This window comes from Choloepus didactylus, chromosome 2 (genome assembly GCF_015220235.1).
Source record: "Choloepus didactylus isolate mChoDid1 chromosome 2, mChoDid1.pri, whole genome shotgun sequence".
Classification (NCBI taxonomy): domain Eukaryota; kingdom Metazoa; phylum Chordata; class Mammalia; order Pilosa; family Megalonychidae; genus Choloepus; species Choloepus didactylus.
The window spans coordinates 118,211,637-118,355,815 of record NC_051308.1 but is presented as its reverse complement, the minus strand read 5'-3'; the positions used below and the strand labels follow the sequence as shown (position 1 = coordinate 118,355,815).

Sequence of the window (144,179 nt, the reverse complement as noted above, 5' to 3'; positions counted from 1 at the left end):
CAGCAATGCACAGTTTCCAGACTGATTTTAGTGGCCGCTGGGTATAGGTACAACCTTGAGCAAAATCATGACATAAACAAAGCTAGTCTATAACCACTTCCCCCTTCAGGTGAAGAAGAAAGAACTTAGATATATTAGAATATATTAGTAACATACAGTATTAACATCTCAATATAGGCAAAACCTCTTTCATTTTTTAAAAGAAGACCCAAGAGGAAAACAATTGAAAGAAATAAGTCTGTGATTTCTGGATTCATTTGGCCTTCTTGGGTCCTTCGATAACAGTGGTAATAATAACAATAATCCACCTACCATTGACTGAGGCACCCAGTATGTTCCAGGTAGTGTGTAACATACTTTTCTATATAATTTTATGCTCCATGTAAATTAGGTCTTATTTTCTCCATAACAAGATGAAGACACTGGAACTCAGTGTGGGTAACAACTTGCCCAAGTTCACACCATTTGCAAATACCTGAGCCAGGGTTTGGCCTGTCTGCTCAAAAGATTAGGTGCTTGTACCCTTACATACACCACCACTTACTCCTGCTCCTGGACTGAGGGCCTCATCTAAACAAACATCCAGAAATTGTGGACATGGCAGACACTCCACACAGGTCCAAAGATGCAGAAGGCAAAGAAGTACCTGGCCTGAAGTACTGAGCATCCTGCTGTCCCACCCAACTGGACATGCCCTCCTGCCCCTCCACCATCCTGCTCTATCTGCTAGGCCATTTATCTCTTTCTAGTCATAGACCCTGGAGGCCATGAAGGAAGCATACAGTTTGAGCAGCACCTGGCCCAACCCTGGAATGGAGCCTGATGCTAGTGACATTCATCAACTGGTTAATTTCAGAAAGGCATCCATTTGCACCAGCTGCTTAAAAGAGCTCTCAGCTCTCAGGAGATGATCAGCCAATCACAAGGCAAAGCAGGGAGTTTTTCTGGATACCGTATTCAACTGGGTGTCTGCTGCTTGGTTGGTTGTATAATTTCAGCAGAGCTCAGGAGAGTGGAGGGTGGAGTTAAAAACGAATGATCTTATTTCCTTTAAATTACGTTTCTTGTATTTATGGCTCACATTTTGTCCTTAATGCACATGTGCCCTATTAACCTATTTTGATGATGGTGATCATGATGAAAATGACTGCTGTTGCTGTTTATGTGATGAGAGATGCCTGGCTGCTTCTGACAGATCCTCTCCAGGTGGCTGCATCTTGTGTGTATGTTTAGGGGGAGGGAGAGGGAAGGTCACCAGAGGTTGAGGGTCTGCTCCTGAACTCTGTCAGTTCAGGTTCAAGCCTCAAGTGAGAAATACTTTTTAGAAGTGATTGATAAAGCCAAATGCAAACACATCCAAGCAGAGAAGGAGAGAACCCTCTCCAGTTCCCCAGAACTGGTGTTGAGGAATGGGGCACTTCCTCCCAGTTGTCAGATCCCCTCAGGAAACCAAATGCTTGGTGATCTCAGATTTGGAATAAAGGGCATAGGATGTTCTCAAAGAACCATTCCACCCAACTGGGGCAGTGCAGAGGGCCAGCCTCCCCTCCATAGATAATACGAATTAAGGCTTCTCAGTGTGCCAGGCACAGAACAGGAATCACCTTCCTTAGCTCTTGCAAAAGCCTTATAAAGATGATACCAGTTATTATCCCCATTTTCCTGGTGGTAAAGCAGTTTAAAGACGTCAGCTCACTCATTCAAACCCAGGTATATCTAACCACAAAGCACAAGCTCCAACCACCCCCTTTTTCCTGTCTCTCTAGGTTTAGGGCTACTGCAAGGAGCTGGTATTATTTGTTCAAACTCAGACCACCTTCTCTCCTCTACAATACTAGAGACTTTGCTCATTTTTGCTCACATGTTCCTTTTTATGGTCTCTATGTAAGCCACAAGTCTGGCTGCATTTGACATTTTATATTTTTGTTTTAAACTCTATGGTCAATTAGAGATAAGAATTAAGATGGTCAGGCCAGGAAAAAAAAAAGATGTATAAAAATTACAGTAGGAAAAAATTGGAGGTAATGGGAGAAAGAGGGGAAGGGGAGGGAAGAACAGGAATGTACAAATGCTACATTCTTTGTTCATTCAAGAACAAATAAGTTTTGAACACCCACTGTGTGGCAGCTATTAAGTGCTTAAAGCTGAAAATAAAAAGATGAATAGGACTAGGCCATCCAGGTAAGTGTCCCACAAATTAATAGGGGCAGGAATGGGAAACAGAATCCAATGTTCAGGGTGTTTAGGAAACCAAACAACAACAACAAAAAGCATACTCAACCTGGCCAAAGTTCCCAGGTAGAAAGGGGGACTGGGAAAGCGTCACCATGTTTTTTTTGGTATACATCATATCTTCCATTAGCTCATTAACAGCAACATAAGATCAATTGAACAAGGTTTATTTGCTAAGTTCATGTTAGGACAAAAGAATTCTTAATAATATGACAAGTATTTAGAAATACTGGCTTATGAACAAATAATGACATGCTGCTGGGGAATTTAAAAATAATAATCAACTGACATTTATTAATTCAGGTATGAATCTAAACTTTTTACATGTATTAATTCACTTAGTCCTCACTAGAACCCTGAGAGGTAAATATTAATACTATTCCCATATACAGACTAATAAATTGAGTCTCAGAGAGATACAAATGGCCAAATAGTACATAATAAATCTATTGTGATTCTGATACTAAGGAATGTATCTGATACAAGGAATGGTCGGAAGAGAATAAGTTTTAATTATACAGACAAGACTCTGTTATGTATTAGTTCTATAAACTTGGGTTGGTTCAGCCTCTGTGATCCTTAGTCTCTTCACTGGTAAAATGAGTAAGTTGGTAGATGATTTCTGAGAAACTTTCCAGTTCAAATTCTGAAAATCCTTCTTAACTTTTTCTTCCATGGGAATAACATAAGGAAGGGGGAGAGTTGAGAAAAGGTGGAAAGCAGACAAAAAACCACCAGTGCCCTGGAAGATGCCACAAGAACTCCAACAGTATTAGTATGACAGAACCAGCATCCCAGAGGGGACTGTGGAATATTTATTGAACAAAACGAATGTGTGAAGAAATAAGCACTAGAGGAAAAATGAAATCCTCACTCACAGATGGCTCTAGTATCGGACTGCTTCAAGTTCAAATCCAGGCTCTGCCACTTGGGCAAGTCACTCAACCTCTCTGAGTCTTGTGTCTGTAGTTTGGGGATAACATAAGAACTTTCCTCATGGGTTTGGTGAAAGAAAAGTGAGAGAATACATGAGAAGCCCTTGTATATAGCAAGTAGTCCAAAAATTGAGCTATTGTGATTAATCCTAAAATTAATGTGAATGAAACAGACAGGTAGAAAACATTAGTAGTACTCAATCTTGTCATCTTATCCAGTCTGATTTTTCCTTGACAGAAGTTGTAGCAGAGGCCCAAGGATGATATAAACAGTTGGATGGTAAGATCCCTGACAAACACTAAAAGAACTGAAACTAGATGTTATGGAGAAGAGAAGGTCGAGGAATGAATCATTACAAATGATTCATATATATATGATTACGTGCATGGTGGGGGCTCCTTAAAAAACGCCAACGAACTGTTATTCTCCATCTCTACTGAGGTCAGATCCAGAGGAAACCAGCTTGCTTAGATATGGGAGGATGAATTTTCTGATAAGGGACTAGTTCTAAAGGGGGAGTAGGGGTGCCTGTTTTCTACTTTTGAGGGCTTTATAACGTAAATAAGATAAATTATTATCTTTCTTCCAGCGCTGAATGGACTTGCCCAAAGGCTGATGGGTGACTGGAAGATGATTCATTCCAAGTCTCAGGCTTAGCATTTTAAACATTCTTGTGGTTGCTTTGGTTTTGTTTTTTTCAGGTTCAGCTACCGCTTGCTGAGCATCTACTGTGTTCCAAGAACCCCACAAGTCCCCACACTTTGTCCATATTCTAAGCCTCTTCTCCATGCCAAGACTTCCTGCATATAAATGCAGAATATTGTGCCTGCAGTTCCCTTTCAACCTGGATTCATGTGTGTTCCCTCGGGGCTTATTTCCAACACAGGAACACATATTCAAGTCAGCCATAACCATGATGAGCTTCCCCTGCGCGTGAGTCTAAGGATGGGCTGGCTGGTGGAGGCGGTGGGAGCCTCCGCGGGGTCTGGGTCTCCACACTCGCACCTAGCAACGCGGGTCCCAGAAATCATTAGCGCCATGCCTTGATTCCTCTCCATTCTCGGTACTGAGTAATGGGGGGTACATTAAAGAGAGGAATCGTATAAATAGACCACTTTAACAAGTGATCATATTCACACGTAGGAACCACAATACCAAATCGGAACAGGGAAACGTGGCGCGCTAATGAGACCGGAAAGCTGTTTTAGTTCTGGGCTCCGCTCAGTTTTGTTTTGAAAGGGCGAAGCGACTCAGTTGCAGGAATGTCCTGGGGGAGAAAATTCTCCCAGGACTGACTATTATCAAGCTGTCATGGAGGAGGTGGGAAAAGGCTGCCACAGACAGTCTGATTCGTAAACTGATCGCAGAAGGAGCCAATGCTGGGTCTGATCAGGGCTCATCCTCTTACTGCTGCTTGATTTTTTGAAAAAGAAATGCCCAGGATTACACCACCTCTGTGTAAACTCCTGAACCAGACAGTCCCAGTCAGGGCTGGAGGTTGGGCGGGGAGAGCAAGTGTAACCTGACGCTGCCACCTGCTGGCTGACGCGAGGGCTGGCGGTAGGGAAGGGGGCGGTGTTCAGGCATCTGGTGGAGGCTTTGCTTCCTCCCCCTCCCTTCCCCATTCTCCCACAGAATTGCTTTTTTTCTCTGGCAGAACTCTGATTCTCAGTGCCAAGGTTCTCCATGCATAAAATAGGGATGATAACATTTGCTATCCACTTTTCCAGCCTCTAGTGAAGCTTGATATTCTTCTATTTATAAAGCATCTTGAACTTCTTCAGCAAAAAATGACATCTAGAAGCACCACGAACTGTTATTGGCAATTGATGTTTATTGAATATCGACTGTGGACAAATGATGTACAATATCTTGTGTATGCGATCTCGATCAGACCTTACAAGAGCCTGGTAAAATCAGTGTTGCGATCCCCACCTTTCTGGTGAAGAAAAGAAAATCCAGAAAAGATGAGTAACCTTGTATAAATTTACACTGGTGAAAAGGGTCTGTAGATGAACCAGAATCTCCTTCCAAAGTGTTTCTACTGTGAAGCTCAGGCTTTCTCATGCACTTTGGATTGGGATCTCCTTGGGGTTTCCATTCATTTATCCAGTGAGTACCATCTATGTATCAGGTATCCTTTCTTCATTCTTGTGTGTGTGTGTGTGTGTGTGTGTGTGTGTGTGTGTGTTTACCCCTCTCTGTATCTCTGTCTCTGTGTGTCTGTTTCTCTGTCTTTTGTCTCTTTGCCTCCATCTGATATATACACACACAAACACACGCTCATACACTCTCATACCCACAAACACTCTTCCTGAGTCAGAGGGAGAACAGCATGGTCACCCTTCAGCCCATTATGGGGCAGCCAGTTCTGGGCCCTGTTCCACAAGAGCTTGTTTCCCTCCACTCCTCTTCCCATCCCTGCTTCTCATCACACGATTCCTGGGGACCTCGGTACCTGCCATAGCTAAGGACACTAGTTCATCTATATGAAACTGGCCGTTTGGGAAGGGACCTACCTCCACTGGGTGGGCCTTCCTTGGCAAGGTCTGAAGAAGTTTGTGCATTCATTGTATACTACAGTTTATTTGACAGTAAATCACATATTGCTCTGTGATAGCTCTCCTATTGTCTGTAACAACTGTTTAGTACTTAAATCTTTCACACGTTTGTGTCGTGTGCCTGGAAGCAGGAATCATGTCTTGCATCTTGTTTGATCTACAGTCCCCACATGCTTGACACATGCTAGGCATTTAATAAATATTTGTTGGATTTATATCTAATTTCCTCTCCTTCCTGGGAATGGGTCTGCCTAATTACCACTCTTGATATATTCTGTCCCTTGCTGGATACCCTTCCCTTTCCTCTCCCCCATCCTTTCTTATTTTTTCATTCCTTTCCCTCCTCAGTTAACTTAGCAGAAGTCATGGAGTTATGCTTACTTGCTAAATTGCCTTCGTCACTTCCTACAGATGGAAAGCAAAGCAAATTTAAAGCCTGACAATCTGAGTGTGGATCACTATATAATGACAGAGTTCTCTGGCTTTATGACTTTGACTAAGACACCAGACACTTCTAAGCATCTGTTTCTCCCACAATTATTGTTTCCAGGTCTTTCCCCTTTCAGACTATACTACTGAAATATATCTTGCAAAGGTCATCAGTGTCCTACCTGAAGCTAAATCCAATAGACCCTTTCCGGTCTTTTAATTCTGACCCCTCAGCACATTTGTCCTTGTTGACTAGTCTTTCCTTGGCTTAGCTCTTCCCTCAGCTTTCATGACATCATCTTCATCTGAAATGTTCTTCTTTTTGTTATCACTCCTATTCTTCTTACTAAAATAGTTTTTAAAAATGACATTAATTGATGCTTTCTGTATGCCAGGGTTTGTGTTAAACTTTCTAGATACTTTTCTATAATGTAGGTACTATTATTGCTCCTATTTTAGAGATGAGGAGACCAACATTTGCCTCAACACATATGGTCTGAGTTGTCTGATTCCAAAGCACTTCTCTCAACAAAAAGGGTATACTTCTCAATCTCCTTGTCAGATCCTCTTCTTCTACTGTTCCCTTTACTTTTGGAGTTCTTGGGGTTCTACCCTCAGCCTGTTTCTCTTCTCTTTGTCTACTCTCCGTGGGTAATCTCACTGTTTCTTTGTCTTTAATAACCAGTACAATCACATGTCCGTCCACCAATTGCCCAAGTCAGAAAAATCTGGATCACCTCTTTCACCTGTAATTCATCCTCCTTAACCCACATCCAAGGCCCTTCAAGACTTGGCTCCTGCTTCTCTTTCCAGTCTCATTTCTTCTGATTCATCCCCTGACATTATTCATCTAGCTGTGATCACTACATTTCAATTCCTAGAATGAACCAAACTCACTTTCTTTCTCTGTCTTTCTTGTATCTCTGGTCTTCTATAAATTGTACCTCTGACTGTAACATTCCTCCATCCCTTGCCCCTCACCTAGCTCAACCTTACTTATTTTTCAGGTCTTATTTTAAACATTACTTCTTTGGAAGATGCTTTTCTGGACAAGCTTAGGTTCTTCTGCTGGCCGTGCCCAGGCATCCTTACTCCCCCAAAGCATGATTTATCATACTTCATTTTAATTATTTTTCAACTGTTGATGTAGTTCTTGTTTGTTGTGGTATTCCAAACATCCAGCGCAGTGCCTTCTGCATAAAAGCCTCTCCAAATATGTTGAATAATTGAATGAATTGCAAAATAGACTTTATTATAACCACTGCTCTGTTATATTGGGTAATTGTAGAAGCTGCTTGAGATAATATATGATTCTACTTTGTAAGCTATGACATTATAGAATTACTTTCACAATAAATGATTACACATGGCTGACCTCCTCTACTTTTCCAGATTCCTCTTCCTTTTTTTGAACACAACATCTCCTCAAGAGCCTAGAGATCGTGATGTACCAAAGTCTATCAGGTGACTCCAGCTGATACTTGTCCCATGCTTTCTCACTTTGAGATTCCTTTCTGATCCAGGAACTGCTCAGCCTGCCTTCTGTATCATCTGTCAGTTCCATCCCCAACTTGGCTCAATCAATCAGTAGCCACTGACAAAACCTTATACTCACCCCTCCATACCTTCCCTCCATACCTACACCTTAGCTCTGCTCCAGTTCAGTTCAGTTCTTTAGGCTGATTCTCCCTTCCCACTCTACCATCAAACTCCCAGTGACTGCCTTTGCTCTAAGGATCTGCATCTCTGTTCCCAACTATGCTGACAGTTCTTGATTTCATTGAATTCAGAAACTTTGGGACAGGGATATCCTGACCTATCATCCTCCTGGTCAAAGAGAAGTAGATTTGAAGGTAGAATAGGCTAGCAAAGAAGAGAATGTTGGTAGATTTTTAAAGCAAACCCTCAATCAATGAATTACTGGGTGAAAGTAGGGGTTGGGTAGGTGGAGAAGGTGCTAGAAATTGAAACGGATATGAGTAAAAGGAGTGTTTGGGTTTGCTAAAGCTTCCACAATGCAGTATACCAGAAATGGGTTGACTTTTACAATGGGGATTTATTAGTTTACAAATTTACAATTCTAAGGCCATGAAAATATCCCAATTAAGGCATCAACAGGATGATACATGGACTCTAAAGAAAGGCCACTGGCATCTGGGGTGCTTCTGTCACATGGGAAGGTACGTGGTGATCTCTGCTGGTCCTTCTTTCTTGGGTTCTGGTTTCAATGGCTCTCTCAGCCCCTCCTGGGCTTTTTCCTCTCAGCTCTCTCTGGGTGTTTCTCTCTAAACTCTCTGAGCTTTTTCTGTCTTTTATCCTCATAAAGGACTCCAGTAAGGATTAAGACCCACCTTGGATTGGGTGAGTCACATCTCAAGTGAAACAACCTTAATCAAAAGATTCTACCCACAATAGGTCTGCACCCACAGGAATGGATCAAAAGAACATGGTCATTTCTGGGATACATAACAGCTTCAAACCACACAGGGAGAAAGAAACAAGGAGTCTTCCTCTCTTCCCTCAGTGGCCCATCTCTTCAAAGCTTGGGTCAGGGTAACATCCCTGGCCAGCTCCAAGCAGAAGTGGGGTGTCCCATTCTTATCCAGTGTAACCCAACACAGGACACACTTTTCATCTCTTATGATTTAACTTGGAAATAGGGTTGCTTTATTCAGAACCATCACTGAACTTAGAAGCCAAATTCAGTGATAATCTCAACAGATTTTTTTTTTTTTACTATCACCAGGGATATGTTGTGGAAATGGGATATGTATCAGTTAATGGGCTCAAGTTATAAAAACAACAATAGCAAAAATCCTACTGGATTATTCATATAGGAGAGGGTATAGAAATGTCCTCCTCTCCATTTCAATGTCAACTCCTTAGACTAACACCTTTATGACATGAAAACTTCCCTGGATGTTTATTAACCTGATGTTACCTGTATAAACATATTAGGGGAAAGCACTAAATGTGATCTGCCCTGGACCATCTTTGCTAGGAAAGGATATGTTCTTGATACCACAAAAGATGGTTTACCTGAAAGTCTAAACACTGGAAGCATCCAGACATTGCTCACGTGAAAATTCCTTTTTTTTTCCTAAGGGATACGTTCATTTGAAATTAACATATCTGAACTCCAGAGCAAGTGCTGTTTGGATGCTCCTGTGAACACTCCTCCCTTGTATTCACCTGGACACGGGCACCCTCCCTCAGCTCCCTTTGTGTCTCTCTTCCTCCACTCTGCTCTCACTCCTCTCCAGCTCCGATGTGCAGAGCTTCTTTCCATCCACACACCTCCCATCAGAGGCAGCATCGCTTATGAAATGTTCAATGTGCTAAGCTTACCTGCACCTTCCTCTGATTTTACTGTGCAGTTTGGGGAAGTGACAGAACTGTCATGATGTGTATGTTTAAGTCTCTGAGTTTTAAATTCAACAGAGAAGAAAAGGAGGGGGCTCATGAAGATGAGAAGGGTGGTAGATATACTTTATAATTTTTCAAGATAGTAGTCCTAGAGCCTTATTTTATATATATATATATATATATATATATATATATATATATCCCCCTGAAAAATTCCTGCATAACAACTAGATAGAATGATGAGCAGTGACACGTTGGAAGGCAGCCAGTCTAACAGTATTAGAGAGATAATATAATTTTAGAACTGGAAGGGACCTCAGACCTGATTTAGGCCAGTGCTCTCGTGTAAAGATAAGGGCAGTGAGGCCCAGAGAGGTGTCTTGACTTGCTCAAGGTCACATAGGGAGTTCAGTCTAGAACCAGCCCTCTGGGTCCCCTAGGCCAGTCTCCAGATTCATGCATAGGGCTTAAGTAGCAACAAAACAGTCTGTGCAGAGAGATGGAGGGAAGCAATGGTAAAAGAAGGATACAGATTGCTGGAGGAAAAGCAGCCAGGGAGGGGTTGCAGAGGAAGATGCTTTGGAAGCACAATTTCAAAGTGGTCAAGCTTGAGACATCCGGGGTATGAGAGGCACCAGATGGACCTGGGATGGGTGGCAGTCAAGCACTGGGGTATTTATTAGGAGTCAAGGCAACAAGAAGAAGCTGAGTCAAAGAGGCTGATTTGCAAACAGTCAAGGGCTCTCCACATAGTAGTTACAGCTGCAGATTCAAGGACAGTGTTTAGATTTATGGAGTGTGGATAGGACTTTTGGTCAGCATCAGTCACCTCAGCCAGGCCTAAAAATCAAAGCCAAATCTGGATGAGTCGTATTATCAACCGTGATAATGGGAGGATGAGTGGTGGCTGTGATTGCCTGTACTGCAGTCAACCTTTAGAATGGCTAGAAATTTTGATCTTGCCAGCCCTTGGCCTAGATAGCAATGTCCAAGAGACACACTGACCACTGAACAGCAGCAGCTTCAAAGACAAAAGGCCACGGTGCACAGCCCTGTGATCAAGGAGCCCAGTTTGTCATGGGTCAGAGCCCAGGTTAACACAGACCTTCAGAATGAAAACTCCCCAAGATTATTTGCCTTTCTGGGGCAGCGGGGTGGGGGAGCAGTGAGGAGAGCAAAGAGCTGGAGAATGGAGAGAGAGGAATTATCTGTTTTCATCTCATGGATTCAGAAGCTATCAGTGAGGCAATCGCTAAATATTTGTTCTACTGATACTAAAATGGCAGACTTCTAAACAGTTTTATTACTAGTAGATTCAGAAGATTTTGTCACAGATCTTGAGTGAGTAGCTTAACTTTGCTATGTGTCAAGCTAAATCAACACAATGAAAAAACATCTGGATGAAAATGAAGCACCTCTGTCAGTTGTCTGGGTGTTTTGTCTACCTGACGTCAAACAGCTGGATTCTTGTAAACATTTGCATGACGTGCTGAATTTTTCATTCAGATCACAAAATCATAGACTCTCCAGCTTGGCAGGAATTTAAAGGTCATCGAATCCCTGATATTTGGCATATCCTCAAATGACCTGTTTTGTATTATCATGCAAATCAAACACTAAGATACGGGTATGTGTTATGCCTAATTATACACATTGTATCTTATTGAAACACATGTTTATTTTAAGACTTTGTTCTCCTTGGCTGTTTCTTTGAATTGTAAATGAATCATTTACAGGGTAAACTAGATTATTATATGTATGAAAATACAATGAAATCCTGTAATTAGCCCAGACTTGATTTAAAAAGAAGAGCTGCAGGTGTGTAAATGGGCATGAACTTTGGTGCTTCCCTCGGCACAGAGCCAAGAAGCCGTGTGAGCTACCCCCTTGCTCATAGGCTACCTGTTTGGTCTTATAGGTACAGTGGTTTGCGGAGAACTGTTCTTCAGTTCTTCTTCACTTCCTTACTTGTGACTGACGGTTAATGAGTTCAAGCCAGGTGTCTGTTCCCAAACTGAGACTGAAGCAAAGTAAGGGCAAAGGACTGTGAAATTCATTAACTCTACAGAGATCTGTTCCAGCATCTGAATATTTCTCATCCAGATGGCCAAGGCTTCATCCCACCCCAACCTCATTGATATCCAGAGACTTCCATTGCAAATATTCACCAAAACACAGCTCCATAGAGAAGATGAGCTAAGGAAGCTTTCTTTCCCAAAGATTCAGCTTCTGGTCTAAAGTATATGCTTCATTTTCCTGACAGTCTGCACAGAGCATTTCATTTTTTACAAGTTGCCCTTTGAGCTATTGTCTCATTTATACTGGTGGGCCCCAAAGAAATGGGTACAGCCAAATTAAGATATAGGAGTAAACAGGAAATATTCTCCAAAACTAAATAATATGTGAGCTGAGTTAAAATGATAGTCTGGGAAGGGAAAAAAGTTAGAAGATCCAGGAAAAGGAAGAAACAGTGAAATGAGATACTGAGTCAATGAGGCAGGGAGATCTAGGAAGACTGTTCTGGATGGCAGGAGTTGTAGATAAGAAGGTTCTTATATTTGCAGTGATGAAAGCTTATAATGGAATGGAGGGGAGGCAGCAGTAAATCAATCAGTCACCCAGCTGGCAGTGTTTGCTGGGTGCCCAGTGTGCACAGAGCATCCTTGGTTCTAATAACTGTGAGGTGTTAGTGAAGCTGTAAAAGAGCTTCCAAGATGAGCTTCAAAACTAGTGGAGGAAACCACCACAGAAAAGCAATACCTCTGTGAACTTAAGAGAAAACAGAATCATATCTGAGTAATGAAGACAGGTATAACCTAAGCAGACAGCAATACAACAACATGCACAAAAATAACTCAAGCAATATAGACAGTATAGTTTTAATATATATGCATGTCAGAGTTAACATTATGGAGTGCTTACTATGCAGCAGACATTGTATTAAGCACACACGTTATGTCTTATATATGGGAGATGTGGGCAAGCCTACATTAAGCCTACATTAAGTCATATGCCTGTTCATTCTGGTGTGGAATGAAATAAATGAAAGGATATGGGGAAGAGGTATAAGAACAGAGTCTAGCATTTTAGGATTTTATATACCTAGTTGTGACTATTCGTGAGCAACCCTTAAAGTATAGGATGTGGATTAATTTGTAATTTTTTCAGATCTGAGATTGATTCCTAGTGGGCAATGACTCTCTCTTAGCTTTTGGGAGAAAATTGTTCTCTGTCCACTGTCTACATTTCGTTACAACTTCATCATTGAGTTTGTCCTTATTCTTTTGAAATTTTGCTTTACTGCCTTTTATAGGGGAGAGTAAAAACTGTTGTTTTAACTGGAGTTTCAAGACTTGCAAAGGTCTAAAGAAGTATACTTCGCATAGACAAAGGGTGTCCTGATTTTAGAAAGACATCAGAGTACCCCACTGGGTGTGGGTAAATTCCCCAGTGTCTCTCTTCATTCTAGTTCTAGGTTTAGGATAGTAGTGGAGTCACAAGAGTCTGTGGCAGTTATATTAGAGCAGCTGCTGTGACAGTGTTACCCTTCTTAACTTTCCTGGGGAGTAATAAATAGGTATTAATTAGAGTTTTGGAATGGAGAATTGTAAAATGTATTTTGGATGGGCCAATCTTTTCTCCAAGTCCTCTTCAGAGGAAAACTGGCCTCCCCTCCCCATTTCCTCCTGTGCTGAGGGAAGAGACCTTAGTCTCTTCCTTGGATGAGGATGGCCATATTCTCTACCACAAGAGCTCTGTTCTCTGCCGTCTGATGGTATGTACAATCAACACCATAAAGGCAGCCAATCTGAATCTTGGTGAGTAACCCCAGTAGTCAGAAAGCTCTGCAGCAACAGAAGGGATGATTAAATAGAACAATATTCTTAGGAATTTGGATGGGGAAAACCAAAAAAGAATCAATCGGTATCATTAGGAGTATCAAGAAGATGAACATGGAAAAGCCACTTGAGAGAATAGCCCAGTCACGCTTGTGAACAGTAGACAGATGAAGCACCGCTTCCTAGGAAGGTCTTCCAGGCCCCATGCGGTATTTCACTCACTGTGAGACCACTGTTGCCAGATGCTTCCAGGACTCCTTTCTCTCCTATTGCCTCAGCAAGTCCCCACTGACTGAGGTGGTCTAGAGGACTGTTGATTCCTGGGAAGAACAAAGCAAAACCTCATACTGTCAGAGCCGGTGGGGATCGCAGAGATCATCTAGTACAGTGCTACTCAAACTGTGGTCCAAAGACCAGTAGACTCTGTCACTGGTTCTAGTCTGCAGGAACGAGTACAGAAGCTGAAAATAAGCATTTGGAAGCTTTTTAATAAGAACTTGACCTTGCCCCAATTTCCCATGTTATGTCTACTGAATCTAACCATAAAAATTTGGGTTGCATTTTGTAAGTACTTGTGTGTGTGTGTATGTGTGTTACCATCCATTTGTCTAATAATTTATTTTTATTGTGTTTTATGAAAGTATAGGTATGCAATAGATAGGTGAAATTGTAAGAAATTTTAAAATTGTTTCTTCAAACAGTTTATGAAGAACTGATCTAGTTCACTCTTTTCAAACTGTGAATCCTTGATCCATTAGCAGTGGTGACCCTTCAATGAGTGATAAAATTAATTTAAAGTTGGACACAATTAAAAAAAAGAGTAGGAAAGAAACAGGATGCATTACATGTAGTAAGGATAAGTGCTGTTTGTGAAATGTTTATTAAAATATATGCATATGCATGTATATTACATATGTATGTATTATATTTTTGTATGTATACACAACAGAGAAAGGAATCCGGGATCCCCATGTTATGTTTGTGAAAGGTGCCTCTACTTTTCTGGCAGATGTAGGGAAAATTTTGTTGGAAAAAATCATTGGAAAACTATATGTTGTTCATAGTACAACCTCTGCATTATCTGCTTTTGATTCTAAGGGAGTTATTTTATAACTGATAGTGTTGCAAAATAATTCTTGTCTATAGATATGCAGATTCTGTCCCTTTTGGTAGAGCTTCAACTGATTTCTTATCATGTACCTACTACTTAAAACCCTTCATTGTTTTCCCCTTACCCTAAGATACAGTACAAACTTGTTAGTAGCTCACAATGCTCTTCATAGTCTGCTCTCTTTTCTTGCCACTCTCACCCTTAACTTCAGTCATTTGCAATTTGGGGTACCTACCTTACTATATCTCCCATTCATATCTCTACACCTCTTTTTTTTCACTTTTTTTTTAAATTAAATTCAGTTTTATTGAAATATATTCACATACCATACATCATCCATTGTGTACAATCAACTGCTCACAGTGCCATCACATAGTTGTGCATTCATCACCCCAATCCATTTTTGAACATTTTCCTTACACCAGAAAGAATCAAAATCAGAATAAAAAATAAAAGTAAAAAAGAACACCCTTATCATCCCCCCATCCCACCTTATTTTTCATTTAGTTTTTGTCCCCATTTTTCTATTCATCCATCCATACACTAGATAAAGGGAGTGTGAGCCACAAGATTTTCACAATCACACTGTCACCCCTTGTAATCAACATTGTTACACAATCATCTTCAGGAGTCCAGACTACTGCATTGGGGTTTGATAATTTCAGGTATTTGCTTCTAGCTATTCCAATACATTAAAACCTAAGAGGTGTTATCTATATAAGTGCATAAGAATGTCCACCAGAGTGACCTCTTGACTCCATTTGAAATCTCTCAGCCACTGAAACTTTATTTCATTTCATTTTGCATCCCCCTTTTGGTCAAGAAGATATTCTCAATCCCATGATGCCGGGTCCAGATTCATCCCCGGGAGTCATATCCAGCATTGCCAGGGAGATTTACACGCCTGGAAATCAGGTCCCACAAAGGGGGGAAGGCGGTGAGTTCACCTGATGAGGTGGCTTAAAGAGAGAGAGAGAGAGGGCCACACCTAAGCAACAAAGGGGTACTCAGGGGGAGACTCTTAGGCACAATTATATGCAAGTTTAGCCTCTCCTTTGCAGTAATGAGCTTCATAAGGGCAAGTCCCATGATAGAGGGCTCAGCACATCAAACTGCCAGTCTTCAATGTTTGTGACAACATCAGCATCAGTCCAGGTGAGGAAGTCCAACACTTCCACATTTTCCCCCAGTTCCTCAGGGGGGCCCTGCAAATATATTTTCATTCTCTGCCCAAATTACTTTGGGATGTCTACACCTCCTTTTACCTCTGCCTGGCAAATTCTTTCCTCTACTTCTCTGTCTGCCAGCAGCTTGTCACACCAGTTCTCAGCTCCAAAATTTCCAACTTTAAGAAGCTCTATGTGACCACCCCTGCTCCCAGTACATGTGCTTTCTGAAGATATCACTGTTACTCTACATTGTGTGTACTCTCTATCCTCCACTAGAACAATCTCCCAGAGAGTGAAGACTGCTTCTGTTTCATTCAGTGCTGCACTTTGTATTGCTGGGTTTCCTAGAAGCAGAGTCTGAGACGAGGATTTATGCAAGCATTTTATTGAGAATATACTCTCAAGTGAAAAGTACAGGAGTGAGGGAAGCAGAATAGGGCAGGGGAGAATGCAAAGCTGTGGACTTAGCTGATGTCCAGCCTTTACCTGAATCCCAGGGGGCGCTCTGGAGCTTGAATGACCTCAGAGAGCTGTCCCACCTTGAGGCAAGAGGGTTGAGCTTTTACCCTCCTAGCCAAAAATCTGCCATTAGCTGCAGGCTGTCCCCAAAGTGTGTATGTGTGTGTAGGAGGGGGAGGGTGGTGACCGCCCAGGCATCACTCGGTGTAGTGCCTCCTACCTGCAGGTCTCTAGAGAAGGGTGCAGTTCTGAGTCCTTAGCTGGGAGATAGGTGCACCACCAGGTAACAGAAATCTGTGTCTGACTCCAGCAAACTCTACTGCACACCTCAGCAGCTAGAACATATCCTGCCACTCACACTCAATAAATATGGAAGGAATAAATAGCATAGCTTTTTCATTCATCTTTCCATTTCTCATTTATTCCTGGCTTAATGATTTTTCTAGTGGATTAAATCCCCTAATCTCCCCAATCTTGATTTAAAAAACAAATTTTTTTTCCATCCTTCCCTGAACGCTAATCACTTTACAGTGTCACCAAACTTGGGTAGCTTGAGTTTCTCAGCTCATGTATTTTGTTAAGTCCTAAACAAACCTCCGCATGACTCTTAATATTTCTCCTAACTAATGATGATTAGTTGTTAAAGGACTAACTGGGTCCCAGTCAGAATGTAGACATCTTTTCAAATCAAGTGGGATTTATGAATAGGTTTCTTTCATACCAACAATTACAGGCAAATTTGATTTTTAAATGGTTCAGAACAATTTGCTCTAGCTTATCTACATATATTGTATTTGGGGGTCTGCCAAGTTCAGATCTGTAAATGAGTTATCCGGGCTTAGGAGCCCTTGCCTAGCACTGAGCCACGTGAATGGGCATTCAGGTGTTCTAATATCAGCACTTTCCTCCCTTGCTGGAAAGCTAGAGAGAACTCAGTGGGTTGGGGTCCTAACTTTATTCCGAAAGGAAATTTTCCCTCTGGGAGAAATTCAGCCCAACAGGACTTAGCCAAGAGTGGGAGCCTTAACGGTAGAGACTGGGTCCTAGTCATCTTTACTTAAAAGCTAATAATTCTTCACATGTAACTGCTTAAATGTGCTTTCATATATAGTATCTCATTTGATCCTCATAGAAATTCTGGGAGAAAATAGCTGTTATTCCCCTTTTACCCATAAGGAAACTGAGATATGTGGAGGTCAAGTGGCTCACCTCATCTGAGGTCACATCACTAATAAATGACAGAGCCACCATTCAAACCCAGGACTTCTGACGTCAAATATGATGGTCTTTTCAGAGCACCCTGCTGTGCAACACAAGGCCTGGCATGCCATATGCCTTCATTAGCTGTTTGTTGAGTTGAATTACCTATGGCTTCTATTATTCATGTCCGGTGCTTCCTTTCTTTAATATAGATAACAAGGAGTGGATGATGGGCTGGTCTGTGTCAGCTAAAGCACTGGGCCAATGAGGTGAAGGTCACTGGTTCAATTCCTGAAAGACTAGTTACTTCTGTCTCAAAATAGCAAAGAGAGCAGCCTTCTTAGTTCCAGTGATACAGACCACTCCCCTAATCAGGCATTTTTGCATATGAGTGCCATGGTCAACAAAGGGAATGAGCAAAAGAGTTAGGATAGAACAGAGAAAATCCATCTCTAATTCTAGGAGGAATGAGGAAGAAAATCTTATTACTTTGTTTTTGCCTAAAAGGAGAGAAAGAAAATCACTAGATTTGCCCACAGAAGGCTCTGGGTCAGTATTTGTTGAACTGAATATAGTGACTGGAGTGGATCTAGTCTAGAAAGGCTTCATGGAAGAAGGAGTGTGCCAGGTAGAAGTGAGAGCAAAGGCACAGGAAGAAACCATCTGGGAAGTCCAGTCCAGCACATGTCAGGCCTTCAAACAGAAGGTCAGAGAGTACATATTCTGCTAGACATAACTTAAAGACTGTTATGGTTTGCTAATGCTGCCATTTTGCAAAACACCAGAAATGGATTGGCTTTTATAAAGGGAGTTTATTAGATTATACAGTTATAGTCTTAAGGCCATAAAGTGTCCAAGGTAAAGGCATCAACAATTGGGTACCTTCACTGGAGAAAGGCCATTGGCATCCGGAAAACCTCTGTTAGCTGGGAAGGCACGTGGCTGACATCTGCTTCTCCTAGGTTGTGTTTCAGCTCCTCTCTCAGCTCCTCTGCGTTCTTCGAAGTGCCCCTCGTGGCTGCAGCAGCAAGCTCCTTCTGTCTGAGCTCTTATATAGTGCTCTAGTAAACTAATCAAGGCCCACACTGAATGAGCAGGGCCACACTTCCATGGAAATTATCTAATCAGAGTTATCACCTATAGTTGGGTGGGGCACATCTCTACAGAAACAACCTAATCCAAAGTTTCCAACCTAATCAACACTAATATGTGTGCCCCCACAGGATTGGATTAAAAGATCATGGCTTTTTCTAGGGGACATAATACATCCAAACTGGTACAAAGACTTTGAGGAGTAGGAAAGTTTCATAGTTCCAGTGGCTATATTTAAAATCTGCAAACCCAATCAAAACTTTTCACCCAAGTTCCCCCTCTTCTATCCCCTCCACTTAGCCTATGGTGCCAACAAAGAAGCAAACACTTGAAAACTGCAGAGCTCTTATTGCTAAAATTTTTATACTGTTTACTTCAAGAAATACTGATCGGCAGGCCTGTTTTTGTGGCCATCACTCTACTAGGCCCTAGGGGTAGAGTATATGAGGTCTCTGCCCTTAAGAAGTGTGTCATCTGAGAAGTGAAACAATTGTAGTATATAATACAAATCAAATGACAATAAAGGGCTGCTTACTAAACATAACAAGATAAAAAGTTGGCTATGGCCATATTCCTTTGCTAAAACCTCATAGGAAAGTATTGAACTGGGTTTTGAAGGATTGGTGGGATCTGAATCTGAAGGCAGAGGAGCATGGAAAGAATATTTATCTTCTGAATCTAGTGCCCCACCTCACATCCCACCCTATTATTTTAGCCATTGCAGCAGCATCCAGCTGTGAGCAAGCAAAACCTGACAGCACTGTAGCTCGGCTGCACAAACACCACTTGCTTTCTGTTGTATATTCCTCTGCCATCCCTGTCTGCAGGAACCTAAACATGAAAGCCTGGAAGAGTGTGGAAGTGAACACCCAAAGGGCAACACTTGATTAACAGGGCATGAAAGCTCATGGATTAATATTCCCCTTTTCCACCCTTTGGGCTGAGAAGTCTAAAAATGCATTCTACATGGCTCTTGAAAGGGATTGAGCTCCAGTTGCACAAGGTGGTGATCAGATAGAGTAATACGGATTGGCTTCTCCTTCCCTGTTTCATTCTTCACACATCTCAAAGTATCCCAATCCTATCTCTTAGCATCATTCCCCAGAACCAACCACCTGCATACAAGCCCTTGTTTGGGAAGGAAACTGGACTGAAGTTAAGAACTGAACTTGTTGCTTTTCCCTATATCCCTGGGAGAAAGTAAACCCATTTGGCATTAGAAGGGGTATGGATTCCACCACACCTCCCAAAGCTCTGGTTGGCTTCCTCTTTTTGATCAGCCCTGTGGGGACTTCACTTGGAGCTACAGGGTCTTCAGAGTACATTTTGAGGCTTGAGTGAGGGAGAGCCCCACACCTGTGTGGTACAGAGCACTTTACTGAGGGCATAGCAGGCAAGCCCTGCCTTTCCTACTCTCAGACATCTGTCAAAGCTGAAAGGGGTGGGATGGTGGGGAGGGGGAAAGCCAAGCCTCCGTCTGCCTGGAACATTCTTTCTGGGACTCCCAGTCATACCTTCCTGGTTAAGTCCCCAGGAGGAAAGGTTTGCATCTTCTCAGGACTGCTAGCCCATCCCAGGTTGGCGCTTGCTCAGGCTGCAGACAGCCAGGCCCCTGGGTCCCTCATCCCCAATATGTCCTCGAAGGTATGGTACTCAGAAGGGCTATCAGGCCCTCCTGATAGGTATCTGCCAGGAGGAGATAGGCCTGGCTCTTTCTGAATGGAGACCATGTTGAGTTTTGTGCCTTACAAGTGAGGTGTGGTAAGAAGAACTTGGACAGGATCTAAAGCAACAAAAGAGATATGAGTTTGAGAAGCAGATTTAGGCTGAATACTGAGAGGAGCGGGGAGATTGAACTTAGTGAAAGGGAAAGATGTGCAGGAATGCCAATCGCCCCTTTGACTGGGGCAGGCAGTCAAATCAGAGGAGTGCTAAATCATGTGAGATTAGATTAGACCAAACTTTCTCCTAGTAAAGGCTGTGGAGGCCTTGATTTTGGTGGGAAGATGGGGGTAGGAAGATTGTCGGGAAGAGTGGCGGGGGGCACACTACTAAATAGATTTCTCTGGTGATATTAGAAAGAGTTAAAGTAATTTAAGGATCTATAAAGGGATGCCCGATTCAGTGGTGGCAGTGGACTTGTTCTCCTCAGCCATCTCTCGGGCCCTGAGTATCCCCAACAGAGCTAAATTCTACCCTTGAGCACTTGAAAGTGTGGGGAGGTGACAGGAAAAACGAAGGGGAAAGGAGAGAGAACAGTGGGAAAGGAGGGTGAAAGAATGACACCAGTGTTTGCTGTGGGTACACTTCATTGTTACCTCCAGCAACACTTAAAAGGTTTTCCTGGCTTTTCAAGGGAATCTGTTCAGGAAAACAGTAGGGCATAGGGTTAAGAATATTAGACTTGGAGTAAGACCAAAGGGTCTTACAGGCTGCACGACCCTCACTGACAAGTACTTATCTTCTCCAACCTCAGTTTCCTCATCTAGAATATTAGCTCCATGAGGACAGAGACATTGTCTGCCTTATTCACTTCCATATCCCTAGAGCCTCATAGGGCACATGGGAATACATATTTGCTGAATGAATAAATGAATCTATATAATGAATATAGCATTAGTACTATGGCAGAGGTAACAAAACAGAGATAAAGAACATGGATGCAGAGCCAGACTCGCAGAGCCAGAGTCCCAGGATTTGAATCCGGACTCAGTCACTTCTACCACTTCCCCTACTGTAAACTTGGCAGATTACTGAATCTCTCTATGCTTCTCTGTATCTCACTGTCCTCATCTGTAAAATTGAGATAGTAGTAGTACACCTGCCTCTAAAGGTTGTAGTGAGGTTTAAAACAATGTAACATATGTGAAATAATACGTATTAAGCAGTGTCTGGCTACTTTATTAGCTATTGTGATTGTTGTGAGGATTAATTGACTAAAGCCAGAAAAATGGTCAGCAGTTCTTGTTTTACTCTATATGCTTCTAAATTATTCAACTCTCTTATGATGAACTGTAGTCAGGTGTGTTATTCAATACCTTTTAAATACAAAAAAATATTTTGAGCAGTTAACTCATTACCTGCCACATTGCAAATCCCCACTAAATGTTATCCATTATGGCTGCTATCGCTGTGGTTATAAGAAAGCCATTCTCTCTCACCAGCTCTGCAGACGGTGAGGCAAAAGGCTTGGCCTTAGAATAGGAGCAGGCAATGGCAGGGGTTAACTGAGAAAGAATCCCCAGTAAAACCACTATTGGCACTGAATAGGATGAGTAGTGGGAGCTGAGCTGGCTGTAACGTTTAGCCGCAGGCTGGAGAAACAGAGTTGAACAAGAGCAGAACAGGAGAAAAACAGCAACGTGAAGAAGCACATAACACTGGGTGGAACTGGTTGTAATACATCAGACCAATTTCTTCTTCTGTGCAGTTTGTTACTCCCATTCCTAGTCAGAGGAGCTAGTTCAATTCATCAAGAAGTAGTTATGAAACTTCTACCCTTTTCAGCACTGTGATCAGGCTTGTGAGAAAAGGAAAAGAGGTATGAGGCAACCCTTCCTCCTGGACTTACGATATTTTGCGGAGATAATACATTAGATAATAAGCCACGGCTTATATGACTATAACCCAAAGTGGATAAAACAGGTGACTAAGTTAATACAAGGGAGGCCTCAGACCACTGGTTTTCACTTGTATACATTCATATACTGACTCATTACTTAATAGACACCGAGCACCCACTGTGCTGGGGGTCATGAAGGATAGGGAGCTCAGGAAGCTGTGTCCCTGCCCTCAAGGAGCCTGTATTTAATAAGGAACAGGTGATAAGCTGTATGAGACTAGCCCTAATGCAAGGCAGAACATGATCATGCTTTAAGAGGTCAGAGAAATCGTTTGGTGTTAGCATCCTCAGAGTTGCCTAGCTGACTAGTCTGGTGAGGCTTTATGAGGATGGTGGACTTGATTTGGACCATGAAGTATTGGTGTAATCTAAACAGAGAGGAGGGAATAGAAGTAGGGATAAATGCGGCTTGTCCATGTGAAGTTTATTGATTCATCAATGCCTTGAACAGACTTTTTGTGGAAGTATATTCTATGTGCCTAAAAGATGAAAAAGACATCATTCCTTCCCTCAAAGAGTTGTATTCTAATGGGAGAGGCAGACATATAAAGAAAAATTGATATTACAGTGTGATAAGTATAACCATAGAGATATGTATAAAGTAGCACGCAAAGTGGTTAAAATGGGAAATTTTATGTTGTCTATGTTACCAAAATAAAAATTTAAAAAAGAAATACAACCATAACACCAAAAACCAAACAAACCACAAACATGGCGCCTTTGAGGAATTCAGTATGTGAATTCAGGATGACGAGAGTGCAGGGTAAGTATGGGAGAGCGTAGGAGATGAGATTAGCAGCATAGACTGACATCATATTAAGACAAACTCTTTATGCTAAGGAATTTGGACTTTATCCCAAGAGCACTGGAAAGCTAATAAATATATATTTCATCAAAAAGTAGCATGGAGAAAAGTGTCATGACCTTGGATACAGAGGTGAGGGGTCAGTGGGTGACAAAAGAGTAAAGGGCACTGCAGATATAGGGGACAGCATTTGCAAAGGCTTTTTAGAAGCACATTGGAGCACAGTGTATAAGGGCAGACGAAGAGTGATGGAAATAAGGCGGTAGATGGTTCAACCAGGTCATAGTTGACATTCTATAAAATTTGTTTTTTCAGAGGATTGGGTATTGAGTGAGGGGTTTCACAGGAAGTGACTCTCCATATTTGCATTTTGGGAAGATAATGATAACAGGGTCTTACGTTGTTTACATTATTTAGGACCACCTGTGGCTTATAAACATTGAATCCTCACAACAACCTTTATTATCCCCACGGAGGTGAAAAATCTGCCCAAGGTATAGGATTTCTGTCTCCAGGGCTACACCCTTAACTCCTACACTCTGCTACCTTTCTGAATCCTGTGTGTCCACTGGGGATGGGGATGGGCAGGTGGGGCAAGAGACAGAAGCTGTAGTCAGGATAAGAGACAAATGAGGCCAGAACAAAAGCAATGGCAGAGGGAATGGAGAGAAAGAGACAGAATTCAGAAATATTTAGGAAGTTTAGGAAGTAGGCTCTCCTGGACTTTGTGATTAATTAGATGTGGGGAGAAAAAAAGGGGGCTAGAATGACTCCCAGGTTTCTGCTTGTATACCTGAGTTTCTTATGGGCCCATTCACTTGTGAGAGAGACTGTGGAAGATAAAGGACGTGAGTATGGAGACAATGAGTTGAGACAGCTGCAGGACACCAGGTGGAGCGCCTGGTGGGCTGTGGGACAGATAGACACAGCTGGAGCTCAGGAGCCAAGTCTGGGCTGGAGGGAGACCCTGGGAAATCTGACCAAAATGCAGAGTTTCTACCAAAGGTATAAGATTGGCAATGATAGTTAGGGCTGACCAGATTGTAGAGAGCTTAGATGATAGGATAACATATGAACTTGGATTTGAAGACAATAGAGAGTCACTAGGCCCTTTGATTAGGGAAGTGTCCTGGTCAATAATGGCTCTTTAAATGTCAAGCCTCGAACTGAAATATCCAAGTACTAAATCTGAACTCTTTTGTGAGCCCCTGTTCCACTCCGTGGTGGAAATAACATCTCAGTGAAGAATCAGCCAGCACCCCTATCCCTAGGGTGGAGACCAAGCACTCTGGGGTTTAGCAGGCATTGGGCAGGGGAACTGATCCTCGGCCTTCATCGACTGTCCATGCTGGCATGCCCGAGACATCTTCATTCCTGTGAGTCTGCAGTCTTGGTCCAGGCGGTTCCCAGCTGTGCATGCTCTTTGTCAGGACAGCAAGGTCTGGCTTCCTCAGGAGGTGGTAAAAGGCTAAAGCCCCAGTGTTTACAAAGCACATTTATTTGTCTTGTCCCTCGTACCAACTGGTGACTCGATGAAGGAGAAAAAAAAAATGTTGGGATACGAAGTGGAGCTCTTGAAACATTATATCATCATATAATGAAAATCATGTTTTGGGAAAATGAGCCCACAGCATTGAACAGGGTCTAATGGAGCTAGAAGCGGACAGAGGAACAGAGAGGCCACAGCAGTAACGGCAGCAAGGCATAGGACTACATGATTTATATTGTGCTTTTACCTCTCACTTCATCCTCTTATTATTATCCCCACTTTACAGATAAAGCAACGAGAGAAGTCAATTAGATAAAAATCACACAGCTAGAAAACAGAAGAGCTCAGGCTCAGAAACTTGTTCTTCTGATGAAAACATTTAAGGATAAAAAGAATTCCTTTTTCTTGTGCATTTATTACCCACTGCCCGTCCCACAGTACCAAGTTGTCTCTCCAGGAACCAGGCGCTCTAAACTTGAGTCTAAAGGTGTGTTCGAAGGCTCTGTCTTCAGAGATCCCACTGGGAAACAAGCCTGCACCGCCTTAAAGGATTCCTCTGGGCTTTGGAGGGACTTCCCACAGAGCTGCTTCCAATCACACCATGTTGAATCCTTGTGTGACTGATCTGTGGAGAAACAGTATAAAGCCGGCTGCGGAAACCATCCTCTGATTCATGCTGAATGAAATCCTGGTATACCCTGTCAGAATTCAGGAGGCAGGTGTAGCTCCCCTGATGTTTTGAATGGGAACTTGTTCAAGTCATGTAGCCTCTCTAGGAACAGTTTTTCAAAGGAGTGGTTTATAATTTCTCATCTCCAGCAGTAGTGAGGGGTTGGATTTGGGAGGAGAAAGGAGGAAGCACTGATGGAAAAGGCAGGGAAAGAGACACCCTCCTGGATTCAGAGTAGCGAAGATCAAAGGAGAGGGGTGAGGTACATCTCTGGTGACAAGAGGCTGGAAGTAGTTGGCTGGGAGAGAACGCCTGGAAAGATAAAATAGGGAAAGGAATTAGATTTGGGAGGTGGAGCCCTCTCTCTATAGAGAACCAGAAGAGGTTTCTTTTTCCCTAGATGATACCTAGTATTCAAAGCTTCCTGGCCCCCACCATCATCCTCTTCAGTGACCCTCCACCTCAGCCAGGCTACTGCTCCTGGTTCTCCATCCTTCCCCTCCTTCTGCCCCCACCCCCACCCATGACCCTCGACCTCCACCCCTTCTATAGTGTATGCATTCTAAAGTCTAGACATTCCTTCATTCCATTCACTCTTTCTGGATTACCCTCCACCCTTTGCCCTACCTCATTGATCAGAATCAAATTTGAATGCCAAGAGATGGGAAAGTTTATGTTGCATATGTTTCCACAATTAAAAGAGAAAGAATGAAAGAGCAAACAACTAAAGAGACGATGACAATTATATGCAACATGTGATCCCGGATGGTATCTAATCATGGAGGAGAAAAAGCTCAAAGAGACATTATTGGGACATGTGAAAAAATTAGAATATAGACTGTAAACTGTCAATGTTAAATTTCTTTAACTTGATAACAGCACTTTAAAGGTGGATACATAAGTGAATATCCTTTGTTCTTAGGAAACGTATGTGGCAATATTATGGGTTCAAGGAACATGAAGCAAGAACCTACTTTCAAATGTCCAGAAAATAAATAGATTAGGTAGATAGGTTTGTAGGTAGGTAGGTAGGTAGATAGATAGATGGATAGATAGATAGATAGATAGATAGATAGACAGAATAATATGGCAAACTTGGCAAAATGTGAAAATTGATGGATCTGGGTACCTAGAGAGGGTGTATGTTGGAGTTCTCTGTATGGGTTTCGTATTATTTGCAACTTTCCTGTAAGTTGGAAATTATTACAAAATAAAAAGTTTAAAGGAAAAAAATTTAATGCCAATGTCCTGAACCCAGGATCACCTGGAGGACTTTTTAAAACACTGGGCCCTCCTGAGTTTCTAATTTAATAGGTCTGGAGTGGGGCTTGAGAATTTACATTTCTAGCAAGTAATGTGTGGCCAATACTTACGGTCCTGGGACCACTGGCCTATGCAATTCATTTATCCTTACTGATGTCTCTATTGAGTGTGCATGTCTTGACTCCCAGATGAAGCTGTGAACAACTCAAAGGCAGTGATGTGGTAGATACTTGACTATATCCCCCATATTATCTTCCTGGCATAGTCAGAGCAGGTCCCCAAATTCAATATAACTTATTAATTAGTGTGGAGGGTTAGTACTGATTTTTGGTAAAATTATGAATTAGGCAGTTTTCCTACAAGAACCTCCCACTTTCTTCTCCTCCATTCCTCAACCAATTTCTATGCCACTTACTGGCTTCCTCAAAACAACCCTATGAAGTATGTACTGAGACACCATTTTGTCCCAATTATACTCTCCCTCTCTGAAGGCTGCGTCTTCATATCCCAAATGTTCAAAGGAAACCTTTGCAGGCTGAAGTACAGGGCATAGGACAGCAACCTTTTTCTGCCTTGTCCAGGCTGACCCAGTCACCCAATAAACATATACCTTTCCTAAATACCCAGGGACCTCCCTGCTGATCCTTAAAATTAATAGACAATTCTTACAAGATGTTGGCCAAGAAGAGAAGTGAGGTGGCGGCAGTAGCTGGAGAGGGGTGTGAGACCCAGGAGGCTTTTTATTTTGCTGTTGTTTAAGTGAGAGAGACTTCAGAGTGTTTAAATGCTGATGGAGGGAAGTCAGTGGAGGGAGAGGGATAATGATATAAGAAAGAGAGAGAATAGTGGATAGAGGGAGGTCTCTGAGGAGGGTGGGTGGGATCCAGAGCACAGGGAGAAGGATTAACTCAGGAGCAGGAGGGACATCTCTCCCATTGTGGATGGAAAAAGGAAAGGATCGCTTTAGATGCAGGAACAATGAGGCTTTAGAGTCGAGGTGACTCCTAGCTCTAATATCTTGTGATTCCATGAAATTAGATCTCCACGGTGTCAGTGGCTTAATGTGTCACCTCTCCTTGGCAAAGCTTTAGCCCAAAGAAATGAATCTTTCATGTGAGACTCTCAGGCAATGGGAGACCTGCCGGTGGGGCAGCAGGGCCTTCCCAGTGGGTTCGAGTACTACTCTACTGCCCTCCTACACAAGGTGGGATTGGGAAAACGGTACAAATATGTCCAATTGTAGTAATGTAAGGTCTAGAGCAGTCACAGAGCTAACAACTGCTGGAGTCAGACTTGGAACCCTGCTCTGCCAGACCCCACCTCCCATCTCTTTCATCCACACTCATTCTCAGACCACCTGAAATCCCAAGGGAGGGGGATATATTAAGAACAGTTTCTTTCTAACTCTTGGAATGCAGACTTAGGGTGCCATGTCCCATCTCAGACCCACAAAGCCCCGGACCATCTCTGAGGCTCTGAGAAACCCCCAATGGTGATAGAAATAATAACAGCAATTTTTCAAGTGCCTCCTCAATTGGATTAGCCTGCAAAGTGCCTGGTACACTGTAAGATGCACAGTCCTCTACAAAACCTGTATCATAGGAAGAGATCAATACATGCAAGTTGTCATCATCATCTTCCTTCTCTTCCTCATCCTCATCGTACTACGTGCCAAGCACCACACTAGGCATTTTATGTATGTGTATGTATGTGTGCATAATTTTTTAAAAGCCTATGTTTTTTCCTGATTACAAAAGTAGTAGATGGTCAGTATTTAAAAATTCTAAAAGGTGATGCATAAGATAGGCACAAGCATGGTGTGCTGAAAAGAAAGCAAGCACTGGATTCCAACCATCTGGGTTTACATTCTGGCTCTCCTGATATTAACTGTGATCTTGGGCATGTCATTTAACTCCTCTGTACCTCAGTTTCCTCATGTGCTAAATAAGGGTAATAATAGTTCTTATAAGGTTTTGGGAACTTTAAATAAGATGATATATACGTAAAGCACTTACTACAGTGTTTGGCACACAGTGAGCACTCAATAAAAGGTTGTTATTATTGGATATTATTGTTTTTGTTGTTTTACAAATAAAGTTCCCCATAATCCACACTCAGAGGTAACTGATATTGATAGTTCATTACATTTTTCCATATTTTTTCTGTGCAAATAATAACATATATTTATGTGTATAGATACATAATTTTAACAAAAATGGGTTCAAAAATATATGCTATTTTTTATCTTTTCCTTTACTTGGAAAATATTATATTATGAATCCTCCTCAAAACAACCCTATAAAGTACATACCAAAACAACATTTTGTCTCTTATACTTTCTTTGTAGACTGCATCTTCATAACACAAATGCTCAAAGGAAACTTTTACCGGCTGACATTATAGGGCATGGGTCAGCAACCTTTTTCTGCAAAGGACCAAATAGTAAATAATTCAGGTTTTGCAGCTACTCAATTCCACTGTTATTGTGTGAAAGCAGTCATAGACAATACATAAATGAATGAGAGTAGCTGTGTTCCAATAAAACTTTATTTACAGACCCTGAAATTTGAATTTGATATAATTTTCAGATGTCACAAAATATTCTTCTTTTAATTTTTTTCAACCATTATTTTAAAACATAAAAACCATTCTTAGCTTGCAGGCTGTACAAAGACAAGCAGCAGACCAGATTTGGCCCACAGGTCATAGGGTGCAAACTAGCTTTCCATTCTGGAGCCTGGTAGAAGATTAGAGGGGCAATGAAGTGTAGAACTAACATCTTAATATAACCTTCATACCTTCTCAGTAGGAAGTATTTTCCCTCTGCTTGAGATGTCATTGTCCTACCAAACCTGTTAAAATCCAACTCATCTTTCAGGTTTAGATCAAATGCTACATTCTCTGTGAATCCATTCCAAAATTTTCCCTTGAAGAAATAAATGTTTTTCCCTCGTCAATGTTCTCTGTTGGCACTTCTTTTATAGTACTACGTACTGTACTTTCCCCCTACCAGAATCCCTACCCGCCCTCAAACTCCTTGAGAGTTCAATTTATTCAATGTGCATCTAGAACTACTACAGTATAGGAGTGGGGGGTTAGCATTTAGAGTCAAGAACCTCTTAAGGAAACTATATTTAGGAAGCCTCTGCTGGAGGCTAGAACCATGGTTTGGAAAGCTGGCAACTGAGTCCCTCTCTCTCTCTCTCTCTCCTCTACATCTCTGAGTAGATCTATTTCATTGCTTTTTTTTCTCAGCAGTCTTCCCAGTTCAAGAGTTAGTAGAGATCAGCTAGTTTCTGTGAGTCTCAATTTTAAATTTCTGAGAGAGAGAATCTGATCAGCCAGGGAAATGGGTTGCATAGTATAAACACACGTGCACAAGTTTATCTGAGTGAGTGTCCAGGGATTATTCTACAAAAAGGGAGGGAATGTGTTGAGCAGTGCCTGTAATACTTGCTGGCTTTGTTTATCTCATCGTGGCTCCTGTCGCGGTTACTTATATACATTCCTTTTCTACTATCTAAGTTGCATGCTCGTTTAGAAGAGGGGATACTCACTTTGGTGTCCCCAGTTCTACCTAGCACTGTCTTGCACACAACAGGTAATGGCAAACACTTATTGAATTGAATTGAAAGCAACACCTTTTATTCAGCCTTTAATGCATCTTTCATCTTTATGAAAGGTGCACATTACACTGTTAGGTAAAAGACATGTGGCATAACATAAATTTTCTTTTCCTGGTTTCAGTATTTTTTTTTTATTAAATTGTCTTTAGCTCTGATAATTGCATTATTTCCATTTCAGGTTTTCAGAGGTCAGACAACCTCAGGTCCAGATGTACTATGAATGCAACTATAATAGTTTCAGAGCAATTATCTCCTTCCAGCTCTGCAGGGTAGTACCACTCGAACTGTGGGGCCAGGTTGAAAAGAAACCCATTTTCACACGCCTGTCTCAAGAATCAGTCAAAACTGAATTCGAGACCAGTTTGAACAGAGAATTACTTTGCTGTGGCTGGTGTCCTGTGTAGCTGCTGCATATGCTGGTTTCTAAGCAGGCCTGAAAGCAACTGAGTGTCCCCAGATCACAACAAAGGCAGGTGTAAGCTCATGCTCAACCCCACTGCAGCAACCAAGGTCAATCAGGAGAGGCAGTTTCCATCCTGGCTGCCTTGTGAACTGCTGGAAAGTTTTTCCCCATAGTTTATTACCTCTCCTCTGATCTTCTCCCTTGGGGGAGAAATTGGCTCATTGTTTACCAAAACTAGTTGCTCCCACCGGTAGCTCTGCTGGCTCTTTCCGCTCTGATGAGCTGCAAGCTTCACACAGAAGCAGATCTCAAGGAAGGGGCATTATAAATATAGCCTGCAACAAATACACCGAGCTCCAGTGTGTGACTTCTTGGCCTTGCCCCTTAAGGCCCTTCTCGGGGTCTTCTAGGCTCTCTTCCACATCCTGAGAAAGGAGAGGGGACAGGACAAGGAGAATTTGCTGTCCCACTAAAATGTCAGTTGTATTATGACACATGTATCTTCTTCATAATAAGCATTCTAAGGCTTTCGTATTTGGGGTACTTATTAATGTACTATCAAGGCTGATTTTCCTCCCAAGAGGACTGTGCGAGTGTGCACATAAATGTGTGCCACATCTTTAAATGAAATGTATAGAACTCCAACTTATCATTAGTTAACCTATTTAAATAACAATTATAAATATAAATCAAGTACACATGAACTCAAGAAAATCTCTTTATCATTTAATCAGGATCCATTAAAAGCAAATCATAAGGGCATATGGGAATTATTTGTGTTATATTTGCATTTTTTTGTAAATAGAAAATTATTTTAAAACGTAAAGCTAAACATATTAAAATTGTTTTTTAAAAAAGCATTTTATAGGTTGTTAGAAACAATTAGAATTTTTTCAAAAAGTTGTCCAGAAAAGGAAAAAAAAAAAAATCAAAACAGTGCTTTAAAAAATGCTTTGGGGCATTTAGTCTGTTGATCAGTTCTAGAATGGTTATTCCCTCAGCCTACCTACATGGGAGTCCATTCTCCTGATTTACTGTAGTTTAAAAAATAATGAAAAAGCTGTGTCTATTTATTCTGAAGGAGACGGGAATTTCTATACCTCACTTCAACAGTCCATTTTTACTACTGCCTCTCACTAGAGCTCAGTAATGTGAACCTCTTGTTAATACATATTTTTAAAGTTAGTTGTGTTACCTTAAATTTTTTTTTTTTGCCTTTAAAAATTATAGTTCTAAATCTTCTACCCATCTCTTAAAGTTTTGGAGGAAGCCTATTACAGTTGGTGGATTACCCAGAGGTCTTGTTCTTTCTTCCATACTGTAGCTTTTGGCCTCTTAATACTCTTTATTGACCTGGAGTTTAGCTGAGGACAAGATTAAATTTAAACTGATAATTTTTAAGTCCGGAAACACTAGTTTGTGAGAATGCTTTTCTGGATTCTGGATTACTTTGAGGAATCTTTTCAAATAGTATTTTAAAAATAATATTATTTCTCTAAGATGCCCTGTACAGGAAATATTTTCCTTGAACATTTATGTTTACAGACTAACAGTCCAAGTGGGAACCTAGTAAAGAGGTAAAACAAATGAGATGATGCAAATAGTATGTCCCCTCTATTTTCTGGGATTAGAAAAATCAATGGCAAGGTAGACAATATAAAACAGCAGTAAAGACCAGGAACATTGGGTCAAAAAGAACCAGGTTTGAACCCCTTATATTTATGAACTATGTGACCTTGGGCAAATCATTTAATCTGACCACATTTGTAAAATGTGAACAAATATAACATCTAACATTTGTTGATTACTTTGCATGTGCTGGGAACTGAGCTAATTATGTCACATGTATTCATTATCTCATTTCATCCTCAAAATAATCCCATGAGGAAGGTACTATTAATAGCCTCATTTTACAAATAAGGAAATTGAGGCTCAGAGAGGATAAGCAACTTGTCCAAAATCAATGCCATGTCTGGCTGGCTCTAGAGACCAAGTACATAAACACTGCATTATATTGTGTCCCTTTACTAATACTCTCTTTATATGAAGATAAAATGAGATAATGCCTGTAAACAGCATCCTTGGAACCCAGTTAGTGCCGTTATTCTGATTATATACCATTCTTGTTATCTATTACCAGCTAAAATTTGTATAGCACTTTACTGTTTATAAAGCTTTTATTTACATAGTTAACTCTGGATCTTCAAGATATCGTGTTAAGTAAGTATCATAAACTTGTGGCTCAGAAAGGTTCAAAGACTTAGCCAAGGTCAATTATCTGATACTGAAACTCAGATCTTTTAATTTCAGAACCCAGCAACTTCATCCAGCCTTTTAATCATTGAAGGGTGTGCTACATTGTTTTTTATTTCATTTGTTTTCATTTATTTCATTTGTTATGAGAAGAGCTGGCTACTTTCATATTTGGTGGGTTCTAATCTTGCCTGCCTCTTAGTTGCTGCTTTAACTCGGTAAATCTTGAAATCTGTTTCTTGATTTTCTGCTTTATTCTGTACTTTATGCCAGACAATTCATCTTCCAGAAGTATGGAGGAGAGAGAAGCTTCATTTGTCCAACTCCCACATTCTTTTCCACAATTGAATGTATACAGTCAGATAGATAGCAAAGTATGAATGGGTTCTGTTTTTAAAGGTTAATTTGTAAGCTGGATGTTTGGAAATAAGAGTATTTTTCCCTCATGAAAACCATGTTTTAAATGGAACTTAAGTCCCATAATGAACCCACAGGATTCTTTCATGAGCATGTGCCAGACGCAGGGAAAGGAGGGAAAGGAGGAAAAGGAGTGTGGAAGAAGATGAAGCAAGGATCCTTCTCCTTCCTTTCACTCCAGGCTTGGCCAGGATAAAATTCCAAAACAGACTATAACCCTTTGGTATCTCCTCTCTTTCCCATAATTTGTCTCATCTTCTGTCCCTTTATCTTTCTGCTGCTCTGATTCTGCTTTACATTACTTCTAAGCTCCAAAACTATTTACCTGCTTCTCCTATTCTTTCCACTTTACTCTCTGATCTAAATGGCCATTTGATATGAACTAGGTGTTGGGAGGAAAGTAGTCTAATGAAATAATTCACACTAAAGTATGAATGGCTGATTTCCCTTATCTCTGCTATAGGGGTTGTGGCAGCCGGTGGCCTGAACAAAATAGGCCTGCAGATCTTTGGTGCACACCAGTCTGCATGACCTAGGCAGCTAAATGTTTAACCTATTGTCTTTCTATACCAGTAAAGAGAAAAAAAGTAAATTGACCTTAAAATGTAACTTTATGCAAGCAGGAAGGAAGTGAGAGGCTCTTAATCTCACAAAAAGAGCAAAATGTAATTGTTCAAGTGTTATTCTAGTCCTTCCTGCACCACCCCCCAGGTCAAATGACCTATTCCTGCATTTATGCTCCCCCTACCCTTAGGAAGGCCTTTGTTTTAAACCCTTATAAAAGGCTGTTCTAGTTTGCTAATGCTGCAGAATGCAAAACACCAGGCTACACAGTTACAGTCTTAAGTCCATAAAGTGTCCAAGGTAACACATTAGTAATCAGGTACCTCCACTGGAGGATGGCCAATGGTGTCCAGAAAACCTCTGTTAGCCGGGAAGGCACGTGACTGGCGTCTGCTCCAAAGTTGTGGTTTCAAAATGGCTTTCTCCCAGGACGTTCCTCTCTAGCAAGCTTGCTCCTCTTCGAAACATCACTCACAGCTGCACTGAGTTCCTTCTCTTTGAGTCAGCTCATTTATATGGCTCCACTGATCAAGGCCCACCCTGAATGGGTGGGGCCATGCCTCCATGGGAATATCTCATCAGAGTCATCAACCACAGCTGGGTAGGGCACATTCCAAGCAAATCTAATCAGCACCAAAATGTCTGCCCCACAAGACTACATCAAAGATAATGGCGTTTGGGGGACACAATACATTCAAACTGGAACAAAGGCTTTCTGTCCTTTTTGCATTGCTCGGTAGTCTTCCTTGTGAATGCGATGCCTGCCCGGCCTGAGAGAGCTGTCATGATCTCTCCACAACTTCTCACCTTGTAAGTAAGCCCTGAATAAAAGTTCATGTATCAGAGAATGCTTGTGGTCTTCTTTGGCCTTTGGACTGGCATGGCCTTCTTGGGCTGTGACAATTGGCAAGCCAGCCAGGAGAATTAAATAGCCGCCAGCCGAAGTCTAAAAAAATCCCAGGCACTGATGACATGAACTTGGGAAGGGGAAAGGGAAAGGCCCCGGGCAGGATACTGGGGAAGCCTGTGACGTCTGTGTGGGAAGGGCTGCCCACCCTCCCAGAGAAATGGATGTCTATGTGGGGAGGGGTGGCTACCCTCCTAGATGAGTGGAATCTACTGAGGGAGTATGGAAATGTTTATAACTCTCTGGCTGGACAAATAGCCATTCTGTATCAGGCCACATGACCTGGGGATGCAGAAAGAGAAAAAGGGCCACCAGATTGTGGCTGTGGTGGGCTGGCCATTGTTAGAGGCTGTATGCGCTGCTACTGAGGAAGCTTTAGCAGCTAAGGTGGCTGTAAGCCATCTAGGAGGTAAATTAAACTAGAAAAAGATATGAGGCTAGCACACTCAGGAATGAAAGATGCTCTGGGTAAAAGTTTAGAGATATTGGCATCCCAGCACACTAGAGTAAGAGGGCATAAGCTGCCCAAAGGGCAAGTTAGGTGTATCCTGGCTTCCCCTGACTGGAACCATAAAGTGTGGGAGACTGTTGATTCCTCTTCAAAAGATGATGAGTCCCTATCTGACTGGGAAATTGATACTAAGGGAAGTAGATGTACTCAAACTCTGATCCAACAAAGGGTTAAAGCAGAGGAAGTTCAGCGCCCTGATCCTCCATGGAGGGAGGAAGGTGGGGCAGTGGCAGCAGCTTCTAATCAGAAGGTGCTCATTTCATCCTGGGAGCTTTTTCCCCTGGCCAAATTAAGAGATATTAGTAACCAATATGGACAAAGGCCTAGGGAGCCATTAGCAAACTGGTTGCTCCTGTTTCATTTTGTGTTAAACCTTGCTAATATGTTATTTAGAATATTTTTAGATTTTCTCCAGTCAACCTGTGTTAGGCATCATGTGGGGAAAACAACAATGGACATTTGCTGTGCTTCCACAAGGATACCTTCAAATGTGGAAACCTCCAGAAAAGCCGACTACTCTATCAAGTTTTTGGGTATTGTCTAGTTAGGTAAAACTAAGGCTATTCCTTCAGCTGTTGTTAAAATGCAAAGTTATCCCACATTGCTTACTTCTGAACAGTTGATGGCTTTTCTTGGGTTGTTAAGTTATTGGAAAGGGTTTATACTCTATGTAGTACGAATTTTAAAACCTTTGTATACCCTAATTAGAAAATGAAAAGTGTAGGAATGGGATTTTCCACAGCAGGCTGTGTTTAAAAAGACTAAGCAAACTATTATGCAAGCATAGAATTTAAGGGGGGTGGACCCTGATACACCCTGTGAATTGGATGTGGCCAGTGCCAATATTGGGTTTGGGTGGAGTTTGCGGCAAAGGCAACAAGCTAAATGTGTACCTATTAGATTCTGGTCCCAACTATGGAAGGGCACAGAACTCAGATATACCCCTTTAAAAGAGCAATTGTGCACAGTCTGTAATCCTGTGTTGCGAGTGTGGAAGGTCTATCTCAGATGCCTGGTAACCTTACAGAAGACCATATCCATACAGGTATGCAGATACAAGACCCTATAAATAAGCCCCACTTGGGGAGTGCTCAGGTGAGCACACTGACAAAATGGAAAGTCTACCTCCTATGATGTGGCATTTTTAACAACGGCTCTTTAAGTACAGAGATGCATGCAATTTTAGGACCAGCCTCCTATGTGAAAGAGCAGCATGCCCTGTTTCCTTATTATCTCCTGAGGCAGCTCCTCCCATGCCCACCATTGACAGACAAAGAAATACACCTGACTCTGCATGGATTGGTACATGGGCAACCTGCTACCTGGGCAGCCGTGACTGTCCAGCCCAGTACTGACACCATCTGGTGGGAAGACATCTGGACTGCCTGCCACAAATGTAGGGTAACCGTTTTTCATGTCTCTGCCCACAACACCAATTCATTACCAGGTAACATAGAAGCGGATGCCCTAGCAAAATTCCACAGCCTAACACCAGCGACGCGTGCGGTGGCTGAATGGCTGTGTCGGAAGACTGGGCACCGAGGACACCAGATTCCTATCACCTGGTGGCAAGTAAACTATATTGGCCCCTTTCCTCTGTCCAAAGGGACAAAATATGCCTCCACCACTGTGGATATGGCTAAACACTTAAAGGATTATAAAAACAATAGACTCAAGGACTGTATCAGCATTAACTCCAGATAAAGTGGCTGACTGCTTTCAAGCCACAATGGGGCTGTGATAACAGCTCTTTCTTCCCTGTGCCACAAACACTAGAAATTGGGGAAAATAAGGTCAGTTGGCTCTGGTTCTAGCCCATGCAGCCATGCTGATTGAGAATCCTAAGCCCATGAATAGCAGAATTACATAGAAAACTAACAGTAGTTCTGACACTGAAGGGCTCCCTGCAGGGGGAGGAAACATAGTATTTAAACCCCCCTCACCTGGAACCCTTTTATCTACTATGAAGACTCAGTTTATATATATTGTTAAACCACTAAGCTGTCCAATTTAATGCTTACATGTGTTGTTAATTCTTGTTTAAAAAAAGTGTTACTATTTCAATAATGTAATGACTAAAATGTTTTCAGTATTTAGCCTTCTAACAAGTGGAATGTTGTTGGTAATAATATGTTGTGAAATGCTTAAGAACAATTTCCAGAATTATTATGATGACTTGAATGTAGAGGGAATGAGGGATGTCTTTTTTTTTTATTGAAGGAAAGGAAAGTTGCTTTTTCCTAAATGACTGGTTGTATCAAAATAAAAATAGTGGATATGGAACAAAACCTGAATGAATATAAAAAGTTGCAGAAAGTTGGTGGAAAAAGAAATTCGTTTCTGTAATCAAGGTTGAAAAAAATGGTAAAAACTAGATATAAAATAAAGCAGAATGCCTGGTAGTTTTATCCTTTAGCTATTTTAGCCCAGGCAGTACTTGTGCTAAATGGTAAAACTCATTAAACTGGCCATAGCACCACTTGCTAATAGGTTTATTATCTCTCTGTACCAGTGTATTATTACTATGCTGTTTATTGTATTGTTGTTGTAAACTATAGATGTAAAGTCTATCCTATGGTCAATGCAAACTGTTGTGCAGGGGTGGATTGTGGCAACCCGTGGCCTGAACAAAACAGGCCTGCAGATCTTTGGTGCACAGCAGTCTGCATAACCTAGGCAGCTAAATGTTTAACCTATTGTCTTTCTAAACCAGTAAAGAGAAAAAAAATAAACTGACCTTAAAATGTAACTTTATGCAAGCAGGCAGGAAGTGAGAGACTCTTAGTCTCACAAAAAGAGCAAAATGTAATTGTTCAAGTGTTATTCTAGTCCTTCCTGCACCACCCCCCAGGTCAGAATGACCAATTCCTGCATCTATGCTCTCCCCACCCTTAGGAAGATGTTTGTCTTAAATGCCTATAAAAGGCTTTCTGTCCTTTTTGCATTGCTTGGTTGTCTTCCTTGTGAATGCGATGCCTGCCCGGCCTGAGAGAGCTGTCATGATCTCTCCACAACTTCTCACCCTCTAAGTAAGCCCTGGATAAAAGTTCATGTATCAGAGAATGCTTGTGGTCTTCTTTGGCCTTTGGACTGGCCTGGCTTTCTTGGGCTGCGACAGGTGTTCTCCTTTAAGAAAGATCATTAAATGAATAATATTATGTGCATTTGTAATCAGTGGGGAACTCTAGGAGAGAAACAAAATAAAGTGAAAAAACAGCTATTAAGTAGAAGGAATTTGGAGCAATTGTGCCATAATATGGGCTGACAGCCCAACTAAGGTCTATCTTGCTCTGTTCCTTCATGCTACCATGCTTCTCAAACATGCACACACACCCAGGCACCAAACACACATCTTGTCAACTACCTTGGATTCCAATTTTTTCCTCATGAACTGGACAATTATTAGAATGATAGCATTTCAGAGCTGGGAAAAGGTTTTAGAGCTAATGTCATTAGCTCATTTTGTAATTGAAGAAACAAGGCTCAGACAGCAAGGCCCAGGTTCACATGCCTGGTGAGTGGTGGAACTGGCACTACAATCCAGTTCTCCTGCCTTAGCATCTACAGCATTTTCTCTACACTCCACGCTTATCATTCAGAAGTCTTGTAAAGTAAACTTAGAAACACTCAGGCATTGACCTCGCTTACTTAGTCACTTGGATTTTCTTTTTACTTTTTGGAGTTGGCAGGTGGAAGCCATCAGTGCTGAAAGCAAGATAGTCTGACCTAGTATTCCTACCAATGTGTTCTGACCCAGGGGCTTGGATTCTTCTGTCCTCTGCCAAGTAGGACCGTGGAGGAACTGGAAAATCAGGGCTGTCCCGAGGCCCTGGCACATGCTTCCCTCTTCATTAGCTACTCATGGAAGATGCCAAGAGATTAAAACAATTCATGTGAAAATATTAGGATTATTATTGCTTTTCCCCTCTTTTATTGAGCATTTAGATTTTCACTCTAATCATGGCAACCACTCTTTTTGTCCTCTTAGCAGTCTAGCATAGTGGTGGAGAGCATGGTTTCCAGAGAGGCAGACTGCCTGAGGCTGTGGTTGAGTGACCTTAGCACATTACTTAACCTCTGTGCCTCAGCTTCTTCATCTAGAAAATGGAAGAAATAGTAGCTTATATCTTAGGGGGTATTTCTTACTTGTAAGTGATCAATATAAATATTAGTTGTCATCGTCATCATCATCATCAATGTCTTGTAGGTGCTTTTATTTGCTTTTAAAACAAAAAGTTTTCTAAGGAAGGGAAACTTTCCTGGTCTTAGCTGGCCTTCTCCTGCCTGGCAATCTGAAAAATACTGTATAGTTTTAAGGGGTAAGTTGACCCTCTGTGCAATTCTTGCTTGGGAAGCCTGATTGTGTATTGTGAGTCAGCACCATTACAAAGTGGATGGTGAGTCAGTAGCCTGTTAAAGGGAGGTCAGAAGGTCCCTTGGCTCAAAATGAGAAGATCCAAACCCAGCCCTGGGGTGCAGAAAGAAACTGTGCTCTTGTTTGGCTGACTGGAGTTGCAGTGCCATGGAGAATCTTAGCTACTTGAATGTGAGGACACAATGTGGTAGTTAAATGCTGGGGCTTTGGAATCACACAGACCTGAATGTGATTTCAGCTCTACCTCTACCTTGCTGCGTTATCTTGAACGAGTTACTTAACCTCTCTGTGCCTCATTTTTATTATCTGTGAGTGGAGATGGTATTAATAGAAATTAGTTCAGGGATACATGATTGGAAAAATGCCTAGAATCGAGTAAATACTCAATAAAAAGTAATTTATTATTATCATTATCACCATCATCATCATTATTAATGAGAGTTGGGACAGACAGTTCTAGGGATCAGTGATAATGGAGAAATGAATTAAGGGAAAAATGTAGCAGAAACAAGGATGTGTCCTTGATTGGTGAGTTTCAGGTAGTGACATGCCGTTTAGCTAGTACTAAGTGTAAAAAGTCATAATTTATTCTTTCCTGCAGTCCTATGAAGGAGTGGGTGATGTGTATTCACATCATATCCATTTTGTAGAGGAAGATTCTGAGGAATAGATTATAAGCAGCTTTCATGTAAAAATACAAATCCAGGCTAGCTCCAGTTAGGACCTGAGCTTTCATTCAGACCCTGGTTGTATGGGCTTAACTATCCTGGTCTGGACAGAGGGGACCTCGTGAGCTCTGTGACTCCACACTGTGCACAAAAATATGAACGTCATAGAATCATTCCGTCGTCCTTCTTCCTGATCTTGACTGGCCCTCCTGATTTCATGCCATCTGCAAATTTGCACATCCTTTGTGTTCCTTTTCTCTCCCATTTTATGCCTTCCTTTGCCATCTCATTTACTCTGCATGTTTCAATCTCTGGGCTTCCATTTTTCTTCTTTTTAATGCAGTGTTTCTCTCTCTCTCTCTCTTCCCTCCTTTACACCCCCACCTTCCTCCTCCCTCCACACCAATCAAATTCCTGCTTGCTTCTCGCCATATTCATTATCTTACCTCATTCTCCCCTCATTCCTAGAAAACAGCTAGCAGAGACTCACCCTTCCCCCCTCCAACTCTCATTGCCCACCCCCCATAAATTCCAGCAGCCTGGCAATCAGTAACTTTAGCATCACACTTCACAGCTCTAATAGTTTACACTACTTCTTACTACTCTCCTTGCTACTGCTCTCTAGGGTTTCTGCTTTAAAAACTGCTCCACTTAAAAAATATCCTGGGTACAAGTTGAACCCACAGTTAAGTTTACTCGCAAATTTACACATTTCGTGGTTTTATTTTAACTAGTAGGTCAAGTCTTTGCTCAATTATGCAGTGAAGAAAAGCTAGATCCTAGGGAACATTTTTTTTTCCCACTAAAAAGAAGAAAAACCACCTCAACATTCAACAGAAACCCCGGCACTGGGTCCACCCACCCTCTTATCCCCCCACTCCTCCAATCTGAAGCTGACGGGACTTGGCTTTTCGCTTTGTCGGCTCATTTATTTCAGTCTTCCTGGAGCTCGGCCTGTCTCCGTGTCTGTATATATGTGTGCACACGTGTGTGGCCACTGCTGTTTTTCCAAAGGGCTCACCTCTCTTCTGCCATTTTACCAGGACATGGGAGGCGGCTCTCCCGCTCTCTCCCTTTCTGTCCCTGCCCCCAACTCAGCCTGGGCTTTTTCCTGTCTCTTAACTCCACCAGTGCAGCAGCAACTAGCTGAGCTGCTTGCGTGCGAGAGCGAGTGTGTGTGTGTGTGTGTGTGTGTGTGTGTGTGTGTAAGCGCGCGCGCGTGTGTGTCTGCGTGCCCAGCTAGGCCAAGCCTGCAAGCTTGCCTGTCACTGGAGAGTTTTAGTTTGCATTCAGAAGAAAGGAGGAGGGGAGATAAGGGGGGAGGAGGAAAGGGGGGAGGGAGGAGGGGGGGCGCAGAGAAGGGAGGGAGAATGTCTTGTTTGTGGCTTGTCAGCAATTGCTTGAGACAAGCTTCCATGTGTGAAAGCTACTTGGCATGAATGCCTGGGCCGTACCAAGTGTCACCGCAGCAAGAGGGGGAGTCAGAAGAAAAACAGATCAGACCAGAGCAGACAATAGGCCCCTAAAGTGTTCCCCCTAAGTTGCTTTGATGTTGTCCTAGTGTCTTGATACCAGGAGGCCAGGGATTGCAGGAAAAGGGTCTTTTTTGTCCTCATTCACTTTCCCCCCTCAGTTTCTGAAATGATTCTCCAGAATTTCTCCTCATAAAAAAGGTAAGAGCCCTAACAATTCCTTCTTCTGTGGCAGGCTTGTTCGACTGTGCTGGAAGTGGGAGTCTCATTCCTGCGCTGCTCAGGAGGAGCGCTGGGGTCCTGCGATTGGAGCTCTCCTGCGTTGCCCCTGGAAGTCTTTAAAGGCGCCCGGGGCTGGGGATGGCCTCTCTTTGGAGGGAACCCCAGTAACACGATCTGTGCATCTGGGTTGGTGGGGGAGAAGGGGTGGATGGCGAGGGGTGGGAGGAGGGTGTGAGGGTAGAGGGTGTGAGGGAGGAAAAAAAAGAGAGAAGGGAAGAGCCCTCGTTCAGAGAAGCCCCAGCCCGGAGCCCAAGGAGGCCTTGCGAGCTCGGATCTGTGCGTTCCCAGGCTGAGCAAGAGCTAGCTGGGGCTCTGCCGAGTTACTGCGGAGACTGCACCGAGCTTTGTGTATGCGTGTGCGCCTGTGGGTCTCTGTGTGCTTGTGGACTTCCCACACACCGCCCTGGCGTGCCTTGCTGTGAAGGGAGGTCCCCCAAACCTTTTCACCCGAACCTAGACTCTCCAAGGAAGAGCGGCATGGCAGGCAAGAAGGGAGTGCGAGAGAACTCTGTCACCAGACAATTCAGAAACTTTTCCAGTCTCAGGGATTTCTCCGGTGGTAGATAACGTAAAGGAGTTGTGGGGTGTCCGGTGCCTCAGTTTCCCCACCCGTAAGATCCAGATGGCTAATTGGGGATGCTGCATGCCTCCCAGAGATTTAGCCAAACAGAACAGATTACTGTGTCTAAACGCTTGGAGAAATCGTCAAGCTAGAAATGCTGTGCAATCACAAAGTAGGAGTGTTATCATTATTCTTGATCATCATCATCATGATAATAAAACCATCATTAAAGACACCCCGAGACAAATAGACCCGGGAGCACAGATCAAGTGTCTGAGCTTTTCTCAGGAAACAAAAAGCCTTTTTCCACCTGTTGGCTTCTGTCCTTTTCTCTTGTGTCTTTTCCTTAGATTTATTGGCTGATTTGTAAAGAGAATAGGGTGGGAGGGGTTGGGTTTTCCCCTTTCCTCCTCCCTTGTACATATATTTTTTAAAAAGAAGGTCAATGTAAGATGCTTGAGAGAGAAAATGTGCCTCCTGCTATAGTAGTTTATACAAGACCTTGTGTTTTCTGGTGCTGGCGGGGCATGTAGACTCATCTGCAAACTCTACCTTCGAGGTTAAAGATTTTTATTGTGGCTTTTAGAGATTAAATGAGATTTATTTACAGTTGCTATTTATCAGAGAGTAAATATCTAAACTGTATTTGAGAGTAACAGTGTGAAGGCTGTTGACTCACTGGTGGTTTTGTGGATAAAAAAGAAAAAGCCTTTTGCTTTTTAAAGTGACATCTAAGAGGTAGAGGTAGAAGGCTAAAATCAGTTCCTGATATTCATCTTTAAAATTTTTTAAAGAAATGATGTCTGCTTATTTTCTTGAATTTGTGTATTTCCTTTCTCCTGTTCTTACACAGTAATTGTTTTCAAGGCTCTCCGTTGTAGCTTTCTTAATTCTCTGGGGAGAATTTCTCTTTCTTACCTAATTCTAGGTTTTCTGTGACTCTACTACTTGCCCCCCAAAATCTGTGAAAATCTGGGAGGCTGTGCTGCCTTCCATTCTAATTGCAAATGTTTACCAGACGGACCCTGTGTGAAAGCTGGAGATGGAAGCAAAGGGCCAGCCCTGGTTGAGAGTATTTATATTTTTCCATCAGAGGCTTGGTGAATCTGACTTCTGGGTGTGGGAAAGCATGAAGGAAAGATATTAACTGGCCTGGGTCTGGCAAGAAGGGCCTTGCAACTCCACATTTAATGTTTTATTGAAATAGAGCTGTACTTCATATCTGGTAACTTAATTGTTTTCTACTTTGTAGGCAGAAGAGCCTTGCCATGGTTTGTCTCTGGCAAGATTTCAGGGTTGATGCCTTCCTAAAATGTTAGAATTTCAGAACTGGAAGTGAAACGAAAGGTTATTCATCGTGTTTCAGATGAGGACGCTAAGATAAGCAGTGCTCTGAGAGGGGGTCAATGAAGTGTGGTAGTATAAGATTACACCCTGGGATTCAGAGTGTCCGAGGGTCCCACCCTACCTCACCTCCGCACTTGAATTTACATACTCCAGCCCTTGAGACAGCCAAAGAAACGCACCTAATGGGATTATAGTACATTCGTTCTGCCCTGCTCATGCATGAGAAGGCACGAACATCACACGTGTCACAATATGAATTTGCATGCATCTATTCGTGCATCCATTTGTACAGTCATGTAATCTTTTTTTAGGCATTTGCTGGGCATTGAGGATGTAGGAAAGAACAAGGCAGATGTGACCCCTGCCCTCAAAGAGTTTCCCATCTCAGTGGTTTGACTGATGTTAATCTCATAGTTACATAAATCAGTCATCATAATATTGATAATTTGTATTGAACAACATGCAGATCCTATAAGGCAGTGCATAAACTTGCATAAGTTATTGAACAAAAGTCCATAACAAGACATGAACTAACTGTCCTGTTTCTCTTTGTGGCTGAATTCCCTTGCCCCAGCCCGCCGCCATTCCACCAGTGGCATTCCTACTTACCCAAGAGCCCAGAGTTTCCAGACTGTAGAAAATTCTTTCTCTTTCTTGGCACACAGTCCAGTAGACACACCAATAATATCTGCTAGCCTTTTACACTTGTACTACTAAATAACTTCACACTTGTGAGTCGGCCTATATAACTGTCATATATCTAGTTAATTCACATTAGCTGTAGCCTCTGCGTTGTGTTAAACCCTAATGGGTGTTGGAGGACACCTGTGCTCTGTGAGGTTCTTCCCTCACTCTATTTACTCCATAGCTAGTCCAGTTGATACTAAATACTTAGCTGCAGGAAACTCCACCATTATCACTGTCATCTTGGGATTCCAAAGACAATAAGGATGGTGAAATGACATTTCCCACCCCTCCCAACAAGGACACATATCTCTTTATAAAGGGGTGATAATCCAAAAAAAAACCTATTCAGCTGCTCCCATTTTGGTTAGATTATTAAAATCCTTCAGGTTTGATGATATCAAAGGTAAACTCATCTTCTTTTCTTCTCTCCTATTTGTGGTCTTCCTCAGAGAGAATTTATGGCTGAAATGCCAGTCATTTCCATGGAGGCAGATTTGTTTTAATGACTGTATCACCGTTTTCCACATTGTGTCTTTCTCTATTACTCAAAGGAGTTTTGTCTTCAGTGTTGTCAATCCATCGTTCTTTCTTTCTTTCTTTTTTAGATTCATTTAGTAGTTTAAAAGAAGACAGACATGCCCACCCACACATTAATCATAGGTTTGGTGCCTATACTTTAGGAACCCACACGTGTGGTTAAGTCACGTGATGAGCAAAATAAGAGTCGTCTCTATGCACCCAAACGTTGTTACGCAGGTACGCAGCTTGCCCACGTTGTAGCAATGTATGTTTGTAGACCAAATGTGAGCTGTGGCCTGTGGTCTGAATTTGGCACATGCAGCCTGTACCATCTATGGGCACCATGGCCTGCATTTGCAAGTCTTTGATCACATCTGCCACAGTTTCTCCCCCCAACTGTTTTACTCCCTGGGGAGCTGCCTCTGGGGGAGGCAATCCGAATTGGCATTAGGAAAGCCATCCAGGGAGACGAGAGATGTAATCTGAGTGGGGGTTTGAGGAAGTGAATAAAACAACGATCTGGGGGTGGGAAGCAGATTTAACAGGACTGGGGAGCTAGACAGCAATGATCCAGGTCAACCTTAATACTGGAGGGATAAAATGGAAGACTGGGATGACATTTAAAGGTGCGGTATGTGAGTACCATGATAAACGAAAATGCTAGAGCCTCTATTACTGAAGAGGAAAATCAACATGACATGCAGGACACCCCCCAAACTCATTAGCTAAAAATACTGCTTTTGCATGTAGTTTTATTGAAGGGGGTTATGTGTAACACCACCCATACCCCACTACCGAGAGACATAGAAGATGGAAAATGAAAATTTTCTTCACTGCTTTTAAGCCTTGACATTTTAATGCACTCTAATATAATATCTGTTTAGTCCTCTCTTAAAACAGCCCTGCGAATTAAGTAACTTTGTTATCCTTCTGTTACGTTTGAGTAAGGTTATGTGACTTGCCCAAGGACTCACAAGAAAATAAGAGGCAAGGTGGCTAGCTGATTAAATCTTGCTCTGCCAAATCCCTGCAAGAGACATAAAGCTGAGAACTGAGGCAATCACTGTGTTATTCAGGTCAAAGATACTGTGTTCATATGGCATTAAAATTATTGCCTTAGTTTTGGCCCTTTTTAAAAAACGGCTAAAATATATAGTGCCAGTCTAAAAAGAGATCCCCAGTTCTAACTTAATAATTACATGTGTTTTTTTGTTTGTTTGTTTTTACAAAGTACATTGGACCAGTTTCCAGTTTTGGTTTTGGTTTTGCCAGTTCACAGCCTAAGACTTCCCACTCTACTTCTCTGAACCTCATTTAGAATGAGAGACTTGGACTAATTCATTTTGAAGCTTCCTTCCAATTCTGTTATTCAGTATTTCTTCAATTTCATGAATAGGCACTTCTGCGAATCTGGTTTTTTGGTCACCTTAGATGAGGCTCAGTTCAAGAACTAAGTTACCAAAGGGGAAATGTCATGGGTTTTGTGAATATATAGGATTCATTCCTAAGCATCCACCATATGAACTGTGTTGATATTTTGAAGTGACAGGTACAATAGGAAAAAGTGAGATTTTTAATCTGTAAATTGTAAGAGAATTTGCCAGTCAGCATACAAGGCACATGTGCAAGGAGACTAAAGAACCATTTTTCAAAAGAACGGGCTGTTCTGAATGCATGTCTTTCTGTATAATAAGTATGAATTTAAAATGGACAGGCACTGGATACCTCTCTTAGCTTTGCCATTCTCATATGCTTTTTCATAGAAATCGTGCTATTCCTTTTTGTATTATGCTCACATGTTGTTTCGAGGATGCAAAGGGCCAGTTTAAGCAACTGTAGTGCTGATAATACAGGCTATGTGTTTAACACTGTGCTTTTGGAGATCACAGGATATTGACTGTCTTTATGATATGCAACTCCTGGAGGATATTGTTGAAGATATGCTGGTATGTTATACACACACACACACACACACACACACACACACATATACATATGCATGTGTGAAAATTATACCTTGAGCCTCTTGAGCAATAAATTTTCTCTAAAATGTGGCTAAGGCTAGAGCAGAGAGGGTAGAGAGTGAATGATGTTTTCATTATTCATGTTTTCTATGAGTAATTCCAAGCGCTATTCATTAGAAATTGGTTCAATGTTTGAAAACATATAATTTTTAAATTTTACTTGGTATCTCTTACTGCAATTTTCAGGACTCCAGTGTAAGTTCTTCTACCATGTTAAAGGAATTATCTTCTGCTTGTAGTAAAGAAGACCAATTGGAGGCTACTTTGACTGTTAGTAAACAACTGACTCTCTTTGGATTGGTCTTAAGTTTTACCATCTGAAAAAAAAAAATAGTATGTGAGATATAATTTCTTTAAAACTGGGAAAGGTTTTTTGAAACCCATTCTTTGACCTACACTGTTCCTTTATTCTGGGTTGCTTAAAATTCCTAACATTTGCTGTCTTGCATAACTTTGTAACAATCCAGAAAAGTAGATAATAAGAGAAACTTATTAACTTCAAAGATAGAAAAACAGGGATAGGTTAAATGGACATACTATAGCAAACTCTATAGAAATTTGCAAAATGTTTATCATTGAATGCAAAACACTGTAAAGGAAAAGAAAAGCATACTCTATGTATTATTGTTGCCAATCTAATTTTTGATCACCTAAATAATTGTCAAAAGTATTTTATTCACTTAAAGTTTCAGAATGGCTCTGGTCTAAAGCTTTGGAGAGCTTTAGTAATTTCCATAAAAGCCATAATCTATAAATACACAGACTTGAAATTACCATTAATGGCAGTTGAAAGGAGCTGAGCTATCATTTGCTCAGAAGAGAAACTTTGAGGTAGCTTTGTCTTGTCTCATACTGGATATATTGGGCTTTCTATTATCCTTTGGGCTTGTGTAGTTGGTTTATGTTTAAGGAGAAAAATTTTGTGGACATGAGACATTTTGAATGAGGGCCAAGAGTGTACTTCCTCTAAGGATACCTGGGTTGGTAGTTAACTGCATTGAAGCCTACGACACACTGGGGTTTTAAGGCAACCATAGTCTAAGACATGCAGCAACCAGGCTGCTGCCTCTTCCTGGAACTTTCTCCTGCCTCATCTCTGCCAAGCCAACTCCCACTGCTCCTTCAAAACTCATCCTGGGCATTTCCTCTGGGAAGCTTTCTGGATCCAAACCTCCCCATCCCTGCTCCACCACCTCCTGGGTTGGGTGTGCACTTGTGTGGCCGTTATCACAGTGCACTGGGATTGTCAGCCTCCTGCTCTGACCCTCTCAAGGAGTGGGACTGTCTTTAGTTGTTGTACCCCTAAAGTGCCTAGCACAGGGTAGAATGGAGAAGGTGGTCAATAAATGCTGTTGAATGAACAAACAGTTGACATTGACATACAACTTATTAATAAAATTAGCTAAATTCAAAAAGAATGACAGGTAACAATCTTAAATTACACAACCTTATGTCCCACATTAAAAAATGAAAATTTCTTATATTAGGGTATTCACTCTTCTCCCCCATTGCAAAAATAAATTATATATTCATAGAAAAGTATTTTATGTATCTATGAACCCCACTTTTCTTTTGTGCCCAGCTTTTTTCCTCTAAAGCTCCTGTGTGTCATGTTTCCCATTCTTAGGCTTTGTGGTTTCTTACTAAGAGTTTGCTTTTTATTTTTCGTCAAAGATGCACAGATTATAAATAAATTGGCAGAGGTTGCCTGTCTTACTGGCTAGCAGAACTATTTAGTGATATTTAAGTAGTAGTTAAAGAGGAGTTATTTCTTATTTCAGAAACAGGGAAAATAAGGAGGTCTTTGAGAAAGTCTGCACAATCAGAGGGCAGTAAGGTGGATTCTTGTCTTCCAGGAATCTACAATTGTGACCCATTTGAGACAGAGAAGAGGACAATGCAATTTAACATTCATCTTCTAAAAATGATTTTAGGTGCTGAGCCCTCTAGAAAAAGGCCTTCTGATTGCAAAGAACTGACTCACTCAAGTTTTCTCAAGAAAAGGGCATTCACTGTGAGGATGCTCACAGATGGAACCTGGAACCAGGATCGGAAACCCTTCAGGTACTGAGGCAACTTTAGGGACAACCTCCTCTCTTGTGTCACTCTCTTTCTCTCACTGTGCCTTCCCTTTACTCAGGCTCCGTTTGCTACCCACTAGTCTAGCCTTCTAGTTTTATTCTGGATAAACACTTTCAACCTCATAGCTTTTTTTTTACACATAGCTATTGCTTCTTTATAACTCTGACTTGTCAAGATGCCCAGGCCCAGAACTCTACTTCTCCACCCTATCCCCTTCAGGCTCTGCCTCCTCCTTATATTCTTTCAGCTGTGGTTTCCTCTGATAATTGCTTCACTCTCTCAGAATTCCCTAACTCAGATTCCCAAGAAAGAATCCAATTACTCCAGCTCATCTTTTCATTGCCGTGTCTTATAGATCCCTAGCTGGCCTATGGTTGGGTTGCCTGAGGGTCAGAAGCTCACTTCCGGTAGTCCAGGAGATTGTGGCAGAGGGAGGTGGGCAGGGGGTGGGGTTTGTCTTGATGTGAAACAGGGTTGCCTTTTTGTAGGGCTATGGAAGTTCCATCTGCCATTCCATGTAGCTGGCAATGAATATATTTGACATTTCTAATATAAGTCCATTACAGACGTCTATGAAATTAAATATAACCAAATGACTAAAAATTAAAATCTTTTATGGATGACAATTAGAATAACTGAGGTAAGGAGACCCTGGGAACAATTAGTAAATTTATAACCAGGAAAGAAATTGGGAGAGGGAAGTGATTAGAGTTAGTTCTTCGATGAGTGACATCATCCCATGCATTTATTAAAAGGCAAGAGTAGGTGAATAGTGAGAGTGGGAATGTGTTGATACGCATCCCAGAGGCTAGTTTAAAAGGCAAACATAATCCTAGAATTGGAGACCAGGGAGAGAATAAACAGGAACACAAAGCTCCTGCGGGAGCTTCTGCTTGTACTTTCTTCCTATATTACTTTCCTGTACTATACTTGGACCCTCTTATCTGTAGCTTCTGGAACAAACTGTCACTAACTAGTTATGTGACCTTGGGTTGGTTATTTTTTCTCTCTGGAACTCAATTTACTCATCTGAAAAACAAGGATAATGATTATTATTCCAACAGCTTGTTAATAAGAATTGGATGGGAAACAATATTTAAAGTGACTGATACATATTGCCTGGTTCACAATAGGTGCTCAGTCGATTGTAGCAATTATTCTAGACATGGAAAGTGAGGAAACATTGACAGAAAATGTGCTGGGTAAAATTTCACTTGTTATATTATTTATTCCTTATAACAATTTTGAGAGACTTATTGTTTTCTACTTTATGAATGAGGATACAATAACAATACTTAACTGAGTATTTGTTTGCTATGTGCCAAGCACTGAGGTAAACCCCTTCATGCATGATGTTATTAATATCTTAATCTCACAGCTCAGGAAACTGAGGTCTAGTGGGTTTCACTTACACAACTGGTAAGTCACAATCAGGGTTTGAGTGACAGTCTGACTGAACCTAGGTTAGTCTGGCTCCAAAGGTTTGCTAAGTGACAGAGTCAAGATTCAGGTCTTTTTAAGAGTAGTACTTCCTCAATTCACTTACAGAAATACATGTTGATCGAATGAAGGGCAGTGGTAGGCACACACTTATACGGATGCTGCATCTGAATCTCAGTGCCATGATTAAACAGATAAGGGCAGGTTTTGGAAAGGGAAAGAGGAAAAAAAAATTAATGATTAAAATATGTCAAAATAAGATGCCTGAGACCTGATGAAGTCATTTAATAAACATGCGTTGACTATCTACTGCCTATCAGGCAATGAAAAGTGAGCTTGGCATTGTGGGGAATACAAAATGAGTAATGCTGAACCCCTGCCTTGAAGATGCTTTCATTCTGGTATAAAGAGACAGACAACTAATTATAAATCATACAGCAGTGGATCAAAGACCTTTGGTAGTTCAGGGAGAGAACAATTAATTTGGTGTTGAAGGAAATGGTGACGGAAGGAACTGGGAAAGGCTTCATGCAGGAGATGACATTTGGAATGCTTTTCTAAAAGGTGATTTAAAGTAGCTAACTCCTGAGGTAAGACATTGACAAATAATAGTGTTTGCAAAGATTAGGTTCTTTGAGTGAAAATGGAGAAAATGTCTACTCTTACTAATTATAACAATATTTTGGCATTTTCCTGGTCTGCGCTAAACAGATTTCTATTGAAGGAATCAGAAAATGGAGTGCTCTGTTCTTTTTTAAGTTAGGGATCTAGCAATTCAGTAAGGGTCTGCAAATTTCCAGAGTGGCCAGATGGTACTCTAGTATTAATACTTTGCTGTATTAGTTGCTACTGAGTAAGTACTAAGGTCCTGGCATATGGGTCATTTAACTGTCTATTCCTTGATTAGAAGTTTTGATCTGTAGTTGGGGAATTACTAATTTTCCTTACAGTCCATACCAGATTTTCTGGATTTTGTTTTTTCTGTTATTTGAGACAGTCCTTACTTAAAACATTCTGTCTTGTCCCTGTATGTATGTTTATGATAGGTTGTCTTTGTGTTCGGATTGTTGGTTCAGGTTATTTTTCCCTGCTGGGTATATATCAAATAAAGTTTCCATGTCCTAATCTGTTTAAAGAGGCCAGGTAGACATCTGCTGCACATGAACTTCATCCACTTGCAGTGAGGATGTGTAGTCATCTCATCACACTGGTCTTTACCCTGTAAGAGAGAAGCCCGGCTAAGACCTCTTGTTTTGGTTTGACTTCGTTCTTTGTTCAATTCCTCTTTTCCCAAGTTCTGTGGATTGGCATTATGTTCATCCATCCTTCAAGGCCTAGATCAAATGTACTTTCTTCACAAACTTTCCTGGTTCCAGCCCCACTGTTTCCATATTACCTTGCGCTTTTCTTAGAATGATCATAATAGTTATAGGTGTTCACTATCACAAATCCCTTAAAAGGTGATGAACAAGAAAGGAGAGATCCAAGTTCTAGTCACCAGTGCATCCCTCAGAGCACTCAACAGGGTCCCTGTCTACCAGTGGTTGGTCCTCAGAGATGTTTACTTACTGAACTGAATTGAATTAGCTTTGTTGGATTGGCTTTGAGTATGGTAACCTTATTGTCTGAGCCCCAAATCCCTTTTGGAAAAGAAACTTTGCTTAAAAAAAAAAGTTTCTTAACTGATTTTAGCATGAAAAATACCATTTAATATAAGCAATAATTGTAGCTATTATTAATAAACATCATTAAAGTAGTGTAAGCTAATAGAACTGCTTCCTTTGCTTGCTTTTGCTAGTAGAGTGGGCAGGCTCGATAATCTAACTGGTCTTTTCCATCTCTAATTCCATGATTTTTTTAAATTTTATGTAGACAAGTGCAAGCTAATGTATACTGGAAGGAACAATTGAAACAGCTCGTACTCACTGATGGGCTCTGAATTACTCCACTTGCAAGTGCTCAGGAAAAAGATCTTGGATTCATTGTGGATTGCTCAATGGAGACATCTGCTCACTGTGCAGTGACAGTCAGAAGAATGAATGAGATATAATAGGCTGTATTAACTTTGAGAATGGGATAAAGAATAATGCAGAAAATAATATAGTGCACATAATTTGGCATTGACTATTTCTATAATTACAATAAAACATTTTAATGATATACATTGATGTTATGACTTCACCTTAAAATCAGAATTTGGCACTGGGTCCTTTCATTTCTAAGAAAACAAAGCAGAAATACAAAGGATGCAGAGAAAAACAACAGACAGTCTCTAAGACATGCAAGGGATTTGCCTGTAATGAGAAACTGAAAAGACAAGGACGTTTTAATTTGGGCAAAGGGAAAAAAAATTACAGGGTATAAATTTATTTAAAATTAATGAAAGTTTCAGAAAATGGCTAGAGCTAGCTTCTGATTATCCTTGGTAATGGAGGTCAGAGATAGGCAGGATAATTGAAATCCCTGATAATCTCCAACCTCATTTTAGCTATTAGTCGCAGCATCCTGTCCTACCAAAAGTTTTAACAGATATACAAATACAAGACACAGCATACCAAGGTTTTTGAACTAAACAGAACATGAGAAAGGCATCCTGGGGTATTGGAAGCACACACAACTTAGAATAAGGTGATGTGGGTTCTAGTCCTGCTTCCTGTCTATTGTCTATATGACCTTGAGCAATGTGCTTAACTTCTCTGAGGCCCAGTTCATTCATGTGTAAAATGGAGATAATAGCAATACTTATTTTATGGTTTGCTGTGAAAACTAAATGAGTTAATTGAAAGTGGCTGGTGAGCTGTGTTGTGTGATTCGAGTGCTGGTTGTTGAGACTTGCCTGCTTTCCTGTCCAACATGCTGACCTCGGGACCATGTGGCCTCCAGCCACACCTTCCCTTCTCTTGAATCTCCTACTTCTTGAGTTCATAGAAGATTGTAGAAGAGGTGTGAAACATTTCCTTCATTTCCAGAATCAGCCACAGCATGCCTACTTCCTTGCTTTCTGAAATCCTTAAAATAATTTTGCTTAAGTTTTCATTAAGACAAGGTTATTGAAAAGTTATCTCTTTTAATCTTTACAATATTCCTTGGAGGTGGGTACTGCTTTTTTCCTCATCTTACAAATGAAAACAGCAAAGTGTAGACCACATCCTTAAGGACATATAGTAATGGCAGGATAGAGTCAAACTGATACTGTCTCGTCTCTGAGTTGACCTACAAAGTCTAGAAAATTGAGCTATGTACTCATACTGACCTCTCTGCTGAAAGTGACTGCCTTTCCTTATTTCCCTAGGAACTCCTACTCTATCCTTCGGCACGTAATTCAGGGCTCCCCCCTCTGTGGAGCTTGTTGCTGAGTCCTTTCTTCCCCTGGAAGAGGTCACCTTATCTACCTTGGCACTCTATATTTCCTGTATTGTATCTCCCAACACATTATTATAACAGTAGAAACCCTTATATCTTACTCCACTAATAGTTGGTCTCTTAGTTGAACAAAGTTAAAGCAGGAATCAAACGAAATGAAAAAATCATTCCTTAAGTCTTTATTTTGACTTAAAACATCCCTCAGACTTTTGATGTAGGGCTAAGAACTCATCTTTGAGTTTAGGGCTTCCCATCAGAGCTCTGTGTCCTGTTTCTTTTATAAACCACACCTCTTTTCTTAGACGTTTTGTGTCTTGTTTTCTTTAAAGTGAAGCAAGATCTTAAAGACATTTGTGAAGCAATCAGATTTTTCCAGATTTAATGATGTTTTACAGTTGGCTCTCCCATGCCTGTGGACAGTAAATCTTTTTTAACTACTCACCTTTCAAGTGCCTTTCCCAAACCTTAAACTTAGATCTCGTAGGAACTACTTATCTCTTTTGAACTCATATTTCATTAGTTTAAGTAAATTTAATTAAAGAATGTAACTACAATAATAATAATAAGTAGCACAGGTAAGTTTGAGAACAAACACACTGACTCTTGGTAAGCATACAACCCTACTAGTGGGAGCAGCAGAGTGCAAACATCCTACTACTAATCAGAATATTGTGGGAACCATAGATTAATCAGTTAGGTGTAGGTCACTTAAGAGAGTCCCTCTTCAGTATGACTTCTGTTACATGTCTCTTCCCTAGAAAATGAATGACTTGAGAGTCTAGCTTTATTTTGTAGTTAGTCCCGAACCTAATACGATGATGGGTTTATAGTAGGCTGTAAATAGATATTGACCAACTAGCTAACTGACCATACCTACAGAAACAAAACTCAGCTTTGCCACTGTACCTCCTCTGGTGGGAGTATTAAGTAGCAATCCACTGTCCATAAGTTGGATTAAAGAGAAAGAGAAAAAGCTAGCAAATGAATTTCTACTATTGTAATAAGATAAGATGATACATGCAATTAAATCATTAAAAAATATAAAGTAGCTGTGAAAAGTGCATTTTGTGTTATATATAATTAACCTGGGCACCTCACTGGCACAAAATAACAGTGACGCAACATGCTTGGTAACACTTTATAAAAGATTAGTTATATTCTTACATGAGAAAAAATCTACGCTCATAACCACAGTATCTGACTATAATAAATATCTGGTGATTATGTTCAGGGCCAGCCAGATCAAGAAAAAATTTCCCTTCCTGATATATCCTTGCAACGTTGAGGATATTAAATGCTTCTTGTAACAAAGTAAAGCACCTTGAATTGAGCACTGGAGGAGGAAAGAAGTCAGAGCTGAAGGATATTAAACTTGACAAAGACATTGTGGTAAGCGATTGTTTGGAAGACGGGGGTAGAGTGTTGGTGATGACAGGGATATTCTCTTTCCTAAGATAAAGCTGGCAAAACCATTTAACCCTGCTCTCAATATATGGATTTCAATTTGAATGAAAATATACTGAGCAAGCAGAGTTAGAAAGTTACAGAAACCCTCAAGTTTACACATCAAGAGGAAATGAGTTGAAAATCAGATCCCATAGAATGGAAGTAATCCTCCATAGGATCTGGTCTGAACTTTCTCATTAATTTTCCATATTGGGAATCTGTAGGCCAGCCCCAATTATTAATTCGTGTCCTCATGAGCTTGTGAAGCAGTTGTCTAAGAAAGGAAGAATGGAATTTAACATTGTATGGAGAACTTGTGTGCCAGACATTATGCTAAGTGTTTAAAATATGTTAGCATATTCCTTTGAATATAAGTTGCCATTGCTTGGAAGACCTGCCACTATGAAAGAAGAAACAATGCCAATTAAACTATAACACATCATCAATGTTAAGATGCCTCTCAATTTTATAACTATTGAAATGTGAAAAAAATACGCATCTTAGAAACAGCGATATGGTATCTCATTTAATCCTCCCAACAACCTTTAAGTATTATTATTGACAGGTGAAGAAAGGAAGGCTCAGAGAAATGAAGTAATTTGCTTGAAGTCAAAGAGAAGATAAGTGTCACAGCTAGGGTTATCCCAAATTGCTCCATCTCCAAATCCAGGGCCCTTTCTATAGCACCATGCTGCTGATTAAAACCAGTTCTTACTCAGGACTAAGAGATTTTTAAAAATAAACAATAAAAATATTGTATTCCCATTGAAAGCTTTTACATTTGGACCTATCTCCCAAAGACTCTTCCTCAGGGGAAAACTGTGACTGACACTGAGAGTCAATGACAGTCATGGATTTTTAAGGGTGGAAGGAAAATTTGAATTTCTCTGGTCCATTCTCCCTTCTGGTGTTTGAATCTTTCTGCTTCTATTTCAAAATTCATTTTGTCACAATTGGCATTTTGAGAATTTTTTTTTTTGCATTTGATTGTTATCTCTCCTAATTTTGTGACATCTACAAATGAGATTTTTTAAAATTGTTTTCTGTAGCTTTAAGTATGTCTTTGCTATAACAATTGAACAGGATAGGGACACAGGCAGAGCCCTTTGGGTGGTCAGAAGAAATATAAGAAATCTCTTAGTTGATCAGTTACTGTGCCAGTTTGAATGTATTATGTCCCCCAGAAAAAGCCATATTCTTTGATGCAGTCTTGTGGGGCAGACGTTTTGGTGCTGATTAGATTTGCATGGAAATGCGCCCCACCCAACTGTAGGTGATATTTCCATGGAGGTGTGGCCCCACCCATTCAGGGTGGGCCTTGATCAGTGGAGCCATATAAATGAGCTGATGGGCAGAGGGAACTCAGTGCAGCTGTGAGTGACATTTTGAAGAGGAGCTACAGCCAAGAGGGACACTTTGAAGAAAGCACAGGAGCTGCAGATAAGAGACAGTTTGAAGACAACCATTGAAAGCAGACTCTTGCTCTGGAGAAGCTAAGAGAGGACAAATACCCCAAGTGACTAAGAGTGACATTTTTGAGGAACTGCAGCCTAGAGAGGAACGTCCTGGGAGAAAGCCATTTTGAAACTAGAACAGTTACCAACCTCCTGTATTTCTGTGTTTTATCTATAAGAATATCAGGTGCTTTACATATACCATCCCATTTAACCTATGCAAAACCTCCACCTACGAGGTTCCTGTTTTACAGTTAAGCAAACCTAGCCTCAGAAGGCTTAAGTAGCTTGCCCAGGATTACCCTTTTTGTTAGAACCAGACCCAGGATTTGCACCCAAATTTTCACATCCTTTCCAGTCTACCATTCCTGTACCCATTGTAAATTACCGTGCCGAGATCCAGAGATGGTATTTTTACCTCAGTTTCCTGAACTACACAAGAGCACTTCTGACTTCAAGGAGCCAAATGTCTAATAGAAATGCACTATCTTACACCCTCCCTTAAAGAAACTACAAGCAAGAGAATGGATAGCTCTCCCCTCTCTAAGGATAGAACTCATACCCTTATCTTCCCACTGACCTCTCTTAAAAGTAAATACAAAAGCAGCGGTTGAAAAAGAAGATCCTTTCCTGGACTCTCTGGACAATGGACCTCTCCGGGTCTTTAATGCCAAGAACTAGGACCTAGAGAAACAGAATTTTAAGAAGCTGATAAAAAGAGGGTCATGTTCCTTAGACTCTTGGTAATAAAGTCTCATACTCATGCACATATTGTAACAAACAGAGTTAGAAAGACTTACTTTTACTCCCTTCCCCAAGGATGTGCTAATAGGACTTCATATTTCAGAATAAATAACTGTCTTAAAGTCAATTAAAAAAAAAAAGAACTAAGTGTTGTAGAGAACCATCCCAGCTACTCAAAGAATAGCTGCTATCTCATTTGTTGGTAGGCAAGTAGGTGGATGGCATGAACGGGATTCATGAGGGGTGGCAGCCCACAGTGAGGTAAGTTGAGCTCTGAGGAGGTACCATCTGGATGGGTTTCTCTCTTGCACAGGGATTAATCTTTGGCATATCCCTTAATCTTCCAGGACCAGACTCTTTATTAAAAAGGAATAAAAACAAAGCACCCTTGTTTCATGGGCGCTTCAAGATTCTCAGCCATAATTAATAACAGATGGTTTGCAATGAAATAATGTACTAAAAGTTTGTGTAATTTAAATAACAACAGGGACATTGAGTTACCCTCTTTTTCATAAAGAGAGTCAAGGTCAGTGCATGAAACAAAAGGGAGCAAATGAGGAAACTTTGCCATGTTGTACCTATTTGCTACCGAAATGAAGCCTTCACTCAGTGAGGAAGTTCATTCAGCACCTTTTTCCAAAGCAAAGTCACTTAAAATAAATGAACTCGCCAACACAATTGATTGAGGTAAACCCCAACACGCTAATTCAATCATTCTGGAATGCTAATATAGTACAGTGAAAAATTAGGGAATTAGCTGAAACTTTTATCTTTTTTTCTGAAAAGGAACCGCTGAACTCAAAATTAATTGCTAAGGGAAATGGTTTTACATTATTTCCCATAAACCTACCTTGGGGATTGAAGGACTGTGGGTAGTGGGGAGCCACAGACATAGAATCTATGTCCTAGGGCGCTGTTAACACAGTGCATAATTTTCAGCAACTCTCAAGTGACTTTTTCTGACAGCCATTCCATGTAAAACAATGGAAACCTATTTCCATGCTTATTTGTGTTTCCTGGGAGTCCTTAAATGCTGTTGTAAAGATTAAAGGGCTAGACCCTTCTTATTCCCTCTTGTGATTATTCATAATTTTCTAAAATCATCTTATTGAGCAACACAGCCCAAAGATGAATTTCTGAGTCTATTCATTCATTTGTTCATTCATTCATTCAACAACTATTTTTCAAGTATCTTCTGCATGCCGTGTTCTGTGCTAGGTGCTAACAGGCACAAAAAATAGGATAAGATTCTGTTCCCATTTTCAAGGAACTAATAATTTGTAGGGGAGTAAGACATGTACACAGATAACTGTAATACAAAGAAGAATATAATGAATGCTTTAAGGTTCAGACAGAGTCCTGTGGGAGGTTTGGATCTAGCCAGGAAGAGCAGAGAAAGCTTCATGGACATTGTATCATTAGACTCCAGGACTTGAACAACATAGAATTGCATCAATTCAGACCCAGGATGGCTTAAATAAGAGCAAGTCATGTTCCTAGAGGAGCAAGTAGACCAGTTTTTCCAGAGCATAGGGTGAGTGTAGGCAGGTATGGAGAGAAGAGAGAGCAGTTCAGGATGCAAAGTGGAGGGTCTTACACATGGGGTTAGAAAATTATGTTTTAGTTTCTTAGGCAGTGGGGAGCCATTGAAAGTTCTGATCAGGAGAGTGACATAAACAGCTCTTTACTTTTGGAAGATTTATCCGGCAATAGTGTGTGGGGTGGATTGCAGAAGGGTCAGGCCAGAGTCCGGAAGATAGTTACTGAAGTAATTCAGGTGAGAAGCGGTGAGGACTTGAATTAGGGTGATGACAGTGGAAAGGCAAAGGAAGGGTTGAGCTTGTGAAGCACTGTGGAGAGAGACTTGATAAGATTTGGCAACAGATTGAATGGGAGCAGTAGAGAGCCTCACACATGACTAGATAACTGGCAGAATGACAATACTTGTAAGAGGAAACCTGGTGTATGCACTTCCACACCTGCACTATGTTTTTGGGCTAGGAGATAGCCGGATTAGGAATAATCTTTTTCAAAGTGATCATTTTAAAAGGCAAATCAGATCTCATTGCTCCCCTGCTTAACAGCCTCCAAATGGCTTTCCACTGCATTTAGAATAAAATTCAAACTCCTTCCCATGGCCTAGTATAAGCCCTTGTGATCTGGCCCCTGCTTTTCTCTAACGTCATCTCTTAACACTCTCCTCTGCTCTAGCTGTAGCCACACTGGCCTTATTTCAGTCCCTCAAAGGCACCAAGATCATTTCTGCCTTAGGGGCTTTGCATTTGCTATACCTTCTGTCCAGAACACTCTGCCCTCAGATCTTCATGTGGCTGGCGTTTCCTTGTCAGTCAGGACTCAGCTTAAATGTCATGTCCTCAGAGAGGTCTTCCTTAACAATCAATTACCAGCCACTCTTTGTCACATCAACCTGCATTTTTTTCCCCTTTGCAACATTTACCATAATCTGAAATGATCTTATTTATTTTGTTTGTCTGTTTCCCTCCATCAAAAGTAAGCTCTAAGAGTGTGTCTTGTTCATCACTGTACATCGATGATTAGAACCAAGCCTAGCATATACAAAGTGCTTCTTAAATACTTGTTGAATGAATGAATAAATGAATGAATGTGTTCTCTTTGGGGAACTGTTGGCTTTTTGTGTAGGTGTAACTTTCAGACAGAAATGGACAACAAGAACTTGGATATATAGGGTTAGAGCTTAAGAGAAGACCAGTTTTAACATCTGGCTTATAAGAGATGGAAAGTTGGGACAAAGCATCAGCATTCCTAGGCATTTTTGAGCAAATTCGTCACTTCACTGCTTCTGCTTCTGTCACCCATCCTAACAATGACTTTTAAAACATGCAGTATCCCCACTTCACATGCGTTGTCCATGTGAGTGTCCTTTCTCCTCCGGAACTGTCTACTTGGTAGACTTGAGCACCAATGCTACCTTGTCTGAAATAGTTTTTTGAATTCCTATTGCAGAATTGCCTATAGTATCTGCAGCACCTTAATAATAATGATAAAATATTAATAACTACCATCCACCAAGCACCTGTGCAGGACATGGGGCTGTTTTCACAATTTATCTCATTTAATCCACCATAATCCTGGAAGGTAGGTAAAATGCATCCCATATTTTATAGTTGAGGAAACTGAGGCTCAGAAACATTAATTCCTTGAACAGCGTCAAATCTGAGGTTCACACTCAGTCTGTATGACTCTGAAGCCTGCATGCTTAACCACTTTGCAGCATCCTGTGGCGGAGGAGGGAGAGAGCTTCCTCTTTCTTTAATGTGACTTTTGGAAACAGCCAGAAGCTGTAGAACCAATTCCTGGTTGTGCCACTCAATAGGTATGTGATCTCAGACTAGTAACTTCCTCAACAACAAAAGGATGCTGATAATGCTGTCTCGTATGATTCTGTCAAGTAGAAGCTGTAAAATACCTGGTACGTGCTGGGGACTTAATTTTTCACTCCTTTTCTTTTCTCGTAAGAGACACAGCTAACTCTTTCAGGGCTTGATTGTCTTGTTGGTAGATTATTAAGTCCCTTGCTTTCCTATATTATCATATTTAGGAGTATTCTATAATTTGTTAGCTCTTGCATGATGAAGTTATACAAGGGTTGGGATTGGAGATTGTACTGTCCATAAAGGAATGGAAAAGGAAGTCTGAAATGATTGGTTCAAATTACTGCTACATTATTGTTGGAAATGTCTGACCTGGGGCAAGTATCTGAGTCCCAATTTCCTCATCTGTGAAATGAGATAATAATATTTGCCTTCTACCTCACAGGGTTGTTGTGAGGACCAAATTATAGTCATGAGAGAACCTTGGAGAGCATAAATATCTATATAATTGTAGGGTGCTATTATCTTTGCTATTACTACAAAATGAGAGTATATCCTCCTTTTTTAGAGAGTCTAAAACAATATGGTACTCTATTTGTAAATTGCCTAAATTAAACCTGTGCCTTTCTTTATTCTTCAATTGAAACTGTTCACACAGCACTCCCTTTTATCTTTTATCTTTAAGTGAAGTTGATATCTGCTCTGTCCCATATGGTAGCCACTAAACCTATGTGGCTAAGGGGAAATTAATTGAAATTACATAAAATTTAAAATTCAGCTCTTCAGTCACACTAGCCTTATTTCAAGTGCTCAATAGCCACCTGTAGCTAGTGGCTATCATTTTGGATGGCGCAAATAGAGACCATTTCCATCATTGCAAGAAGTTCTGTTGAACAGTGCTTTGTTGATTTTCTTGAATTCCATTTTTCCATGCTTTCTCACAACTCTATATCCATGATAAGTCCAAGCTAGCTGTTCTTCAGTTAATAATCCAATTATTAAATCATAGGATATCAAGGGTCAAAAGGGTGTTAGCCATTATCTATTCCAACCCCCTAGTTTTTAAAAAAAATTTATTAGAGAAGTTATGGGTTTACAGAACAATCATGCATAAAATACAGGATTCCCATAGACCACCTGTGCCAGATTGGATGTATTATGTCCCCCAAAATGCCATGTTCTTTAGTGCAAGCTTGCAGGGGCAGAGGTATTAGTGTTGATTCCAACCTTGGAATCCTTTGATTGAGCATTTCCCTGGAAATGTGATTCAATTAACTGTGGGCAAGATCTTTGATTGGATAATTTCCATGGAGGTGTTACTCTGTCCATTCAGGGTGGGTCTTGATTATCACTGGAGTCTTATAAAAGAGTTCACAGACAGAAGGAGCTCAGAGCAGCTGGGAGTGACATTTTGGAGAGCAGCTCCGAGAGACATTTTGGAGATGGCAGCTGAATGCAGACCTTTGCTGACATTTTGGAGATGCTAGCCCAGTGTTTGCTCCAGAGAAGCTAAGAGAGGACAAAACGCCCCAAGAGCAACATTTTGAAGAATGCACAAGAGCTGAGAGAGGAGCTGGAACACAATCCTGGATCAGCCCTCCCAGCTAACGGGTTTTCCAGACACAATTGGCCTTCGTTCGGTGAAGGTGTACTCATGTTGATGCCTTAATTTGGACACTTTCATGGCCTTCAGACTGTAAATCTGTAACCAAATAAACCCCCTTTATAAAAACCAGTCCATTTCTGGTATTTTGCATAATGGCAGCATTAGCAAACCAGAACACCACCCTACCTTGCATTAGTACCAACATGCTTTTTATACATGAAAAAAATTTAAGCCCAAAGAGGTAAAATCACTTGCTTAAACCCATACAGATCTTCAGTGGATCTCCACTGTTCTTTTTCCCAATGTAACTATGAACGTAGGAGTAATACAGTAGGTTTATATTCCTCTTGCAGGGCTACTGATGACAATTTCTAACTGATACCATCCATCTCAGAAGAAAATATGCCTGAAACACAACTTACAAATTGCTCGCTATTGTCATTAGGCATTCTTTCTCCTGCCTGGCCAAATGCTGTTGGTGAGACTTCGCCGTGTCACAGTGAAGTCTTCAGTGAAGATGCTGAAAGCTGGACAGCATACCCTTCCAGTGCTGCCTCTTTTAAGTTATAGGCACCCTAGAAGGCTGATGCCTTGGCAAGCAGAGCACTGTGTGATTCAGAATTTAAATAATTTCCCTAGATCAGCTCAACTCCCCTGGGTTTGGCCTCACTTCTTCTTTACACATTTATTTAAATCATGAAATATGGGCTCTTTAAACAAACTGCTAGGGAATTTGAAGTGGAGATTGTTGTTCCCTAGGATTATGTGCAACATGGATGTACAATGCTAAACATAGTTCTTGGTACATAGTAGGTGCCAATTAGATGTTTAATTCCTATCCCTCCAGATCTGCTCACTTCCACTCACTTTACTAGCTGCCAGCCCTTTCCTGGGTAACTAATACAACACTTGCAATTTCCATCTTATAGGTGCTAGAACCACAAATTACTGTTTCTTAACATTGTCATCCCTTTGATTAATCTTCATTGAGAGCCCACAACCAAGGGCCCAGTGTACTAACATTTGAGAAGGCATGGGGAGCATATTTTATAATCTATCATCAAGACAAAGGATCTTTTCTGATTTGCTAATGCTTCCATTATGTAAAATACCAGAAATGGACTGGCTTTTATAAAGGGGGGTTATTTGGTTACAAAGTTACAGTCCTAAGGCCCTAAAAGTGACCAAAGTCATCAACAGTAGGGTAACTTCATTGAAGAACACCGATGGCGTCCGGTAAACCTCTGTCAGCTGGAAAGGCACAGGCACATGGCTGATGTCTGCTCTGGGGTTCTGGTTTCAAAATGGCTTTCTCCCAGGACGTTTCTCTTTAGATGTCTGGGGGTATTCTCTTAGTTTCTCCCAGACAAACTCTGGACTAGTGTTCTAGTTTGCTAATGCTTCCGGAATGCAAAAACACCAGAAATGGATTGGCGTTTATAAAGGGGGTTTATTTGGTTACACAGTTACAGTCTTAAGGCCATAAGGCATCCAAGGTAACACATCAGCAATCAGGTACCTTCACTGGAGGATGGCCAGTGGCACCCAGAAAACCTGTTAGCTGGGAAGGCACGTGGCTAGCATCTGCTCCAAGTTCTGGTTTCAAAATGGCTTTCTCCCAGGATGTTCCTCTCTAGGCCACAACTCCTCTTCAAAATGTCACTCTCAGTTGCTCTTGGGGTGTTTGTCCTCTCTTAGCTTCTCTGGAGCAAGAGTCTGCTTTCAACAGCCATCTTCAAACTGTTTCTCATCTGCAGCTACTCTCTCAGCTTTCTGTGCATTCTTCAAAGTGTCCCTCTTGGCTGTAGCAAGCTCACTCCTTCTGTCTGAGCTTATACAGTGCTCTAGTAAACTACTCAAGGCCCATGCTGAATGGGCGGGGTCACACATCCATAGCAATTATCCAATGAAAGATCTCACCCTTAGTCCAGTGATCACATCTCCATGGAAACATCCAATCAAAAGTCTCCAACCCAGTCAACACCAATACGTTTCCTGCCCACACAAGACTGCATCAAATATAATGGCGTTTTGGAGGACATAATACATTCAAACCGGCACAGCTAGCAAAAATCTGCTTTCAACAGCTGTCTTCAAAATGTCTCTCTCAGTTGCTCTTGGGGCATTCTGACCTCTCTTAGCTTCTCTAGACCAAATTCTGGGTTAGCATCTCAAAGTGTCAGCAAGTGTCTTTCCAGAAGTATCTCTCAGCTACAGCACTGAGCTCCTTCTGTCTGAGCTGGTATAAGGCTCCAGTGATTTAATTAAGACCCATAATGAAGGGTTGGGCCACACCTCCATGGAAATAATGCAGAATTATCACCTACAGTTGGGTGGGTCACATCTCCATGGAAACAACCTAATCCAAATATCCCACAGGATTGGATTGAAAGATCATGGCTTTTTCTTGGGGGACATGATATATCCAAATTAGCGCAGTTTGAAAACATTGCTGGAGAAACAGGGTACAACTTTTGAAATAGGAATCATGACAGAAAATCTGCAATATGTGACCCTCCATAAGTATCAGTGGATCTAACAACTGTGATGGTCCATTCTTCAGGTGAAATGGATGTTGGGGCCATAATGGGAAAGAGGTTCATTGAATACCTGGGAACAAAATATATGCAGAGGCAGGGGCAGTTCCAGATTTTTTGGAGCCTGAAACTTATACAATTTGGGAGGTCCTCATGAAGAAATAAATATTCTAAATTACATATCCAAAATTAGGTGCAGGGCTTAAAAGGGCCTGTGAAAGTGATGGGCCCTGAAGCTAAAGCTTCATTGGCTTTCATCTTTTGTGTGTAGGTTCAGAACTAGTTGTATATTTCTTTATTTTTAAGGTATTCCACAAGCGATGTATGGGGAGGGGAGTACTGCTAATCACAGCTAATCATAGAAGGATTCTGGATATGTGAGGTCATTGCATCAGGCATCTTTTCTTAACTAATCATGTATGGAAGCTAAAGAAAAGATTAAATTGGGCCCTGTGGGAAATAGTCTGTATGGTTTTCTGCAGGTGTAGTAGAGATTGGTAGCCTAACAGGAGAACAAGAACTTTCTCCAGTGTTGGGAGGGAGTACCACTACAATAGTAATAATTATCTGTTGGCAGTTTTATTTTACTTAATGAAAGGATATCATATTTCTTACCTTTTCTTAGATTTTTATTTATTTATGTATTTTTATTAGAGAAGTTGTAGGTTTGCAGAAAATACAAAGTTCCTATACATATAGATCCCCTCATACACACAGTTTTCCCTATTATTAACACTTGGCATTTGCTATAATTGAGGAAACAATACTATTTTAAGTATATTATTAAATATAGCTTACATTAGGGTTCACTGTTTGTGTTCTACCATCCTATGGTTTCTCAAAAATTTTTATTCTAGTAATACATATACAACCTAAAATTTCTCCTTTTAACCACATTCCAATTCAGTGGTGTTGATGACATTTGTTGTGTTATGCACCATCATTGTCATCCAAACTCTTCCATCATTTCAAACAGAAACTCTGTATCAATTAAGCATTAATTTCCCATTCCCTACCCCTACCCTGGCCACTAGTGACCCATATTCTAGATTCTGACTCTATGAATTTGCTTACTATAATTATTTCATATCAGTGAAACCATACAATATTTGTCCGTTTGTGTCTGGCTTATCTCACTCAGCATGATGTTTTCAAGGTTCATCCATGTTGTCACATGTATCAGAACGCCATTCCTCTTTCAGGATGAATAATATTCTATTGTATGTATATGCCACATTTTGTTTATCCATTCATTTGTTCATGGACACTTGGGTTACTTTCGTCTTTTGTCAATTGTGAATAACAACACAGATAACTGTTTAAGTCCCTGATTTCAATTCTTCTGGGTATATACCTAGAAATGGGATTGCCAGGTCATATAGTAATTCTATACTTAGTTTTCTAAGGAACCACCAAACTTTTCCACAGTGGCTGCACCATTTTACAATACTACCAACGATGAACGAGTGTTCCTATCTCTATATCTTTTCCAACACTTGTTATTTTCCCTTATTTTAATAGTAGCCATTAGAATGGGCATGAAATGGTATCTCACTGTGGTTTTATTTGCATTTCTCTAATGGCTAAAATGTGAGGGTCTTTTCTTGTGCTTTTTGACTATTTGTGTGTATCTTCTTTGGAGAAGTATCTATTAAAGTCTTTTGCCTACTCTTTAAATTGGGTCGTTTATGTTTTTGCTATTGAATTGTAGGGTATTTACTTACATATACCGGATATTAAACCCTTATTGGATATGTGGTTCCCAAATATGTTCTCCCATTCAGTAGGCTGTATTTTATTTTCATTATGAAATATTTGATGCACAAAAGTTTTTAATTTTGATGAAGTCCCACTTATCTATTTTTGTTTTGTTGCTCTTGCTTTTTATGTAAAGTCTAAGAAACCATTGCCTAACACAGGTCCTGAAGATGCTTCCCTATATTTTCTTCTGGGAGTTTTATAGTTCTGGTTCTTACATTTAGGTCATTGATCCACTTTGAGTTAATTTTTGTATATGGTGTGAGGTAAGGGTGCACCTTCATTCTTTTGCATATGGATATCCAGTTTTCCCTGCACCATTTATTGAAAAGACTATTCTTTCCCCATTGAGTGGACTTGGCACCCTTGTCAAAAATTAGTTGACCAGAGATGAGGGCTTATTTCTGCACTTTCAATTCTATTCAATTGTTCTATATGAATGTCCTAGTGCCAGTACCATGCTATTTTCAATACTATATCTTGGTAATCAGTTTCAAAATCTGGAAGTGTGATTCCTCCAACTTCATGGTTATTCAAGAGCCCCTTACCCTTCTATGTAAATTTGATGATTGGCTTTTTCATTTCTGCAAAGAAGGCTGTTGGGGTTTTGATTGGGATTGTGGTGAATCTGTAAATCACTTTGGGTAGAATTGACATCCTAATGATATTTGGTCTTCCAATCCATGAAATGGAACTCCTTCCATTTATTTAGATCTTCTTTGATTTCCTTTATGTTTTGTAGTTTTCCATGTACAAGTCCTTTACATTCTTGGTTATATTTATTTCTAGATATTTGATTCTTTCAATTGCCATTGTAAATGGAATTTTTTTCTTGATTTCCTCTTCATTACAAGTGTATAGTAACAGTACTGATTTTTGCTTGTTGTTCTTGTACCCCGCCACTTCACTTTCTTTCTTTTTTTTTTTTTTTTTTTTGTCTAGTAGCTTTGTTGTGGATTTTTTCCCAGATTTTCTATGTATAGGATCATGTCCTATGTGAATAGGGAAAGTTTTACTTCTTCCTTTCCAATTTGGATAACTTTTATTTCTTTTTATGCTCTGGATAGAACTTACAGTGCAATGTTGAATAACAGTGGTGACAGTGGGCATCCTTGTCTTCTTCCTGATCTTAGAGGGAAAGCTTTCAGTCTTTGACCATTGAGTATGTTAGCATGCCCTTTATCATGGTGAGAAAGTTTCCTTCTATTCCTGGTTTTCTATGTGTTTTTATTATGAAGGGATGCTGGATTTTGTCAGATACCTCTTCTGTGTCGATTGAGATGGTCATGTGTTTTTTTTTTTTTTTTTTTTCCTTTGTTCTATTAATGTGCTTTATTACGTTAGCTGATTTTCCTATGTTGAACCACCGTTGAATACCTGGGACAAATAACCACTGATAACGGTGTATAATTCTGTTAATGTGTTGTTAGATTATGTTTCTTAGTAATTTGTTAAGGATTTTTGCATCTATATTCCTAAGGGATATTGGTATGTAATTTTCTTTTCTTGTGGTATATGGTATCTTTATCTGGCTTTAGCGTTAGGGTGATGCTGGCCTCATAGAATAAGTTAGGAAGTGTTTTTTCCTCTTCAAATTTTTGGAGGAGTTTGAGCAGGATTGGTGTTAATTCTTGGAATGTTTGGTAAAATTCACCAGCGAAGACATCTGACCTTGCGGTTTTCTTTGTTAGGAGGTTTTTGATGACTGATTCAGTGCTTTTACTTGTTATTGACATGTTGAGATCATCTGTTTCTCCTTGAGGCAGTGTAGGTTGTTTGTATATTTCTAGGAATTCTTCAATTTCACCTGAGTTGTGTAATTTGATGTTATACATTTGTTAATAGTATCCTCTTATAATCCTTTTTATTTCTGTGGGGTCCACAGTAATGTCCCTCCTTTCACTTCTGATTTCAGTTATTTGTATCGTCTCTCTTTTTTTTTCTTTGTCAGTCTAACTAAAGGTTTGTCAATTTTATTGATCTTTTCAAAGAACCAACTTTTGGTTTCATTGATTTTCTGTATTTTTTTTAATTCTCTATTTCCTTTGTCTCTACTCTAATCTTTGTTATTTCCTTCCTTCTGCTCATTTTGGGTTTAGTTTCCTGTTGTTTTTGTAGTTCAACCAGTTGTGAGGTTACATCTCTGATTTGAGATGTTTCTTCTTTTTAAGTGTAATCATTTAGAGCTATAAATTTCCCTGTCATTACTATCTTTGATGCATCTTATAAGTTTTGATATGTTGTGTTTTCGCTTTCATTTGCTTCAAGATATCTCCAAATTTCCTTGTTATTTAAGATTATATTTTTAATTTCCACATATTTGTGAATTTTCCATTTCTCCCTTTGTTGTGGATTTCTAGTTTCATTTCATTGTGGTCAGAGGAAATACATTGTATGATTTCAACATTTTTAAATTGATTAAGATGTGTTTTGTGACGTAGCATATGGTCTATCCTGCAGAATGACCCATGTGCACTAGAGAAGAAAGTGTATTCTGCTGTTGTTGGATGAAGTGTTCTATATGTGTGTGTGTGTGTGTGTGTGTGTGTGTGTGTGTGTATTAGATCTAGTTGGCTCATAATATTATTCAGTTCTTCTATTTATTTGTTGAGCTTCTGTCTAGATGTTCTATCCATTATTGAGATTGGTATATTGAAGTGTCCTACTGTTAATGTAGAGTTGTCTATTTCTTCCTTGAAACCTGTCAATATTTCCTTCATATATTTTGAAGCTCTGCCATTAGGAGCATGAATAATCATAATTGTTATGTCTTCTTGTTGAATTGACCCATTTATCAATATACAGTAACCTTCTTTGTCTCTCATAACAGTTTTTGACTTAAAGTCTTGTGTTATCTTATATTGGTTTAAAAACACGAGCTCTCTTTTGGTTACTATTTGCATGGTATGTATTTTTCCAACCTTTCACTTTCAGCCTGCTTGTATCTTTGAATTTAAGGCAAGTCTCTTATAAACAGCATATAGTTGGGTCATACTTTTTTATCCATTCTTCCAACCTCTTTGAATAGAGATTTTAACCCCTTTACATTTATAGTAATCACTGATAATGCAGGACTTTCTTCTGTCATTTGCTATTTTGTCTTTGTGAGTTTTATACCTTTTTTTGTACCTCAATTCTTCCATTAATGACTACTCTCATATTTATTTGGCTTTTTGAGTGTACCGTTTTGAGTCCCTTCTCTTTTCCTTCTGTATATTTTTTCCATATGTATTATTTGTAGTTACCATAGGGCTTAAATTTACTATCCTACATCTAAGACTAACATGTTTAATTTGATACCAACTTAATTTCAATAGCATAAACCTATAATCTTCCATCTCCCTACCTTTCTGCTGTACTTGTTACAAATGATATCTTTATGTATTGTATGTCCAAAACCATAAATTTATCATTAATTTTTATGCATTTGCATTACTGTAACAAGTAAAAAATGAAGTTACATGCCAAAAAATACAATACAATAGTACTGGCCTTTATATTTATCCATATGGTTACCTTTACTGGAAGTCTTTATTTCTTTATGGCAGTTTGATCCACTGACTTAGTGTACTTTCTTTCCAGTCTGAAGAACTCCCTTTGACATTGCTTATAGACAGGTCTAGCTTTTGTTTATGTAGGAATGTTGTAATTTCTCCCTCCTTTTTGAAACAAAGTCTCACCAGATATAAAAGTCTTAGTTGGCAATTGTTCTCTTTTAGCACTTTAAAATTTTGCCCACTGCCTTCTTGTCTCCATGGTTTCTGATAAGAAATAAGCACTTAATCTTATTGGGACTCCCTTATACATAACATTTCTCTAGCAGTTTTCAGAATTCTCTCTTTGTCCTTGGCATTTGACAGTTTGACTACTATGTGTCTGGGTAAGGTTCTCTTTGAGTTTATCCTGTTTGGGGTTTATTGTGTTCCTGAATGTGTATAGTCATATCTTTCATTAAAATTGGGAAGTTTTTTGCCATTATTTCTTTGAATATTCTTTCTGCCCCTTTCTGTCTTTCTTCTCCTTCTGGGACTCCCATATATTGTTGATATGCTTCATGGTGTCTCACAGTTCTCTTAGGCTGTTCATTTTTTTCATTCTTTTTCTTTGTGCTTCTCACCTGTCTCATTTCAGTTGTCCAATCTGCTGTTGAAACCCTCTAGGGAGTTTTAAATTTAGTTCTGTGGTCCTCAACTCCAGTACTTCTGTTTTTTTTCTCTTTAAAATTTCTGTGTTTTTATCGAGAGTCTCATATTGTTCATTCCTCATTTTTCTGATAACCCATAGATTCTCTCTGTGTTTTTCTTTATTTCTTTGAGCATATTGAAGATCATTTTTAAAGTCTTTGGATGGGCCATCACTTCCTGTTTCTTTGTCTTGTAATCTCTTTGGGTGCACACTGGACATTTTAATATTTTAAACTGTTAACTCCAGTATTTCACTCCCAGCTGATTGTTCCTTAAATTTTTTCCAGTTAGTGGTATGACAGAGATTTCCTTGAGTATTAGGAGCTAACAAAAACAAACAAATGCAAAAACACCTTTCATAGTCTTTGCATATTGGCTCTGCTTGGCTGATGCTCATCTTCTTTATTTAAGCCTCCTGTCAAGAATATCAACCTGAGGCAAGGGTCCTCACTGTCTTTTCTGCACCTGAGTCTTTTCCTGGGCTTGTGCTTGCTCCTGACCTTAGGAATTCCCCTGTTTACAGGAATTCAAAGTCCCCCTCTACTCCTATGAAATACTACCCCCCTCTCTCCCCAACCCCACTCTGAGCTCTATTGTATATCTTAAACAGGTAGTCCTTTGGTCCAGACTTCTTTGACTTAATTGTTTCTTACACTGTTTTTGCAGTCTGCCTGCAGACCAAGTTTTGGGAAGGTGGACCAGAGATGAATTTCCTGGTTCAGTCTTTCAGGCAGCCACTGACAGACTGAGACTGACATACAGGCACCCCAGTGTGTGCATAGGAGTTATTGTGCTCCATCCAGAACAGGGCCAGGGACCCACAATGAGAGCACAAACTGGCTCTACACCGTGCTGGGGAGGGGGTGGCAGAAGGACCAGCAAGCATTCCACAAGCTTATTATATCATTTCTAAAGCTGCATTTTCTTGGTTTGGCACTTGCCAAGTTACTGCAACCCTTTGACTGTTTTTGAAGTGTTGAGGAAGATAGCTCTGTCAGTTTTTAGTAGTTGTTCAAAGATTCTGTGGGGGAATGGCAGCCTGGAGCATGTTACACTGCCATTTTGGTAGACTGGAAGTCTGGAATTTCTTTTTTTCCTTTCTTCTTTTCTGAAAAGAGCAATCCCTTTCCCAGTCATCCTCCTAACATATAAACCCTCACACAACTCTAGCAGGTAGATTTCATAAACCTGATGGCTCTGCTAATATTTTTTATAAAGGTGAATTCATGCACTGAACAGGATTGAACTAAGAAATGAAGTTAAGTTTTTCAGAAGTTTTTTTTTTTTTTTTTTTTTTTAAATCTTCATAACATGGAACTCTTGCAATAGTAATATGATCAGCAGGTTTAGGATGAAAATTTTACTCTGGCCTGCTTTTCATAATCACACATAACTTGTTTCTAAAATAATTCTAATTAAGTTGACATTTCACACATGCTTGGCCTATGCCTAAGGAAAATTTAGGAGGAAAACACAAAATGGAATCCATTCATTTATATATATATATATATATATATATATATATTTAAAATTGAGATTGTTCACATACCATACAACTATCCAAAGATCCAAAGTGTACAGTCAGTTGCCCATGATACCATCATACAGCTGTGTATCCATCACCACAATTAATTTTTTTTCAAGTTTTAGAACATTTTCATTACTCCAAAAAGAAATGAAGACAAAAAAAGGAAACTCAAATCCTCCCATACCTCTAACCACCCCCCTCCATTATTGATTCATAGTTTTGGTATAGTACATTTGTTACTGTTGATGAAAGAATGTTAAAATACTACTAACTGTAGTATATAGTTTGCAATAGGTGTATATTTTTTTCCTGTATACCTATTATTAACTTCTAGTTATAGTGTCATGCATTTGTTCTAGTTTGTGAGAGAGATTTCTAACATTTGTATAGTTAATCATGGACATTGTCCACCAAAAGATTCACTGTTTTATACATTCCCATCTTTTAACCTCCAACTTTCCTTCTGGTGACATATGTGACTCTAAGCTTACCCTTTCCACCACCTTCATACACCATTCAGCACTGTTAGTTATTCTCACAACATGCTACCATCACCCCTGTCCATTTCCAAACATTGAAGTTCACCCTAGCTGAGCATTCTATTCATAATAAGCAACCATTCCCCACTCTTTAGCCTCATTCTATATCCTAGTAACTTATATTTCATGTCTATGACTTTACATATTATAATTAGTTCATATCAGTGAGACCCTGTAATATTTACCTTTATGTGTCTGTCTTATTTCACTCAGTATAGTGACCTCAAGTTTTCTTCATCAACCCCTTACTTTTAAGATGGTTTTTTTCACACACTATACATTCCGCCCAAGTAAACAATCATTGGTTCCCTGTATAGTCATGTATTTATGTATTCAGCACCATTGCCACTATCTATATAAGGACATCTCCATTTCTCCCACAAAGAAGGAGGAAGAGTCAAATAAGGCAGAGAGACAAAAAAAGAGAGAGAGAGAAAAACAAGAATAACAAAAACAAACATGACATCTAGAAAGCAACAAAAGGAAAGATAGCATTAACCTAAAGTAGAATAAAGAGTCAGGCAACATCACCAATGCTGGGAGTCCCATATCTTTCCCCTACCCCACCCCCCCATATGCATTTAGGTTTGGTATATTGCTTTAGTTATATTAAAGGAAGCACAATACAATGTTTCTGTTAATTATAGTTTCTAGTTTGCATTGATTATATTTCCCCCCAATCCCACCCTATTTTTAACACCTTGCAATGTTGACATTCATTTGTTCTACCCCATGTAAAAACATATTTGTACCTTTCATTACAATCATTGAGCACCCTAGGTTTCCCTGAGTTACACGACTGTCTTTTTCCTTCATCTTTTGTTCTGGTGTCCCTCATGGTCCCAACCTTCCTCTTTCAACCATACTCACACAGTCATCTTTGTTCAGTGTACTCACATTGCTGTGCTATTATCTCCCAAAATTGTTTTCCAAACCTCTCACTTCTGTCTTTTCCTATCTGTCTGCGCTGCTTCCTTTAGTGTTTCCTGTAGAGCAGGTTTCTTGTTCACAAACTCTCTCATTGTCTGTTTGTCTGAGAATATTTTAAGCTCTCCCTCATATTTGAAGGACAGTTTTGCCAGATATAGGATTCTTGGTTGGTGGTTTTTCTCTTTCAGTATCTTAAATATATCACCCCACTTCCTTCTTGCCTCCATGGTTTCTATTGAGAAATCCACACATAGTCTTATCCAGCTTCCTTTGTATGTGATGGATTGCTTTTCTCTTGCTGCTTTCAGGATTCTCTCTTTGTCTTTGACATTTGATAATCTGATTATCAAGTGTCTTGGCATAGGCCTATTCAGATTTATTCTGTTTGGGGTACACTGCACTTCTTGGATCCGTAATTTTATGTCTTTCATAAGAGATGGAAAATTTTCATTGATTATTTCCTCTATTATTGCTTTTGTCCCTTTTCCCTTCTCTACTCCTTCTGGGACACCAATGACATGTCCATTCCCGATTTTCATTTTGTCCTTAAGCTCCCGGAGACATTGCTAGTATTTTTCCATTCTTTTCTCCATATGTTCTTTTGCATGTAGGCTTTCAGGTACCTCGTTTTCCAGTTCCTGAGTGTTTTTCTCTGCCTCTTGACCTCTGCCGTTGTATGTCTCCCTTGTATCTTTCATCTCTTGTGTTGTGCCTATCATTTCCATAGTTTCTGCCAGTTGGTTTTTCGAACTTTCAATTTCTACCTTATGTACACCGTGTTTTCGTTATACGGTTCCTCTTTTGCCATATCTTCCCTAAACTTTTTGAAATGATTTAGTATTAGTTGTTTAAATTCCTGTATCTCACTTTAAGTGTAAATTTATTCCTTTGACTGGTCCATAACTTTGTTTTTCTTAGTGTAGGTTGTAGTTTTCTGTTGTCTAGGCATGGTTTCCTTGGTTACCTCAGTCAGGTTTTCCCAGACCAAAATGGGCTCTGGTCCCAGAAGGAAGAACTATTCAGTATCCAGTTTCCCTGAGGGTGTGTCTTAGAAAATTGGTACACCCTGTGAGGCCTCTGGTCACTGTGCTTTTCTGCCCAGCAGGTGGTGTCTGTCAGCCTGTAACTCCAGACTGGTGTAAGGAGCTGTGGCCCATGGCTGTTTTTCCCCAGGCTCTGGGGTCTGGTTCTGAATGGAAGGAGGGTAGTAGAGCTGGCCCCCACCCCTTTCCTCTTAGGGAAGATAGACCCCCCAAGGAGAGGTCATTAGCATTTCAATGGTCTCTCTCTGTCTGTGCTATCTCCATCCTTGTCTGGGTCAGAGCACTGGGAACTGAAAATGGCTGAGGCTTTCTCCACTGAGCCAAAACAGGGACGGAAAAACTCCTTCAGGGCCAGTTCACGGCCACCCTCCGGCTCTCCAAGGTCAGTCTTCACCCAAAGCCTCTGCCTGCTTGTTGAGGATTCATAGTGAGCAGTCCACACATGTGGTGGGCAGTGTCCTTGATTAACTGCACAAATATTAGAAATCTCTTCCATGAACCAGAACAAATGTATGACACTATAACTAGAAGTTAATAATAGAGGGGCTTACAGGAACAAATATGCCTATTGCAAACTATATACTACAGTTAGTAGTATTTTAACGTTCTTTCATCAACAGTAACAAATGGACTACACCAACACTGTGAGTCAACAATGGAGGGGGGGTTGGCTAGGGATATGGAAGGATTTGAGTTTCCTTTTTTTTGTCTTCATTTCTATTCTGGAGTGATGAAAATGTTCTAAAAATTGAAAAAAAAGTACTTGTGGTGATGGAAGCACAGCTGTATGACCGTACCAGTGGCAACTGATTGTACACTTTGCGTCTATGGATAATTGTATGGTATGTGAACCATCACAATAAAGAAAATGCAAAAAAAAATATCAGATATGCTCAACAATTAATGGTACATATACTGTTTTTTTTAAAGCATCAAACTTGACATGTGGCTCACCCTCAAAGGGGAATAATGCCTAACTCTATTGGGAGAAAATACATGGCAAAATAATGAGACCATGAGAAGTAAAAGCAAGTAGTGTTCATGCACAAGGAAGCTTAAATCTGTTCTCCTAGGGCCCTGCTCATGCTCAGGAACCAGTCTCTCCCTTCTCCTAATGCTGAGATCCTTATCAATTTCCAGGTTAGCATTGCTAGTGACCCAGCAGGTCTGACTGCCTTTCTGCTCTGCTACTGGCTATCTATTTAAAATTTTATGTCTCATTTCCACTGGAATAATCACACTTTCAAAATGCAGGCATACTTGTCTACAACTCACATACACAAACCAACACTAGCAAACCCCACATAAGTGTGTTCTCCCCTTAACAAGCATGATGTCTCCTTTCTTATGGAAGCCCTTGCATATCAAGCTTTAGGTATGTTAATGATACCACCTAACTCTGTAGCCAGTGCCTCAACTTTTAGAAATGTGGAAGCTACCCCTCATCCCCAAGAAAGTTTTACTCTTGTTCCTTCTCCTAATTGGGCTCTGTCATAGGACTGTAGGGCTCTAGGGCAAAACTGTGGTCAAACCATCTCCTCAGAGTTGTGGTTCCATGGCATTGCAAGGCTTTAAAACTGAGCAGAGCTTATTCTTCCTATCAAATACCCTATTGACTGAAACAACCTAGAATTCTCCACTTCACAGAATCACAAAGTTTCAGAGTTGTAAGGAATTACAGAATACCGTTTGGTCCAACTTCTAACTGAATGTTTAAAATCCCTTGTATCATTAAATTTTATACCTGGGCAATGTTGAACCAGAAATATTACACGAGGGGGAAACTTGCTTTTTTAAAATACAGAAAGGGATCAGATGAAATAGGAGGACTGATCCAAGAGGATTATTATCAATCTCCAAATCTTGCCCACTTCCCTCTGTCCCTGTGGATCTTCCTAAAAGAAATAATGAGTTAAATGATTAGACTTGAGAACATCTTTGAAGAAAGGCCAGCTTCTGTCTGGGCCTAGAGCAGAGGGCATTCCAAAAGAGGATGCATTTCTTTATGTGTATCATTGTATAAGTGCTTACATTGTTCCTAAGACTTTTAAACATGTCTGTCCTGTTTCTCCCACCATTCTCAAGCATTCATTTACTTATCCAGCCATTCCCCGAATACCAACCTCTGTGCCTGGTGCTAGGAATCCCTAGCATTCATAAGATAAATTCCTTGCCTTTAGGGAGCATAGTGTGTAGGGTAGAGGGTCTAACCACTACGCAGCTGGGAGAAGCAGGGGAAGGAAAAACTCTTAGACTGCACTTTATAAGCAGAGGAATCTTCCAGATGAACAAATGGGGAGGGAGACATGTGAAGGAAGGGCACCCAGTAAGAGAGAACAGAATGTGCAAGGTCATGGAGTCATTAGAAAACCAAGCCTGTTCAGGAAAGAGTTATTTTCCTGAAAAGGAAAATAGAATATACCAGAGATAGAATGTACCAGACAATGTGGGAGTGAGGGAAAGGAAAGAGTCAACGATGGCATGTTTCTGGCTTAGGCACCTGGGTATTAAAAAGGTGCCATTTTCTGAAGGAAAAAAAAATGGGATTAGAAAGGGAGGATTAGGTTCATAGGAGATTAGTTCTGTTTGTGTTTAAAGCTGAGGTGTTTTGGTATATTGTTGAATCTGAAGACTCCATGGAGCATCCTGGTAGAGATGCCTCATGGAGCTTGTGGTTGGAGAAGTCTGGCTAGAGATGTTTGTTTCAATAAACATTTATTGTTTACTTTCGGTATACCAGAGATTGTGTTCAAGAGGAGGTCTGGGCTAGAGATACTGGCTTGAGAGACATCTGTTTGTAAATGGCAGTTGACACTATGGAAAATCACCCAGAAGAGCATGTTGCATGAAAAGAGAAGATGATTTGGAACCCTGAGGTTCCCCAATATTTACTGGAATGGTAGATAAAACAGCTGAGAAAACATGAGAAGCAAGAGGAGAAGTAGAAAGGTGGTGGGTGTCATGGAAGTCATGTGAGGGAGAAAACTTCAAGAGGGATTTAGGAGTCCATAGTGCATATCCTTTAAAGAGATCAGGCAAGACATATACTCCAGAAAGCACCTTCTGGATTTGACAATGTGAAGTCATTCAAGACTTAGTGAAAGCAACTTCTATGAAGTGCAGTGGGGGTAAGGTTTGCATTATCATCTTCTTAAGGGCAGGGATCATGTGTTCAAGTCCTTATTCACTCCACCTCTTATTCCTGTTCTCCAACCTATCCCTTTATCTGACACTGTACTTTCCCTAGCACAAACACGTTGACTGATCTAATGAATGTTTCCTTTATTTTCCCTGGGGTTGTCATGACTTAAACAACCATCTGTCTATGTGATTTCCCTAATGCTTTTACCTTTTCTCTGGGGTTCCAGTACATTTTCAGTCACCCATAAATACCTCAACCTTGACCTTCCATGGGCACCTAGAGCAAAACAGATTGCATTCTTTTTCACCCAAAAAGTTTCTGAATATCCTCCTGTATTTTCTTCCTTAGTTAAATACTGACACTTTTCACCAGTCTCCTAAGTTAGAAACCTTGGACTCATTGAATTCTTTCTCTTTCTTAATTCATAGATTTAAATAGTTATGACCTATTGATTTCACCTTTAAAATGTCTCCAAATTCAACACTTTATTTCTTCATATAGCATTGTGCACATACTTTTTTCATTTCATGTTAATTTTGTATATGCACGTCTCCTCCTATAAATCCTGAGGTCATTGAGAATAAGGTTTTTCCCTTATTTAGTATTTAACCCTGAGCCTAGTACAGATGCTCAGCACATATTTGTTGAATTAACGAATAAATGACACCTTTTCACATTTGGCATTTTCTTTACTATGCAAAAGCTTTTTGAATCTTTTCTCTGCCTGCAGTTCTGTCCCCTCTACCCTCTGATCTGCCTGCCAACCTAACTCCTTCACCTTAGCTTCAGTTGGGTGACATGTGACCTTTGTCTGAAGAACGGGATACACCAAACCAACTGGTTATGAAGTTGCCCCTCATCCTTCCAACAGAGGAAATCATTTCTCAGATAAGAACAGTGATAGATATTCTGGTCTTCAAGGGTTGGAAATAGAGGGTAATTACTGGGGGGGAATTAGTCATTCATTGCAGGGATGTTGTCTTCCCAACGTCTTCCCTAATGTATGGCTCGAAGTAGGATCCCAGTAAATGCCAGTTGAAAAACTAAATAAATGAAAGAGCAAAAGCTTGAATGCAGACCAGAAATGTGCATCAGATCCCCAACTTCAAAGAAGAACTACTTTCATACCAGCAGGGAAGACTAGCTTTAAAGACTTTTTAGGAATTCCCATTTTAAAGTTGGGCCATTAGGTGAGGTTTTTACTAGGGAGATTCCAGTGTTTCACCCCCCAAAATATATCATCATATTCTTTTTAACAGATACTTGAAATGACAATGGATGGCATTTTCAGGGAGAGATATATTCTTCAAAAAGGCCTAGAGAGATATACACAGTCCTGAAGAAATCAGCCTCATTTGGGGCTTATCCTGGCCATGTGGGGAAAAAGAACGGAAGGTGCATGCACAGCCTGACACCTCTGCTCAGGTGACTTCCGAGGACCTCTGTAGTTTGTAGGAGGCAGTCTTGGATTCCTTAGATTAGCACATTCACCAGGGGATTTCTGATGCCTTTAAAATGGGAGGCCTTGTTTTTTGGCAATTTATTGACTTTTTTTTTTCCCTAAAGCAACAAATATAAGATAGTTTTGTTTTTCCTTTTGCCTCAGATGAGGAAAGCTGGTATTTTTTCTCAAGCAAGCCTCTCAACACCCTGTCCTCAGAAGGGCACAGCTGTGTGAATTTGGCTATGCCATGAAAATTTCCTGGGCCACGATTTTGTCATCTGTCAGATGAAGGTGTTGGTTGGCATAACCAAATTCTCCCTTAGATTTGGGGGTTCTGAATATTTTCCTCACCATCCTAGCCACAGAGGCCCCTATCTCTCTGTCTGGCATATCCTAGCAGTACAGGAAGCTGAGGATCTCAGCTGTATTAAGGAAAAAAAATGATATATTAAAACTCTGCATTCACATAAAAGACAAAATGAGAATCAGAAGAATGGCAGGATAATTCTTCAAAATGAAAGTTTCTTCATTTTGCCAGGGTATGATTTATTCGTTAATATATTTATTCATTTTTCAACCTCTTAAATTAACCACTTGTGATGTTTTAAGGCCTATGCTAAGAGGCAGGTTCCTGCCTTCTTTCAGGATTGCTTAAACTGTGCTCTTTTAATGTATTAAACGGTGGTTCCCCATGACTGAGGGCCTGTTCCTGAGGCCTGCACCTGTTGGAGCTGCCCATGATCTTAGGAATGGTAAGGGACAGTCCTTGTGACCAGGGGGAAATGAGGAAAGAATCCTTAGCTCCCATGGGTCTCCACCATATAAATCCATCCTCTACAAAGTAAGAGAGAAAGGCCAGGAACACCACAAAAATGTTATCTGCTGCTTAAGTCCAAAGCCAGATGAGCACCCAGAACCAATCTTTGGCAAAGACAGAATCGTGCATGGTCTCAGGGTTCCTGCCTTTGCATCTCAGAGGGCACAGTGGGTCACAAACATTCCTATATCCCATCACAATTCGAGATAGCTAGTGGTCAAGAGGTGGAAATTTGCTATTATAAAACATGCTGTATACCGTTGATTGTGCATTCATTCTCTTTAGGTTCTGACAACTCTGAGGTGGATAGGATTGCTCTTATTATCCCTATTTTACCTAAGAAGAAAGCAGGCTGCATGCTCTGAGACCTGTTCTTCTGACTCTAAATCCATTGTTCCTTCTTTCTTGTGCTTTGTGGCCAATCATGGATGCCTCCTCACCCCCACCCAAACCGATAAAGGACCAACCTGGGCAGAGGCAAGGGTGATTCAGTTGGCTGGAGACAGAGACCCTCCTTTTCATCAAAACAAAGCCCCTGGGTGGGGAGGAACTTGGTGATGTGGGCATCTGGGCAGGTTTATCACCAGCCCCTTCCCAGGGTGAAGTTGAGGTCCCTGTGTTCTTCCTCAAGAGGTGAAAAAGCACCCTCTTCTCTACATCCCACTCCCACATCTCTCCACAGAGAGACCTCAGAGTTATGGGGATCAGGGACAAGGTCTGGCTTCCCCACAGTGTGTGGCTGTGGGCAAGTCCAACCAGGCAGAAGAATTGAGGAATAGCCATCGCCCAAATGGCTGAGAGTCATCTCTTGAGGAAGAGGAGGAAAGATGCCCCTTCCCAGACCTCTTCATGCCTGAAGTTTCTTTGGTTTTACCCAGACTCCTGTATCGGAACCCTGTACTCTCTATTCATTTGCTCCACATGCATTGGTTGAGCATTGACTCTATACTAGTCCTTGTTCTAGGTACTGGGAATAAAACAACATGCAAAAAATTCTGTCTTCCTGGAGTTTACATTCTAGCAGGATATAGCCTAGAGGCCAGACTTCGAGCAGACTTTCTCTGCAACAGCCCCTAAGAGCCAGTATGCTTCCATTCTAGCCTCTTCCAACATCAAGAGAAATCACTTCCAGGATAGACTGCAGCTCGGACAGCTAAGGAAATGCATGACCTGAGCTGACCATAAATGACAGCCAGCAGTGCATTCCAATCCCCTGAGCACCTCTCTAGGAGACGTCTGCAGGTTGAAGGTTTCAATATTCTGTAATATATAAGAACAGAAGTTAGGGCTTTGTTTATTTGTTTTTGTTTTCCTCCCAATGGATAAGAGAGAACCAGACAATCTCTAGAGCTTTTTTCTAACAGGAAAAAAATAATAAAATCCAAGTGGTGGAGTCTAGTGAAGACACTGTGTGAGGGGTTTCCACAAAGATGGAAGTTGGTTCTAATTAAGGTGTTTGTTTTGAAAAGAGTTAGAATATATAATTCTGTGAGACAAATCTTTGTTGAAATGTAGGGATTCTAAGGCAGGAAGTCTGATGAATGTAAGTTTTGTCAGGGTGTGTGTGTGAGGGGGTTATTGAGACATCTTATTTACCACAGAATGGAGCTTGTATTGGACACCCAATAAAGACTTCATAATTGATGAGTATTGCTGACCAAGAATAAGGTTCAAAGGCTCACCCTTGCTGTACATAGGACAGAACCACCGATTCTAGGAGTCAGAAGGGCCTTGGCGATGTCTTCTCCAGTTTCTTCATTTATAAGGTTGGGAAGCATGGGGAAAGGTTGATTCAGTGCAACAGTGATTAAGAGGTTAGGCTCTGGCATGAGATCTGGGTTCAATTTGTGACCCTGCCATTTATTTTTTTTTTTTAGTTTTTCTATTTTTTAACTCTATTTATCAAAACCTTCCATTTAATAGTGATGAGCTTTTTGGCAAATTACTTATTTGTCTAGGTCTCAGTTCCCTTGCCTCTAAAATGGGGAGTATTACTGTAAAGATTAAATCAGAAAATCCATGTAAAACATTTGGCACAGTGCCTGGCTCAATATATGCAATGAATGCCATTATTTTCCAGGAAGAAGTGACTTGCTCAAGTCACACAGCCAGTTAGAGACAAACATGAAAATAACTAGGTTTCAGGGAAAATAACTAATTCCCTGTCATGTGTTTTTCCCACCATCGCTACTCTAAGCCAGAAAAGAGTAACTGGTCAGGTAAGATGTGGTGGGTATTATGGCACCCTGAGGAGAGAAAATCATTCCTATTGCTTATTGAGTGCTACTAAGTGCCAAGTACTATCCTGCGTTCCATACATGTTATCTCACTCATCCTCACAGAAACGCTGCATGATATTATTATTATCCCTAGGGTACAGATGAAAAGCTGAGGCTTAAGTAGATCAAGTTACTTAACTAAACCGAGTTCTGTTTGATTGACCCCCAAACCCATGCCTTACTCCACAGCGTAAGGACTACGGTAAGAAAATTGAGATGTGTTCACTGTAACTGCAAGGCAAAAGGGACTCTGAGCAAGGCTGTGGGTGGAGCCATCCATTGCTGCTGCCACTGCTCTCCATGGCTGCCCCTTCATGAGACTGTGATTGTCATTTGTGGAAGAATGTAATATGGTTAGAATAGACCATGTTTTCACAGTTTCTGTTTCACCGTATGGGAGAATCTGTGTAGACAAATGATAAACCTTCTGCCATCTGGGACCAGAATTCCAGAGGCACAAACTATCTGTGCACCTTGATGGCAGGGGAAGGTGTTTTATTTCCAGTGTGAAATGCCAAATAGACCAGGAATGTCAAAAATCACTCTAGTTATTCTTATGAACTCTTAGAAGTCATCTTTGTTGGTATAAATGAGAACATTTAGCCTAATTAGTTCCAAGCTTAATTAGCAGTAATTATCCCAACATGGGAGTAATATCCGAGCAGGAAGTGCCGAGTCCTCGATTAGATAGATCTCTAATTGGTGTTACAATATTGTAATTAAAGCGTGTTTGTACGCCTCTGCCGCCGCACGCGATTTGTTTCATGTCTGATTAAACAGGGAGCCCAGCAGCCTTTGAGGGGGCCAAGACTTTAGATCTGACTCACATAACATGCTAGCCCTGTGATGAAATGGATCTGGGGGCCTGCCTCTGTGGGCATGGTGAGCACATAGCCTTGTGCTGAGAACATTCTTGTCGCAAGTATGTGCACTGTGTCTACTCGACCCTTCCACCTCTTCCTTTCCTGAAGCGTATCTGGAGGAGATGATAAGTATTTGGCTGAAGGGTCTCTTTGTAAATTTTATACTTTTGAGGGCTGCTTTATATAGATCCCAGAGGCGACTGTGCAAAAGAACAATAATAGCTATCGTTTATTGAGCTATTATTATGTGCCAGAGGCTGTTGTAAATGCTTTAATATGGAAACTTGTTAAATATTCAGAAAAACCCTCTGTGTTTGCTATAATTCCCATTTTACAGACAAGGACCTGAAGATGAGGGCGATGCTTCACCAGGCTAACTCAGGTCATCCTTCAGGTCTCATCTTGAACGCGGCTCCTCCAGGAGGTCACCTCTGCTCCTCAGACCAGGCTAGCTCCCCTCTGCATTCCCACCACTGCATCCCCGGCAAAGTTCCTTGTAGTTTTCCCTCACACTCTTTTATTATAATTACTTGTTTAATTGTCCATTTTTCCCACCAAACAATAATTTCATTTCTGCTTTATTCACCACTCTTTGCTCAGTGCCCAGCACTTAGCGCAGTGCCCACAGTGCAGCAGGTGCTCAGTGAGTAAGAGCTGAATGAGTTGTCTGCAGTCACCCAATAGTAAGATGGGTGATGCAAACCCAGCCCTGTGCAGTTTTGCAGTCTGTGTGTCTCCCATTGCATCATGCTTTCCTTTTTAGTGTTAAAAACCCAAAGTTAAATACAGGTTTGGGAAGAGATGGGATAGGGTTTTCTTTCCTCTCATTTTAAAATGCCGTCTTAACAATTTTGCAGTTCACTATTTATCTACTTAATGCTTCAACCTTATGTTACAATGTAGAGATTTTATCCATACTCAAATAATTGGTAACTGAATCTAACAAGCCCAAGAGAATTGGAGTAAAACAGATAGAATTTATGTGCATTTATACATCATTGGGCTTTGCAAATTTTAAAAAATTAACTAACACTCTAAGTTTCTGTTTCAGTGATTCACAGGTATGGTTTTGCCAAACCCCAAGAATGTCTAGTTATTCTGAAGGATGACACAAAATTCTCAGGAATTTTTTTTCCAATTTCTTTTCTGGATATTTAAAAGAAAATGGGCCACGTAATGCTTTGTGGAGGAATAAGAGACAGGCTAAATTAGAATGAAGCCAGGGCCTTTAAAATTTTGGAAATCACTGATATTTAAACTTGGTCACTGCTGAAACCTATTCAGGGATTAAGAAACTCAACAAGAATATTTTTTATTCATATAAAAATTTTCATAACATAGTATTAAAATAATTGAGTTGGTGATACTTATACAAAGTATGAAATTCACAAAAAAAGTGTAAGAGAAACCTTGTACCTCAGAGATAACCAGTTTTGTGTGTATCTCCCTGGAGACATTCTATGCATATGCAAAGCAAATATGTACATTTTTAAAGGTATTACTTCTTGATAAAACACCACAGTACACACTGAATCATAAAGGTCAATTAGTTCACTTCCTAGTCTAGGCAAAAACAGGAAGTGAGAATGAGAAATTCACTACACAGAAACCAAAAACACAAACCTCTGTAAGTCTGTTTCACTACAAAACTGTTAGGAAACAGCATGGTAATATACAGACATTTGAAACGTAGTACAAGCGAATGAAAAATACTGCTTGACTTACGACAATAATGACATCACCTAGTGCAGATCCTGAATCTTCCTGGGTTTTCTATTCTGACTGACTCTTAGGGTGAATTTGTATGCAGCCATTTATCTCAGTACCAGCATAATGAGGCCAAGGTGATGGGTTCTAGTCGCTGGCAGCCACTTAACTTAGTACTGGTCTCCTGTCACTAGAAGAGTTAGGTGAGAAAGTGAGGATGTATTAATGCAAATCTATCACCATCAAACAAGAGAAATGTTGATTTGTATAAAGGACATCATCATTACATTATTTTGTGTGGACCGGGCCTGATTCGTCTCTTCAGGGACTATTATGGTGCAAGAATAATCCACAAAAATTTCCTGCAGTTATTACACTAAAATGTGGGATATTTTTGACTTTTGAATAACCAGAAATAATCTAACCATGATTTTAAAATAATTGGATTTGTATGTGGATTAATAACAAATAAATTAAGTTAAAATTGTTGATACAGTTTGACTATCTTATGATATACAGGGAACAAAGTAGCCAAGGTCATCATCAGCTTGGTATTTTTTACATTTAGCATTCATCAGCCCTGTACATGTTAGGCTCTGTAGAAAACCAGGGGACCTGTGAACTGATGGTCTTAAGTTATTTATTTCATTTTGCTTATCAAAGACTTCCCTAGAGTCGCTGTGGCTTTTCCTTCCACCAAGGGCTCACCTTGGATGGTGATAGACCCTGATGCTTCTTTCATGACTGTGGAAGGCTCTCATGGTTCTGTGTCAGGTGTGATTCTCTTCTGAAACTTGCCTTTGGCAAATGAAAGGACCAATGCAGTGGAAGGTTCTTGAAGCATCACTAGGACCACAGTATCCTTTGTCTTTATTTTAAATGTTCTGTTCCATTGTGTCCATATACGTGCTTGGATTTGTCTGACCATGTGTTCCAATTTTTAAAATTGTGGTAACAGATTAACAACATAAAGTTTCTCATTTCAACCACTTCCAAACATGTAATTCTGTGGTATTAATTGTATTGACAATGTTGTGTTACCATCACCACCATCTATTACCAAACTTTGCCATTACCTCAAACAGAAATGCTGCACCCATTAAGAATTGTTTCCCAATCTATTCTGCTTTATGTATCTATGAGTTTGCATATTTTGGTTATTGCATGTAAGTGAGATCATCTAATATCTGACCTTTTGTGTCTGGCTTATTTCACACAACATGATGTCTTCAGGATTCATCCAAGTTGTAGCATGGATCAGAACTTCATTCCTTTTTAATGGCTAAATAATATTCCTTTGTATGTTGTTTTAGTGTATTGGCTGCTACAACAAATTCAATACAATAGGTTGTCTTAACAACAGGAATTTATTGGCCCACAGTTTCAGAGGATAGAAGGCTGACTTCCTCCCCAGGTTGGGGTCGGTATCTTCTGGCTACCCAACAATCTTTGAGGTTCCTTGGCTTTTCTGCCACATGGCAATACACATGGTGATGTCTTCCCCTTTCTCTTCTGGGTTCCCTCGACTTCAGCTTCTTGCAGCTCCCCACGGTTTCTTTCTGTCTGACTTTCGCTCTACTTATACAGGACTCCAGGAATCTAGATTAAAGCCCAACCTGATTCAGTTGGGCCACATCTTTTTTTTTCCTTAAAAAACAAAAAACAAACAAAAAAACCAGTTTTATTCATATACCATACAGTCCATCTTAAATATATAATCAGTGGCTCTTGGTATAATCACATAGTTATGCATTCACCACCACAATCAGTATTATAACATTCTCATTTCTTCTGAAAAAATAATCCTGTACCCCTTAAATACCTCAATTATTGATGCTTAGCTTTAGTATAGTGCCTTTGTTACAACCGATGAAAGAATATTACAATGTTACTGTCAACTAGAGAAACTTGGTTTGCATTATTTGTATTTTTTTCCCATATATCACCCTATTATTAACACCTTGTAATAGTGACATATATTTGTTCTTGTTCATGTAAGGACTTTCTTATATTTGTATAATTAACCACTGTCATCATCCACTCTAGTTTTCACTAAGTTATACAATTCCAGGTTTTCTCCTCAAGCTTTCCTTCTGTTGACATGCATGACCCTAACCTTCCTCTTTCAACCATACTCACACTCACCTTTGTTAATTACACTTACACTTTTGTGCTACCATCAGTTAGCATTGTGCTATCCAAGAAATATACTCTTCATGGAAAGTTTTGCTGACAATTTTATTTTAAAACAAACAGATTTACATTTCATTGAATGTAAAAAGTTCACATTTTTTTGTCAATAATCTTGGACGACTTCTTTGTTCATTCTAAAGGAGAGTTTTTTCCCTTGCTTGCAGTAGCATAAAAATTAAACTTTTGTGAGATACATCATTAGCTCCCAGTTGGGCCACATCTTAATTTAAGTATTTTATCCATTTAACTGTTGATAGATGCTTGGGTTGCTATCAAGTGAGATCATCTAATATCTGACCTTTTGTGTCTGGCTTATTCACTATTGTGAATAATGTTGCTATGAACATTGGTATGAAATATCTGTTTTCAATTCTGTTGGTTATATACGTAGAAGTTGAATCATTGGGTCATATGGTAATTCTATATTTAACTTTTTGAGGAACACACAAACTATTTTCCACAGAAGCTGCACCATTTTTACATTCCCACCAACAGTGTACAAAGGTTCTTATTTCTCTGCATCCTCAACAACACTTTTTATTTTCTGTTTTTTTTTTTTTTAATAGCCAATCTCGTGAGTGTGAAGTGGTATCTCATTATACTTTTGATTTGCATTTCTCTATTGGCTAATGATGTCAGGCATTGTTTCATGTGATTATTGGTCATTTTTATATCTTCTTTGGAGAAATGTTTATTTAAGTCCTTTGCCATTTTTAACTGGATTCTTTGTCTTTTTGTTTTAGAGTTGTAGGAATTCTTTAAATATTCTGGATATTAAACTCAATCAGATATATCATTTGCAGCTATTTTCTCCCATTCTGTATGTTGTCATTTCACTTTTTGTATATGTTCTTTGCTGCACAAAATTTTTCAATTTTTGACCAAGTCCAATCTACTTTTTCTTTTGTTGCTTGTGCTTTTGGTGTGAAATCTGAGAATCCATGGCCTAATATCCTGAAGATATTTCCCTGCTTTCTTCTAAGAGTTTTACAGTTTTAGCTCTTATATTTAGGTCATTGATCCATTCTGAGTTACTTTTTGTATGTGTTACAAGGTAGGGGTCCATTTTCATTCTTCTGTATGTGGATATCCAGTTTTCCCAGGACCATTTGTTGAAGATACTATTCTTACCCCCATGTGTACCAATTTTTGGCTTAGAAAATATAACCAGTAGAGCTAGAGCAAAGTGGCTCAAGTTGGGGCCCAACCCTTTTTGTTTTCTTTGGTGGAAAGTAAATGTTCACTCTGTTTCTCTGACCTTTGGTTTTCCCATATGTAATGAGATGTTGAACCAATTAATCTCTATGATCCCTTTCATCTTTGGCCTTCTATGAGTCTACCAGGCTGAGCTAGGCAGAAGTACTTACAGAGTTTTTCTATCAATGCTTTTTACTATTATTACTTTTTGGTTGCCTTCATGATACTAATCTCTGAATGAATATGGCTAAGTACAGTGTGATGAATCAAGACATTATGTCTGGAAGAACAAACTCCAAATAGTTTAGAAATATAAGTTCATTGATTTTCCTCTCTTTGATTCAGCTTGTGTTTAGAAGGACTACCCCCGCTGTGAAACCTTAATACAATTTGAGCTCCCCCTCGCAAAGTTTATTCCTTCATGTTTCCTCGCCAAGTTTTCTTTTTCCATCACAATATCTCCAGGGGGGTCCCTTTCTCCCCCGGCTAGCTTCTAACTGTCTGCATGACTTACTTTAGTTTTTCTCCTTTCATCATTAATAAATTTAGTTAGTACTAATGTCTTTTAGGGCTTGGACCATGCTTTATTCATCTTATTGAGATTTCTCCCCTCCATACCAAGGATTGGGACCTATCAGGCATTCAGAAAATGGTTATTGAATTGTAGAGAATTTCTGACAATTCCTACCCATCACATCCTTCAGACCCTCTTCCAAAGAAAACTTCCTGGACTAGCTCAACTCAGACCTTGCATTCCCTTACTTTGAATTCATAATACCTCTGTACACATGGTTTGTATTGTATTAACTTGTATAGTTATTTGTTCTAGTTATTCTTTTTGATGTATAAAATAAATGAAGTATAAGGGGAAGGCCCTGGACTTAAGGTTAAGAAATTTAAGTTCTAGCTCTACTAGTTTACTAGATTAAGGAGAGTCATTCAGCCTCCCTCGGTTTCATTTTCCTTTTTTTAATATAAAACATGGAAGGAGGAGAGGGGATAGAGTGGATCAGATGATTCCTGGAGTTCTTCCTTCTTGCCTTGCAATTCTTATTTGGGGCATATTTATTCCCTAACAAGATTATAAACTTCTCAAAGGTAGAGAATGTCTTTTCTCTACTACTTAAAAACAGGCACACTACTTGACATCGATAGTGCTTGATAAATTCTTCCTTAGAAACTGTCTGCTTCTGTACCCTTTATGGCAAGAAAATTAAACCTGAGAGTGCACCTCACATCGCCAATGACCTGAATGAAGGAGCTCTTGGATCCACTCTGGGAAAACGCTGCTCTGGACTTAGACAGCAGCAGCTGAGACCAGCACACTGTATTAGTCATGAAGTTAGGGGCACACCTAACAGCTTTGCCTTTTTAAGTAAATGTGTTTATGGTTTGTGCTGCTTTCCTCAGTAAGATCATTTCCTTGCAAGTAATGAGAGCTGTGTGTGATATGGTTGAAATCCCGTCCCTCGGCTGAGATGGAGAACTCACGTGATGCTGAGTGGGGCCCATTATCCCAACAGCACTCGCAGGAATGCTAAGTCTGGCAAATATTAACTCAGGAGCCACAGCAGCAGTTAGAAGACAGCAATCTGCCCACATTCCTGAATCTACCACTTTTGGGGTAGTTTCTGATTTTCCTTTCCTTGGCTTGAACTTTGCATTTATTTCTTCTTTCATTCATTCTTCTTTCCCCTCCTGAAAAGCAAACACAAAACAAGGCATTGTATTTCCTCCATTCATCTCCAGTTGGAAACCCTGATGTTCTCATTCATTTCAGAGCAGAAGGATTTTCCTCTTTTGCCTAGATGATATACATACAGTACATTTATTCATCCTCCCTGTATCCTAGCCACAGGCCTGGGCATTGGAAGAACTCAGGAGATCTCTGAGAACAGATTTGCTTGCAGGCAGTTATGAATAGAATAGATGGGTTGCAAGAGCGGGTTGTGAGAGCAGCTCAAAACGTTCCTGTATGTATGGTGGAGAAGCTTTCTTCAAGGGCTACAGTGAAGAAGGAAGAAAAGCATATGATGTTTGTCCATATGTCAGGGAAGTGACATATTAGAAGGAAGAAAGCTAACCTACATCTGAACGTGTGTAAAGGAAAGACTTATAACTGAAGGGAGGAGTTGTGGTTTAGGTTAAAGCCACAAAGGAAGTGAAGGACGTTACCACTTTCCTCTTTGTGGGTAGAAGATTCTCCTTTGGTTCATCTCATGGGCTCTGTGAGATGAGTCTTCCTATAGGAATATGTTTATAGCTCTATCCTCTCAGAAAAGCACCATGCACAGCGGTTTGTGTTCTTAAAGAGTTTAGATTTAATTTTTAAAGCATAAATATTAAGCACCCCCATTTCCAAGCCTGAATCCCAAACAAGCTTCCCTTGTCTTAAATACAAAAGGAAAGAATTAAAGTCCTTTGGGAAATGAAGGGAAAGAAAAGCTTTTTTCCCAAGTTACCTAAGCAATTGCCCTATTTTTACCAAACTTCTTTGTTTTCCTGGTAGATACCTTTTGACTAACTGACGACTTAGCAAAGGAAATTATGAGTTATGTTTTCCTGATAGCTACCATTTATTGAGGGCTTACTAGGTATTATCTCTGAACTTCCAACAATTCTGAAAGATAGGCTTTATTATTTCCATTGTTATAGGTAAGAAAACTGAGAGTAAGAAAAATCAAGTTAATTGCCCAAAGTCATAATACGACTTTGAACCTTGTACTCAGACGGTTTGATGGTAACATTTGTGTTCTACCCTGCCTCTCCTTAAAATCTGATTTTAGAAGTATTGGGGCCTATATACCTTTGACTACACAAACTTGGGGATCAGGTTTGGGTTTGAAACCTGGCTCTGCCCTTAATTACCTGGATGACCCTGAGCAAAATATTCGACTTTCTAAGCCTTATCTGGTGTGTCTTATCCGATATGGCAGCTGCTTAGTTAATGTTAGAAAAAATGCTAACATTCTTGACTTCTTATAAAAATGAAACGGAGCAACAGATATAAAGATAAGATATAACGCACAGCGCCTGGCATACAATAACCTCTCCAAAGGATAGCCATTCGCTAATTGAGCATAGGTCAAGTTCTAGACAAAACTGAACAGAGGTGAAAGTTTGAGGGAGCCTTGCCCTTCCTTAACTTGCCCTCCTAACTTCTCTAACTCTCACTCTACAAAAGTCACATCAAGGTGTAAATGGCTAATAAAGGGCTAGTTAGCACTTGGAGGGTGTTTCTTTTGGAAGAGAGAAGCAACACTTCAACCATAAAACCAAAGAAGCAAGTGTTAGTTGTAGAAGTCCATCCTTGTAAAACTTGAGACAGGAGTTGTCTTTTGGTTTATTGTTTGGGGGAGTGGGGTTGGGGAAAGGTAGGAAAAAGGAGCCTCTGGAGTCCCCCCAGATACACTGTTCGCAAAGACCTAAGGCGGCTCTCTAAGTTCATGCTTCTTTTTTGTGGATATGTTCAGCGTAGGGTCAGTATAGATTCCAGGTCTCAGCTGCTTTTGATCAGAACTCTGTTTTTTCCTCCTGTGGTGCTTGTGCATGAATTTTAGACCCTAGTGACTTTCAGTTGCATGGGTCTGTTTTTCATTGCAGATTTTGTCAGGATTTTACATCTAAGTTGCATTTGAATGGCTTTTCTTTTTTCTTCTCTGACTATTCTGAGTGAATATTTTAAAAAATATCTGGATTTTTTTTTCAGTTTAGTTTTTTTTCCTGATTACAAAAGTAATAACTGCTTATTGCAGAGAATTAGAATAAAAGAAAGAAAAAATTTTGTCACCCATAAACCTGGCATCCAAGGCCCTATTCACATTTTGTTAGACTTCCTTTTCTGTCTTTTCTCTGTATGTATGTGTATGTATATATATATAATTTCTCTATATAATTTCTATGTATATAAATTGTATGTACATATTTGTTTTTGGTTATTGCAAAACTGGGATAGGACAGTATACACAATTTATACCCTGATTTTTTTGCACAACATATCATGAGTATTTTTCTCATATCATAAAATATATTCTGAGAAAGATATATGGCTGCATAGTATTTCATTGTATGAATGCAGTAAGGTTTATTTAACTGTTCCCATTCTGCTGAATGTTTAGGTGCTTTTTGTATAAATCTGTCAGAGATTCCTCACTTCCTTTTTCCTTATAATAAATTCCTAGAAAGGGAATTATTGGGGCAGAATATAAGCCTTTGATTTTTTATTTTAAAAAATATTTATACCTGATTATTTTAATACTGCCAAGACTGCATATGGCCTATTAAAGCCTCTTGATATATACTGACCAAACTGATTTCCAGAAGTGTTACTCTAGTACAGATGTCAACAAATTACAGCCTCTGACCAAATATGTCCTGCAGCCTATTTTTGAACAGCCTGTGAGCTAAAAATGTTTTACATGTTTAAATAGTTGGAAAAAGATAAAAGAAGATTAATATTTCAGCATATGTGAAAATTATATGAAATTCATATATGTATATAAAATTAAGGGTTTTTTGGAACATGGTCATATTCATTTACATAATATCTATGGCTGCTTTTGCCCTACAAACTAGAGCTGAATAGTTGCAACAGAGACTGTATGGCCCACAAACCCTAAAGTATTTGCTATCTGGCCCTTTACAGAAAAAGTTTGCAGACCCCTGCTCTAATATATAATCCTGCAGGGTGCTTGTGAGTGTTCTTTTGACCACACACACATTTGCACGTTTGCTTTTTCTTTGTTAATTTCAGCAAGTCAGCAAATATTTATTGAGTACTTACCATGTGCTAGGCCTTATGGAAAATACAATTTATTTAGTATTTCTTTGATTACTGGTAAGGCTGATTTTTTTCACAAGTTCAAGTGCATTTTTTTTCCTATTAAATCTCTGTGCATGTTAATTTTCTATTAAGACATTTACATTTTTCGTATTGCTTTGTATGAGCTCTTTGTAAACTAATATTAATTTCTCTCCAGTCCTATTTGTTGGAGATATTTTGTTTCCATTAGGTTGGTTGCCTTTTAATTTCATAGTTTGCGTATATATATATACACACACATATATATAATTTTAAATTTTTTTCTACTCAAATCTATTGGATTTTTTTAATTTACTTTTTCCTTTTATTTTATTCTTGACAATACCTTTTCCTATCCCCAAGATCAGGTAAATATTCACCTATGTTTTCTTCCAATTTTTTAAACTGGCTCATTTTTATATTTATCTCTTTAATCCCTCTAGAGTTATTTATTGTATGGTATGGGATGAGGATATTAATTTTTTTCCCCAAACATTAGATCAATTGTTCCGATATTATTCATTGAATAATCTTTCCTTTCCTGATTTGTCTGTGATGTCACCTTTACTAAGTTCTTATATATCCTGGGATCTGTTCCCAGCCCACATTCCAGTACCTTTAATGGTGTGTTTTTACTTTTCCATTGTTGATTCTTCATGGATGTCCACTCTGTCTACTTGTCTTTTTGTTCTAGATTAGGCCTACATAGGATATAGATGCTGGTTGAAATTTGGATTTCTGTTTTTTCTGTCCCTCCCATGTATTACTCCTTTGCAACTGTAAATTTCAGTAACATCGCTCCTTCGTTTGGTCAGTTTATCGGGAATGTGGTATAAGCTTATCTCCTAAAAGTATTCAGATGGTAAGGAACCTTCCTGCCAAACAAGTGATGAAGGTCGGGCCAGGCCTCACACATAAGTGAACAGGGTGCTATGGTGCTCATTCATATAACTTCTCCAGGTGACAAAGGCTTTAGCATTTGTAACCTGGGAGGTTGAAGGTTTTCTGGCCAAGTAGCATCAACTGGCATAAAGAGAGCAAATCTCTGGAAAGGGTTCCCAGAAGAGCTGTTACATGATGCACGGCCCCTAACCTTCTGTTAACGGCTCACCCCACCCGGACCTTGGTTCACAGTAGAGTTATTTCATTTACAGGTGTGAAAATTGGATTTCACCACAGAGGAGGGGAGTTATTACCTATCAGGCCTTTTCTTTAGAGGAGCAGAGATTGTGGTTGGATTTATTAAAAGAGATTTGCTATGCATGGAACATATAATTAGAGATATGTTCCTTTAAAACTGGACTTCCAACCTTTGTCATTTTTAGGAGGGCTGTTTTTTCCTTCAGTTTCTCTGTCTGACAGCCTTCTTTCCCGTGTAGGTTGCACACATCCTACTGAAGGTCTGAATATTTTATAAGACACCATTCTGCCAAGAGACGGACCTCAGGGGTGTGACAAGAGTTTGGATGCTGATGTTAGTCACCGTATTTGACACTATGAACAGAAGGGTGGATGATAAAATAATTTTCACATTAATTAATTGCTCTATAGTCTGGATCTTGGTTTGATAGCGGTATTAAGGTTACTCTGAAACCCTCTAATGAGGGAACACTTGAAAATCAAGAAATTAGATTAATTACCTGATGGTAGAGGCTATGTAGACAGCCTCAAAGTTAATACCTGATTAACTACATCAATTCTTAAAAAAAAGATAACTTGTTTACTATCATGGTGAAGGGGGTGGCTGAATTTATTTATTTATTTATTTAATTAATTAATTATATGTTTAGCATTTCCAGCACACTTTGTTCTTGCTAAATGCTTCAAACTTATTTATGTGTGTATATTGGTTGCTCTTTGCGGCACTCCCATGGGATGAATGGTGATAAGTTTTATCACTTGCTTTTCCAATGAGGTAACAGGAGCTCCTGAGAAAAGAAGGGACATGCTTGGGTTTACAGCTCAGAGCTCTCACCACCTTGTTGGGGACCCTCAACAAAATGGTGATAAATGCAACCCTGCAGCTTTCCTCTGCCACATCCCACCCTGGTGTACCACTGCAGTCCCAATCTGTATCCCACTAACCACAGTGGGATGCACACTCAGAATAATAATCTTCACTGTTACTGGCCTCTGACTCTGTGTGGGGCACTTTACATCTAGCATCAACCTCCTCACAAGGCTGCCTTAGTCCCCTCTTTTTTCTTTTTCTTTTGCAATTTTATTGAGATATGTTCACACACCCCATAATCCATCCAAAGTGTACAGTATCATCACATAGTTGTGCATTCATCCCCAATTTTAGAACATTTTCATTACTCCAAAAAAAGAAAAAGAAAAAGAAAACCCAATGCATACCATAACCCTTATACCCCCCATTACTGATCCCTAGTATTTGTTACTGTTAATGAAAGACTATTAGGATATTGCTGTAAACTATAGTCCATAGTTTGCAACAGGTACTTTTTTTTCCATACACCACTCTATTATTAACTCCTTATTATAGTGTCATACATTTATTCTACTTTGTGAAAGAACTTTTTCATATCTATACAGTTATTCACAGTCATCATCCACCGTAACATTCACTGTGTTACACATTTCCATGTCTTAACCTCCAGCTTTCCTTCTGGTGACATACATGATGCTAAACTTGCCCTTTCCACCACATTTACCCACAATTCAGCACTGTTGATTATATTCACAATAATGTGCTACCTCACCTTTATCCATTTCCAAACGTTTAAGTTCAACCTGTTTACACATTCTGCACATATTACCCTGCTTTTCTTTTAAAGGCCCTGATATTTTCCCCATTGCCCAGCTCAAATCCCCTGAGTCATCTGTAACAACCTTTCTACCTACTTCAGTTGCCCAGTCATCCATGTAGACTGTTACCAGAATGTTTTCCCAACTGTCCCTCCTCTTTCCACTGTCACTACCATAATTCAGACCCCATTACTCCCTACCTGGACTACTGTAATAGCCTTTTTTTTTTTTTTTTGCTTTTTTGCTTTCCTCTCTCACCACCACTCCCACCCCCAACCTCCACTTAGTTTTTTTTTTAACTTTATTTATCAAAAAATAAAAACAATTTAAAAAACTACATTTCAAAGAAAACCAAAACAAATAAGAAAAACAATTAACCTAAAATAACTACATTGCTTCCAACATGTTCCTACCCTAACCCAAGAAAATTAACAAACCATAACCAACGTAATAGCCTATTACTGCGTCTCCCCAATCCAACTAAACTCCTCTCTCTTCCACCCGTCCTAAACTCTTCTCTCCTTTAGTCTTCCTTAGGCACGGTTGTAATAAATACCACTCTCCCGCTGGATCCAACCAATGGGAGCTCCTTATTGCTTTTCCGATTTAAGTGCAGATTCTTCTCTTGCCCTCAAAGCCCACCTTCCTTTTTAGTCTTGCAACCACCTACTATTCCACCAAATAACTTTATTTCGTACCAAAAACCACCTGGGGAAATTGGCAAAAAGGCCTTGCCCCCTCCGCGAACCGCCCCGCCCCCAAACTCTGATTTGGTAGGTCGGTTATGGGGCCCGGAACCCTGCACGGTTAACAAGCCCCCGGGTGATTCCCTGCCCATCGCCCTCTGGACCGCACACTGCTCTAATGTGGTTCCTACGATCCCGATGTTTTCAGCCCCTATGCGTTGGTGTGCTGTTCCTTTAGCCTGAAACACTCCTTTCCCCGCCCCATCTCCACCTGTTGAAACTTTTCTCATGCTTTAAGGCCCAGCTCAGATAGCTCTTTCTTCCTGTAGCCTTTTCTGATGGTTCCAAAGGGAAAGGATGCAAACTCCTTAGCATGATATTTAAGGTCCTTTCATAAAACATTCCTGTTTTACAATTTCAATCTCATCCCTTGCGTGTTTCCAACATCCCTAAACTCCTACTACGCTGATGCTGGTATGTATTCTCAGAACAGGCCCTTTACACAGACCTCTGCCAGGAATGCGGTGCCCCTCCCCCCCCTCTCCTCCCTTCCTCCTTTTTTTTTTTTTTTTTTTTTTTTTTTTTTAACTTATCCTGCTAGGCCCAGCTCAAATGTCACTTCCTCCGTGCCACATTCATCACAACCGACAGTCTTTCTGGGCTCCCCACCCCCCCACCTTCCATCCCCTGACTTCCTACCCACCTCCACCCTCCCTTCTCTCCAACCCCCATACTAAGTCATTGCCTCCTCTGTGCTTACCCTGTCCTTTATACACTTAATTTAGAACCCAACATCAGCTTCTTACTTTGTGGTTTATCTGTTAGTTTCAACACTAGACAGTGAATGAACTTGGCTAAGGTTGCTCTGTGAGGACCTAGCACCTTCCCCGGCACAGAGCAGACGCTCAGTCAATGCTTCTGGAACGCATGCATGAATGAATCTTTTTTCCCTGAGCCATGCCTCCCCCCGTACAATCTTTGTCTTCTCCCATAGCATTTATCTTCCTACTGAACTGGTTTTTTCCCCCTACTGCATTGCAAACACCCTCATGGGAAAAACCTTGGAGGATTTCACTCTCTAACCCCAAACATTGCCTCTTACCCACGACAGGAGGTCAATAAATGTTTGTTTAATTGAACTGTAGGGTGTTGTGCTCAGCTAGCTGCTAAACAATCCCATTTAAGGGGTTAACTAATAACACTCTGAGCAGTTCTTCTCCTTTGGGGGCATTTGCATTTTAATGGGAATCTTAAAAACCCAAAGGAAATGTTCTCTAATGGTGGGATTTCAGGCATTTTAGGGAGGCTCTTTTTTTGGTGGTGCTAGATGGGAACTGGGAAAAGTTCCTGCCCAGGGGACACAGCCTGTGGACCCCTTTTCAGAATGATGATTTTTAAACACATTAAATAAAATACACAGGATTACTAAATGAGTTATAATGAAAAGGAGATATGAAAATATCTGTGAATCTATAGGTAAGAAGTCATGGACTACTACCACCTTAATCTGTTGCCTACATTCATAACTGAAAGAAATGATAAATTTCAGTTAGAAGTCAGTGAAAGTAAAGATATAATTTTTTCCTCCATCCAAAGTCTATCCATGGCCTCTACCGTGGATGTGAGGTTAAGATGTCCTGTTCAGCTGAACCCCCTGATATGATGTGGGTGGTCCTGTCCCCCTGACCTTTTTCTACATGTGGATGCCTCTCTCTTGAGCTGCCAGATTCTAATTTTTTACCCTTTATTTCACAAAGACATAGTCCAAATGGGGTTCATTTACCCCAGAAATATGAAAGAAGAAACAAAGAGGATTGTGTTCTGTCTCCATCATCCAGGGCACTAAGATGTCGTGCCTTGGGGGAGGGGAAATCCCTAGTTCCCTAGCCGGGTAGCATCCCCTCCCAAAAGCTCTAAGTGAGGGGGTGGCAGACTAGGTGGAGGGGGTCTGTGTCTTCAGAGGCGGGAAAGCAGTGCCAAGTTTGCCTGAGGGTCTCTGCTAGCTCTTTCTAAACTCAAAGAGCCCAGTTCCAGGGGTGGTCCAGTATAATCTCCATCCTTCTCGGTAGTTAGAGACTAAATGAAATACCATTGCTCTTGAAGCACCGAACTCCCTAATGCTGATATTACTTGTAATTTGGGCAAAAGTGTTTGTGCAGTTGTCTTCTTAGCATAAAAACACAGGGAACATATTTAGTCCATTCCCAGTTATCCTCATATATTTTAGTCACTTAGAGGCAATTTTTCCCCAGACAGATTTACCCTACTGTTTGCCATGCCATGGAGCACTTACTTCTGCTCTCCATGGGTACTTGCTTAGAAATCACAAGAAAATTTTCATATTAGCAGGTGAGACTGCGACCAGGATGAGCACCATATTAGTCTAGGCAAACCACCATCCCTGCTTCCTTATGAGTGGCATCCAAGGTTTTGCCCTTGACAACTTCCTTTCCTCTTGTGTACCTTTTCCTTTGGTAAGCTCATTCATTTTTATTGCTTCAGCTCTTACCTCTCTATCTCCAGCCTGCCCCCTCACCTGACAGGATATCTGCATTTCAATGTCCAGTGGAGGCTGAATTTTATTCTACTTCTTTCACAAACCAGTTTCATTTAAAAAACAAACAAACAAACAAAAAAAACCAGCTTTCCTGAGGTATAATTTATATACCATAAAATTCACCTGTTTTAAGTGCATGAGTCAACGGGTTTTTTGTAAATTTACAGTGTTAATGCAACCATCACCAAAATCCAGGTTTAGAGCATTTGCTTCACCCAAAAAAGATTCATTTGCAGTCAATCCCCATTCCTGACCCTAACGCCAGACAACCACTAATTTGCTTTCTGTCTCTATGGATTTGCCTGTTCTGGATATTTCATGTAATGAATTATACAATATGTAGTCTTTTGCATTTGGCCTCCTTCAGTTAACATAATGTTACATGTTGTAGCATGTATCAGTACTTTGTTCCTTTTTTTGCTGAATGATATAGCATTTGTATAGATATATCACATTTTATTTATCCATTGATCAGTTGATGGATATTTAGATTGTTTCCACTTTTTGGCTATTACAAATAATGCTGCTATGAATATTCAGATGCAAGTCTTTGTATGGTCATATGTTTTTATTTCTCTTTGGTAGAGACCTAGGAGTGGAATTGCTGGGTCACATGGTAAATTTATGTTTAACTTCTTAAGAAACTGCTAAAAGTATTTTCTAAAGTGGTTGTAACAGTTTATTTCCCACCAGCAATGTATAAGAGTTATCGTTTCTCCCCATCCTCACCAACACATAGTATTGTCTGGCTTTTTATTATAACCGTCCTAGTTGGTGTGTAGTGGTATCTCATTGTGCACCAGTGGCATATTTGAACCACTTGCATTTCTGACCACAGTGCCCCCTTTCCACCAAATTTATGGCTTGAAACCTAACATAAGCTACTCTGCCTTTCTCTTCTGTTTAAGTGCTGTGGAAGTGAGCTGCTATGGCCTTCCTCATATAGTGCCTGGATTTGCCCCTCTGCATTCTCCCTTGCACCACCCTGCCTAGGTCTGCATCATTTCACTCTTAAATTTCTATGAACAATCTTCTAGCAGCTCTTGTTGCCTGTCGTAACTTTTTCTTCAAATCCTACAGATCAATTGCTAGAATAATGATGTAAAAAGGACACAGATGTAGAATCAGGGAGTCTGTGTTCTAGCCCACAAATCATCACTCATTGTCACATGATTTTGAACTAGTTCTGTGACTTATCTGAGCCCAACACCTTCATCATGTTACTTAACCTCTCTGACCCTGTTTCCTCCTCTCCTAGGTAAGGAGTTGCTATAAGCCAACTACACAATCCATGAAAAACCCTGAGCACAGTGCCAGGTATATGGTAAGCACTCACAGTGCTGGTGAATGTTATTATTTTAATGATTATTATTACTATTATAATTGTTCATGACTGTGTGACTACCTGCTAAGCCATGGCTATCATATGTATCAGATGTGGCTATGGATATGAAAATGCTTTGATGATACCATGCAAATTGCAGTGGTTATTTTTGTGTGGTTTTTCCATTGCCCAAGGATAGAGGCTATGCAGGATAGCAGCAAAACCACAGACTTTGCAGCCTCCTAGCATTCAAAACTTGACCAAGCCATTTAATGTTTGTGAAGTTTGGGCAAATCATTTAATGTTTCCATTTTGATTTTCTCATCTGTAAAAAGGGTATAAGCATAAATCATATGTGATAAATCAAAATCACGTGATACTATGAGGGATGGTTCTGTTCCATAGGTGGTGTCTGGTAAACTGTAGCTTTATTGTTATTGTTTGGTAAACCATAGCTTTATTAATAAGAACTCACAACATAGCCTTCTTATACATGTTCTCTAAATTACATTCTTTGTAATGTATTCCCACTTTACTTATCCAATCATATTCTCCCGTACATCACAACATCCCCACTGGAGGGAGGCCAGAGAGAGCAGTGGTTAAGAACTTTCACGTCAGACAGGTGTGGGTTTTAGTTTCAGCTTCACCGTTCTCTAGCTGCACGACTTTACTCACCTCTCCAAGTATCCAGCCCCTCATCTGTAAAATGGGAAACACAGATCATACTTCGGAGGATTGTTGTGTGTATTAAATGAGATGATATAAAGTACTTAGACTAGTGCTTGCTGCACACATAAACTAAACACAGTAAACATTAGCTCCTGTGATTGTTTATAATTACCTTTACTAGAATCATTCTGTGGCTCCCTGTCCACACACATGCTGTGCTCTTTTCAGTCTCTGGCCTTGTCCCTGGTCTCTCCTTCCTGGATTATCCTCCCCTCCTGAAACTGCCCAAATCTTATTCTTCAAGGACCAGTTCAACTTCTAATCCTTCATGAGATTATCACTTATTACTCCAACTCTACTCATTTCTTTTCTTTCCCTGGAAGTCTATAGTTTGTTTTGTGCCCAAAATTCAATTTAGGAATTGTTGGTGATGGTGGTGGTTTTTGTTTTGTTTTGTTTCTTGCTTTCTCAGCTGGCCTGTAAGGTTCCTGATGGGGATTTCAGCTTGTAATGAGACTCTCACTCGACTTAATTTGACACTAGACACATAGTAGGTGCTTATTAATTCTGAATTGATAAGCAGTAATTAAGAAAGCAAACATATAAAAATCATTATGAGATTTTAAAATTGGGGGTTTCTTGATCACTTATATAGATTCAAGACTAATCATAAGCAAAATTACTTATTCCAAAACTCTGTGGAATTTTATTTATTCTTCAGAGTAGAGAAAGGGGCCTTGCCGAAGAGTCCCAAAATCAAAGTTAGCACTGCTTGTTTTTGTTTTCTTCATTACTTCTTGGCTTCTCTCCCCAAACTCACTACCTTCCCCTAATATCAGAGGACTGACAGCCCTCAGTAATCCCTCTGAGTATCTCCTTCTAGCTTGAATTTCTGGGAAAATTCTCCATGTTTCAGAATTAGCTCTGTCTTTCTTCCTCACAATATTGCTATTCCCTCAGTGCAGTTAGCAGTAAAGGAGAATAAAGATTTGACCAGGTAAGTCATTAAAATAAATCGGGTGCTAACCCTTTATAGTATTACCTTTCCCAAGGGCTTAAGGAAGTATCATCTTAAATCCAAAGGTATGAACTTCTAATGGCAGAATTCAAAGGAGTGTGTCAGAAGAATTGAGGAGATACCAATTAGTAAGATTGGGTGAGAGAATGAATGAAGTATTGAAGGTATGAGCCTTTCAGTGCCCCTGGATCTCTTCCAAGGCCATTTCCATTGTGAACAATCCAGAGATGACTTCACATAATAATAACTAACATTCATTGGACACTTACTAAGTATGAGGCACTATTTCTAAGTATCTACATGCAGTAACTCATTGATTGCTCTCATTACTCTGTGAGGAAAATATTGTCATCATTCCACTTTATGGAAGAGAAAATTGAAGCCTAGAGAGGTTAAGTAATCTTCCTAAGATCACATGCCAGTTAGTGGCAGAGCTGGGATTCGAAGCCAGGTAGTCTGAGCGAGAGCCCCTCCACCTAGAAATGGCTCTGCTGAGTCATGAGTCTCCCTTTGTAAGCAGTCTGGGAAGACAGAGGAACCAATTTCATGAGAAAATCCTAAATATCAACATCATCATCATTACCACCACAGCAGACAAAGCGTTGTGCCTGTTGTATGCAGTGCACTGCGTGTTGTGCTATGCAAAGAGGCATCTACCCCACTGCATGTCTGAATCAGCCCGGCCTTCAAGGCTAGCTCAAATGCCTACACTTCCAGGAAGCAGTTTATGCATATTCCTTCCCCTGCCCTGGATGATGGAAATAATAACATATTCTCGGATTGCCATTGTACTTTTTGCCTCTGTTCTGCTATTTATCTGTTACTTTCTATCTTGTATTTTGGTTGGTTATATGTATCATCACACAGCTGAGCCTTTGCCCTTGCTGATTCCTATGCATTCTTTAGGAATCCTAAACTCAAGTCTTACTGACTCTCTCTGACTTTCCTGTCTGGATTAGATACCTCTCCTGTGTGCCCCAAACACCTGGTACTTATCCATATCATAGCACTTATTATAATTGATTATACATGTTTACTTGTCAGTATTACCAGCTAGATAGATTCCAGATCCCAATAACAGGGAACATGTCTTACACTTATTTGAATTTTCAGTACTTTGCACTATACTTGGCACATAGTAGGAACCTACTAACTTTTTTTTTTCTAAGTGAAAGAATCCTCCATACAAATCTGATTATACCTTAAGGGAGGAATTGGGTGTTTGTTTCACTTTGGTATCCCCCATGATGCCCTGCACTCAGTTGATGCTTAATAAATATAACAATGAATAAATGACTGAAAAAACACAAAGACGTGTAAGACTCTGCTCTCAGGAAATGGGGGAACACTAGGAAGTACAATAAGAGGGAGGTGGTATTAAATGTTTGCATATCTAGGCTATGTTATAAATGAGTAATACAAAAATCTACCACTAAAATGAAGAGAAAGAAAATAACTTTTTTTTTGCCCAAAATTATTTGGCTAATAAAATGTAATCCAATATTCAAACCCAGGTCCACATTACTCTAAAGCCAATATGGTTTCTGTTATACCATATTGTTGTGATTTTAGGGTATGGGGAGGCCCTGGTTGTGTCCAGAAGAAACAGTTAGGGCTTAAATAATGAGAGAAGAATAGGTACTGAATTAACTATAATGTATGTAAATTTTTTTTAGGAAGATCTATATGGAAAGAGTATAGAATTGACTGATGGGGGAGAGGCTGGAGGCAGTATTGTCTATTTGGAGGATATTGCAATAGTCCCAACATGAGAACAGAAAACAACAAATTGATTTAAGGAAGAACTTAAGGACATAGGTGACTGAGAAGATACCATAAGCAGAGAGGTGTTTTAATTCAGGATGACTTCAAAGTTTTGAAACTAAGTTAAAGAGGGAATTTAGATGTAAGACAATTTTGAAAGACGGCAAGTTTGTGTGTGTGTGTATGGTAGGGGTGCATGTTAATGAATCTCTAGAGGGGCAAGACAAATGGATAGAAATGCAGGGTTTCAGTTCAAGAGAGAGGTCTGAGCTAGACCAGTAGATGTGCTGGTCATCTGCAAAGAGGATAGCTGAAGTGAGAAGAGTGTGAGAGATCTCCTGGGGAGGATTGGAGAAGGAAAAGATCAAAGAACCAAGAACTTTAAGGAACGTCAGCATTCAGGAGGCAAAAGGAAAAATTAAATCAATAAAGAAGGCAATACCAGAATATTGTCATATCTTGGAATTCAAAACCAAAAAAGAGACTCAGAGATGAAAGGATATTCGTTAGATGTATTTGGTGATGAAGTTTGGTGATATTACAAAGAACATTTGGTAGAATGGTTAGGTCAATTACAGAGGAAGAGAGAGGGAATTGTGGTAGCAGGGAATGTAGGTTACTCTTTGCATAAACTGCGGAAAAAAATTGGAAAAAGGATTATTGGTATATGAAAGATGTTACTGAAGCTATTCAAGCAAAGGGTAAGAAGTCAATGGAAGGACACTAACTGAGCAAGGCCCTTAGGTGGTGGGAGGAGATAACAGGATGGGTTTTGCAACATAGGAAAAGTGTGGATAAAATTTGGAATAATTGCTATGGGAAGTGATCTAGGAGGCAATGAAGATACATGAAAGGATCGCCAACTAATAAGTAATGAATATCAGCTGAGGTTTCATTGCCTACATTTTGGTTAGAATTCATTTTCTTCACTTTATGTTTTTTTTCTAGCAATGCCTGGCAGCTCAGGAATGGAAACAAAACACTGTGGGGTTATCCCAGTGTGAGGGATTTCCATTGCTGGAATGGTGGATGGTTAAGGGTTCCAAGAAGGCAATGTGGCTAGTCAGAGCAATCCAGATGAAAAACATGGAGATGCAGTCAAAGCTGAAATGGGTGGGTAGCAATTACAGAGAAGTTGAAGGAGGTTAATTGAATGAAGCAGGAAGAGTCCAGCAGTAAAGGCAGAACCCTGGAAAAATAAAATAGGTGTATCTGAAGGTCAAAGTTCCTAGGGAAATGTCTAGGAAAAGGAAGTGAAATAGTAGAGATACTTGCTTAGAATTATTGTTAGGAAAAAAGTTATTAATGAGAAATGAAATAGCAAATTAGTGGAAATTGAAGAGGAAAAGGGAAGTGGAACTATAAGGACAGATGTGAAGAACTAGTTTGAAGATCAAGAGATTTGATGAGAAATGGTTATAGCACATGGCACACTTGGGTTGTTTCTTGTTAAGCCATGAGGGACTATGGTTAAAGTGGAAAAGTGGAGAAGGGGATCAACATTGATATGTCAGCCATTTAGGGCTCAGGAAATGGCAGACTGAAGGCCACAAAATTTGAACTTTAGAAGGCAGAGGGGTTACGTACAAGGCACAACCATATAGATTTGAGGGTGAAAAGAAGGGGGAAACACTGGTCATGCCTACTTAAGGGATCTGAATGTCATATCACAGATGGTAAGAACTTGGCAGTTGAAGTACCTCTGATTCCCAGGTGTGGAATGCAGTAATGTGGTGATGAAATTGAGTAAAACCCAAGGCTCTCATCAGAATGCCAGTGACCCCAGGTGAAGCTGCAGGAGGGAAGGAGGTGGGAATATTGACTTCTACCTTACAAAAGAGACAATTGGCCCTTAAATTTTCCCATCATGGATGAAGCTTTGGGTCATACCCCATTGACTTTAATGGACTGATGACAGGATCGGGAGAGTTGTTTCTGCTCCAGGGCAACCTAAAGAAGAAATCATTTCGTAAATATTCTGTTATAGCATTGAGACAGCAGCACTATAAAAGTCAAGAGATGCCATTCCATTCTAGGATTCATTTTCAGTCATTAATGACTTTCTTGGTAGTATTCCTTTGGGGTTGAAATTCTGTCAGTTTTGGTTTGGACAATAAGGTAGATGAATTGGTAAGAAACAGTACAAGCAGGAGGAACTCATGGACAAACTGAGGGTTTTGACCAGGCAAGAATTTGTTAGGGTCTATTACAACCCTAGCACCAGCTGGCTGAGTGGGCTCAACCTTTCTGAGTCTTAATTTCATCATTCTTAAGGTAGAACTTCATGTTCTCTCCTACAATAATAAATACTGTTAAGAATGAACAATTCTTGCATGTTAGAGCAGTGCTGAGGAGTGTTAGACTTAAATTCTAGTCCCTACATATCAGCATAACCTTGGCAAGTCATTAAACTTTTATCCTTAGAATTCTCATCTCTAAAAAGGGAAGGGGCATTCCTTCCAACACAAAAATTTAGGTTTCAGTTTATTAAGAGCTGAGGAAACAAAAGCATCTTGGAAGTGGAGCTTACAGGTAGAAAAGACTGGAGGCAAACTTAAATAGTAGAGATGCTGTGTATGTTTAGTTGAAGAACTAAGAAGCCAAACTTACATTATCCATGCTTGCATCACAGCGAGTACCTGTCATTATCAATGAGATACAAATTTCAGAATGTAAAAAATCGAACCCAGGTCTCTTTAGTGTCAAAAGCCATTATTATTATTATTCAAACAATTTTACCATTTGGCTAAAAAAATTGCTTTCTTATCTTAGAATTTCCAGAGTAGCAGAGAGAGTTTGAAGCTTTTATTAATAGGATGCTTTAAAGAATGATTCCGTTATTATCCATTAATGTTTATGTAAATACAGTGTGCTAGATCCCCATACAGCAAAATAGAATTCTTTCTGAAGTGAGATGGAAACGCATGGAAATTGGAAGATTCAGAGAGCAAAAATTCTAGTAAACTATTTAATAGAGTAAATAATATTTGAAAAAGCATTTCTATCCCATGTGCAATACAGCCAAGTTAACATTACTATGGAAACTCTAACCTTTAGATTTCATGACATTTTAGCATGCTTAAATTCTCAATATTATTGCTCTTTTACCATAGTGTCACACATTTAATATTCAGTTGCATTTTTCTTCTGGTTCAGTAAATAATTTTGAACGATGACACATATGGTTGAGTGAGGTTTTAACACCTAACAAAACTGTTAAGACATTTTTTCATGTGTGGTATTGTTAATAATGACTTTGTTTATGAGCTTGCTGAGCAGAGGTGATGGGGTCTGGAACATCCCAGCACAGAGCCTATTTTGGCACTGGTTTCCTCTTACAGATATAATCTGTATTCCCTTCCTTCCACCTGCATTAGCAATCCCAAATGTTTCTTGCATGTTCCTGGGTTTGATTGTCTTATGTCGATACTTGATTCTTGCCTTCTTTTGCAGAGGTTCTTAGCTATGTTAGACCAAATATTCTGTGGTTGAAACTTGACAAAAAACATTTTATTTTAATTGTTTCCTATTTGGAATGCTTCAAACGATTTAAGATTTATATTGTGTATGCTTACTACTGCCTTTTTTTCTTTATTTAATTTATATTCTGTCATAACTGAAGACAAAGAAAAAAACATCTTGCTACAGTTTTACATAGAATCTAAGTGGGGGGAGACATGGTATTGAAACTTATAGCTAAGAGTTGTAAATAGTTTCGAAAGAAGTATACGCGTTTTATCATTTAGTGCTCTTGTACGATCCTTTACAACCAGCACCATTTGGTTAAAAGTTTGCCACAAGGAAGATTTTCTATTTTATCGAAGGGAAACACACATAGAAATAAGTAACCTGATCAAAATCATGAAGACAGATGCAAAAGCAGAAGAAAATTTATCTGGTTGTCTTGGTCATGCTGCCTGCATCTATCTTTAGGGAGAATAAGCAGTACATTGTAGCATGAGTCTTCACTTAACTAATGATTTAGAAAAACTGTGGGGCCAGCGCACATGCACAGAAGCATCTTAGATCAAGACTTTACAAAGCACAAACATGCCAGAGATGTAACAACAGTGTATTTGGGGGAGGGACCTGGAGCAGCCAGGACTGTAATAACGGATGGTCACAGCATCAACAAGGACAGCACGATAAAACCCAAGTAGCCGGGATCTAAGCTTAGTTCAAGCAGCTTGCGCTCAACATGATGCCGTCATTTTTCCTTCTGAAAAAAAGTGCGATCTAATGGGCCACCCTCTCACTTCACTTCACAAGGGATAGTGCTGGGATGGACAGCCATGAGCTCTCCAGAGCAGAGGACTTCTGAAAAATCGGGGGGGGGGGGCGATACTGCGATTAAAAAGTGGTTGTGAAGCGAATCCGTGATTTGGGCAGAAGGTCCTCTCCCGGTACGAGGAAGCGATGAATGAGCCAAGCTGGGCTGGGCCCGATGGGGACAGAGAAATCCTGTGCCAGTCATGTCTGCAGGACCCTGGAGAGAATCTGCTTTGGACGGTGTAACCCCGAGAGAGGCCTGCTCCCTTAGGATGGGAGAAAGTCGGAAATGGCAAAGACAGTGCAGAGACCGAGTGGTGAAGAAAAGGGACAGAAAGGTATGGGGACAGGGTGGAATTGCATCTTGGACGTGGGAGGGGTGGCCTTGAAGACTGAGGACTACGTATGACCAGGTCAGCAGGGAAGTGTGAGGGAAAGACCCGTTTCCTCAGAATCTCCCAATTCGTTTCTGTCAAAGATGGCCAAATCGCACTCTGCCCCTCCCCCCCCCCGCCTCCGCGCCTTTTCTAGTCCCCTTCGATTGCTCCCCAGTGCTGCGTGAGGCGATGGGGAGGTTGGGGTGAGTGTGGGCGTGAGGAGGAGGGTGCGGGAAAGAAGACACCCACCCTGGATGCACCTCCCAACAGGCAGGCCCTTGGGGAGGTCCTTTTAGTTGAGAAAGAGGGAGGGCTCTGCCTCTTTAAGATGGGGAGTGGGTGTCACCTCTGGCCGGGTGACAAACTGAGGAGGGGACTTGGTGGGCGTGGTCATGCAAAACAGAACTGGTGCCGGCGGTGGGCGGTCCCATAGTAAAATATCCGAGGGAGGGGCGGGGGTCGAGGAGGCGAGGCTACTTGGTGGGCGGGGCGCGGTAGGGGGCGGGGCCTCTAGGAAGGCGGGGGACGGGGAGGAGGAAGCGGCCGGGTTGGTACCATTGCGCGCGTTCCGGGAGGGGGAAAAGTGACATTCCCCTGGAGGGGGCGGGTCCTTCCCGGCGGCGGGGCTGGGCGCTGAGGCGGGGAGGGGCGGCCACCATTCCCCCGCCGGGCGGGATGTCGGGGCCGGGGGAGGGGGCGCCTCTCAGCTCGCGTCCGAGGCGGGGCTCGCTGTACCTTTCGTGGCGCGGTGCGGCTGGGGGACGGCCGAGGGGAGGGGAAGGGGCGGTACCCGGAGCGGGGAGCCGGAAAGGGGGAGGCGCCGGCGGACAATGGAGCCTATGTGTGCCTGTGGGAGTGGGACGGCGCCGCCGCCGCCGCTGCCGCCGCCGGGGGGAGACGCTGCGCCGCCGCCGCCGCTGGCCCCGGCCCCGGCCCCCCGGGGCTGAGAGCCGCCCCGGACCGAAGCCCCTTCCCCCACTCCGCTCCTCCTCCCCCTCCCCAGTCCTGCCTTCGGGGTAAGTGGCACCTCGGGGGTAGGGGGAGGGGAAGGACCGGAGCCCGGGAAGGGGGGGATCGGGTCCGCGTCCGCGTGTTTTAAGCCGGTTTGGGGGCAGGGGCAGCCACAGCCGGGGAGAGCCTTTGGGGGGAGGGGAGAAAAGGGGCGGGGGTCGCGGTTGCGGATTTAGTGAGTAGTGAGTTGAGTCCCGAGGAGTATGTGGGGGGAGGCGCGGGGCGTCCTCTGCCCATCGTACAGAAGGCAGTGGGGAGATGGGGGCTTCTCCCGATTTTCTGGAGGCTGTGTCCCAAGCAGTGCTTGGAGAGGCTGAATGAGGAGATAGAACGGTCTCAGGGTCCTGTGATGAAGTGGTGTAGGAGAGACAAAATGGAGAGTTAAACAAGGGAATTTGGGTTGAGTTCATGGGGTCTGTAAGACCCCGGAGGTGGATAAAGGTAAAGGGGAGTTTGCAGGCAAGGACTTGTTGAAGGGTGGGGGGAGGTGAAAGCTAAAAAGAATGTATGATTAGTAAAGAGCTCCAGCAGGTGAGTTGGCGATGTTTCGGTCACTGAGTCATTGTGGGGGTCGCGGGACACTTCAGCGATTTCCCAAGTGAAGCCTCTAGTCATTGGTCTTTGAAAGTTACAAAGACTATTAAGATGTCATTGGTTAGTGTTGGGTGAGTCTTGTGAAAAGGAGCTAAACTAAGGAAAACGACTGCAGGGTTGCTTATTCAGAGGGAAGAAGAGGAAGGGGCCAGGGGCATGTAAAAGTAACTGGGGGCCTTATGTGAAGTCTACCAAGCATGGAAGGAGGAGGCCTGAAATCTGTCCTCCAAGAGCATGGTTTGCAGGAAGGTAAGGGAGAACTGGGTTTAACTGATAGAGAAAAGTGATCTAGAGCTTAAATTGGAGCCCAGTAAAGTTATTAGACAAAGGAAAGAAGTGGACATAACTGTTTCTTGGTGGACAGGGTGAGACAGAGTTAGTGCAGTTAAACTTTGGGTAAGGTAAACATAGTTAGATCCCTGCCATTGGCTTCAGGTGGGAAAATGATTGAGTGGCTATGCAACGAGTTGCATTTTGGTCAGTGGTGTGTGATGGGGCATGTGTAAGCATTTGATACATTTAAGAATTAATTGTTCATTTTTTGTGTCAGAGGTTAGGGCTCTTGTAAATGTAGCCAGTAGAAAGAATAAGTAATAACACAGTTGCGAGATGGGGGGTGGGGTGGGGAAGAGGGGGGTGGGGCAGAGGATGTTGGTGGGTAAGATTCAGGCATAAGTTAAGAACCTTTGACTTCTCATGGAGTGTGCAACATCATCTGTTGGTTTTGTTTTGTGAATGAATGCTAGTGATTTGGGAAGTTTTAGCAAGAAGAAACATATGAATAAAGTTACGATCCTAAGTAAAAGTTTATGAAAAGGCTCCTACTCAAACATTTGAAAAAGACACAAGCTGTTAAAGACAGATGGGTTAATAAAAGAGTCATTAGTTAGGTAGGATTGGGATGCTTTGAGGAGTGAGGGTTCCATTAATTGTTTGATGCTTTGGGTAAGAAGAGAAAATTTACAGTAGAGACTAGGCAGGGTGACATTTGGTAGTTTTAGAACCTGGGCATATGCTATTGAACTATTAGAATATTTATAATAGTGTTGAATATGAGATAATAATAGAGCCAAAAGTTTTATGGTAGATAAGATAGGGAGGTCATTAGCTGAAAGGTGAAAGAACAGTTTCTATACTGTTCTCTTTATATAAGGAAAGTGGTTACATATTGGTGCTTGAGCTAATGATTCCTGATCTGGATCCTTAGCTGACTAGCACAACCGAAAAAGTACCTGTGTACACCGGAATTTATTCTAAAGAATGTTTTTCCTACAGCCTTCACAAGTGTCCACTTCTGTGAATCAAAGGAAAATGCTGTCTGGCTTGTAGGAAAAAAAAGAAAAAGAAACAGAGGTGGTTTAAACATTATAATCAGCTAAATATTTGATAATCGTGACATATCACAGTGGTTAGGGCCTTGAACTCAGAATTAAGAAGTTGGCTTTCCGTGTTGACTTATTTGTGACTTTGAATAAATCTCTTGTATTCTCTAGTTTTCCCATTTGTGAAGTGGTGATACCACCTTCCCTGTCCACGTGCAATATGTTGCGACATTTAACAAGTTAATGCCCATCTATGAAGTACTCTGAACAACTCTGAGAATGAGAAATTGTTTAGCCTAACCTTTTTTTTTTTTTGCTTTTAAATTCAGCTTTTGTAGCAAGTGTAGCAACATGTTTGATCAAGAACAAAAAGGAGTACCTTGTGTATCTGTCTTGTTCTATTGTCTAGGCTTAGGTTTTCTATTAGTTCTGAAAGGTGATACCATCCCCACCCTACCCCCAACACACACACACACACACACACACACACAGTGGCAGGACAGTGGGAGTGATGACAATTGCAGAAATGTAAGCAAAGGTCCCTGTGGGAGAGTGGGAATATAGATGCTGTGAGCACTAACCCAGGCTGATGCCAGCCCCAAATTTGTGTGACCTTGGACATGTTACTTGGCTTCCTGGCAGCTTAATTTGCTTCAACTATACAATAATGTTGGTGGAAAGACTTACTTGTCAGTCTGCCTTAGTGAACTATAATGATAGGGTCTCTGGAAACTTGACTTGCTCTAGATCAGAGGTTCTTAACCTTTTATGTACTGTGTGCCCCTTTCACAATCTAGTGATGCATAACACCTCTTCTGACAATAATGTTTTTTAAGTACATAAAATAAAATACATAGAATTACAAGTGAAATTGAAACAGTTATCAAAATGTTAAACAAATTGTGATATAGTAATATATGTGTTTCTTTGTAACACATTAATAGCAACATGTAGCTGCAGGTCTAATAACAGTCATTTTGAAATAGTGATGCGAGTAAACATTATTTCAAGATATCTGCAGCAGCTCTAATGTGACATGAAAATATCTTGTGATTTCTGCTGGTGACAGTCACAGGACTACTCTTACTACCTTGGTCTGTTACCTACATTCACAACTGAAGGCAATGCTAACTTTTAGTTTATAGGTTAGGGAAAATAAAAATCTAATTTTTTCCGGCAATTTCATAGGATGCCTTCTATACCCACCCCCACCCCTGCCTGATTTTTTCTGCAGACTCCTTGGTGGAGTAGGTGGACCTCAGTTAAGAACTGCTGCTTTAGACCAACTGATTTTTAAAAGTTGAATGATTTTATAGCCACTTGCATTTTAGGCTTTGCAGTTTTTTCCCTAGCATCTCCACCATGCTAAGAACATGGGAATAGAGAAGATTTGAAACAAAAGTTCATTTTGTAGCCAATGGTGACTGTGTCTTGCTTGTGGAGAAAGTTAAAAACAATGATTAAAATGAGGCTTTTGTGTCTGGTGGATTTTGCTTTTCTAAACTCCCCAGTCACCCTTTAGCATGACTAGTTCTCAGTGGAATGGACTTGGGTTGCACTGTTCTTACCTCCTCTACTTCTTATATTTTGAGTTTCAGTGGTTTTGCCTTCCTCATTTTTGTCCTAATTATTTTCTTACTGTTCCTCTATCCAAATAGTATTTTGGCCAGAGAGCATTGGGGAATGGGTGGTTTTCTTTGGAATCATTGTGATTTAGGGTATGACATTTTCCTTTCATTTCATCCCTGTAGGACTGAATGTGGACTAGTTGGTGTTATCCCACCTTGACCTAAAAATTTGCTTCTGTTTGGGAGGCAGGCATTGTCCTTGAAAGTTCTTCTCTGTCCTGATGTAGAAGAGAGAACAAATTGGACATCTTGAAAGGTAAAGAATTAATTATAAGCACACAACTTCTGTGATTCAATCTGAGTATATTGGATTTTTCTTTTTTAATCCAGACATTGTATAAGTTCTCTTGCAAGTTAAAAATACATTTCTTCGTTACTCTATCAATTCCTGAAGCCAGGATCATCAAGTTAAGTGTGAAACTCTGTGTACTTGCCCTTATACTTTTATGTGAGCAGGGGCTTCTGCAATAACTCTCCTCATAGGGCTAATGAGAGAGGCAGGTGGTGAGAAGTTAAACAGGTATTTATCATGTCATTGTTGGGTTTTGTGAATGTGAGGTAAGTGTACCAATACACAAGCCCCAAGCTTATTATAATATGTGGATCAGCCAGCATTTATTGAGTTTCTTCTGGGTGTCGGGTGCCACAATGATGAATGACACAAGCCCTGCGTTCAGGAAGTTCCCTATCTATACATAACCAGGATACAGTTTTATAAGTTATGATAGTGTTGTGAATATAATGCTGTGGGACCACAGAGGGCATTCTTGGGGAGAGTGGGAATCAAGGAGAGTTTCATAGAGAAGGGACATTTATGCAAAATTTTACTTTGGGTAGCTAGCCATCTTCCAAATGATGATAGTCAAAATTCATTTTTGAATGCTTAAATTTTGTCAAAATTCATCAGTTTGATAGAAGTTTTTGTTTGCTTATTTAGAGTATGTTAGCTCTTGAAGGATGTTGGATGGACTTTTACCCCATCAATATGAAAACATTAATATTTCAGCTAGACCAAGGTTTTTTATACAGGCCTATTATATAGTTTTCTTTTCTCCCCCATGTTGAGGAAAGATTGGTTCTTCCTATCCTGTACTTTTTCTGAGAGAAAGCCTTTTAGTATTTGGCATGCCAGAAGTTAAGAATGAACTAGGAATGGAATCCTTAGGCCTTTTAGTGCCACATTCTAAGTCTGATACTGTGCCTTTTATGGAGTAGTGGTCAAAGCATAGAAATGAAATTTGTTAAACATGACATAGTTGTAATAAACTTGACCTCTTAGAGCAGTAACTTGGGGAAGGAACATTGGAAGAGTTAAAACTGGAATTGTACAGGTAATTCTCAGCTTAGTCAGATTGAATTTGTGAATTTTGTTACAATTTTTTGGCAATCCTATAAAATCTTCTTTTAAAGGTTCCTAAATAATTTGGCCCTAAGACAAGCCAGAACTTAATTCTCCCTTGCATTTTTAAACCTGTAAATTAAAACTGCAAAGGGGGAGGTTTGGTGTCTTAATTCTAGCTTACAAGGATTATTGTTGGAAATTATTCTGCTTGACCAGTAACTGAGTGTTTTATTAATTTATCTGGCTCAGTCCAACACAGCATTTTGCACACAGTAGGCACTCAATAAAGGGAAATCATCTGGCCACATTTGTTCATCCCTAAGTTCCCCCAAGAGTATATGAAAATAAATTTTCTTGTGGAATGCTTCCCATCTACTGTAGAGTTATAGTTGGGGGTAAAGAGGAACTATGGATGGTATTCACTTTCTGGATTCAAAAGCATATCTGGAATTTTGTCTCTTTTTTGCCTATACAGTCAGCTCTCAATTCTCTATACTAATAAGGTATGGCAGAAGCAAAAATGTGAGGTCTTCTCCCTGCTAAATGACCAGAAATTTAAAAATTAGAAAAATCGATCTTATTTGTACTTAGTATTTCTCTAGCCTTTGAAAACAAAATGTGCAGTTGGGAAGGAGGGAATGCCACAAGGGCCTTGAAATATCTACAGATTGGATAATATACACTTTAATAATTGGGAGTTGATTCTGTTTATATAGATGACAACTTCCTCTTAAACTGATATTCTAGAATAAATAGGAAACGTGTTTGTCTCAAGATATTCATTAACAAAATGATATTATTGATTTTTTTTAGTTCATTTAGGATTTTTTTTTCTTTCTTTACTTTGTCCTCACCCAGGTGAGGGTTGCCTTTGAAAAAGGGGTTCGGGCTCCTCACCTCCAGGATGAGCACTGCAGTGTCGTGACCCTTGGGGTTTTTGGTGAGTAACCTGATGGATGACAGCCCTAGAGAGCATGCCCATCTTAGAAAGATGAACTTGGGGAAAGCGTCAACTTTTATTCAACAGATATTTATTGAGCAAATACCATGTGCCAGCCACTATAATAAGTGCTAGGAATATAGGAATGAACAAGACAGCCTTGTCCCCTGCCTTCTTGGAGCTTATCACCTTGTGGGAGAGATGAACATTGCACACATGATCACATATAGGTGGTTTTTATACAGGTCTGGAGAGCAGAAGTGATATCTGAGCTGGAGATGTAAATTTGGCAGATGTTGGCATAGAAGGAGAAGAGGACGCAGGCCTCAGTCCTGAGGAGCCCTAAATTTTAGAGATCAGGTAATAGAGGGGCTCACAAAGGAGGTACAGATAGAGTAACTGGAGAGGTAGGAAGAAAACCAGGAATGTGTGCTGTTACGGAAACCAAGACAGGAGAGTTTCAAAGAGAAAGTGATCAACTGGCAAAATCTAAGGGACTAAGATGAGGTTAGAAAACTGGCCAGTGGTGACCTTAACAAGAACAGTGTTTTCTGTGATCTGGAGTTGGAAGTTGGTTTAAAATGGTCAAAGGGTGAATGGGAAGTGAAGAAGTAAAGACTGTGTGTCTTGTCAACTCGATGGAGAAACTTGGTTCTGAAGTGGAGTCGAGTTCTAGAGTAGGGTTTTGATTTGTTTTACTTTAGTTTTTTTGTTTGGTTGGTTATTTTTAATCTGAAACATGTTTGAAAGCTGATTAAAAAGATCTGGTAAATGCAGGAGATCAAGGGGATGGTCAAAGGGGAGAGTGAGGGCTCTCAGAAGGCTGTGAAGGGAAGGGACCTAGACCACCTGTGATGGGACTGACCTTCAGGGAAAAAAGCGGGCTGTTTTCTCTGCTTCAGTAATAGAAGGATATTTAATGATGAAAATGGGTTAGCAGATTTGGTGGTGGGGACTTCCTGCCTGGTGGCTTCTGTTCTCCCTATTAAGCATGGAGAGGCAGTGGGGAGAGAGGGAAAGGGTAGGTAGGAGATGTAGACAATATGGAATAGGCATTAGGCAGAGTGGTAAATGAGCTTGCTAGAGAATGGGAATAATTATAGTAATAGTTAACACTGGAGTGCTTGGGTTGTGCAGCTAAGCACTTAATATGAGCTAGTTCACCTTGTCCACCAAGGCCCTGCTTTGACAGGCACTTCAGTGATGATGAGCCCGGGCTCTGGAGCCAGAGTGCCTGGTTGAACACCAGCTCTACCACTTACTAGGGTATGACCTTGGGCAAGTTACTTAACGTTTCTGAGCCCTGCTTTCCTCATGCCTAAAATAGAGATAATAATAGTATCTGCCTTGCGGGATTGTTGTTAATGACTTCTTATGTATGTACAGTGCTTAGAACTGTGCCTGGCATATAGGTCATAAAAATATTTATTATTTAAGAAGAGAAAAAGAAAAACATTGTATAAGTAGATTAGAGGAATTAGGAAATTTAGTTATCGTATTGGGAGGGGTAATCTCTATCTGGCTATAATTAACCATTTTGTGGAAGATCTTTTCTTATCCTCAGTGGTAAATAGTTGAGCACTAACCTGTACATGAAAGAACTTAAGAGCCTAATGATTTTATTATTTGGAATTATATGAAAAGGCACTTGGCAGGTTTTTGAGCATTTGATTTCATTGTCAGAAAGGCTAAAGATAGGATGACTTATTTCAACAACTACTTTGAATTAGGGATGGAATCACCAGGATTTTATACCAAGGCACCACATGAGCCCACTTGCTTGTTTCAGTTTTCTGTGCTGACTTTCCATCCATAAAGTAATGGAAGGGAGATGGCTTAGAGGAAAGAGCTGGGGTCTTAGAGCACTGATTGGAAACCTGGAAGAAGTCATTCATGCCCAGTGTGCTCAATTCATCCATCTGTAAAATTCCTATAGGTCAAGGTCAGATGAACTGCAAGAATAAGAAACTATGTAGAAGTACTTTGAAAATAAATATTTAATGTTCACAGCTTTATTGCCCAAAATAAACTCTGCTACCATCTAATCAGAAATGCCTGACAGATCAATGAGGTGATTTGATATTTGTAATATGTTTTGAATTTCTTTGGAAGAAGAGTGCAACACAAATGCCATGTGTTTCTGTCCTGTTAGAAGTTGAATAAGTCACAAATGATCCAGCCACATTCTTATATCTCATGCTGAGTATTTGAGAAAAACTAAAGAACTTTGAAACAAGATTCTTGCCTTCACAGAACTTAGTCTTCATAGGGATGTAAAAATATACACATAGGACTGTTCAGTATAACAAGTGATTGAGTGTTAAAATATGTGATGTGGACAGAAAGTACAGAAGAAGTTACAGAAGGGGACTATATAGATGGTAACTGTTTTCCTTTTCCTGAGGTAAATGTTTTCTGATGGCTTTGTCCATACAAGATTCATTTGCTACTTCTGTTTTACCAGTGAATCCTGATGTTTAGCAAGAGGTTATAAAATGGTTTATGATCAAATATGTTGAACTTGAGAACTACAATCAATTTTATGGTCTGAACTGAACATCAGCAACAAAAAAAAGCTGAAGGTGGTGGGGATAAGAATATGACCTTAAATATAATCAAGTCCAAAATGTTTTTAAGGATGCTTTCTCCTGAGGTCAGCATAGAAACATTCCATAACATTTTATTCTAGTTCTTTTTCCTCGTTTCTTTATTTAAAACCAAATTTAAAAAAAAAAACAAAAAACAAAAAAACCATAATTGTGTGCACTCAGAACTTTCATAAATTCCTTTCAAGGTCCAAAGTCAACTAGCTGAGACTATTGCAGTTTTCTAAATGAAAAAATAGACATTTAACACTTGACAATGATAATACTCAGTGTCAAAACATAGAATATAACTGATCTTCCCAATTTTAGTCCAGTTCTGGAATCTCAAAGTACTTGTAAGCTATAACAACTGAGTTACTTCTAACTCCCTTTGATTATTTAGACACTAATCCTGCAACTAATAACTTCTTTCTTTAGTCCTTTACTTCATTAGTAAGATTTCAGAATGAGGGAGTGGGGGTGAGGTCATTACAAGAAGATCATCTTGGACCCATCCTGGGAGGGGCAGTGACTTAAAGTGCATCGTGCCCTTCCCTGAACTAGTTTGGGCTGCCTTAAATAAAGAACTTTCTTGTTTTTTCTCTACCTAGGTTTGGGAGTTTTTGCTTGACCTTTATCCTTCCTATTAGCCTTGCAAATTGACTCAAAAAGTATCTTAGCCTTCAAAGATGTTCTTTACCTTCAAATGACAGTCCCTGTCATTAAGCAATGAGAACACAAGATATATATACTCAGCATAATTTAATAGAAAGATCATGAAAATCGGGGTAGAACTGATTGTATTTTGTATTAGCTCAAAATTTGATTTCAGAAGTATCTCTTTTTATTTCCACCCCTACCCAGAGGCCCTGAGAATATAAACATAGCTTAATTTGTTTCGTGGTTAGACATTGGTGTGGGTTTGTTACAGTTCAGTGCCATTGTTTGCCCATCAGAGGTAAAATAACAGTGCTGAGTGGTTTCAAAGCACTGTTTTGAAAGAAGAAAAACCCAAGTTTGTGAAGGTTTTATATGCAGAAGTAGAGAAATGTAAGAGAGAATATGATTGACAGAAAGTCTTAGTCACTCTTCAGCTGCTTCAGCACCAGAGCCTGTTGGCCAGGGTGTGAATATTGCCCTTTCCTTTAACCCTGATGGAAGCCGAGAAATGATCTAGCTGCTGCCTCCTTGAGTTTGTTAGTGCTTTAAACCTTGATCCTGTTTTAAGAGTGTTTTATGTCTCCATTTTGACTCCCAACTTTCTTGGGTGGCCTTTTCCTATAGTGTGCCCTGGAGATGCGAGATTTTCCTTTGGCAGCAGGAGGCACACACCCAGAGAATGCTGGAGCTGCAAGGGGAAAGGACCCACTTCCACAGCAGAGAAAAACAAAGAGGAAAAAGGCATACAGGAGGCCAGCACTGAGGGACGCACCCAGCAGGCAGGGGGCCACAGCCACTGCTCTCAGCAGCTGTTTCTGCTGCAGCCCGAGAGGAACTCGGCAAGCCTGTCCCTGTTTGTGACTGCAAGCTCAGGATTTCAATCAATGCATTCCAGCACCCCTAAAGTGAGGAACTCTCCGTCAGGAAACACACAGAGGTAAGGCCTCGGGCCTCCACCAGCTGCCCTTGGGGGTGTCATAGGCAGATGGTGAGCACTCATTGATGGAAAAAAATGTTGAATTAGAAGCAAGTGAAACCCAAATGAGGAAAGGAAGAGAAAATAGACTGGTAAATAGTAATGGAATGATAAACATGCTGTACTGTAGTCAAAGCTTATGTTAGAGTTTTCCTTTAATGTTTTTTTTTCCATAATTCCCTGACCTTGACTCTGTACCACTCTCCTCCTCACCAAAGCACAGCAAAAAGGAATTTTATAGCTAGAAAGGACCTTAAAGGCCAATCAGTACAATTTGCTAAACTTGACAAACAAGGAAACTGAGGCCTAGAATGGTGAGGAGGCCTGAGGTCCTAGAATATCAGCCCTTGGACTCTCACTGTGAGGCCTTTCCTCTGTTCCACAGTACTTAAGTTGTTATTTGAAAAGAATTTTTTCCTCATCCCTTGGGGGCAGTGGTTGGTTTATCTTCTGCGGTGTGATACCACTTGTTAGATGAGGGATCAGTATCCTGGAGATCTCCCTAACCCATCAGTCAAGGGTCAGGAGTGGAGGGGGCTGCTTCCTCTTGCTCTCCTGGATCTGCTTGTGTTTTCCAGCAGGGAAGCTAGGCTCTCTTTACAGCTGTTTCTTGTCATCAGCCTGGGGGTGGGTAGCATTTTGATCTTAACGATGCCTGTTTGTTTACTCTGAGCTAGTCTTAGTGTGAGAGTCACTTCTCTATGTACATAGAAACCGTTGTCCTTTATTGACTGAAGCCCTAGAGATGGGTCCCCATGTGACTCCAGGGTTCCCAAGACTTGGCAGGCCACTCTGCTTGATCTTCCTTTCTGTTGATAGCACTGAGATGGGAGGAGCAGGGAGGGAACAAGCAAGTGACTGAGGTGAAACATGGGGTGGGGGTGGGAGGCTGTTACTTATTCCTCAGGGTCTTCTCGACCCACAACAGAGACTGCTTTTCCACAATTTGTGCTGACCAGCTGCATCTGGCATCTGATCTCCCTTTGTTTATTTGTTTCTTTTAGTAGCCCTAAGTCAAAGCAGGAGGTGATGGTCCGTCCCCCTACAGTGATGTCCCCATCTGGAAACCCCCAGCTGGATTCCAAATTCTCCAATCAGGGTAAACAGGGGGGCTCAGCCAGCCAATCCCAGCCATCCCCCTGTGACTCCAAGAGTGGGGGCCATACCCCTAAAGCACTCCCTGGCCCAGGTGGGAGCATGGGGCTGAAGAATGGGGCTGGAAATGGTGCCAAGGGCAAGGGGAAAAGGGAGCGAAGTATTTCCACCGACTCCTTTGATCAGAGAGATCCTGGGACTCCAAACGATGACTCTGACATGAAAGGTATGTCTATAAGATCTTTGAGACTCAGAGGGAAGTAGGTATTCCCAAGGGAAGGCCTCTGACATTGCTGCATGCCAGAGAGCCTAATATCAGCCAAGTGGGGAGAGGAGGTATCGGATTCAGGAGTTCTTAATTTATAATGGAACTATTTCTTCTCATTTTTCTGCCAACTGAAGAATAGTTTGGAACCTCTTCATTGAGCAGTTCTCGCTCTTGAGGATGGAGGTGGTGTGGGGTTTATGGTAGGATGATCCACAGGCCTAACCCAGTTCTCATGGATGTTTCTGACCTCCAGCCTGTTTGTACTTCAGTATCAAGCCAGTAGCTCCAGTTTGTGTAGCTGAATGGCACACTTCGGAGTGGTTTTTCTGGCATCCTCTCCATCAGATTACTCCTCCTAGGCTTGGGTTTTGAGCTCTCTGGTTGCCATTTTACCAGTCCTGTAGACACAAGAGAAGTCTTAATGGCCCTGGTGCTAGTCCAGGTTTATCACAGCCAGTTTCAAAGTGGCAGGAATGAGTGGCTGCATATGGTGGAGATCTGTCAGGCACCGGCTGGAGTAAGCCAGGAAGATTATAGGATCCATGGTTGTGGGTCTAGGCATTTCTCCTCCTAGTATAAGATCAAATATCTTAATTGAGGCTAGAACGTGAAGTTGGTATTTACAGAATGGAAGTGTCACACCACAACTCAAATGAGAAATGAAACCTTCCTCAATTGTTTGTGGGAGGCTGGTTATGAGTGCCAATACTGTAGTAGGTGCTGGGAATGTAGCGGTCTGTAAAACAGGTACAGTCACTGTCCTCAAGGATTTGCGTGCACCTTGAACACAAACAATTACATTAAATCTGATAAATGCTGAAATAAGAGAAATTAGGCGGCTTTGGCTTCAGTCAACAGGTGCATCCAATCAAGGCCAGTGGATTCCAAACTGGTTTCTAGGAGGGAGGGTTGTCTACACTAATATCTGAAGGATGCATAATAGGTTTAGAGAAATAAGGAGGTGGAGGAAGAGTGCTTTGTAGTTAGCCATTTAGGGAGAAGAGTATTTGAACTTTTATGATAAGAAGAGAGGGTTTCCTCTCAGCAAGGCACTTCCTCCTTGAAATTCTCAGGGTGGGTTTGTGTTGTGATGCCGTAAATGCTGGCAGAAGAAAGGGCATTTTACTATTTCATCTGTGACTTAAGTCTTTTCATTCTTTTAGAATGTAATTCTGCTGATCACATAAAGCCCCAGGATTCCCAGCACACACCACACTCGATGACCCCATCAAATGCGACAGCTCCCAGGTCTTCCACTCCTTCCCATGGTCAGACTACTGCCCCAGAGCCCACCCCTGTGCAGAAGACTGCCGCCAAAGTGGTGTACGTGTTTTCTACTGAGATGGCCAATAAGTAAGTTGATGGCTCTGCCTTCCTGTTGGGCATGGCTTGGGTGTTTGGAGATCCAAGAACTTATTCCCATTGCAGATGGATCCCTTTTTTACCTGCTTGTATTATGATCATTTAAAGTTAACAGTACAGAAAAAGAGAAAATAAAACATAAAAACCTCGCCAGCCCCACTCCTTGGTGGCAACCACTGATAAGACTCCCTTAGCTTTCCTTCCAGAAATTTTTTGTGCTTATATAAATATACATATATCTCTCTTTTAAACACAAAAGGGATTGATTATACAATACACACTTTCTGCAGCCTACTTATTATTCTCTTTTTGAATGACTCAAGTTTAACACATATCCATTTATAGAACAATTAGAAAATATAAATAACTAAAAAGAAAAAAAATAATCCATGGAATTTTGTTAGCAGAGATAACTACTGTGAACATTTTGCTATATGTTTCTAGTAGGTGAGTAGATCAATGTATTTTTAGATATATATGTAAAAATGTATATGTGTTTGTATATTTATATGTCTGTGTATATATACATATATATATAATTTTTAGTCAAAAATGTACTTTATATACTGTTTTCTGACATTTTTTCACTTAAGTTTTTTTACTCAGAACACACTAGGTGTTGTGAGATTTCCCATTCACCCTTCTCAGGTTGGATTTTGAATTAGGGTTCTATACCACAGTGGATTGATTTGAAGGAGAAAATCTTGGGTTTGTGTGTGTGTGTGTGTGTGTGTGTTTCTGCCTGTTTGGGATTAGTGAATGGTTATCTTTTAATTTCAGAATTTTGATGATAAGTGATAATAAGTTCATACATTAATAATGAAAACTTGCTTCTCTTGATTTCTTCTTATTCAGTGTTTCTGGTGGTTCTTTATTATTCTCCTTCCTTTCCCATACATGTTCAATCTGGGATTAAATTGCTTTGGAATTACAGTTAGTGATACAAAAACAAGTGCTAGTGTCTGCTGTCTATTCTGTCTTTGCAGAGCTGCAGAAGCTGTATTGAAGGGCCAGGTTGAAACTATCGTCTCTTTTCATATCCAGAACATATCTAACAAGACAGAGAGAAGCACAGCCCCTCTGGTATGTCTGTTTATAAATGGAATAATGGATTAGTGGTTTTACAGTGACTTTAAAGGTGGGAAGTTGTGAATTTCATGGCTAGGAGATAGTCTTGATGGTATGAGCTGCATTCTGAGCATTTAACCTAATGCTGGCCATGTGTGGTGTTAGGCGTATCACACTGTACTAATCTATTCTACCAGAATGCTGGTAGGTTGATGAGTTACTAGGAGAAAGAAAGTGCCAAACATAAAAGGAGTTATACAGATATCTTAGGGTTTCTTTCAGGCAAACAACTTTAGGAAAATGTGAATTCAGATGTTGTGTGCAGAACAGGTTTTAAAAAAAATAACAAATACCCTTGAGGTATTTGAAGAAACAAAGAAAAAAGCAACAAATAAAACTACAGTACTAGAGTACATGATGATAATACCAAAATAGACACTTGGTAACTTTCAAAGTGAGAGAACCAATGAATGCTTTTAAATCGCTTGATATTTCCAAAGCTATTAAAAACATTTGTCTGTTTACTATCTGGAATGTAAGCACCAACTATAAATTAAATTAGAAAAAGCCTATGATGATTGTTTCAATACATATAGTTTTTACCAAATTGAACTGAAAGCTATTTCTTGAGTTTCTAGCATTGTTAAGGCATTGCCCTGAATGCTTAGAGGATACTAAGAGGTTCAAGACACACAGTCCTACTTCAAGGAGCTTAAAATTTAATAGTGAAGATGAGCTTTAAACTCAGAAAAAGTTAAATGACAATAAATGATCTAAGTAACAATTCAAGATAAAAGGGATGGCATTTTGTCTCTTTTTTGTATCAAAGTCTCCATCCGTGTTGGTATCGCAGAGGTTAGATTTCACATTCCTTATCCACTCAAGGATAGAGGATAGATATGTGTGTGTGTGCATTTATTTGTATGTATATGTATATTTATATATGTACAATACTTAAATGCTTATTTTCCTGGAATGTACAAGATGCATGCAACTCCAACATTTTGTTGACTTAATGACAGTTCTGAATACAGTTATCACCTCTACCTTCTCTGGTACTAAAATGAAATCAGATAAGGAGGTAGGGAGAGAATTGGGAATAATAAAATAACCTGTGCCAAGTCTAAAATAAAAAGTGTTGTGCTAAACTGTTTTTTCTGTCATGGTTACCTTATATGAAATTAGTGTCCACCTCCAACAAACAAACAAAACCTGGTCAGGAAGAGTCAAACTTAAAATATCACTGGAAGGAAAATTAAGGTGACTTCCACGCTCCAGTTAAGGTGCCATTGACATGGAATACACTTTTCACCAGACAGTGTCATATGGATTCAGCCAATGTTTTCCCACACAAATCTGTATCTACAGATACAAGTGCATGGATACTTTTACGTGAAATATTTACATAAACATTCACAGAGAGTAAACACTCAAAGATGCGACTTTGTGTATATACGACAAACTGTTCATATGCAGAGATACACATAATGATTTATGCACAGCTTTGTTCACAGGTAAACATTTCAGAGAGTAGGTAAGGAGGTAAGAGCCTTAGGGGTTTGGCAATACAGACTACATTAAGTGAGCAAGTAGGAGCAGATGAACATCAAAAAGAGACCATGAGGGCCATTAGAGGCTAGTGGAAGATCTCTGAAACAGAGTTTGTAGATCTGGCTCTTATTTTCTTCTTCAGAACTCACCCAAGTCTTAGCAGTATTAAGGTTTAGACCCAGAGCAGACACATCACTCTTCCAAACACTGACAGTGTCCATGTCCCCTATTGTAGGTGAGTTTTCTTTTAAAAATCTAGGACTTAGTATAGCAGTGGTATTTAATAAATAATAATAAGGCAGTCATCCAGCCTGTAAAAAGGGCAGTCTTCTGTCTATTGGAAAGAACAGATCAAGAGACACCATGAGCTAGATAGCCTCAGATTTCTCCACAGATGCTTCCTGACTACAGATTATCTTACTACAGTTAATGTACAAATTCTTATCAAATATGGAATCAGTGATCACAAACTGAAAACAGAAACCGGAGATGTCAGGCCCCCTGGAAACTCAAGGAGAGTATTCAGTAGTCACCATGCCAGAGGAGATATTGAAATAGAGCAGCCTTGCTGCCTGCTGCCTCTGGCTTATAAAGCATAGAACTGTAAGTGACATGTACTTTTTCTTTCAGTTGGAAACATCAGACCTTTTGATTGACAATGAGAAGTCTGTATACCCAGTTGTACTTTCAGGGAAGAGAAAAAGGTGTTAGGTACAGCCTCCCACATACCAAGAAACTAATCTCTCTCTGAATCAGAAACACATAGTAGACATGTGATATCAAACCTGTTCCTTGAAATAGATACTCAGATGTATTCACGTTGGCAGAGCAGGTCTCCCTGGTGTGCTTAAAAAGTTATTGAAACATAATCATTGGCAAGAGAAAGACAATGCTGTTTGACAGTAAAGTTTAAAAAAAAACCAAAATGTCTCCATGTCCAAAATGGAATTGTACATGAGCAGTTTCCATAGCAAGTATCAGCATATCTTGCTCTTTTCATTGCCCTTCTGTTCAATTTACCAATGATTTTTAAAAATCTCATCTCTCTTTAGAGCACACAGTTATCTGCCCTTCGGAATGATCCAAAACCTCTCCCACAGCAGCCCCCAGCTCCAGCCAACCAGGACCAGAATTCTTCCCAGAACACCAGACTGCAGCCGACTCCACCCACTCCGGCACCAGCAACCAAGCCTGCTGCACCCCCGCGTCCCCTGGACCGGGAGAGTCCTGGAGTAGAAAACAAACTGATTCCTTCTGTAGGCAGCCCTGCCAGCTCCACCCCACTGCCCCCTGACGGTCCTGGGCCAAACTCAACGCCCAACAACCGAGCAGTAACCCCTGTCTCCCAGGGGAGCAATAGCTCTTCAGCAGATCCCAAAGCCCCCCCGCCTCCACCGGTGTCCAGTGGAGAGCCCCCCACACTGGGAGAGAACCCCGATGGACTATCTCAGGAGCAGCTGGAGCACCGGGAGCGCTCTTTACAAACGCTCAGAGATATCCAGCGTATGCTTTTCCCTGATGAGAAAGAATTCACAGGAGGACAAAGTGGGGGACCCCACCAGAACACTGGGGTATTAGATGGACCTCAGAAGAAACCAGAAGGGCCAATACAGGCCATGATGGCTCAGTCCCAAAGCCTAGGTAAGGGAACTGTGCCCCGGACAGATGTGGGAGCTCCATTTGGCCATCAAGGACATAGAGATGTGCCCTTTTCTCCAGATGAAATGGTTCCACCTTCCATGAACTCTCAGCCTGGGCCCATAGGACCCGACCACCTGGACCATATGACTCCTGAGCAGATAGCTTGGCTGAAACTGCAGCAGGAGTTTTATGAGGAGAAGAGGAGGAAGCAGGAACAAGTGGTTGTGCAGCAGTGCTCTCTCCAAGATATGATGGTCCATCAGCATGGGCCTCGGGGAGTGGTCCGAGGGCCTCCCCCTCCTTACCAGATGACCCCTAGTGAAGGCTGGGGGTCTGGGGGTGCAGAGCCATTTTCTGATGGTATCAACATGCCACATTCTCTGCCCCCGAGGGGCATGGCTCCCCACCCCAACATGCCAGGGAGCCAGATGCGCCTCCCTGGATTTGCAGGAATGATAAACTCTGAAATGGAGGGGCCAAATGTCCCCAACCCGGCATCTAGACCAGGTCTCTCTGGAGTCAGTTGGCCAGATGATGTGCCAAAAATCCCAGATGGTCGAAATTTCCCTCCTGTCCAGGGCGTCTTCAGTGGTCCTGGCCGAGGGGAACGCTTTCCAAACCCCCAAGGGTTGTCCGAAGAGATGTTTCAACAGCAGCTGGCAGAAAAACAGCTGGGTCTCCCACCTGGGATGAGCATGGAAAGCATCAGGCCCAGCCTGGAGATGAACAGGATGCTCCCAGCTTCTCAGCGACACATGGAGCCGGGAAATAATCCTATTTTCCCTCGAATTCCAGTTGAGGGCCCTCTGAGTCCTTCCAGGGGTGATTTTCCAAAAGGAATGCCCCCACAGATGGGCCCAGGTCGGGAACTTGAGTTTGGGATGGTTCCTAGCGGCGTGAAAGGAGATGTCAATCTAAACGTCAACATGGGATCCAACTCTCAGATGATACCTCAGAAGATGAGAGAGGCTGGGGCCGGTCCCGAGGAAATGATGAAATTACGGCCAGGTGGCTCAGAGATGCTGCCTGCTCAGCAGAAGATGGTGCCCCTGCCATTTGGTGAGCATCCTCAGCAAGAGTACGCCGTGGGCCCCAGGCCATTCCTTCCCATGTCTCAGGGTCCAGGCAGCAACAGTGGCTTGCGGAATCTCAGAGAACCAATTGGGCCCGACCAAAGGACTAACAGCCGGCTCAGTCATATGCCACCACTACCTCTCAACCCTTCCAGTAACCCCACTAGTCTCAACACAGCTCCTGCAGTTCAGCGCGGCCTGGGGCGGAAGCCCTTGGATATATCTGTGGCAGGCAGCCAGGTGCACTCCCCAGGCATTAACCCTCTGAAATCTCCCACAATGCGCCAAGTCCAGTCACCCATGCTGGGCTCACCATCTGGGAACCTCAAGTCCCCCCAGACTCCATCGCAGCTGGCAGGCATGCTGGCGGGCCCAGCTGCTGCTGCTTCCATTAAGTCCCCCCCTGTCTTGGGGTCTGCTGCTGCTTCGCCTGTTCACCTCAAGTCTCCATCACTTCCTGCCCCGTCACCTGGATGGACTTCCTCTCCAAAACCTCCCCTTCAGAGTCCCGGCATCCCTCCAAACCACAAAGCACCCCTCACCATGGCCTCCCCAGCTATGCTGGGAAGTGTAGAGTCAGGTCAGTATGCTCTTCCATCCTCACAGTTGCATCTTGTAAGCTGATGATTGTGTTAGCCTAATTTACTTACTTAAGAAAACCAGTGTCCTAACTTAATTATGCAACCAGAGGAGGCGGCCTTTGCCAAGATGGACATATTTGTGGCGAGGTGCACAATGAATACTTCTGTTGGGTTACACACAAAAGTCCAATAAAGACAAAGATACCTGGGCCCTTAGTGCAGACTCGATGTCGGAGGGGACCATTGAAAGGAGGAGGGAAAATGGGAAATATGTGTTAGTTCACAGAATAATTTGCATTTGCAGGGTGAACACACTTTGATGAAGTAGAATGTTGTAGTAGTTGGAGAAATGAGGCTTCTTTAAATACATTCACTTGAGTGCACTACCCTTAATGTCCAAAGATTCTGAGTCTAATCCTAAGCAAAGAAAAGAGAGGAAGCTGCTGAGAAACTGGATGGCTCTCATAAATAAGTGTTGATCATAGAAACAGTTACCAAAACCTTCTTCTTGGTAGACTACCGTTCTTACAAATAAACAACAATTTTTAGTATTTTCTTCTGAGAGAGGCTTTCACTGATAATGATGGTTTTGTGGATGGAGCCAGAGGTGGTCAGTGGAAGATGAGCACTGAGGGGTAAATACTAGGTCCATACCATCTCCCCTTGAGAAAGACTAGAATCAAAATAAGTTATATTTATCCCACCAAGCTAAAGTGTCTTTCACTGTTGAGTAGCAGTCCACTAAAGCAGTATAGTGGAATAACCCCCTCTGACCTTTTGGTTGTGGAAATTGATCAAGAGGACATGTAGGGTGATGTGGTTAGTACCTGAGGTTGGATCACTAGCCTGTCTGTACGGCACACTAATATTCGAGTCAAATTCCAAATTGTGATTGAAAAGGGAAAGAGAACCATTTATTTCACATTCTTTTCCATGTAATGGTCATCTGTAAACCAGGTTTTTCCCAAGTTTGGACTCATATTTCTAATGCATTCTTTATGTGTTTGTCTTCACACCTGCTGACTCTTCACCTCTATATCACATCACTATCTGCCTCTGCACACACACAGAGCCTGACTGGGAGATAGACAACTCATGTCTTGGGTCTAATAACACCATCCTATTCATGTCTCATTCCTGGCTTTGCTCTTTCATAATCATAGGGCCCAATAGCCTTCAAGTGGAATCTAATTTCCTGCCCATTTTTGTTTTATTTTGCTTTCTTCTCTAGGTGGTCCCCCACCTCCTACAGCCAGCCAGTCTGCCTCTGTGAATATCCCCGGAAGTCTTCCCTCTAGTACACCTTACACCATGCCTCCAGAGCCTACCCTTTCCCAGAACCCACTCTCTATTATGATGTCTCGAATGTCCAAGTTTGCAATGCCCAGTTCTACCCCATTATACCATGATGCCATCAAGACTGTGGCCAGCTCAGATGACGACTCCCCTCCAGCTCGTTCTCCTAACTTGCCATCAATGAATAATATGCCAGGTAAGACATCAGGAAGATAGGCTGTGGAGTTAAGTGCTAGACAAAAGAGAGATTTCTTCAAGTATTTTCTTGATAGCTGCAGACCTTAATAGATCTGATTCATCTCCAGCCAGGGATCTTCAACAAGTTGAAAAAATCATCTGAATGTCCCATCTAAGTTAGTTTCAGTGGAATTAAAGTGTCTTGGCTAGAAGAAGATAATTTTTTTAAATAGCTTGATTAAGTATTTGTTCATAAGAAAGCAGGGTCCCTTACAGTACCTGGGTGGGTTATTATTATTATTATTATTATTATTATTATTATTATTTTGGTCCACCTGAACTGGAAGCAGTTCTTTTTAACATGCTGATTGGAATGTCTTGAGTTCTTGGAAGTGCAGGCTCAAACCCTAAGCATCCATAGGATTTCAGAGGGTAGAAAGCCCCCTATTTCCTTGAGAGGCACTTTCTTTAGGACTAGGGGGATAATAAAATTCCTCCCTCCCCTACTCATTCAGTACTCCTTCACCCTTAACTTCCCCAAAACCTTACTAAGAGGAAATAAATGATCTGGGCTGGTGAAAGTTATCAGCAAAGAGACCGTGGCTTTTCAGTCATGGGTTTCTGGCTCCAATTCTATTCTGATTGTTAGGAATGCTGTTTTATCTGTCAGTTACTCTAATTAATCAGGTTAGGACATGCTCTGTAGACAACAAAGCTCCATCTTGACTATATTCAGTGGTAATTCCATGGAAAGACTGAATATTTAAATGTCCCAGAGACTAATAGAACTTATGTGCTTTCATTTTCCATTGAAAGTTATAATTTCTTTAACATTTTCATACAACCCAGAGTTGTAAATGCTTTCTTTACAGGGCAATGTAAAATGATAATGCCAAATGTAAACTGTAAAAAAAAAGGCCTCTTTGGTTTCCTTGTTATTATTTCTGAATCTTGGAATTGTAGGACTGATTAATCCTCTTTCTCCAAAAGACCATACTTAAGTCATTCGAGCATATTGTTTTCTTCTCTATTTAACTGTCTTCAGAGAAGAGGACTACCCTCATTTGCATATTACCTTGTAAATTTTCACAAAGGAGAGTTTCTCCCTAGCTTTCTTCTACACAGTCCTATATCATGCATTTTAAAACTCCATAATATATTGTCTTATAGAGTTGTTGGTTTGTGTGTCCCCAAATGTATTGTAATCTACTCTTATTGAGGGCAGGGACTGTGTGTTGTGTTTTCCCAGCATAGTAGCATACATATTAGATGCACAGTAATTTTTTGTTAATTTGATTTAACTTTTCCAAGTTGCTTTTGGTTAAGTTGATTCCTTTGATATCTTTACTTTCTAGGAATGGGCATTAATACACAGAATCCTCGAATTTCAGGTCCGAACCCCGTGGTTCCAATGCCAACCCTCAGCCCAATGGGAATGACCCAGCCACTTTCTCACTCCAATCAGATGCCCTCTCCGAATGCCATGGGACCTAACATACCTCCTCACGGGGTTCCAATGGGGCCTGGTTTAATGTCACACAATCCTATGATTGGTCATGGGTCCCAGGATCCTCCGATGGTACCTCAAGGACGGATGGGTTTCCCCCAGGGCTTCCCTCCAGTACAGTCTCCTCCACAGCAGGTTCCATTTCCTCACAATGGCCCCAGTGGGGGGCAGGGAAACTTCCCAGGAGGCATGGGTTTTCCAGGAGAAGGCCCCCTTGGCTGTCCCAGCAACCTGCCCCAAAGTTCAGCAGATGCAGCACTTTGCAAGCCTGGAGGCCCAGGGGGTCCCGACTCCTTCACTGTCCTGGGGAACAGCATGCCTTCAGTGTTTACAGACCCAGATTTGCAGGAGGTCATCCGACCGGGAGCCACCGGAATACCTGAGTTTGATCTGTCCCGCATTATTCCGTCTGAGAAGCCCAGCCAGACACTGCAATATTTCCCTCGAGGGGAAGTCCCAGGCCGTAAACAGCCCCAGGGTCCTGGACCTGGGTTTTCGCACATGCAGGGGATGATGGGTGACCAAGCCCCCAGAATGGGACTAACATTACCCGGCATGGGAGGTCCAGGGCCGGTGGGAACGCCAGACATTCCCCTTGGTACGGCGCCATCCTTGCCGGGCCACAACCCAATGAGACCGCCGGCGTTTCTCCAGCAAGGCATTATGGGACCTCACCATCGGATGATGTCACCAGCGCCGTCTGCGATGCCCGGCCGGCCCGCCCTGATGAGCAGTCCCGCTGCTGCTGTGGGCATGATGCCTGGCAAGGACCGGGGCGCTGCCGGGCTCTACACCCACCCCGGGCCCGTGGGCTCGCCGGGCATGATGATGTCCATGCAGGGCATGATGGGACCCCAACAGAACATTATGATCCCCCCACAGATGAGGCCTCGGGGCATGGCTGCCGACGTGGGCATGGGCGGATTCAGCCAAGGACCTGGTAACCCAGGAAACATGATGTTTTAAGCTGCTAAGATTGGATGTGCGGATCCTTGTCAAGATGAGATTCCAGGTCCTGAGAGCTGCTTTGAGGGAGTTCCAGGAAAGCTATTGGTCATGCAATAGGAGAACAGAGACCCGAGGGCTGCTGTGGGGGAGGGGGGATCTCGAGAATGTATGGATTTACCTGAAAACAAATTCATTTAATCAACAGGTGTGTTTTTTTTAAGATTTTATTTTTTAAAAATTATTTTTGTGGACTTGGGTATCCCGTGATGGCGCCTACTTTTGGGAATCTGTAGCCGTGCTTTGAGAATTGCCATCGGTCATGTGTTGCACCGTTCTCTGTATGTTTACGTCCTTTGGACTGGCTTCTCCCAGGACTCTTTTCTGTTTTTGTTTTTTGATTTGGGCTTTATTTTTTTGTGTGTGTACTGTACTATATTGTAAAAGGGATTTTAGCAGAGACTTTAGTCTTTGGGGCAAGAGAAGAACAGGAATGCTGGGCTGTTTATTTTAGGTGGAGAATCCATCTTCAGACCTTCGGACTCTTTTCTTTCGACTCCAGTGTATAGAAAAACCAAACTACGACCTCAGAGCAGAGTATTAATGAAAAGCACAAAAAAAGGAACTAAGTTCAGCGAGGGGTGGGGGGAGGGGGGGACTTTGTTTTTAAAAATAATTAAGCTTAGGACATTTGTTTTTCAGTTCAAGTGCTCTTCAGCACTGTCTGTCTCTCCCAATATAAAAACCCACCTCCACATTTCTCTCGTTTTTCCTCTCCCATCCTTCTCCATCTTGGTTAAGTGTTTCCTTCCGTGTCCCCCACTGCTGATTCCCCTGCCGCCTTCCTCTCTTTTTTTCCCTTTGGCAGCTGCAATACATGGTGTTGTTTTGGGAAATAAATCTAGTGAAGCCTCACCTTCTATGCCGAGCGTCCTCCTGGTTTCAGGAGGGGAAAGGTCTGTCCTTGGGATGCTCTGCGGTCTTTTTTTCCTCTTAGTCTTTTTCTTCCCCAACATACCCTTCCCTGCCCACCTTTGTTTTCTGTTCTCCTTTTATTAGGAATTCCCAAGTGAATTTTATTAATGTGGGAGTGGAACAGATGCTAAAAGCTATCCAGGATTTTTTTTTTTTTTTTTTTTTTTTTTTGTGGTTCCTTCCCTTTTCCTCCCCCTCCCATGCGTAAAACGTTCTGTGTAACCTCCATTAAATTTGGTACAAAACCACTCGCCAGAGCTGTGGTGTCAGAAAAATAAAATATATTGTTTCTTACAAAATTGAACTGCCTTTTTTGTTCATTTGGATTCCTGTTTGTTTAGTATTGGGCCTCTTGGCTGCCATGTGACTCCCAAGCATTGGAGTTGATAGGGTGAAGATCAGGGGCAGTATACACAAGTGCCTTCTCAAGTGAAGCACAGTCTTTGCTATTGAGAAATAACTACTCAGGTAGGTATTTTTCTGATCTCAGTCACAAAGTCCTAATTGTAGGCAGAAGAGCAGCCCTTTATTGGGAATTTTTGTAAGGGCCAATTTAATGGTATGAAGTAATTAAGAAGGCCGATACATATTTTTAGTCATTTGAATGAGCTATGATGTAGTTTGTTTTTTTTGTTTTTAAGGTAAAATATTACTACCATACCTGCAAATGTGGGTTTCTGTGGTCCATTCTGCCTCCCTCCTCACTGCCTGCTTGGCAGTGTGCTCCGTCTTTGTGCACAGCTCACTTCCCTCCCCGCTGCCTTTGGCACATCAAAGTGTCTCCTGCAATGTCTGTGTCTAGGGCCCCAGCTGTTTTGTGTTTCTGTGCAGTTAAATTTGCTCTGATGTGTGTTTCTTTAGTTGTAGGAGTCTTTAGCAGAGTGAGTGGGTGTCTGTGTGTTTGTTCTTAGGTGAGAGAATCTATGTGAGGAACAGCAGGTGCAAAGGCATCTGCACACAGATTCGTACAAATTGGGCTCTGCTGCTGTTTTACAGTCTGGGTTTTACCTGTGAACGTTTTGCTCTCTGAGAGTTTTAATGGTTTTAAGAACCATTTGGTTTTCTCTTCCACCTTCAACAGTCCTGTCTTCTCAGTAACACAAGAGCCGTGGACAACAAAAATGTGGAGATGAGCATTTGCATACCAACTCTGCCACTCACCTCCCTGTGTTGCTGCTAATTTGTGAATGGTTCTACAAAGTAGGTGGTAATCATTTCATTTACAAACGAGATAAATGTCAATGAATAGAAAAGTAGATTGCTAAAAAACTCAGCTCACCTGATTTTAAAATGTAGTACAAAGAGGTTTTTACTTTATCAAAATATAAGAAATATTAGAAAGATATATACAAAATATTAAATGTTACAAAATTATATGAATTATTACTAAGAATGATGTAAGCCAGTGTTCTGACGAGAAAACTGAGCTTAGTAGTCTAAGAATTCTGACACAATCAGATCTAATCAGATGTTCCCGGATGGTGGAAATTTTATGTTGTGGCAAAATAAGAATAGTACAAGGGGTGTACTGTTTCACAAATATAGTCATATGCCCAGGTTTTGTGTCTTGGAAGTATATAGAAGAGAACAGGGAAATGGCCAGGTATGGGGAGCATGAGATGAAAGTACTAAGAGAGGTTGGGCCCTGGCGTTTATCCATTGGTCTGACTTCTTGGGCAGTCCCACCAAATAGTATTGTGATCACTGCTGGTGCGTGTGGTCCCTGCTGCTACTGTCCCAGGCAGAGAGCCAAGGCAAAGAAAGGAATGCAGAGCAGGCACCCATTAGAGGGCTGGCCAGAGACGGGTGGACCTGCAAGGAGCTAGACACAGCCTGCTGGGACAAGCTGGGGATGCGGCCCCCTGCTGGAGAACTTGCAGCAGTGCAAGTCAATTTTCCCATTTCTCTCAAACTAGTTGAACTTTGAACTTTGAACCCCTTCATAAATCTTCATTCATCTACCTTATCAGCATATGCCAACAACACTTCATCATGATTCTCTCTGATAAACTAAGTTTATTGGGGATTTATATATAATGATTTCTAATTTACTAAGGTTATTCTGAAATAAAATCACATTTTGAGAGGCCGGATGCTATTGCCTGGAAAACTGATGATGCAAGATCTTTAAAAAAAGAATCAGTAAAAGGGTAATAAAGATGTTTCATGTTAACACAATCCTTGAAAGCCCAACCAGTCTTATGTCCTGCCCCTCCACAAATTTTGGTTTTTAAGGGAGGAAATGCAATAATGACTAGTTACTTCACTTCAAGGGTAAGTGGTGGGGTGTGGGTCATAGCATTATTCCTTAATGCTATGCTTCCCTAAAACAATGTGAAATAAAGTGATTTACTTTTTAAAAGAATCTGTGCTTATAAACGAAAGCAAATATATAATTGTAGGAGTTTTATGAAGGAAGGGTGGGACATGAGAATAACAATTTTTTTAATCATATTTTTTTATTGTGGAATATAACATATGCCTACAAGTGATAACTTTCCAAGTGCAATTTAACAAGTAGAGAGCCACTTTCAAAGAATGTTATGGGTTACATTTCCACAGTTTCAATTATTTCCTTATTGTGAAATTTATGCAAAAAGGTAATAACTTTCAAAGTACTATTTAAAAGTAGTTATATAAGAAATTTCCAAAAATGTTATGAGTAACAGCACTATAGTTTCAGTTATTTCCTTATTGTGAAATATGACATATATACAAAATGTAATAACTTTCAAATTACAATTTAACAAGTAGCCATAGAGAAAAGTTCAAAGAATGCTATAGTTACAGTTCTACCATTTCAGTTCTTTCCTTCTAGCTGTTCTAATACCCTAGCAACTAAGAAGAAGAAAATATATATAGATTCAGTAAGAATAACTGAATTTTTAAAGCACTAATTTTATATATTTTAAAGCTACTCTTCAAAAAATTGATTCAAAATTTCTCACAGCCTCCCCACTCACCCATACATTTGGACATAGTAATCACAAAGCCACTGTCGTCATCGGGGCCAGCTTCATGGGTGTGTGACTTGTGCAGTTGCACAGGGTCCCAGGCTGTAGCCATTTGAAATTCTTCATTTTTGAAGAGGGAGCCCTGCAGTTCCATTTTGCACTAGACCCCACAAATTACATAGCCAATCCTGGCTGCCATGAACAATCAAGACCACAGCAGTTTCTCAGTGGTTCTGGGATCCTGGTCTCTATTGTTGCTCATCTTACCAGCAGCCAGGGGTACCCCAGGGAGAATAGCCACCGTATTCTGTTTGAACTGTCTACGCTTTAGACATTTCCTTTTCTGTGTACTTTTAAAGTGCTGAGAGGAGAGGAAGGTTGTATGCAACCAAATGACTTATTTATTTCACAGACAATATATAGCACCAACTGAGTGCCAAGAACTGTGCTAAGGCTGGTATGAGGAAATGTATGTGTAAGTGGATTATTACAATATGATATGATAATTACATGAAGGTGAGGACAAGAGCAACAGGCCAGAGAGGAGGGTTCAATGAAACCTCAAAGGGAAGGTGATTTTGAACTGACTCTTGAAGGACGGTGACTTTCCTGGGTGGAGGGTGGTGGTAGACATGTGTGCCTGTTTGAATATATTATGTTCCCCTAAATGCCATTATCTTTGATGCAATCTTGTGTGGGCAGACCTAGTAGTGTTGATTAGATTGTAATTCTTTGATTGAGTGTTTCCATGGAGATGTGACCCACCCAACAGTAGGTGATAACTCTGGTTGGATGATTTCCATGGAGGTGTGGCCTTGACTGGTCTATTGGAGCCTATAAAAGCTCAGACAGAAGGAGTGAGCTTGCTACAGCCAAGAGGGACACTTCGAAGAACGCACGGGAACTGAGAAGAGGAGCTGCAGATGAGAGATAGTTTGAAGACGGCTGTTGAAAGCAGACTTTTGCTCCGGAGAAGCTAAGAGAAGAAGAACTCCCTAAGAGCAACTAAGAGTGACATTTTTGAGGACCTGCAGCCTAGAGAGGAACTGAGAGAAAGCCATTCTGAAACCAGAACTGCGGAGCAGATGCCAGCCACATGCCTTCCCAGCTAACAGGTTTTCTGGTCACCATTGGCCATCCTCCAGTGAAGGTACCCAACTGTTGATGACTTGGACACTTTATGGCCTTAAGACTGTAACTTTGTAACCAAATAAACCCCTTTTATAAAAGCCAATCCATTTCTGGTGTTTTGCTTAATGGCAGCATTAGCAAACTAGAACAGCATGTAAACAGAGGAAGTGCTTAAGTTGCATGGTAATTACAGTATCAAGCTGTACAGGAGAGTAGGGAGGCTGGGAGAAATTTTGGATCAATTTTTAAAGGGCCTGCTGGTGGGAACGCCATGGCCTCTTTGCGGAACAGTTAATAGCTGGATGTACTGGAGCATAAGGCTCCAGTAAGACCTGAGCCTAGAGAAAGAGGACTTGGTGAGCCAGACTAAGGAGTTTGAACGTCAAAATTTTAAGCAAGGGAATCAGGTGATCAGGTTTGTTCTTCAGAAAGATTACTACCCTGGGATATGGGAGATAAGCTTGGGGTGAGGTGGGACAACCACAGGAAGTTCACTTGCAAAAAACCTGCTTATTCTACTAAATCCTTAACCTTGCAGAACCATCTCTTTTGCTTTAGAAAAACATCAAATTGTATCACATTTCTCATGCTGTTTAAACAACTTGATCCTTACCATCACATTTTCTCTAACCCAGACCAGTAATTAAAAAAAAAAAATTCACAAACCCTTATATTTAAGAAAAGTCATGGCATCATAATTTGCTGGTAAAATTTTAATGGCACATTTAAAGCATATAGTTTATAAAGCACAAAAATCAGTCTGTGGCCAAACATTTCATATTGGATGGGGTAATTAATAAAATAGTTTAAAAGGAAGGTATGCAGTGAGGATTGGTATAAAAATCTCTCTCTTTTTAACATGGCTCCTTATCTGGGTTACTATTAAACAGGCAAGATCTGTTTTCTGCCTAGAGGTGACCATACTTCAACTGTTAACTCTCTGGATCAGTGCTTAATTGTGCTTGGCAACAGGTATGGCTAGAGGAAAAAGGTGAGCATATAATCAGAGAAAGAGAAAGAGAAGAGAAGATTCAGAAATTTCCTTACCACGTATTTAAAGCATAGAAAAATTCAATTGCTTCACCAAACATACCCACCCACAACCTGGCTTTCCTTGCAAAATATACCCTCAGAGCCCCAAGCAATTATGAGGGATGCGGGGTTCCACAGAACAGGTTAAAGAAATCCAGCCCTACGAAAGTGTGGGTCTTCACTGTGGCTGGGGACCAGGTTGATGTGTGACTCTGGGAGGTCTGGTTCCTCATACCTTGCATCCTGCACCTAGGGTGGCAAACCCCTTCTCATGAGGGTCACAGGCAAAACAGCCCTTCCCTGTCTTCTCAAAGAAAGCATTTAGGAAGCAGCCCTTTGCTCATGGTATTCCATGTCCAATTACAGGCATATCTTGGAGATATTGTGGGTTGGGTTCCAGACCACTGCAATAAAGCAAATATTAGTGAGTCACATGAATTTTTTGGTTTCGTAGTGCTGGATTTCTTGAACCTGTTCTGTGGAACCCCAGCATATAGAAATTATAGTTACACTATACTGTAGTCTGTTAAGTATGCAATACAGTATGTCTAAAGAAACAATGTACATAATTAAAATGTGACGCAGAGACTCTAAGTGAGCACATGCTGTTGGAAATATGGTGCCAATCGATTTGCTCCATGCAGAGTTGCCACAAACCTTCAATCTGTAAAAAATGCAATATCTGCAAATCACAATAAAGCAAAGCGCAATAAAACAAGGTATGCCTGCAATTATCGTTGGTGTGAATTTAAAGTTCAGAAGTTGGTTTTTTGTTTTTGTTTTTGTTTTTGTTTTTGCCATACCCAAAGTTCTTTCTGTTAAACACTCCTGGGAGCCTGTGTGTATTTTTCGTCTTAAGTTTCCAAGAGCTTTCATTTTCCCCTGTTTTCCACACAAAAACCTCATGGCTACTCCCTGAGCTTCTTTCCCTGGAAACTCCTGTCCATCTCCATGAATCAGTCTGTGATCTACACACCTCCTTTCTTCAGCTGTGCTCTAAGAGCTCTGGGGTGCTGGCCTCTAGCTGCTTGGTTCTCAGAATCAAATGCAGTCAGGGTCTGGTTCCAGCATCTTGCTAGAGACCGAGTCATCACCATTGTGTTCCAAGTGTATTTGGTTACAGGGGATCATGGATTACTGTGATTGACTTTGCTCTCCAAACTGCCAAAGTTCTAAGCTTTGATGAAGTTCTCTAGTACAGCTGTCAGTAGTTGAGCTATTAAAAAGTTTTATACACACACATACATATTTATTTATAGAAATGTGTATGTACCTTTAATAAACAAAAGTATGTGAATAATTAAATGCCAATTTTGAAATGTCTGCATACTGCAATGAAGATTATTTCATTTTTTTGTTGTTGTCAATAAAGCTGAAGAATCTGTAGAATACTCATTATTCCTGTTGTACTTGGTACCTGTAAGGTCTTGAAAAATATTACTGTCATTACTTGAAAGTGTACTAATATCAGTGAGGAAATCAAGGATCCACATAGAGGATGACCAAGGTGGCACTCGCCCAGGAGAGAAATTATCTGACGCTTAGCCCTATGTAACAGAACCATGGTTTTAGCAAGGACCTTTATCAGAAGGTATTACCACCACTTACTCAATAAGCGTTGAGCATCTTCCTTACATCCTGCTGGGCACAATGGAGTATACGCAAGGCATAATAGCTGCCTTCAGGGAACCTGCATCTAATTAAAGAGAGATGTACTAGCAATGACTGCAGAACAAGACTACTTTCCATTCTTAGCATTACCATTTTTGTGTTCATATTTCACATTGAAATAATTACTAAATTGGAGAAAAAGGCTAGGGCCATTCATAATGAAGTTATTATTCTTGTGATCCTACCTCCCACCCCCTTCCTGCATTATTAATTCCTTAGATCATTCCCATCAGCATACAAATATGTCCTAATCCCCTGCCCGACTTCCTCATCACAGTAAATGATAAGTGCCTGTCCACTTAGTTCTCGTATCTGACACCTCCGAGTCCTTCTTAATTGTGTACTCCTTACGTAAAACCATCAGCAAGTCCTTTCATGTCTATTTCCAAAATATATCTTTATATATATCTTTATATCCACTTTTCCCCATCACTCTAGTTCAAGGTACCATCTTTTGCCTGGTCTATTACATTTATTTCTTGACTGTTCCCTTTACTTCCACTCATGCTCCCCTTTAGTCTGTTTTCCTTTTAATAGCCAGAGTGATCTTAAATCATACACATCGCTTCCTTCCCTAGAACTGTTTAATGGTTTCCCATCGCAATCATATGAAATCCGCACTCTTTAACATGGCCTACCAGGTTCCAGGCACCTCTCCAGTTTAATCCCATGCCTTCTCCCCTCACTCACTAATTTCAGTATCTCCAATGTGCCAAGCTCTTCTTGGCTTAAAACCCTCACATAAATTGGTTCCTCAACCTTCAACAATGTCTGGCTCCTTCTTATCCTTCAAGTCTCAACATATTTGTCACCTCCTCAGAGAAACCTTCTCTGATTACCCTATGAAAATACCCACTGACACCCAACACACACACACACACACACACACACACACACACACAACCATCATTCTGTATCATAACATCCTATTTGTTTCCTTCATAGTAATTATCATACTCCATGAAGTCAAATTTTTCTTGCTCATCACTTGTACACCAGCATCTAGCACAATATTGGGGCTGTAAAAGGGATCAAGAAATATTTATTAAATGAGTGAACAAGGAAGGATCAGCCTGTCAGTGTGAACTGTAGTGGCCAGGAAAGATTTCATGTTGGTTGTGAAACATGAGTTGGTTCCTGCAGTAAAAAATGAGAGAAGAGGACAGACAGGAGGACAACCCAAATGAGGGAATGGAAATGGCAATGAACAGGGAAAGACAATCAAGCCAGCTGACATCAAGGGGAAGGGCTTAACTATAATATAGCATGTGAGCAATAGAATGAGAAATTGAAAAGGAAGCAAAAGAAGAAAGGCACCAAAAGCCAAGAGAAGTAATTTCATCTCAATATGGCAAGCAATTGGAAACTACTCTTTGCTTCTGATCAAAGGAACTTTGTTGTGATAAAATAAGTATTTTATAAAATGAGTCTAACAGGTGCGTGCCGATGGATTGAAGCAAGGGAAAACTCAAAGGCTGGAAGAGCTCCTGGGTGGCACACAGTCATCCGGAGTTGAGGAGGTGAGACTGCTGCAGTGCAAATGGAGAGTAAAGTGAAGGCATGACAGCTGTGAAAGAAGAATCCCCAAGACTTCATTAGAAATAGGGGGAAAGAGGAGGGACTAGTCAAACATGATGCCAAGATTCCGAGACAGTAACTCAGAGAATCACAGTGTTGGAAGGGTCCAACCTACTGCTCTGTAGCATCCCTGATAAGTGGTCAGCGCCTGTACTTGAGCCATCCAGAAATGGGAGGCTATTCTATTGAATGTCGACATTTCAAATATTTAGAAAACTGTAATATATGGAATTAAGAGTCTTTTAGCTTTTGTCTATTGGGAGTAAATACAGAATAAGTCCAGTCCTTGTTCCACATGCCAGACCTTCAGAGAGTGGAAACAATTATTAATAAGGTTCCTCCTTCATTTTTTCTTTCTCAGGCTAAATTCCTTGGTCTTTCAATCAAGACCCACGAAATCTGGTTTTGAGTTTCCTAACTGACCTCGTAATTTCATCCTGTTTTATCACAGTTTACACAAAACTTGAAAGTGCAATACTCAGAACTAAAGAGTGTTTTGTGCCCCAGTATTTTCAGATCAGTACAGAGCACAGTGAGGCTCCTTTTATCTGAACACAGTACTATTAAAAAGCAAGAGTTTACCTTTTTAATTTTTTTCCTGACATGGGCTCACATGGAAATTTCAGGAAGTGAAAATCCCACAATCTTTTACATATAAAATAAGCCATTTCGTCCCAGTAATTTTTTAGCTTATTTTTACCCTGAATTCAGAATTTTACATTTATTTCTATTTAATTTTGATACTCATTTTGATCTATTGTTCCAGAATCTTAAAGTCAGTTAATTCAAACTTATTCTAACATCCTTTGTATTAGCTTGCTCTAATTTTTGTACCAAAAGAAAAGCTGTTGAGATATTTATCTAAATATTGATAAATATATTGGCCAGGACCCAGAATCAAGTTTTGAGGCCCACAGTTAGAACTACTCTTTAGGTTGAAACCAGTTCAGTACGTTATTAATTTTTCAATAGATTTTGCAATTACTTATAAATCCACCTATTATCATCCAGCTCACATGTTCCATCTACTCAGGAGGTATTAATTATTTTATTTATTCTTTGAATCAGTGCCTACAAGACTAGAAACTGTGGGTACATTAGGGAACTGGTCATGGGTGGTGCCACCCTGTCCTCACCAAGAGAAGTCAGACACTGAAAAAGTGATTACAAATGCAGGCATGACATGAAAGAAAAGGGAGCTGCTGACATGTAAGATGGAAACACAACCTCATCTGAAAGATTTTATCAAATTTCCTGGGAAGCTTCAATCTATTGGTCTATTAATTCAAACAAGAAAGGAAATAGTTTAGCTAACTAATGATTCCTAATGATGATTACTGCTTTCTTTTATCTGTTTTTTTGTTTGGTTTTTTTTTGTGATCCAGACTTTCACTGGGGATCAAGGAGCTCACCTGTCTTCAGAGTCTGGAGTCTATCATTTCATGGGTTTAGAAACTAAAGCCACGTTTTCCTCTGCAGTTTTGCTCTCATAAACTAGGAATCTGAGAATATCATAATTTCTCATATATTGTGACATCTACCCTAGGGTATTATGCATCTGGATGTAAAGGGCTGAACCTATTAAAAACAACCAGGTGCTATTTCCTCTCCTCTCAATCCCCCCCAAAAATGTTTGTTCTGCCCTTTTAGTTTGAAGATTGTTCTCCTTGTAAGGAAAGACTTATTAGGAAAGAGAAAGAATTTGGAGTTAACTGGTTTCATTTTGTCTCTCTCCTCTATTAAGGCTTTTCCTCAGATACTGGGTCTATTTTTTACTTTTGTTATTTTTTTTTCTCTCTGAATATAGTTTAAAAGTCCTTACCTTTCCCACCCCCATTCCACCTCACCCCAGCATCTGGTTGGTATCATGGTAAAAACTGGGAAAGCTGGGAAGAAGTGCTCGTTAGGGGTTGAGGGAGTAGTGAGTATGAAGTGATGATGTGGCATCTACATGTGGATAGTTGGAAATTAGGGGCCAGGGGTTGAGTGGGAGGATTGTGCTAGTTACGGAAATGTTAATTCCTCCACATGGAAATGACTATGCATTATCTCTCCACGGGAGGGAGAGAAGAGAGAGGCAAGGATAGGGCCAAGAACTAAGTCATGAGTGACTGGCAGAGTCAAAAGGAAGAGGGAAGAAGAGCCAGCGAAAGAAACAGAAAGTCATTGACTAGGAAAAAACCTTAGAAATGATCTAGCCCTTCTCTTCCATGTAACTGATGAGGAAAGTGTTGTCTAGATAAAAAATAATTAATCACTGAGGAGGGTGGACAACTATAAAACTGTATAGAGTTGCATAAATCCTGAGTGGGGGAGACTGACATTGAAGAAATAGAAGGTGGTCCACCAGGCCAAATGCTACTGAGGAATCAAGGTAGGTTAGGGTACTAAGAAAGGGTCATGAAACTGATTGATGCGTTGGTCTCCTAGACTTTAGATTTGGTAAAGTAGAAGAACACAGAGGCCTGAC

At 40.7% G+C, this 144,179-nt stretch overlaps 1 protein-coding gene and 1 pseudogene across 6 annotated transcripts; both read left to right on the top strand.

The window, feature by feature from the left end:
* LOC119513119 overlaps nucleotides 1-4,215 on the top strand; it is a 23,507-nt pseudogene extending 19,292 nt beyond the window's left edge.
* A 37,204-nt stretch (nucleotides 4,216-41,419) lies between these two features.
* On the top strand, nucleotides 41,420-133,508 carry BCL9 (BCL9 transcription coactivator). 6 transcript variants are annotated; one of them, XM_037826206.1, is made up of 11 exons: nucleotides 41,420-41,640; nucleotides 48,795-48,924; nucleotides 113,425-113,557; nucleotides 115,502-115,583; nucleotides 119,453-119,765; nucleotides 120,809-120,903; nucleotides 122,331-122,520; nucleotides 123,516-123,612; nucleotides 126,201-128,442; nucleotides 129,675-129,935; nucleotides 131,272-133,508. In XM_037826206.1, exons 5-11 carry the CDS (start codon nucleotides 119,713-119,715, stop codon nucleotides 132,387-132,389), a joined length of 4,056 nt encoding a protein of 1,351 aa, XP_037682134.1. In that variant the 5' UTR covers nucleotides 41,420-41,640; nucleotides 48,795-48,924; nucleotides 113,425-113,557; nucleotides 115,502-115,583; nucleotides 119,453-119,712; the 3' UTR covers nucleotides 132,390-133,508. The 6 variants fall into 6 exon arrangements, with proteins under 6 accessions (XP_037682134.1, XP_037682129.1, XP_037682131.1 ...); XM_037826201.1 differs by having other exon boundaries at nucleotides 120,809-121,125; XM_037826203.1 differs by lacking the exon at nucleotides 48,795-48,924 and having other exon boundaries at nucleotides 120,809-121,125.
* Nucleotides 133,509-144,179: the final 10,671 nt, after the last annotated feature.

Bases quoted from the DNA above. Each gene is read 5' to 3' on its own strand.
- BCL9 (XM_037826205.1), top strand. From the start codon at position 119,713: ATGCATTCCAGCACCCCTAAAGTGAGGAACTCTCCGTCAGGAAACACA. The intron at 119,766-120,808 runs GTAAGGCCTCGG...TGTTTCTTTTAG, and splicing joins CCGTCAGGAAACACACAGAG to TAGCCCTAAGTCAAAGCAGG. The intron at 129,936-131,271 runs GTAAGACATCAG...TTTACTTTCTAG, and splicing joins ATCAATGAATAATATGCCAG to GAATGGGCATTAATACACAG.